This window comes from Arachis ipaensis, chromosome B4 (assembly GCF_059453495.1).
Source record: "Arachis ipaensis isolate K30076 ecotype BB chromosome B4, ASM5945349v1, whole genome shotgun sequence".
Taxonomy (NCBI): domain Eukaryota; kingdom Viridiplantae; phylum Streptophyta; class Magnoliopsida; order Fabales; family Fabaceae; genus Arachis; species Arachis ipaensis.
In genome coordinates, this window is record NC_142439.1 from 5,518,801 (window position 1) to 5,662,979 (window position 144,179).

A 144,179-nucleotide genomic window follows, 5' to 3' on the forward strand; every position below is an offset into this window, starting at 1 on the left:
TTTTTTCCCTTTTGTATTCCCCTTCTGAGATATTGGTTTTTGCATTTAATTACTTTTAATGTTGTAATCAAAGCATTTATTATCATTTAATGTCATGATTTGACTACGTTATGAATTTATTGTCATTTATGACATTTTGATCATTTTCTGGTTTAACGAGATCATGACATAATGACACTGCTTGATGAGCTATATTCTTATCCAGAATAATGTCCCGATTCGAGTCTCTTAACTTTTCGACTTAAAAGTAACTGAATTTATTGGGCAAGTTGAACTTATTATCAAATCAATCTTTGCTATAGAGGAGGTTGGTTTCGTCTTCTACTGTCCCAACTTTAGCAAGTGGGGATGGTGTGTCTTTAGTATTGGACCTTGTTTAAGCAACTTACCTCTCCTAGGCGTGTAGCCCGCTCCTGAGGTGGAAATATCAGAAGGTCATAACCTCATTTGACTGCATCTTTTTTAGGGAATTTCAGTCTTTCGAGTTCGTCAATAAATATCTAATGGCTGAGGAGACGAAATTGGGGGATGGATCCTCTCCATTTTTTTTACAATTGAGAGAGTAAAGTGTGATCTCTCACCATTAATTTTATAAGTGAGACCAATAATAAATATGAGAGAGGGAGCAATGAAGGGTTAGAGATCACACTTTACATTGTCAATTTTTTTAAACAATTGAGAGGATCCATTCCCGCGAAATCAAGCTTGGCTCAGTTGTCTCTCCAAGACACCCTACCTTGAATTTAAATGATGCTTATTCGCTTAGAAACTTATGTTAGAGATACCGAAAATGAGATCTTGAATCTCCTATCTCAGTATGTGAATAGAGAGAATGAGCTTAAGAGAATCAATACTTCTCTCGCATCCTTACAAAAAGAGAACATCACCCTTCAAAGATGTTGCTTCCAAGAAGGTCAACAATGGAAAAATCATTTAAACGATTTAATTTGTTTTTTGTAAAAATTTATTAAATTTATTGAACTCAGTTATTTTTAATTTTTGTGTTTTGAACTTAGTGCTTTAAAATTAAAATACTTTTTGTTCTTAGTATTTTGTATTTAAACATTTTTCATGTTTAATATTTTGAACTTTTATGTTCCCAAGCAAATTTATTTTATAAACTTAATTCCCTTTGATTATTTTTTATTCAGGCTAAGTTTAACAGACTTTATTGTCTTCATTATGTTTGTGCTTTAATTTATTGTACCATTTTTCTTATATCAACGCATTTTAAATCATGTAATAACGTTCGAAATAATGATATTAAAGTATTTAAATAAATTGGCATTATGAAATTGTTGTGATATCAAATGCTGAAGTCAAATACAACTTAATGAGAATTATAATTAAAAACATAGTGGGGCTTCGTTAAAAATCTAAGTTAATAGAAAAAGAGTATCCCTTATTCTTTTATAGATACTTCTTAAGAGTAGTACATTTTGAGATGAACAACATTTCATGTTCTCGGGACTTCGGTACTGTCAAGATTCTTTAACTTGTATGCCCATCCCTGAGGTTTTTTTTTCCACCCTAAAAGGTCCTTTTCAATTGGAGGCCAGCTTTTCTTGAATTTTTGAAAAACTGATGTCAATTTGTTTAATACTAGATTTTTTAGTTGGAAGTTTTTGGGTCTTTGGTGTTATATTTCTTTGCCACTCTCAGCTTTAACGCATGTTTGACTAGATTGGCTGCCGACCTAACTTCGTCAATCAGGTCTTAGCTCAAATGATTTTCCGAATTCATGAGCAAGAGCTTTATGGAGATTTCCATGGAGTTGTCACCTTTGGAGTAGACGTTTGTCCTAAGTTCTCGACTTTATTAAGTGAGAGTAGGGGTGGCAAAACAGATTGGCCCATCTCGCCCCGTCAAAGTCCGCTCAAAATATGAGGCGGGTCGATCCGTCCCACCAAATTTATATGGGTTCAACTCCCTATTCCACCCCGCTAAAGGGCAGATTGGCGGGTTAGCAGGCCGGCCCGCCTTTTTTTTTTGTTTTTAATATATTTAACAAAATTCTTTTTTTTTAATGATGAAGTTCAATTTGACATACTAACGATTATTTTATTTTATGAAAAAGTTTTCGATTAGCTTTTTAATATATAGAGGAATATCTTAAATTAATTATTAACCTTAAAAAATTTTTAATTAATCATAATAACTTTTTTGATGTAAAATTAACCATAATAAAAATAACTTAATAAATAATAAGTCTCAAAGTCTCAAACATAACAATAAAAAAAAACATATAATTCACATATAAATCTATGTTAAATAATCCTACTATATTTAAAACAAAATACACAACATAATCCATAATAGAATAAGACATAAAAAAAATTTCATAAATCAACACACACAAATTAATTATCAACTTTCAAATCAATAAAATTTGAATCTGATTTGAAAGTTAAAACCACGCCTTGCCTAGCACCTTGAGGAATCACATCTTCACCTTCACCTTCACCTTCACCGACAATTAAAAAAAAAACCCAAATTTAAAATAAGAAACAAATACTTAAATATTATATAAATATTAAATTAGTAACTAACAATTTAATTAGTAATTACTATCAACAAAGTCTTTATTCCAATTGCGAGTACAAATCACAGCCTCAACATTTTTGGCAATATACGACTTCTATATTTGTTAATGACATGAGCTCCAATACTAAAGGCAGATTACGAAGCAACTGTAGTAATTGAAATACTCAATAAGTCACGCGCCATGATTGATAACTTTGGATAACGATTCTCATATAATTTCCACCATTCCAAAGCATCTAAATCTTCAAAATAATCCTATGATAAAAGTGGCTCATTCAAGTATGTATCAAGTGGATTCTTTCCACTAGAGACCTCAGCTTGATAGTTACATTTCATCAATTTCTAGCAAAATAGAAATAAACTATCTTCTTAGCATAGAATAATGACAATTAATAATATAAAAAAATCAAAAGATGTTAAATATTACTTACACCAACAATCGCAAGTCGCTTCTTGCTTACACTTTTCGGCGTATAGACCATGGATGAAGATTGAATACTAGGTCTTTGTACTTTGAAAGAGAATTCTTGTCATATTTTTCAAAAAGCTTGTATAATTTTTTTTCACATGTTCCACCTTTTCTTTTGCAGTCTCAGCATCAATCTCTTCGTACATAAGCTCTAAAGTAGAAATCTTAAGTTTAGGATCAATAATAGCACCAAATGCAAGAATGACACTATACTTTTTCCAATACTTCTTAAATTTGTTCATCATTTTTTCTCCCATGCTCCTTAGAAGTTCATCTTCACTTCTCAAACTTTCCATTAAAACACATTGAATATGATAGACTTGTAAAAAATACAAATTTAAATTAGGATAAGATGCGCCAGAATTCAAATTAGTAGTTTCATAAAAAGGTAATAAAAATTCACATATCCTTTCGGCTCTCCTCCATTCATCAACCGAAGGACAATGCTTATAAGCATGATCGGTTGCCTTTAAATACTCAAAGGCCTTCTGATACTTGATAGTACTTTCGAGCATAATGTAAGTAGAATTTCATCGAGTAGTAACATCTAGATGCAACCCACTTATAAATTTCAAACCCTGAATCTATAAAACACATTCTTTAAACTTTATCATTCTACTTTTTGATTTCTCTTACATATTTCACACTTTTTCTAATCTTATCCACTACATCATGAGCAATTTTTAATCCATCTTGCTCAATGAGATTCAAGATATGAGCAGAACAATGAATATGAAAGAACTCCCCATCACACAATAACCAATCATGTATATTTAAAGTACTTTTCAAATGATCTTGGTATGTATCATTAGCAGATGCATTATCTAATGTAAGAGTCATAATCTTCTTTTCAATTTCCCTCTCATTTAAAAGCTCAAAAATCTTGGAAGACAATTTAAATCCCGTATGAGGAGGAGGCATATGACAAAAACTCAAAATTTTACTTTATAATTTCCAATTCAAATCAACAAAGTGAGCAATTAAACATAAATAACCCTCTGTATTGATGGATGTCCACAAATTAGAAGTCAAACAAACTATATTGGGAATGGCTACTAAAGTACTTTTAAGTTTTTCTTTTTTCCTTGAGTAAACTTTCAACACATCCTCCTTAAGAGTATTTCTAGTAGTGAGGCCTAGAGTTGGACTGATGTATTTTATCCAATTCCTAAATTTTTTATTATCAACAATAGAAAAAGGAACATAACAATCAATCACAAATGCAGCAAACATCTCACGCGATACATGGTTATCTATCTTGAGATCCCCCATTTTATTTTGTATTTCTATCAAAGTTTGACCAATATCCTCAAAGTATATTTTCACGCACCTGTCCAAATAACGCTTAAGTCACAATGTTCCATATTGTTTACCACCAGCCTTAAACTTCTTTTTGTATCCATCACATTGAGCACGATCTATATCATAATCACTAGGTCCAAGCTTTGTGAAATATCTCCATATATCAGATGTTGTTGTCTTTATCTTTTTCTTTTTAATATCTTCTGCAGTTTGAGATCTTTCTTCATTTTTAGAATTTTGTGTTACATTCCCACAATCAACTTTCATAGAGACAGAATTATTCATAGCAAAATCAACAACTCAACCTAAATAACACAAATATATAACACCATCTAAATCAGTAATAAATTAATAAGAAAATATTGAAACAGTAAAATTTCAAAAGCATGAAAGAAGCTAAGCAACATAATTGAACCATCAATAATCTTCGATAATGTTGCATCAGAACACATACACCAAACATCCCAGAAAGCAACAAATTAAAACTAAAGTTAATTTATTTTAGCATTGATCAGAGCCTCTGAAATACCTTCCTATTTCCTAGTACCCATTCAAAATCAAAGAATGGATATCAATTAGCACACACCCCGCAAAAAAAAAAAAAACATCAGGAACATATAAAAATGGCCTAAATACAACAAATTGTATGGCGACACTACCACCCATCCAGATCTAGAAATCCAAATTCCAAAAAATCACTGGAATAGAATATATACATAAAATTTATTGCAAAATACTTCAAAAGTTAAGAATAAACACACATAAGGGCTACTTACAAGGGCTAGTAAAATAAATTTCATAAACAAATCCACAAAAAATATGAAACAGTTTTCCAAGATGAAAGTGAAAAAATACAAACATATGATAGGTAAACTATAAACACAGTTCCAGACTTAAAAAAAAAAAAGAAAATAAAGATCTTTATTTACTGAATCACAACCGCCGAGAGGCAGAGGAGGAAAGAGGAGCGTCGCTGGGAATTTGCGGGACACAGAACCGCCGAGAGGCAAAGGAGGAGAGAGGAGCAAAGGACAGATTAGAGGCAAGACGAGACAGCGTCGTCGGGAATTCGATTTGGTGACGATTGACGAGATGAGACAGGGACCGACGATGTGGGAGACCGACAATGAGAGGTAGCTCGCAGAGAAGAGGAACTGGAGCGCGTCGCCGTGAACCGCTTTGGTGTGATGCTGTGAGACTGAAGATCAGAACACCGAGGAGTCAGGACCGCGAGACTAAGGCAAATGCACAGGCACAGGGAGTTCAGGGAACACTTGAACTGCGAGGAGTGAGAACAGACGAAGGAGATGAGCTGCTGAAGCCGAGGATTATCACTAGGTCAGGGTCTCAGGGAACGGTTAGGGCCGACTGTGACATCATGTGATGTGAGTGTGTTTTGGAAAGAAAAACCTAATTTTCTATTCAAGATGGCAGCCCGCACCGCTCTGCCTTGGCCCGAGTTTTGGCGGTACGATTTAGGCGGAGTTTTACAATTTAGCGGGTTCAAAATCTCATTCCGACCCACCTTATTTGGCAGTTTTGGCAGTTTGACTCGGCGGGTTCAACCCGTTTTGCCACCGCTAGGTGAGAGAGCTAGGGTCTTGGACTTGGTAAACACCACCTTCAAGAAGTTTTCATCTCACATATATTCCAAAGTAATTTGATAAATTTCTTTCATCGACTTTACGTCCTTAGAAGTTTGGCCCCTACTAAAATCACCTTCTAGTAAACCAACAATGGGATATAAGTACACGCCTTCGGAAGTTCGTGTGTTCACCTCTAGCAATGCCTTGTTAAAGCGATCCAAGTAGTATCGAATGCTTTCTTCCACTGTTTTTTCTACACCATGCAGAGAAATCAGATGTTTGGCTTGAGTCCTTCTAGTTTTGAAGTGTGCAAGAAACTTCGTCTTGACATCAATAAATGAGAAAATAGACCCGGAAAAGAGAGTGTGAAACCATGCCAGGACTAGTTCCGATAGCGTTACGAAAAATTCTTACAGTGGACTGCATCTCCAACCCCTTCCAATGCAAGTTCATCATTGCCTTAAAAGCATCTACCTGCTTCTGAGGATCGACTTTTCGTCGTACTTTAAATTAGTCAATTTATCCAAGTTCTTTGGCAACTTCACTTCTAAAACATGTGAAGTAAACGGTGTCTGCCCCATGATAATATGATCTCGTGTGCTTTTATGCTTTTTAGGACTTGGACTTCTATCCAGAGTCCTCCTCCTTTTAGACTGAGTAGAACGAGATTTAGTTCTGGATCTTCTCCCATGATCATGTTGCCCTTTGTCACGAAATCCTTCGATGAAAATATTATAATTATCTTTGCATGAAGATGATGAAAATAATATATTTATCTTTTTATAAAAACAATTTCTTTTGATAAGTAGATGAGAGATTGTAGAATTTAATGATGACATGTTATAAAAGTGTTAGCATTGTTATTTCTTGAAACCATTATTTTTTTTTTATAAATCACGTTTTTAAAGTGTGGCTAAACAAATATTTTCGTAAAAAATATTTTTAACATCTTCATTGAAGTAAGTACTAAATAAATTTTAATAATTTTTATATAATTTATATACAATAATAGTTTAAATGAGAAAAAGAGATAAAGAAAGGAGAAAGAGAGAGTTCCTTAATTTTAGAAAAAAATATTTTATTTGTAATGAGAGGGTGTCATATGACATATTTGGTAATAAATTTTAGAAATTGTGGTAAATTGTTTAAAAAGTCAAAAGAGATAGAATGATGGTAGAAAGAAGAGAGAAATCCTTCATTTTAATTATAATGAGATAGAATGTGATATGACACATTTTTCATGTCAAATTAATAATATATAATAAATTTTAATTTCAATTGCAATAAAAAATGTCATATGATATATTTTTATTATTAAATTAATAATTAGTGATAATATATAAGAGAGATAGGATGGGTAGAAAAAGAATTGAAAATAGACATAGAAAAAAGGAGAATGTAAAAGGCGAAACCTCCTTGATTTTAGAAAAAAAGATTTCAATTCAATTACAAAAAAGTGTGTCATGCAGTACATTTTGATTTGAAGGTTCTTGATGGCCTAAAGAAGGGGGTCGAATCTATGGCCTTCTTTAATTTGATTAACAAAGTCTCAAACTAGAACTTATAACTTAGTTTCTGTTTGGTCTGTGTATTGGATTATGCAGGAGACAATTTCGTTTTATCTCATAAATCATGCAAAAATAAAGTCAGAACTAGGAAGAAGAAAATGACACAGCTATGTATCCTGGTTCAGTTGTCTAGTGCAATACAACCTACATCCAATTTCCACAACATTGGTGAAATTTTCATTATGTTTTCAAGTATTACATACACCAATACCAAGGACTCAACATAATCCTATCAGAGACACATCAAGCTTCAATATAAATTTGACTTGACTATGTAACTACCTAGACTCAACGCACTAAACGCTTACCTAACTTAGCAAGGAATACCTCTCAGGTACATACAAAACAGAAATACAACCAAAAGAAATCCGAAATCACTCTTAACTTTTCTCTCCAAGTATTTTTCTCAGCCTTTTTTCTCAATGGCTTTTTTCTAAATACCTATCTTTCTTGCCTTTTACCACGGAATGAATACAAAGAAAGATACAACATTAAAACAGAAATATAAGCAGTAAACTATGAAGGAGATGATTATTCACAACCTTTATGCTATAAGTTGAACCGGATTTAGCTCTCTCTGATGAAGCTTTCCATCTTGGCAGAATATTTTTTGATGTAAAAATACTGTCCAAAACGTTGAACTCTCATAGAAAAATTCTCAATGAAACTCAAATTCCGGTTCTCTCTCCTTGTCTTCAAATGAAGATTAATTTCCTTTTTGTATCTTCTTTGAGTCACGGCTAGGATTTTCTCTCCGGTCTTTGAACCAGCTGTAACCCTTTTTACCTTTTCTTCTTTCAGACCACAAAATTATGGATTTGAAATATGATTTTTAGGCTTAACCGAGGAGGTGAGTGCACCAGAAACTTGCTTGCTCAATGAGGTTCCCAAATCCAAATCCTTAGGTTTGTGCTTTGACTCCAAGAAAACAGTAAAAAAATTTAGCTATTATTTTCTTCATTTTTTTTAAAATGGTGATGCAGAGAATAAAAAAAATGTGAAGTAATTGACTTACATGTTAAAAGAAACAAATTATTTTTAAACATCTAAACTCTGCTTAGCTTGCTTTTACTTAACTTGATTTGACATTAATTTCCTTGATTAGATTTCTCTGTTTTTTTCTTTGGTGTTTGGAGAAAAAGTGAACTCCTTTCTCTTGTCTAATCATCACCCGAAATAACACTAGCAGAAGCTTAGCTTAGGGTTATTTTTCTTTCTTTTAAATAACATTGGGTTGGGTCATAATCAATTTTACTCATCAGTCTTGAGAGCATTTGGCTTCATTGGTTTGGACTGCAACAAAAATAATTTGGACCTTTACACTTAAACAACATTATTAAATCCACTTGAGTTATTAATCTAAATTTAACATGTTTATTATTATCATTTTTGTTATTTATTTATTAAACTCAACATGATTAAATAATTAATAATATATAATGAATCGATATTCAAATATATCAATCATCAATAAAATAAAAATAATAGTTATATTGATTTAAATTAGTGTATATACTTGTATGATGTACAAAAAATATTTATTTTATTTGTTTATGTTTGAAATATAATTTTTAAAAAATTATCATAAACATATTTAACTTATGTAAAATAATTTTATATTTTTAAATGCTTTTGTGTTTCATTATATATATATATATATCAAATAATTCGTCAGGTCTACTTGATGACTAACGACTTCGTTCTAAGCTCCAAAGGTTGACAATTGCCATTTTTTGACACCACCAACTAGTTGAAAAACAATTATTTAAAAGTGAAAGAGATCACACACTTATTTTTTCTTAAAAAATTTTAAATAATTGGACTAATGGCTTTAACTTATATTTTTAAATATTATTAATTAACACCCTAACTTAAACAATTTAGAAATCATCAGAATTGAAGCATAGGCATGGAGATATGTTTTGTGTTATTAATTATTATTCTAGTATGGAAAGTTCATTGGAATTAATCGAACTGCAATGGACCTTTTTCCTGTAAATACATACCAGACAATGGTTGAAAATTATTTGCATATACTCTCAGTCTTCACAACTTAACTTGAAATATGATAAATTTTTGGTTAAAGTACTAAATTGGGGGACGTATTTTTGTGTTGGTCCTTAAGGTTTAAAGTGTCTTATTTGAATCTAAAAGAGTTTCATTTAGCTTCAATTTAGTCCCACCGGAGGTCAAAGATAAATAATTAGCGAAATTTTCTATATGACAGCAGTATAAGAATAAGGTAGATAATCTAGAGAATAAGTACAAGCTCCAAAGATACAAAATCAACGTTGATGCATCAATACATTTATTTATCATTTTTCTTATAATTAAAATGAAATATTTTTTATAAAACTAAAAAAAAATGTTATATACATATCTTATGCATCCACGGCTGATTTTGTGCCTTTGGAGCTTGTACTTATTCTCCAAATTATCGACCTTGTTCTTATACTGCTGTCATGTAGGATATTTCGTTAATTATTTATCTTTGACCTCACGGTGAGACTAAATTGAAGCTAAATGAAACTTTTTTGGATTCAAATAGGACATTTTAAACTTGAAGGACCAAAATAAAATTACGCCCAAACATAGGGGACTAATTTAGTACTTTACCCTAAATTTTTTGGTGTTACTAGAAATGTAATTTTCCAACCAACTTAAATTCGTTAAGTAATTAATTATTGTAATTTATTTAAATAAATATAAAAAACTTGAATATTACTTTATGTACGTAATATATTAGTTAGAGATAAATTAAATTTTTAAATATAAAATTTAGATTTGCAATGAATTAATTTTTGGTATATTGAAATAGATGAAAAATGTTAGAAAGCTATTAGAGTTTATTATTTTTAACAATTATTTTTAGTTATCAATCCAATTTATTTAATTTAATAATTCAATAACATACTTTAGCTTATATTTTTAAATATTAATAGTTAATTTATGACAAAAAATAATAAAATCTGATATCTTTTTAATATTTTTCTTAAAAAAATTCATAAGAGTAAAATACCTCTTCTTTATTTTGGTTTTAATAGTGTATGTGTATAACTAGCGAGTTAGTTAGGAAGTTAAGTTTCTTCATAAAAATTAGGTTTATATATATTGTTTTGTTCTATATAAAGTCATCTATTTTAATTATCCCCGTTAGTTTTTCCACTAAATCAATTAACGAAGACTAGAATAGATAATTTGTTAATTTTTAGAAAACAAATTAAAAGAAATTTGTAAGAAACAAAACTAAAAAAGTATATATTTTATGAGTGAATACCTATTCTAACACTTGATCATTTTTTTTAAGAGTAAAATATTAAATTGGTCTCTTATATTTTGGTGTAATTCTATTTTTGTCCTTAAGGTTTAAAATGTCCTATTTGAATTCAAAAAAGTTTCATTTAGCTTCAATTTAGTCTCACCGGAGGTCAAAGATAAATAATTAACAAAATGTCCTACATGACAGCAGTATAAGAACAAGACTGATAATCTAGAGAATAAGTACAAGTTCTAGAGGCACAAAATCAACCGTGGATGCATCAATACATTTATTTATCATTTTTCTTATAATTAAAATGAAATATTTTCTATAAAATTAAAAAAAATGTTAAATACATGTATTGATGCATTCACAGTTGATTTTGTGCCTCTGGAGCTTGTACTTATTCTCCAAATTATCGACCTTGTTCTTATATTGCTGTCATGTACGACATTTCGTTAATTATTTATCTTTGACCTCACGGTGAGACTAAATTGAAGCTAAATGAAACTTTTTTGGATTCAAATAGGACATTTTTAAACCTTAAGGACCAAAACAGGATTACGCCCAAACGTAGGGAACTAATTTAGTACTTTACCCTTTTTTTAAAGGACCATTAAGTTCTTGATAAAACAAAAAATACCTTTTTTGACCTTTCATATTTAATTTCGTGAGACTGATTAACTCTTTTATCAATGATCTCTCTTCAAAACCTACTTATATGACCGGACTAATTAGTTTCATAGAAATAAAGATTAGAGAGCGAAAAGAATATTTTTTGTTATTAAAAATTTAATTGGCAGGACCGTTTAAAATTTTTTCTCTATATTTTATAAGAACACAAAAATTATTTAAATAAAAAATCAACTTAAATATAAATGTGAAACAATGAGCATGATGTAGTGTTAAATTATACGGCATGATGGGTTAAAATAATGACATTAAATTAAAAAAAATAAGTGTGAGATGCACCGTTGATAAAAATAATATATATTATTTTGAGTTTAAGTTTTTTTTAGTTTACTTATTTATTGGTTTTTATAATTTTATTAAATTTTTTAATTAGATTTTTGTATATTTTCTTTTTCAATTAAGTTTTTAGATTGATTTTAATTTTGCAATCCAATTATTTTCAAGTTAAAAATATTAAAATTAATTAAATATTTTTTTCAAAAAATATATAAAAAAATTTAATTAAATTTTTAATGGTAAATATCTTTAATTTATAAAAAATATTTAATTAATTCTAATATTTTTTATACTCAACATAATTTAATTATAAAATTAAAAATAATATAAAATTTTAATTAAATAAAAAAATAAAAATTTAATTATAAATTTAATAAACCTATAAAAATCAATACTGCAAATAAACAATTTTTTTTTTTTTTCATTTGTTGAGCTTGTAATGGCAGTCCCCGTATGGGGTGCTTTGTTACCATTAGAAGGAAAGGGGGCATGTGGATCCCACGTGCGAGTTTGATTCCTCTACGGGAAGCCCCACACACATTATCTACATCGTCGTTTTCTTGCAGCCGCATCATTCTTTTTTGTTTTCTTTTTTTTTTTTTCATTTTGTATTTAATTCAGAAACATTAATTATCAAAGTTTGAAACAGAGAGTATATATAATAGTAATGGAGTTCTATTATTTGGCCAACTTATCAAGCCAGAATTTCCGTGCAATTTTAATTTGTACTAAATCGTATGATGTAACTAATTTGGATTGGTCAAGTGGTCAGTTCACTCGTCCGCTTAAGCAAGTGTTGAGGGTTCGAATCCCGCTTTGTGCATGCAGCAATCTATTGGCCAGCAGCACTCGAACTCCAATCCGTGATCAAAAAAAAATTATATGACGTTTTTTTTTTCTTTTTTAAAATGCACTATTCGTATGGCCTGCTTTTAGCTCATAAAAAATTACAGCTAGACCTTCTTTGTGGAATCCGGAAATTAATAATTAACTACTACTCTTTGAGACAAGCCTTATCTTTCACCTTTTCTTTCTTTCTTCTCCATTTCTTTCTTTATTTATTAAAGTAATGAATTTATTATTACTTTGCTTTTCTTTTTTTTCCCTTTTGCTAAACTATTATAGTTTTCTGATGGATTAGAATATTAAATTAGTTAACTTGTTTTGCATATATAAAGTTACGTGTTTTGCATGTTAATAATTATATCACCGACAAGGACTTACAGGTTTACAGGAATCGAAGCAATGCCTTCAGGTCTCTCCGAAATTGCTTGTGTTGGGAACCACCGGTAGGCAATAATTTTAAAGTTAATTGTGATGCAAGCTTGTATATGGATTCAAATTTAGCGGGATTTGGGTGTATTATTAGAGATTCTAAGGGAGATTGGATCTCGGTCTGCTCTGGAAGCATTCTCCCTTGGTCTATAATCAGATGTGAATTATTTGCTGCTTGGAGGGGGCTGGTTTTAGCTTGGGATTGCGATTTGAGGGATATTATATGTGAAACAGATTGCCTTGACATTCTGCCCATCATGCATGAGCTTACAAGTGGGTATCCATCTGAAGTAACAGATTTGGTTCACAAGATTCAGGAGCTTTTATCTCGTCCTTAGCTTGTTCACGTTGAATGGGTGTCTCGAGAAGCAAATAGAGCTGCGGATTGGATGGCTAAATATGGTGCCAAGAGTAACTCTAATCATGTTATTTGGTTTGAGCCTGGTGTTGATCTCCAACGAATCATCCACTCGGATTTAGAATAGTTTTTGCTTTGTTTCTTTCCTTGTTTAGTCACAAAAAAAAAAAATTATACCACCGACTTCAGTTAATGTTTTGATAAGAAATTGTTAAGGTTCAAGCTTATTATTGGGTTAAAAAACCCAACTTAGGTAGATCGAGTGATTAATTCACTTGCCTGCTTAAGTAAATGTCGAATACTTGAAGTTCGTTTTATATATACAGTAACTTATTAACTAACATCAAACTTTTAAATAAAATTTAAATTCACAATTAATTAGTCTTTGACTTATTATATTAAAAAATACTCTCGATAACCAAAAAATTATTGGGTTCAAAAAGGTTAATTTAGTAATTCATCAATTCATTGGTTACATTATTGTTGCACACTCGCGCAGAGAGTAAACCTATCATTCAAAATGTAAATATACAAAAAAAAAGAGAGAAAGAAGAGAATGATTCACAGAGTAAAATGCTGTAAACAAAAAAAATTTAATAATTAAAAAAAGTTATAATTTTTTATTTAATTTTATAATAATTAATAAAAATTAAATAAGACAAATTTTAACATTTTTATTTTTGTCTTCTTAATATTATGGTCATACAAATATACACCTACATTATCTACTATAAATGTAGACTGCTTAAATTAGTGGTAATAGACTATTAGACTATATATAATTCCTTGATAAGATTTAAAGTAATCAAGAACTAACAATTTTGATCTAATACAATGGTCCTAATCCTAAAATTATAGCTATGACAATGACGTTTATGGTTGACAAAATGAACTACTTAATTCTTCTATTGCTAATAATCATTGCATGTTAGAAATTAACAATAGCACAACTGACTCGTCAAAGCATTTTTTTTTATACGGTGAAAATTTAGTTGCAATCAATTTTATGTAAAGTTGATAATTAAGAATCAATTAAATAAAAATTTAATCAAATTATTTAAATTATTTAACAGTTTTTAACTGTCAATTTCATGTGAAGTTAGACTGCACCTGAATTTTCACCTTTATATATACATATCCTAAAATTTTGAGTTTTTGACCTCCAATATATTCTTTTGAAAGAACAGTATGTGCAAACGAAATGAAGTAATGAACCCTTTGTCTGTTTCTATATAGCATGGCCACTGGCCCAAAATTCCAAAAATAATAGCCTGACTTATGATTTGTACTTAAAATAATGTTGGGATCACATGAATCAATTAGAGTTTGAGTAAGTTCAACGGAACAAACAGTATGCATTGAACTCTGAAACAAATTATTGGAAAAGAGCATCATATTTATATATTCAAAATTTCAAATCGTGCAATCACTTAAACATTAGTTATAAGCCAAAATAGTCAACAAATATCTTAATGAGTCTCAAAGTTAGGTATAAATAGGGACTAAAATTTTTTTATATTTACATTAGAAATATATTGAGTCATTAGCCAATGCAAATATAAAAACTTTTTAACCCTTAGTTGTACAGAAAAAGGTTATTCATATAGCATTAGTTATCATAAATAGCATAACGTTGTTTTATAAATATTTATTGTATTTTTGAGAAAATTTTAAAATTCATTGTCAAAATTTTTTATTTGTATAATTATTCTATATAATTGACGATATTATATGATAATTAATATTTTAAATATTTTAGCTACAATTTAATTTTAAACTAATTTGTTTTACTTTATTGAAGTTGTGTTGTATGTAAAACACTAAAACGTTACTTTTAGGAAAGATACGTCAAAGCTTTTGTATATAAAATTTAAAAGCTTTACCAATCTTATCAATATATACTAAATATCCATTTTTTTCCCCTAAACTATGAAAGATTATATATAAATTTTCGAATATATCAAGGGGCAACTTAATAATATCTCCCAAAAATTTCATTAATGAGGGTGTTTCCACAACAAAATATTCTCTATTTCTCTTTTTTTTGTTTTTGTTGTACTGAATATAGTTGGGCCGAAATAAAAATTCAAAGACATTACAATTACAAGCCCATGAGAATACTAACTACTATGTTTGGAGGTCCAACTCAAAACCTTGGTCTAGTAAAGAGTAAAGACAAGAGCCTGACCAAAAAAAAGTGACGAGAAATCACAATTCAAGAGAAGACCTAATTTATATAACTGCCTAAATGTATTTTTAATTATATAAAAATTTCATTTTTTGTATGTTTTTAACTTCATCATGATTGACAAAAAAAAAAGAAAATTTATTTTTAAAGTTAAAATATTTTTTTTATAAAAACTAATTCAGACACCTTAAAATTACCTTTTAAACAATTCAATTAGGTATCTTTTAAAAATTGTGCAATATTCAGCATTTTATCATAATAATTAAAAAAAAAGTAAAACAAAAAAATTTAAATAAATTTAGTGTTTCTTTAAAATTGAATACACATCTAAGATACAAAGTAAATAAAATTTAAAATTTCTGTTTCAGTTTTATTATTTTTAATTATTAACAGATTATCATTTAAATACACTTATAAAGATATGAATTCATTAAAATTGAAGATTTTAATTCGTCCGTGTGATTATTCGTCCGTACTGCCGTCCTCCTCGGCGCCGCCGCGTCATCCCAGCGCCGTTCGTCCGCTTCGCCATTCTTCTGCAACCCCGTCGTCCGCCTCGCTCGTCCTTGGCATCGCCTTCCTCCTCGCCGCTCAGTCCACAGCCTCGCTTCGTCCTACTCCTCGTCGCATTAGTCCTCATCAGCATCGCTAATCTTTCTGCGTCGAAAGTGGTTGGATGTTTTTAAGAGAAAACGATTCATAGTTAATCGTATGTATCTGTTTAGTTATTCAATCACATTGATTTTGCATGTCATGTATAACATCCTAATTTGTATTGGAGAATTGTTTAGGTAGAAAAATAACTTAAAGAATCACGATTCTCAAATTGTCAACACTGTTAAATCTACAATTATGGCAACTGCTAGAGACGGATCTAAAGGGGGAGGAGGGGAAGTATAGGCTTTGACCCTCCCCAACTTTTTTGAACAAAGTTAATAATTATAAGGATATAAAGTTATTATATATTATATTATTTTATTTAAAAAATAGAATAAATAATTATCTTAGATAAATAATTAAATTATTAAACTTAAAAACAAGTAACAATCTTTAAATTGAGAAAAATATTATTGAGTCAATCACTTTTCGACTAAATAAATTTTTAAATATTTAAACATTTAAATTTTTTCTCTTTTTAAATATTTTTTCTCTTAATTTTTCATCTATTATTATATAAAATTACTTTAATATTTATAATAACTAAAAAAATCTTTATATATTTTAATACATAATGAAAGTAAATTATTTTAAAATTTATTTATTTTCTCATGATATTATATTAATAACATACATATTACATAAATTCATTAAAATAATTATATTTTATATATTTTATTCATGAATATGTTTTAAATGCATATAACAAAGTTATTAGAATAATTTATATATATTATTTTATAGTATTTTTTTATGATATAAAGCATAAAAATATAATTGACTGTCACAATAATACTCAACAAAATATACTAATAAAATATAGATAATTTTTAAATTTTATCAAATCCAAAATGAAAAAAATTATAAGAACTAAGATAATTTTTTTATTTAACAAGCACTTATTAGTATTTTTTAATAAAAAAATATTAATTATGATTATATATTAATAAATATATAATATTATATTTAATTATATAATACTTTAATTTTCGGCTTTTCCTCTACTAAATTTCTAGATCCATTTCTGACTACTGCAAGGGTTAAGATTTTTTTTAATGATTTTAAATGTGTTTTAGAAATATTTGGTGTATCACTTCATAATTTTAGATGTGTTACAATTATTTTTTAATTTTTAAATTTAAATTTTAGATTTATGATTTTTGATGTGTTTCAAAAATATTTTCTGTATAAGTTAATAATTTTAAATGTGTTACAATTGAAAAAAAAATTACGGCCACTTTAAGAAAGAAGCGGAGAACGAGATAGAAGAATAGAAAAAAAGAAGAAAATCGTGTTATAGAGAGAAAAGGAACGTAAAAAAAGGAAACAATAACTAACTATGAAGTGGGTAAGAAGTGAGAGAAATTTTAATTTTTAAAATTTAAATTAATCTTAATTATAAATGTGTATCTAAAAATAGGAATATGTTTTAATTAAAAAATAATTAAATAATATTAAAAATTGACTAAAAACTAAATTTTATTGTACAAATAATATTTTCCCTTTTAAAAGCCATTAAGTAAATCCAAATCCAAACTCAATTTAATATAATAGAGTTTGATAATAGAGTTTGATAATCATGATTGAAAGAATCCAAAAAATCCACATTTCACAATTTTTTTTTCCTCGGGTACTAGTCACCACCCATCTTCAATAAAAAGAGATGTAAAAAAAATGGTACAAATGAATATAATTTACAAATATCACTTTATTGCGAGTGTGAAGTAACAAGATCTAATTAAATTTAACGAAATAAGAATAACTCACGAAATAAAATGAAGTAAGCAAATTGAAAAATAGAATAAGAGACTTGCGTTATGAATCGGATGAGATCACATATAAATATATATTGAAAATATTAAAATGGTTAAATGTATACTTAAAAATTAGCTACTAAATTAGTTAATATATATTTATGTAAATATATATTGTTTAATAATAAGAATGCGACTTTAATTATTCTTAAACTTAGAATTTGTTGATGTGAAATATGTTTCCTTATTTTACGTTAACTAAATCCTAAAATTAAATTTAAGGTTAGTGTGTGTTTGAATAATTTATTTGATGTTCAAAAATAATTTATAAATGATAATCATCTCAAAATTAAAGCAGTTTGTGTAGGGCTGCACATGGATCGGATAATATCCGCATATCCGCGGTAATTATCCGCATCCGATCCGAATTTTACGGATATTATCCGATCCGCAGAGCCATCGGATCGGATCGGATCAGATCCGCACTATGATCGGATCGGATTGCGGATTTAGCAGTGATATCCGCGGATTGGATCCGCAAATCTGCATATTCGCACATCACATATAAATAGCATAGTTTAAGAAAATAAACCCTAATGTGATATGAATTTTAGTGTGTTGTTTTATGAATTTTATGATATCTTGTTTTTTATTTTTTATGTTGTACTTCAACTTAAAATAATTAAACTTAAATATTGTGTTATTATTTTTTTTTGTTATTCAAGAGAACTTTTATAGATAATATTTTAGATTTAAATATGCTTAAACAGGTAAAAAATGATTTTTTTTTTTTGTAAAAATAGCCAAATAGAATTTGAAAATATTTTTTTTTTAATTATGCGGATATACCCGATATCCGATCCGATCCGATCAGCATATTTGCGGATCAGATCGGATCGGATCTGGCATAAAAAATTGCGAATATCGTATCCGATTCGATCCGATCCGTGTGCAGCCCTAAATTTGTGAAAGTATTATTGTACTAATAAATACAATTACTCTTGATAATGGGTTAGGCAGACATTAATTGCGGAGATCAGAGAGTAGCTACTTGTCTTTATGCCAAAGTTCAATGGAAGTTAGTACCACCAAATTAAATATCAATTCACCAGTTGCTGCTTATTTTTGCCCTCATGGCACAAACTGGTCAATTCTCAACCAACAATAACCAACCCTAAATTCAGAGTTCTATGCAACTAAACCCAATTATATATACGAAAGCAAGGAATAGTAATTAAACATGTAAGATTATAAGTTTTTTATTTTTTTGTTTCTCACGGTATCCCCTAATCCCGCAGGCGAAAGACTAATCCGCCGCGATACTGAGCTCCATTTAAGGGTTTGTTGCTGGTTAATGGATTGCTATATTTAAGGGTTTGCTGCATGCACAAGGTGGGATCGAACTCCCGACACTTGCTTAAGCGAATTAGTGAGCTAACCACTAGACCAACCCAACTTGGTTAAATTATAAGTAAGGTTCTGAAAATCGAACCAAACCGACTGGTTCGACCAGATTAACCAGAAACAGATCTTATGGCCGATCTAGTTGACCCCTAAAACTGCCTTGCAAAAAACCAGTTTAAAAACTGACCGAACCGATAGTTAACCAATAAATCAACTAAACCGACCGAGTTTTTCAAAAGACCGGTTCTCTTCTTCAACATCGTTTTGATGGGAAAAAAAAAGTAAAAATCCTACCCTCTCCCTTCTCTCTCACTCTCACTCTCACTCTCACGTTCCAATCAAAATCACCGCTGCTACCACACAAGGCCTCACGGTTTTGTCTTTGGCGATTGGAAGAGGTATCCACACCCTTATAAGGCATGCTTCGTTTCCCTCCCCAACCGATGTGGGACCTTACAATCCACCCCCTAAGGGAGCCCAGCGCCCTCGCTGGCACATCAATCCGGGCTCTGACTCTGATACCATAATGTAACAACCCAGACCACCCGCTAGCACGTTATTGTCCGCTTTGGCACACAAGGCCTCGCGATTTTTTCTTTGACGATAGGGATGATAGCCGAAACTCCCCACACTCACTCGTCAAAACGCGTCATGCTATGGAGAAGTATCCACACCCTTATAAGGCATGCTTCGTTCCCCTCCCCAACTGATGTGGGACCTTACATAAACAATATTTGACAATTATTTTAGTATTTAATTATTATTATTATTATTATTATTATTATTATTATTATTATTATTATTATTATTATTATTATTATTATTATTATTATTATTATTATTATTATTATTATGATGATGATCAATTGATATCAACATAAATGGTCACCATTAAGGTAACAACTTGCCACTAAAAAATTATCGCATAATGAATGAGAATTAAAATGGTATCAATATAATTAAAACAATTAAAAATATTCTCGGTTAATAATTAATTTAATAATGCATTAAATATTAATTTTATATAATTATAATAACAATATTTTTTTAAATTAGTATAATCATGTATTATTCATTAAAAGCTAATTGTAATATAATTGTAATATTTTAATATAATTATAATAAAGATATTTTTTAAAATAAATTTAAAAGAGATAATAGTACTTTTATTTTGGAGGAAAAATGAATTCACGAGGAATTGACACGTCACTTTTATTAGTTGATAATGTATTAAATATTGATTTTATATAATTATAATAAATATATTTTTCTAAATTAGTATGATCATGCATTATTCATTAAATGATAATTGTAATATAATTATAATATAATTATAATAAAGATATTTTTCTAAAATAAATTTAAAAAAGAGAATAGTAGTTTTATTTTGGAGAGAAAATAAATTCATGAGAAGTTGACACCTTACTTTCATTAGTAGAAAAAAATCCAGTTTTAGGGAAAAAAAACTCAATTTTAGAGGAGAAAACCCAGTTTTAGTATATTTAATAGATCTATTTTAGTAAACTACTTTATTCAATAAATCACATGTATATACTCAATGTAACTATAAATAACCTGATAATATTTAAACCCACTAATAAATTTTTATATGTTTTTTTTACTGTGAAGTAAGAACATATCAAAATCAACTCAAAATGAACAACAAATTATTAGAGAATTTTAATGCACAAAATTCTCCAATAAACAATAAATAATTTAAATCTATTAAAAAATAACTTAACACTCTCCTTTGATGCCTGCAAAATATATACCTGAAATAATATTATATCAATGTTAGTATGCAAAATTATATGATTAATGTAATTTTAAAATAGTTTATAAAAAAAACTACGTGTGAAGTAGGAATTTCTAAATGATAAATAGTTATAAAAATTCACTATTACTCATTATATATATATATATATATATATATATATATATATATATATATATATACTAATTGTACACGGTAATAATTAGTCAATATTTTTAATAGAGATACTACAATTAAGTGAAAATTGTATCATTATATTTTATTAATTTTATGATTAATTCAATAGAGATACTTGCTCAGTATATATTTTATCTACATTAATTATATCCAATATTTTTAAGAAAGAGTTAAAAGAGGAGAAACATAAATATATATAATATTATTGCTATGCAGGAAGCAGATATAAATTGGTACGTTCTTTTTTATTATGTTATACAACTTAAAATTATAATATCATGTTACTATTAATTTTAGATACTTACTATAATTATATCAAATTTAATTATGACTTTAAATAAATAAAATAGATAACCATCAATATTATTTTTTATTTTTTTTATATTCAATATTAACTGTAAATATAAAAAATACAACAACTAATGAATAAAAATATGAGTAAAAAATAAAACATCTACATTAATATTCAATTTGTTAACTAATTAATCTTGTGTCCATATAATATAATTTTATGGTAATATTATGAATCACAATTTTTTTATTCCACAAAAGAAACACTATATGTAATCTTTAGTAGTACAAAAATATTTATAAGAAGTAATTATTAATATTGATAATCGATCACAATTTATTATTGATATCCTAATCCTTTTTAAAATATATTTTACTTTTTTAAAATATAATGTATCTACCGTTTAGACCTTTTCTATTATTATTATTATTATTATTATTATTATTATTATTATTATTATTATTATTATTATTATTATTATCAAATTAAATGGGTCATCATTAACGTGTGTACTAACTATCTACTAATAAAATTATTGCACATGGATGAGAATTGGAACTATATCAATTAATATATAACGTGTGCACTAACTATCTACTATTAATGTATGTAGTATTACATTATAAAATATAAAAATTGAAATGATTATTATATAGCTTGGATGGATTGGACTAAATATAAAAATATAAAATAGAATTGTATTATTAAATTTTAGTAATTTTAATTAGTTAATAATATAAAATAAGATAGAAGTGACTATTCATAATTGAATAGTTTTGGTTGATTAGACTAAAAAAATCGAAAAATACCCTAAATAAAAAGCTAAATTAACTTTAATATTAAATTCATTAATACGATTTTAATTTTATATAATAGTTAGATAACAGATTAGTAAAAGTAAATAGAATGATGACTTTAATTATTATTCGATAAAATATTTATTTAGAATTAAAAAAAAGTAAAAGTATGGTATTGTTAAAAATAATACATTTTTATGTTTCAAAAATTACATTTAAATAAAATATTTGTAAAATATAAAATTTAGAATAACATAGCTTCATGAACATTAATCGTTAATCAATTATGAACTAACATAGAATTATAATACAATTTATTTATGAAAAAATAATCAACAATTAATATTAATAAATATAAAAACCATCCAAACACTTTGATTTAAAGTATGAGTAGTTAATTATTATTTATTATTAATAATATTTTGTTCATAACAAAAGGTAAAAATATAATTATTTAGATTTCAATTTTAAAATAATTAACATTATAATAAGTAATAAATGATTTATTTTATTATGCATATTATAAGTTAATGAATTAAACTAACTGATATAATTAATTATAATTAATTAATTGGTATAAATAATAAATTATATAACATTTAAAAAGACAATAAAATGAATAAGAAGAAAATAAAAAAATAGAACAGAAAGAAAACTACAATAAAATAAATTGAGTGTGATAATTTTTTTTTTTGTAAATTTCATATCACATCCATTTCAATAATAATAATAAATGAAAATACGTCAACTTGATATCTAAGAAAAAATGATGAGATAAAATCATAATACAGTTCTAAAGTAAAAACTTAAATTAGGCCATAATATCATTGCACAATACAAATTGAAAATAATTTCACACTACAATATACCATAAACAGGTAAATGACTTAAATTTAAATACAAAACATTTTTTATTTATACATACATGATAACACCAAGGTCTATAAATGTATCATGGATAACATATCATATATAGCTCTGAATGATGAACACTGGAGTTGGAGAGTGTGGTGGTTTGTGTCCACGATAGTTGCATTCTTGCAACGACGCCTCTTAGGCGGAAAAAAAATTGTTGTAAAAGCTATCCAATGAAAGAGTAATTGGTAAACAAAATATATTTTCTTCTAGCATATATGGTCTTTTATAGTGGTAAAATAAAAATGGAAGGAATAAAATTTTTTATCTTTATATTAGGGAATAGAATTTGATATTTATCCTAATAAAATTATTATTATTATTATAAATGGGTTATCATTAAGGTAACAACTTGCCATTAATAAAATTATTGGATAATGAATAAGAATTAGAATGGTATCAATATAATTAAAATGATTAAAAATATTTTTGATTGATAATTAGTTTAATAATGCATTAAATATTAATTTTATATAATTATAATAAAGATATTTTTCTAAATTAGTATAATTATGTATTATTTATTAAAATGATTAAAAATATTTTTTATTGATAATTGATAAGTAGTTTAATAATGCATTAAATATTAATTTTATATAATTATAATAAAGATATTTTTTTAAATTAGTATAATTATACATTATTCATTAAATGCATTCATTTTGGAGGAAAAATAGCTATAGGTTGATAAGGAATTGACACATCACTTTCATTAGTTGGGAAAAAACCTAATTTTAATATATTAAGTAGATTATAAAATAGTTTTATTATAGTTAAAATATTAACCCTAATTAAATTAAAGTGACTCAAGTTATAAATATAGTTAGTTATTATATTAAAATATTATCACATCATAAAGAATAAATTACATATTATTTTAGAGAAGATTTGGTAGAATTTATTTTTATTTATTGTTTCAACTATTTTTTTTTATTTTCATCAGTAATTAGTGACGATAATGATTGTTAATCTACTTGTTCAGGAATGCACAATTTCATATCAATTCCCTGAAGCTCCTTTGACTACTCATTGATGATGGCTGAAAAGACCAGAGTAAATGCATTCGGACTTAGAATTTTGATAGGAACAATAATTTTTGTTGTTCTTATCATTTATCAATGGAGAAGAAGACACATGTCATCATATGAGAATATCGAGATATTCTTACAAAAAAATAATAATAATCTGGTGCCAATAAAATATTCGTATAGAGAAATAAAAATGATGACAAAAATTTTTTAAAGAAAAATTAGGTAAATGTGATTTTGGTTCTGTATACAAAAGAAAGCTACGCAGTGGACTTTTTGTAGCAATAAAGATATTAGATACATCTAAATCTAGTGAACAAGATTTCTTTAGTGAAATAATGGCCATCGGAAGAATTCACCATATAAATGTGGTGAGATTGGTTGAATTTTGTGTCGAAGGATCAAAATGTGCTCTAGTGTATGATTTTATGCCTAATAGTTCCCTTGATAAATATATTCTCTCTGAAGAAGAAAATATTTTTTTTAAATTATGAAAAAATATATGAGATATCATTGGAAATCACTAGAGGTATTTCTTACCTTCATGAAGGGTGTGACATGCAAATTTTGCACTTCGACATTAAACCACATAACATTCTTTTAGATGAAAATTTTATCCCAAAAGTTTCTGACTTTGGATTATCAAAATTATATCCTAGAGATAATAGCATTGTCAGTTTGATGGATAGAAGAGGGACAATTGGATACACTGCACCCAAATTATTTTACAACAATATCGGAGGAGTCTCGTACAAGGCTGATATATATAGTTTTGGAATGTTGTTGATGGAAATGGCAAACAGAAGGAAGAATTTGAATCTACATGCAGAGAATTCAAGCAGCACATTCTTTCCAACCTAAATTTATAATCAATTCAGCAACAATGAATATATAGAATTGGACAATATCACAGAGAATGAGAGGTTATATATAAGAAGATGATAATTGTTGCACTATGGTGTATCCAGCTAAAATTCTGTAATCGTCCTTCAATGAAACAAGTTGTGGAGATGCTTGAAGGAGAATCTGAAGACCTAACAATGCCTCCAAAGCCTTCCTTGTATCCAGGTGGCGAAGAAGAACTTGATATAAAGCTAGACCAAACATCAACATCACATTATGACTCAGAATGTGCCAACAGTAATATATCAAAGATTGAGAAAAGCTTTAAGTATTCTAGTTGTAAAAGATTTTAGTATACAGTAACCTACTTCAATTGTTTATTAATTTATTACTCATTGTACTCCTTCTTCACTAAGTATTTGCATTTGTTTATTAAGTTTAAAATAATTTTAAACTTCACTAAGTGCAAATACTTAGTAAAGAAGGAGAATGATAAGTAATAACTTAATAAACAATTGAAGTAAGTTACTGTATACTAAAAGCTTTTACAATTAGAATACTAATTTTCTCAATCTCTGATATATTACTATTGGCACATTCTGAGTCATAATGTGATGTTGATGTTTGTTCTAGCTTTAAATCAAGTTCTTATTCGTCGCCTGGATACAAGGAAGGCTTTGGAGGCATTGTTAGGTCTTCTGCTTTTCCTTCAAGCATCTCCACAACTTGTTTTATTGAAGGACGATCACAGAGTTTTAGCTGGATACATCGTAGTACAACAATTATCATCTTCTTATATATGTTCTTCTCATTATCTGTGATATTGTCCAATTCTATATCTTCGTTGTTGCTGAATTGATTATAAATCCAGGTAGGAAAGAATGCGCTGCTTGAATTCTCTGCATGCGGATTCAAATTCTTCCTTCTATTTGCCATTTTCATTAACAACATTCTAAAACTATATACATCAGCCTTGTACGAGACTCCCCCGATGTTGTTGTAAAATAATTCGGGTGCAGTGTATCCAATTGTCCCTCTTCTATCGGTCAAACTGACAATACTATTATCTCTAGGATATAATTTTGCTAATCCAAAATCAGAAATTTTTGGAAAAAAATTTTCATCTAGAAGAATATTATGTGGTTTAATGTCAAAGTGCAAAATTTGCATATCACACCCTTCATGAAGATAAGAAATACCTCTAGCAATTCCCAATGATATCTCATATATTTTCTCATAACTTAAAAAAATGTTTTCTTCTTTAGAGAAAATATATGTTTCAAGGAAACCATTAAGCATGAAATCACACCCTAGAGCACGCTTTGATCCTTCGACACAAAATCCAACCAGTCTCACCACATTTATATGGTAAATTCTTTCAATGGTTGTTATTTCACTAATGAAATCTTGTCCATCAGATTTAGATGTATATAACATCTTTATTGCTACAAAAGATTCACTGCGTAACTTCCCTTTGTGTACAAAACCAAAACCACCTTTACCTAATTTTTTTTTATTTTTTGTCATCATTTTTTTTCTCTATACGAATATTTTTTTGGCACCAGATTATTATTACCTAGTAAGAATATCTCGATATTTTAATATGATGATATGTGTTTTCTTCGCCATTAATGAGTGATAAGAAAAACAAAGATTGTTGTACTATCAAAATCTTGAGTCTGACTGCGTTTACCGGGGTCTTTCCAGCCGTCATCAACGAGTAGCCAAAGAAGCTCCGAAAAATTGATCTTAAATTGTGCAATCCTGAACAGGTAGGTTAACAACATTTATCGTTACTAATTACTGATGAAATTGAAGAAAAGAAAATAGCTGAAACCAGATACAAGATTCAACATCTCACCTCCACTAACAAAAGGAACAATTCCGCTAGGTAACCAACATAGAATCTGCCAACTCCTGCCAACTCTTATTGGACTGGGCCCAAAATCCACTAACATAAAAAATATCATCCCAACTTAATCCTAACCTAAGTAGCTATGCCGCACCCTCTCCCTCTCCTCTCCCATCTTACACATAGTGCCCACAAATCCTAAACAACTGCGCCATCGCCTAACAGTGTGGACGAGCGTCCCCCGGTGACAAGACGTCGGAGACGACAACCAGACTCATTACCGAAGAGAGCTCTGCGCGCCGTCAATCTTCGTACAACCACACCGGCAGCCTCGACTTGAGCATCGATCCGCTACAAGACGCTAGCGACGACAAATTCAGATCAATTTCCCGAAGCTCCTTTGACTACTCATTGATGATGGCTGGAAAGACCACAGTAAATGCATTCAGACTCAGGGTTTTGATAGGAACAATTATCTTTGTTGTTCCTATCATTTGTCAATGGCGAAGAAGACACATGTCATCATATGAGAGTATCGAGATATTCTTACAAAATAATAATAATCTGGAGCCAATAAAATATACGTATAGAGAAATAAAAATGATGACAAAAAATTTTAAAGAAAAATTAGGTAAAGGTGGTTTTGGTTCTGTATACAAATGAAAGCTACACAGTGGATCTTTTGTAGCAGTAAAGATATTAGATACATCTAAATCTAAAGAACAGGATTTCTTTAGTGAAATAATGACCATCAGAAGAATTCACCATATAAATGTGGTGAGATTGGTTGCATTTTGTGTCGAAGGATCAAAACGTGCTCTAGTGTGTGATTTCAAGCCTAATGGTTCCCTTGATAAATATATTCTCTCTAAAGAAGAAAATATTTTTTTAAGTTATGAGAAAATATATGAGATATCATTTGGGAATCGCTAGAGGTATTTCTTACCTTCATGAAGGGTGTGACATGTAAATTTTGCACTTCGACATTAAACCACATAATATTCTTCTAGATGAAAATTTTATCCAAAAAGTTTCTGATTTTGGATTAGCAAAATTATATCCTAGAGATAATAGCATTGTTAGTTTGACGGATAGAAGAGGGACAATTAGATACACTGCACCCGAATTGTTTTACAACAATATCGGAGGAGTCTCGTACAAGGCTGATATATATAGTTTTGGAATGTTGTTGATGGAAATGGCAAACAGAAGGAAGAATTTGAATCTGCTCGCAGAGAATTCAAGCAGCACATTCTTTTCTACCTAGATTTATAATCAATTCAGCAATAGCGGAGATATAGAATTGGACAATATCACAGAGAATGAGAAGAACATATATAAAAAGATGATAATTGTTGCACTATGGTGTATCCAGCTAAAACCCTGTGATCGTCCTTTAATGAAACAAGTTGTGGAGATGCTTGAACGAGAAGCTGAAGACCTAACAATGCCTCCAAAGCCTTCCTTGTATCCAGGTGGCGAAGAAGAACTTGATTTAAAGCTAGACCAAACATCAACATCACATTATGACTCAGAATGTGCCAAAAGTAATATATCGAAGATTGGGAAAAGCTTTTAGTATTCTAGTTGTAAAAGCTTTTAGTATACAGTAACCTACTTCAGTTGTTTATTAATTTATTACTCATTATTGTCCTTCTTCACTAAGAATTTGCACTTCTTTATTAAGTTTAAAATAATTTTAAACTTCACTAAGTGCAAATACTTAGTAAAGAAGGAGAATGATGAGTAATAACTTAATAAACAATTGAAGTAAGTTACTATATACTAAAAGCTTTTACAATTTAGAACACTAATTTCCTCAATCTCTAATATATTACTGTTGGCACATTCTGAGTCATAATGTGATGTTGATGTTTGTTCTAGCTTTAAATCAAGTTCTTCTTCGTCGCCTAGATACAAGGAAGGCTTTGGAGGCATTGTTAGGTCTTCTGCTTTTCCTTCAAACATCTCCGCAACTTATTTCATTGAAGGACGATCACAGAGTTATAGCTGGATACACCATAGTACAACAATTATCATCTTCTTATATATGTTCTTCTCATTCTCTGTGATATTGTCCAATTCTATATCTTCGCTGTTGCTGAATTGATTAGAAATCCATGTAGGAAAGAATGCGCTGCTTGAATTTTCTGCATGCAGATTCAAATTCTTCCTTCTATTTACCATTTTCATTAACAACATTCCAAAACTATATACATCAGCCTTGTACGAGACTCCCCCGATATTGTTGTAAAATAATTCGGGTGCAGTGTATCCAATTGTCCCTCTTCTATCGGTCAAACTGACAATGCTATTATTTCTAGGATATAATTTTACTAATCCAAAATCAGAAATTTTTTAGTTAAAATTTTCATCTAAAAGAATATTATGTGGTTTAATGTCGAAGTGCAAAATTTGCATGTCACACCCTTCATGAAGGTAAGAAATACCTCTAGCAATTCCCAATGATATCTCATATATTTTCTCATAACTTAAAAAAAATGTCTTCTTTAGAGAAAATATATTTATCAAGGAAACCATTAGGCATGAAATCACACCCTAGAGCACGCTTTGATCTTTCAACACAAAATCCAACCAGTCTCACCACATTTATATGGTAAATTCTTTTAATGGTTGTTATTTCACTAATGAAATCTTGTCCATCAGATTTAGATGTATCTAACATCTTTATTGCTACAAAAGATTCACTGCGTAACTTTCCTTTGTATACAAAACCAAAACCACCTTTACCTAATTTTTCTTTAAAAATTTTTGTCATCATTTTTATTTCTCTATACGAATATTTTTTTGGCACCAGGTTATTATTATCTAGTAAGAATATCTCGATATTTTTTATTTGATAATATGTGTCTTCTTCGCCATTAATGAGCGATAAGAACAACAAAGATTGTTATCCTATCATAATCCTGAGTCCAACTGCATTTACCGTGGTCTTTCCAGCCATCATCAACGAGTAGCCAAAGGAGCTCCGGAAAAATTGTGCAATCCTAAACAGGTTGGTTAACAACCGTTATCGTCACTAATTACTGATGAAAGTGAAGAAAAGAAAATAGCTGAAACAACAGATACAAGATTCAACATCTCACCTCCACTAATAAAAGGAACAATTCCGCTAAGTAACCAACATAGAATCTTCCAACTCTTATTGGATTGGGCCCAAAATTCACTAACATAAAAAATATCATCCCAACTTAATCCTAACTTAAGCAGCTGCGCCGCAACCCCTCTCCCTCTCCTCTCCCATCTTACACATAGTGCCCACAAATTCTAAACAGCTGCGCCACCGCCCCCCTACTGGTGAGGACGAGCATCCCTTCGCGACAAGACGTCGGAGACGACAACCAGACTCATTACCGAAGAGAACTTTGTGCACCATCAACCTTCGCACAACCACACTGGTAGCCTCGACTTGAGCATCGATCCGCTATAAGACGCAAGCGACGACAACCCGAGTCACCGTGCAAGGAAGACGACGAAGCCATCGGCCGTGACTCCTCTCCGTTGAAGACAACGTTACCCATCCCGCGAACCATCTCAATTGGTCCGTCGCTGCGCTGCGCACCAACACGCCGGCACAGTCGAAACCAGCACCGCCTCCAAGACGCGTCGTGCAGGTTCTTCCCCCTCTGTTGCCATGTCTTCTCACGACTGTGTCTTTTTTGGAGGTATCTTTTTTGGAGGTATTTTTTTGGATGCGTCTATGTCATTTTGTGGTTATGGAGGTGTTTTTTTTGTATTGGATGTGTGCTAATGGAGGTGTCTTCGGTGATACGGCGACGACGCAAGTACCATAATGACCACAACACCTAATGAGGGGTGGGTTGCGATCGTGGGTCTAGGAGGAAGAGGATGCTGATCACAGTGACCTTGTGTCACTCAACACAATCCTTATTACTCAATTTTTTCATTAATGTCATTTTTTGAAACTCAAATTTATTAAAATAATTATAAAATAGTTTTATTATAGTTAAAATATTAACCCTAATTAAATTAAAGTAACTCAAGTTATAAATATAGTTAGTTATTAGCTTAAAATATTATCACATCATAAAGAGTAAATTACATATTATTTTAGGGAAGATTGGGTAGAATTTACCTTTATTTATTGTTTCAACTATTTTTTTTTCATTTTCATTAGTAATTAGTGACGATAATGACTGTTAATCTACCTGTTCAGAAATATACAATTTCAGATCAATTCCCCAAAGCTCCTTTGACTACTCATTGATGATGGCTGGAAAGACCACAGTAAATACATTCGGACTCAGGGTTTTGATAGGAACAATAATCTTTGTTGTTCTTATCATTTGTTAATGGCGAATAAGACACATATCATCATATGAGAATGTCGAGATATTCTTACAAAATAATAATAATCTGGTGCCAATAAAATATTCGTATAGAGAAATAAAAATGATGACAAAAAATTTTAAAGAAAAATTAGGTAAAGGTGGTTTTGGTTCTGTATACAAAGGAAAGCTACGCAGTGGACCTTTTGTAGGAGTAAAGATATTAGATACATCTAAATCTAGTGAACAAGATTTCTTTTGTGAAATAATGACCATTGGAAGAATTCACCATATAAATGTGGTGAGATTGGTTGGATTGTGTCGAAAGATCATAACGTGCTCTAGTGTGTGATTTCATGCCTAATAGTTCCCTTGATAAATATATTCTCACTAAAGAAGAAAATATTTTTTGAAGTTATGAGAAAATATATGAGATATCATTGGGAATTGCTAGAGGTATTTGTTACCTTCATGAAGGGTGTGACATGCAAATTTTGCACTTCGACATTAAACCACATAATATTCTTCAAGATGAAAATTTTATCCCAAAAATTTCTGATCTTGGATTAGCAAAATTATATCCTAGAGATAATAGCATTGTCAGTTTGACAGATAGAAGAGGGGCAATTGGATACACTTCACCCGAATTGTCTTACAAAAATATCGGAGGAGTCTCGTACAAGGTTGATATATATAGTTTTGGAATATTGTTGATGGAAATGGCAAACAAAAGGAAGAATTTGAATCTGCACGCAGAGAATTCAAGCAGCACATTCTTTCCTACCTAGATTTATAATCAATTCAGCAACAGTGGAGATATAGAATTGGACAATATCACAGAGAATGAGAAGAACATATATAAGATGATAATTGTTGCACTATGGTGTATCCAGCTAAAACCCTGTGAACGTCCTTCAATGAAACAAGTTGTGGAGATGCTTGAACGAGAAGCTGAAGACCTAACAATGCCTCCAAAGCCTTCCTTGTAACCAGGTGGCGAAGAACTTGATTTAAAGCTAGACCAAACATCAACATCACATTATGACTCAGAATGTGCCAACAGTAATATATCAAAGATTGAGAAAAGCTTTTAGTATTCTAGTTGTAAAAGCTTTTAGTTTATAGTAACCTACTTCAATTGTTTATTAATTTATTACTCATCATTCTCTTTCTTCACTAAGTATTTGCACTTGTTTATTAAGTTTAAAATAATTTTAAACTTCACTAAGTGCAAATACTTAATGAAGAAGGAGAATGATGAGTAATAAATTAATAAACAATTGAAGTAGGTTACTATAAACTAAAAGCTTTTACAACTAGAATACTAAAAGCTTTTCTGAATCTTTGATATATTACTGTTGGTACATTCTGAGTCATAATGTGATGTTGATGTTTGGTCTAGCTTTAAATCAAGTTCTTCTTTGCCACCTGGATACAAGGAAGGCTTTGGAGGCATTGTTAGGTCTTCAGCTTCTCGTTCAAGCATATCCACAACTTGTTTCATTGAAGGACGTTTCCTTTCTTTAAGAATCCAACACCTTGCAAATTCCTTTCCAAAGAGGCGAATCACCACTTTTGGCGACGGGCTGAGGAACACCAACTTCCTCTCTCATGTATTTACTACGTAACACTTTAACCCATAGCGCATTAGGAAGAGTCAATATTCCCCACCTGAGATTCATGAGAAAAGCTTCATTATTCTTACTCATCCTCCGTATGCCTAAACCCCCATTAACCTTTGGTTGGCAAACCTGCTCCCACTTAACAAGATGGGGCTTCTTCTTCTCATTCGTAGACCCCCAGATAAAAGATCTACTGTGAGCTTCAATCTCTTCACAAGTCAGTGTTGGTAGCTTAACCGTTTGCATTGTATACGTGGGGTTTTAGCTGGATACACCATAGTGTAACAATTATCATCTTATTATATATGTTCTTTTTATTCTCTGTGATATTGTTCAATTCTATATCTCCGCTGTTGCTGAATTGATTATAAATCTAGGTAGGAAAGAACGTGCTGCTTGAATTCTCTGCGTGCAGATTCAAATTCTTCCTTCTGTTTGCCATTTCCATCAACAACATTTCAAAACTATATATATCAGCCTTGTATGAGACTCCTCCGATATTTTTGTAAGACAATTCGGGTGCAGTATATCCAATTGTCCCTCTTCTATCTGTTAAAGTGACAATGCTATTATCTCTAGGATATAATTTTGCTAATCCAAAATTAGAAATTTTTCGGATAAAATTTTCATCTTGAGGAATATTATGTGGTTTAAAGTCGAAGTGCAAAATTTTCTTGTCACGCCCTTCATGAAGGTAACAAATATCTCTAGCAATTCCCAATGATATCTCATATATTTTCTCATAACTTAAGAAAATGTTTTCTTCTTTATAGAGAATATATTTATCAAGGGAACCATTAGGCATAAAATTACACCCTAGAGCACGCTTTGATCCTTCGACACAAAATCCAACCAGTCTCACCACATTTATATGGTAAATTCTTTCGATGGTTGTTATTTCACTAATGAAATCTTGTCCATCTGATTTAGATGTATCTAACATCTTTATTGCTACAAAAGATTCACTACGTAACTTCCCTTTGTATACAGAAACAAAACCACCTTTACCTAATTTTTCTTTAAAAGTTTTTGTCTTCATTTTTATTTCTCTATACGAATATTTTTTTGGCACCAGATTATTATTATTATTATCTAGTAAGAATATCTCGATATTTTTATATGATGACATGTGTCTTCTTCGCCATTGATGAGTGATAAGAACAACAAAGATTGTTGTCCTATCAAAATCCTGAGTCCGACTGCATTTACCGTAGTCTTTTCAGCCATCATCAACGAGTAGCTAAAGAAGTTTTGGAAAATTGATCTTACATTGTGCAATCCTGAACAGGTAGATTAACAATATTTATCGTCACTAATTACTGATGAAACAACAGATACAAGATTCAACATCTCACCTCCACTAATAAAAGGAATAATCCCGCTAGTTAACCAACATAGAATCTGCCAACTTCTGCCAACTCTTATTGGATTGAGCCCAAAACCCACTAACATAAAAAAAATCATCCCAACTTAATCCTAACCTAAGCAGCTGCGCCGTATCCCCCCTCTCCCTCTCCTTTCCCATCTCACTCACAGTGCCCACAAATTCTAGATAGCTGCGGTTCCGCCCCTTACCGGTGCCGACGAGCATCCCCCCGCGACAAGACGTCAGAGACGACAACCAGAACCATTACCAAAGAGAGCCCCCGCGCCATCAACCTTTGCACAACCACACCGGCAGCCTCGACCCGAGCATCGATCCGCTACAAGACGCTGGCGACGACAACCCGAGTGACCATGCAAGAAAGGCGACGAAGCCATCGGCCGTATCTCCTCTTCGTTGAAGACAACGTTACCCACCCCACGAACCATCCCAAGTGGTCCGTCGCTGCGCCACGCACCAACTCGCCGGCACAGCCGCAACCAGCATCGCCTCCAAGACGCGTCGTGCAGGTTCTTCTCCCTCTATTCTTGTGTCTTCTGACGACCGTGTCTTTTTTGGAGGCTTTTTTTAGATGCGTCTGTGTCTTTTTGTGGTTATGGAGGTGTCTTTTTTGTATTGGATGTGTCTGCTAATGGAGGTGTTTTGGTGATACCGCAACGGCGCAAGTACCGTAATGACTGCAGCACCTAAAGAGGTGTGGGTTGCGATCGTAGGTCTAGGAGGAAGAGGAGGCTGATCACAGTAACCTTATGGGCAGTTACTCAACACAATTCTTATTATTCAAATTTCTCATTAATGTCTTTTTCTCAAATTCAAATTTATTAAAATAATTTAAAATTTTTAAGGATAAAGTATATTTTTTGTCCTTAAAATTTGATAAAAGTTTCAAAAATACCTCTAAGTTTTATTTTGTTTCAATTTTGTCCCAAAAATTTTCGATTTGCATCAAATATATCCCTAATGGCTAATCTTTCAAAAAATTTAAAGACCAATTCAACAACAATTTCATAAGAATAACCCTTAACACAAGCAAATCAAGGATAATTTTCATGCATTATTGTTAGATTAGTCTTAAATTTTTTGAAAATTTAGCCGTCAAGGTATATTTGATGCAAATAAAAAATTTTTGGGATAAAATTAAAATAAAATAAAATTTAGGAATATTTTTAGAACTTTGGCCAAATTTTAGAGACAAAAAATATATTTTTACTCAAAAAAGTATTAATTTTAAATTGTCAAAAGTTAGCAGATTAACTCTCAGTACCCAATACTTTTCCTAAAAAACACACATTCTGAAGAAAAAGAAAAAAAAAGGTCAAATTAGTAATCAAAGTTCTAAAATATTTTTGTTTATGTATTTTATTATGATTACATTATTTACAATTAATTTTAACTTTTTAATTAGATATTACTTCATTCACATTTATCGCAGGTTAGAACAATTGTATAAATAAACAACTGATATTAATTATTTAAATTATCATAAAAAAAAACAAATTATTAAAACAGGATACAATGAACACAATCACACATTCTCTCGTACAAAAAGATAAAAAATTTGCGATCACAATTTAAATGTTAAGTCTTGCTGTTTAAAAATAATTCTAATATTAGTCTTATATCTAACTTAAGTAATATAACATTATTCAGATCCGATTTTATAAAGATTTTTTTAAATAATTTATTAAAAATAATTTTTGGAAATAATTTTTTTTATGAAAAACTATATTAAGTAAATTATTAAATTAAAATAAAATATTTTTAATAAAGACAAATTATAATAATTATATCTAATAAAATTATTTTTAAAATTTAACATAATTTTAATAGATATAAATATAAATTAATTTAAAAATTATCTCTTTAGATACTTCTAAAAATATTTATAACTTTTAAAAATTGTACAGAAAATATAATCCATTTTTATATACAAAACATAAGATTAAGTATTAATGCAGATATTTCTCTTTAAAATTTTACTTTCTATACCAAATCTAATTAATAGCATTTAAATTCCACATAAATGAGAACAAATATAATAATTTCTGTGTACCTTCAGTGAACCTCTGAACGAATTTTTGAATTCCTACAATAGAAAAAAAAAAGTTATTAATAATCAGAAACATGGGCTTTAGCCACAAAAAAAATAGTGACTAAAATCAAGAAAAATCGTAACGATGACACATTAATAACGAATTGATATCTATAGCTAATAAAGGTGACGTATTTTTATTTAACTACGATTTTTTATTTGTTAGCCACACTTTTATGAACCGTGAAGACAGGTAAATAACCACAGCTTTCACATCATTGCCCACGCTTCAATCCGTGACTAAAAAAAATAATGTAATCTATTTTGTATAATTTTACCACACTTTTTCCGTAGCTAATATTAGTAGGCCAGATTTTTTTTGCCATATTTTTCCGTGACTAATGTTGGTGGGTTATTTAGCTATGCTATTTCCGCAGTTAACCCAAATTATTTTATTCTATTTTTTTATCGCTAGCTTAAATTACCACATTAAAAATTGTGGCTAATCATGAAAGATAAATTTAAAAAAATAAATAAAATGTCATAATAAAGATGTTGTCTAACAGAAAATTATATCATGTAAAATTAAAAAAATATTATCTACATTTATATAAATAATATCCTTAATAATAAAAATATCAAATTAATATATAATGTTAAAAAGCAAATATCTTAAACTAAATAGATTTAAATTATTACAAAATCAAGTATCAAGATGCATCATTATAATGCATCATTATAAGATCTTGAACATTTCATTGGAGCACTTGCAACATCATCCAAATAAAATTTTGCTATTTCTTCATTCGTGGAAAAAATTGTCCCAATTTATTATTTAACAATAATAGTTTAATATAGTTAAAATTTAAAAGATGCAGGAATACATACCCAATATTCTTAGCAATGCTAAAAGTTGAGCGGTATCATCAACCTGAGATTAAAAAAAAAAGGAAAATATAATTATAGTCCAATAAATTAGTCCATATAAATCAACTGAAAAAAAAGTGTGTAAAAACCAAGCACAAATTATAGCCTCAAAACACACACTTGATAATTTGATATTAACTTATAGAATGACTAATGAGACAAAGTTTAGAGAAAATAGTAAGCAGAGAGTAAAATCAAGATATTTGCTGATAATCAATAATATACAAAGGTTCATCTAGAGGGAATAAGTTCTTGAGATGCTGCTACCTTTGAATCATCCAACTTATGCCATGTATCTGGTGCAGAGCGAACAAAGGAAAAGTAATGTCCTGAAGTAGACGAAAATCCAATATGCACAACAACTGCATATAGTACATATTTCAATGGCACCTATTACTAGAAAAAAGAGTTGTGCGTACGCATATTTGACTGAGTATTTTTCTTTTGTTTTTTTTCATAAAATCTTTCATTTTACATGCTTTTTTCCACTTCTACCAAACCATTCATGCTTTTAGGATCTGAAATCACTCACATAATATATCACGGCATCGAATGAAACAAAAGTGGAATTAAAATGATCAATTTAAGCATAAAAATGCATGTTTTCACATTTAGGTCAAAATTAGGGAGAAATCACAAAAGTATGCTATTTTGGTGATTAAACGTGAGTTTAAATGGAGTTTATATGATGAAATCCGTCCAATTTAATTTAAGCAAAAAATTATCATCAAATATGGATTCATCAATTCTCCCACACTTAAACAATAGTAATGTCCTCATGCTACACACAAACAAGGAGAATGATCAAAGGGTAACAACTTATTGAATGCAACTATCTATATGCATACAAGTATACTAAATACTATCTATATCTATCTATACTATGGTTTCCTATTGTTTTGGTGAAAACAAACAACTAAATTCCAAGCAAGTATATGGAGATATAGGGCTAGAAGCAAAGAAATAATTCAATGCAATCAAAATCTAAAGAATTGATTCAACTCATCAAAATGAAGTAACTTGCAAGAATACATGATAAGAGGTGTGGAAACATAGAATTGAGTGGTCGAACCCTTACTAGGTGTGTATACACTCTCAACGCTCGGTGTTTAGGGTTTAATAACTCAAGTCTCCTCTAATCATGTTTTCAATGATTTGCTTTTCATCTAACAATCAACAGATATATGATGCATGAATACAAGTATCATGAGGACTTATTAGGGTTGTAATGGGGTTAAGGTGAAGGTAGGATTAATATGGTTAAGTGGGCTAATAGATTGAATCTTTGATTAGCTCAAGTATCCCACCCAACCTAAGTCAACCTAATCACTAAAATGCAACCTAACTTTCCATTCTTCTCTTTTTATACACATTCATACATTTTTTTCATCCAAATCCACATATGCATTTCTTTTATTCATTTTTTTTTCTTTTTCTTTGGGATAACTTTTGTCCCATCTTATTATTTTTTTCATTTCATTTTTTTTCTATTTCTTTTTTTTCTTTGGGATAACTTTTGTCCCATCTTATTATTTTTTTCATTTCATTTTATTTTTTTCTATATTTTTTTTTCTATGACAAATGCATATGGTTAAAGCAAATTGATACATGAATGTGCACCCATTTTCTAAAATTTTCAATGAATATCCAAAATAAAATTTTTCTCTACCAATACTTCCCAAAATTTCTCCCACACTTAAATGACACACACACTTCAACCTAAACTAATCAAAGATGCAATTCAAGGTAGTTCATGGTTTTTCGCTTAAGGTTGATGACGTGATAATAATTAGAACAAAAGGGGATTAAAAAGCTCAATATTGGCTCACAAAGGTAGATATACAGGTATGGCCATATGGGTAAGTAAGCTTTAATTCAAAAATGGCCTCAATCATGCTAAATGCATTCAAAACATCAAACATCGGAAATAAAGAATCAAGCAAATCTAAGATTGCAATCATAGAAGGAGCATAGCACACAAGAACAAAATAGTGGTTTAAATGTGTAACCACACAATATGGCTCAACAACTCACAAGGTTGTTTGTTCTATCTCTCTGCTATGTTCCACAAAAATTCAGTCAAGCAAGTTTAAAAAGGATTTTCCAAATCAATTCAATATATAGAACGCCCTAAAAACAAAATTCTTGAAAATCTTTGTTGTTTTTCACCAAAATTATTTCCTAAATGTATGTATGTATGTTGTGATGGATGCAATTTTATCAAAAAATTTTCAATATCCAAAAATTTCATAAAAAATCAATATGAATAATTAGGACAAAATTAAACTAAACACTATGCTATTCAATCATCCAATTACAATTTCTATCTATAAAATATATATCATGCAAAAATGTAAATATAAATATATATATTAACTAAAGTAAATATATAATAGTAAAAAATACTAACAAATATCTATAAAAAATATAATTAAAAGAATAAAAATAAAATGTAAAGTATTCGAAAAAAAATTTATGCTAAAAAATAGTGAATCCTCCCCACACTTAAGCAAAGAAAGGAAAAGTAATATCGTGAAGTAGACGAAAACCCAATATGCAGAACAACTGCATACAGTTCATATTTCAATGGCACCTATTACCAGGCAGGAAAAGGAGTCAGAACAAGGAATCAACAGTGGAAACAATAATATACTAAAATGCCGCAGAAAAAATATATAGGTGAGTTCTTCCGTGCCTAAAGATTGCGATTCTGAATTTACCAAAATGTTCAAATATCTACTAGAATATAGACAAGTGTTATCATATAGGTCCAACAAAAATAAAAATTTTTAACGAAGTTAACTATCTCCTAAAGGATTAGATAAATGGCTTTCGTAAAAGTTAAAGAGCATTAGTGTACTAGTCTACGAAAAGTCTGAAATGCTTTAATTTTTATTTAACTAGTGTTCTTCTCATTACTTTAAAAGACTATTTAAGGGTCATCTTATTAAATAATTAAAAATATTTGTTTATAACTTAAAAAATATAGATAATAAATTAACTATTTTTATTAATCTGACAATACATATAATATTAAATCTATTATTTTTAATATATCAGATTAAATTTTAATAATTAATAAATATTTATATAATCATATTATATTTTATCATTTTAATTAATAATAATATATAAGTTTATATATATATAGTGTAACACCGTATTTTTTCATATAATTAATTTCTAAAAATTTTGTGATGATTTATCTGTGATTGAATTTTAACATTAAAATTATAAAATATATAAAACTCAGCTAACATATACGAATCTGATAATATGGCAGATTCTTGCGTGTATATATAATATAGAGTCTAGAATTTTATAGGTTCACTAAAAAGTAGCGTCTAATAACTGATAGTATTTAGACCTACTAAAAATCTGACGTTCAATAATCATAATATTCATATTTGTTAAGGTGTAATGTTTTTATTTTTATCATATCTAAATTATAATATTTTTGTTTATTTTATTGAATATATATATATATATATATATATATATATATATATATATATATATATATATATATATATATATATATCAGTGATCGAGTAATATAATTTTATTTAAATAACAAAATATAAATTTATTAATTTGTGTATTTAGTCTCATTTTTATAGTTAGACACTACATAAATTAGATTTGTAAAATCTTCTGTAGTTATATTAACAAAAATATGAAAATGAAAGGAAATTTGTAGTTCATTGCAGCCATAAAAAATGAAAATAAAATGTATTATTTTTACAAACTAGAAAAATGATATTAATGTACAAATTGATAATAGTTTTGTATTCTTATTTAAATTAATAAATAGAAAATTTTGATTAAATAAAAGAACCTTGAGTAACACTATAAATTTATTTTATATTATTAATATATTATGGTTAAATTTTTATTGTCTCCTGCTCATATTACTTTTATTAATCATTACACGCTAATTGAAGAACTTAAAATTAAAATTTAATTATATAATCACTAAATTATTATTATTGTTTATTTTTAATTAACAAGAGAATAAACCTAAAAAAAGTTAGAATAACTATTTTAGAGTGAAAAATACCAATTATATCAGTAATTAATAATTAATTATTTATTAAAATATATTGTGTAAAAACTAAATATAAAAATACTTAATATATTATATTCAAATGAAAAACAATAATTTTAGCTAACAGAAGCCTTTTCAATTTATATTTGTTTTGTAGTGCGAATTTACATAATAGTTAAGCAATATTTTAAAATATTTTAAACAAAAAATATATAACAATCTTGGAAAGTACCACACCTTCCAATCATCCACACTTGCTGACATTTCCAGTCTCTAATACTTTATTCGGTGATAATTAAACTCCGTTAAAATACTGTGTTTTTCGACAATTTCGGTACCAAATTTTTCGTCATTTAAGAACTCACCAAATATATAATAGAATGTAGGTGGCCGGGGAAACAACAAAACTTACATTATTGTTTTGATGAGAAATGGTGTAAGGCTGTAAGTCCAACTCCAGTAAGGCTGTAAGTCCAACAAAATATTCACGTAAAGTATAGACCGTGTACGAAATAAGAAAGAAAAGAAATGGACAATAAAATAAAGAAAGAAACTGATGATGACGATATATTCATATTGGAAAGGATGAAATCCGAGAAAGAAAAGACAAATTCCGCAGAGTGTTAGTAACACTGACACAATAATATGTAATGATTCAATTGATTTCTTTCAACATGACATGCATATTATTATTCTTATCCTAAAAGGACTTGATAACTTGATCACTTAATTAACTGATTTTGAAATCTATGTAAGAAGAAAGAGAGGAAAAGAAAAGAAGCATGGATAGATGTTAATGAATCAATGATGAAGAATGTAAGGTGTATAGTTTATACCTTGAAACTTCTTCCCAAAGTGGACCCTTGAGACTTGAATCTCCAAACACAGAATCCATATCCAACCTTATCTTTCTTGCCGGGGCCACCGGTTTCCACCACCAAAGTTCATCTTCTCACCCTCATCGCCACCACCCTCCACCGCCTCCAATAGCTATAGAGAGCTACAGAAGAAGATGATAGCTTTTTAATGTCGGCCTCCATGCCTTTCATCCGCATGTTGTCAGCTACGGCCATGGTGATGAAAGCACCAATTGATAGGGTGGAGTTCAGAAATGATAAGAAGAAGAAGAAATGTGGTATGTATTTATATTTAATTGAAGGAATTTAGAAGTAATCGGTAAGTGAAAGCAGAAAACAAGGGGAATATATAGTATACTCATCAAAGGGTTTTTATTATGCGCATGGAGATGCTTTCAGGGGTGAAAATATATTTTTTTATTTTTAGGTGGGATCGTGATATATAAAAGAAAATGCTTTAGTTTAATTAATTTGCTTTGGGTTGTATTTATTATCATTAGGGGGTTTATGGAATCTTCACTTTACTTTTCTTGCAGTAATGATATAAACCTTTTTGAAAAGAAAAAGCTTTTATTATATTTAGTAATTAATATTTTATAAATAAATAATTAATTAATTCTTTTTTTCATAGCTATAAAAAAAATATTTATTAGGAATTTTTGTTGATTTTTTCTTTTTAAAGGACAGAGGATTAGCTTTGGGTTCTCTTATGTGTGACATACGTAAGTGCTGGAAAAAGGAAAAGGAAAGCTAAGGCATAAATTATAACATGGATCGTTCAAAGAGAAAATAATAATGATAGCGAGATATGGTAGTAAAAAAATGGAAAAGATAATAAGAATACTAATATTTTTAAAAATTTAGAAGACATGTATTAGTGGGAACAGCCTGCAGATAGCGACGATGGAGATAATAAGATGGCCCATACCCCATTTGTAGGTAAGCTTTGCTTATTGGGCTTTCTTTTGCATTTACCTTCACAAGAAAGATTCCCATATTTTTGGTTAATATGAATATGATGGATGAATCACTTGTTAAACCTTTGAAGTTTGAACACGCTATGTATTTTACTTTTTATAATTTAATTTTCCTTATGCTTACTTTGGACCACACCATTCGTTATAATCAAGAAAAGAAAAATATTAAAAGACTAGTAAAATTTATTTTTTTAGTCAGTAATTAATCACTGGTGATACCGCTTCTTTACAAGTTACAAATATGAAGGACAAATTTATGATGGAGAAATAGTTAAGAATAATTAACTAAGGTAATTAAGAAAGAATTAAGAATTCAATAAAAAGCGAAACGCACGTAATCATAAAGTATAGTGTATGATTCAATAATAACTTAGTTCAAACGTGAGACAAAAAAAAGATTCCCAATAATTCAACTCCAAAAGAAACGTTTCAATCTGTAGGCGTCGCAGTCGCATTTATCTCCGATAAAGAAAAAACCGAAAAGAAAAGTGTGATCATCGATTATCCACTATTTTCTCTTTGGGTGCAAAATCTTTATTCAAATGCAACTTTACTTGTAAAGATGCTAATAGACTAATAGTAGAAGCCATTACAAACTTAATCTAGCAATAGCTTCGTTTCTAAATAAGCTTTTTATTCATGCTGAAAAAAAAATATTTTTTATTTCACATATTTTTAATATAATTTTTTTTATTACATATTTTATATTAATAACTAATTTAATTATTAATTTTGAGTGTATATATAACCATACTCATCAAATTCACTTTATAGGCATATATTGGCAGCAAGTGGCAAGGTACGTATATCCACGAGAGTCGAGATCGTATTGTGTTTTAAATATTAATTAAAAAAGTGAACGTTTCATTAGAAGATAGGAAGAATTTGTTAAACTTTAATTTATATAGTCTAATTGATAGATTTCTTCCTTGTTTAAGATATTTCTACTTTTGGACAAAATATGATTTCTTTGGAAACACAACTCATTCACGGATTCACCTTTACATCCAACCTTGCTTATATATCTAAATCTAAATATTTTAATTAGTATAATATTTATAAAATAATAATTTAATTAGTATAATATTTTAATTATTTTATTAATTATATATTATATAAATATAATTGTTCATTTTATATTGTATAATTATCTGTTATTTCGTATTTAAAAAAAATAAATTTTAACTCTTATATCATCTTAAAAGGCTATATTTTATTATAATTTTTTTAACGTTAAAGTTTTGGTAATGACTCATTATCAAAGGATAATTTTTAACAAATTTTTAAAAATTATTTATTATTCTATTTTAAATTTATAAATTTATAAAAATGTAGGTTTTCTGAAATTCGAACTAAAACACAAAATTAGAATTTTTGTTCTTATTTGTTTTAATTTTTTTTTATATTTTGTTTGAATCTAAATAAGAGATATTTTTTATTGACATTTATGTTTTAAAGTTAAACCCTAAACTTTATACCCTATACCTTAAATAAGAATAAATAAATAAATAATTTAAAAATAAAAAATATCAATAAACTGTATAACTACTAAATCGAATCAAGTTGATTCGATTTACTATGTATATTATTATTGTATAATAATAAATCAATTTAATTCTATTTACTATAAACCAAATTGATTCGATTTACATCAAAGTGTTTAAAATAGATGTGTAACAAAAATTAGTTTAAGACATCTACATAATTTTAAACCTTAAACTATTTTTTTCACGTAAATTATCCTAAAATGTTCATCCAACATTCATTAAGAGCCTAGTTTCAATAACCATTGAATATTTTTCAATAAAATCAGACTACCTCGCATACAATTTCAATGAAAAGAGACAAAAGAAAAAAAAGGAAAAAAGGTGATGCAAAACTTTTGTTCTTCAACCAAATGCACATTTCCGTGACATGATGATTCGCAATGGATCAAACTCTGGTAATCAAATTTTAATAATAATAATTGCACTAAGCATTTATACATAAGAAAAAATCTTGCAAATTTGTGAATTTGTTTATCACATGTTGTGGTGTATGTGATGGTGTCAGCAAGATCAAGCAAGAAGAATTAATGAACAAGTCTTGCTTAGCTTGGTGTCCAACATTTCAAATCTAAAGACAAAAAAAATAAAAAATAAAAATCGAAGTTATGTTTAGCTGGAATAAATGCATCACAGTTTACTACATGGCAACTACTCAAATAAAGATGGCAAAAACATCTTTTTATAAAAATATTTTGTTTAAAAGTGTGATTTATTTATTTAGCCACACTTTAAACAAAGACAACACTTTTATAAATATCAAAATCTAACCATTCAATCCATCATCCAATGATCAAAAAAAAATATTTTCACATGAAGATAATTATAAAATCTTCATTGTAGTATCCACCTTACTACATTATAAGGCTGAACATCATAGTTACTCAAGCTGTCAATTTAATTGTTTGGATTCATTTTTTTTTTCTAATATAATTTATAGTATTTGATTTGGAGGAGTAGGTGTCGTGTAGTGGTACCCAATTAATAAAGACCTGATGAAAAAATTTATCATTAATGCATGGCCTAGTCTCCGTCATAATTCTCTATCTTCCAATTAATGCACTGGCATGATTTTATGTTGAACTTTAGTTAAATTTGACTAAACTGAGTGAGTCATCACATTTTTTTATTTTTAACAAATAAAGGATAATTACCCAAATGAAGCTCGCAAACAATTTCTTTAGATATTTGAACCTTTCCTTTCCTATTCAAATAAATGTCCTTTACTTTGTAAGATATATGGTGGGTCTTGTCTTTCTTCATTTGGTGGCGGCATCTTTTTATTATTATGGGATTGGCTTTTCCATTTTTGGAACTAGCTAGTGGAAGTCGACTAGAGTCGTAGAGATTTTTCTTTCAGTTGAAAAAGCGAGAATTGATTTGTGCCGGTGATCGCTATTAACCACACATTCGTTTGGTAACTCCTTGCATCAAAATATTATGTTAAGTACTTTAATTAATCAATTAAAATGTCTCATCATTTTAATTATTATCCTCTCATCAATTGCATATTCTATAACATGCAGATGCAAAAAACATCATAGTAATATATAAAAGGTTTTTGGATAAAGATTTTTATACGCAGCAGATTAGAAGTACTTGATCTGCTACTAAATTAATACTGCAATTTAATATATTATCAGTGATTTTAAAAAAATAATAATATAAAATTATCTTATTTAAATTAATATCTATAATTTTATACATATATTATTTATGATTATATATTTATTATATTTAATATTATTCAATTAGTCTAGTGTTAATTAAAAAATAATAATAATTAAAAAATATAAAATAATATAATCTTAAATCATTTTAACTTATTTTTTAATTGTTTTTCAAATATTTTTTATATATTATTATCATAATTATTCTTTCGTCGTATGCTCTTATACATTAACGATTGTATATTATAATTTATTTACTTTGTTTGTTTAAATCATAACCACTCATGTCTAGAGTTTACTAGAATGGAATCCGTCAATTAAAGAGAATTTGTGGTCAGTTTTAATCAATTTTTTTTATGAAAATAAAAGTAATTAACTTTTTCAAATAACTCCTTTAATAATATTTATTAAATATTAGTTAGTTGAAAATTATACATGAATAAAAAGGTGTATACTATAATGTCTATATACACTTACTTAACTTACAAAAAAGAGATAAATATTAATATTTAAATTAAAAAATATAAAAATAAATATTTTTTTAATGTTTAAAACTTACTATAAAAAGCAACTTCGACAATTTCGCCAAATCAGACTGTTCGAACACGTCTTATCGTTTGGGTTGTTGTCAAGGCCTGGATGAGCCACGTCGTGTGTTGAGTGAGAAGAAATTGGCATGCGATGGTACACCTGATCAGAATACCAAGCAGCAGGTTCAGGTGTGAATATTTTAATGAGAAAGTATAAGGAGTCAATAGAATATTTGTACAATATGTATAATAGAGGTTTAGAGATATTCAATTCAGTATTAGAGATATAGCTATTAGTGTTATCTTTTTCTATTAGCTGAAATTTTTAAAATGAGTAGTATCATGACATAGAATCAGAGTTTTAGATTCGAAAAGTCATTGATAAACCTCAAAATCAGCTTAAGTTTTTGGGATGAAATATTTATTATCTCTAGTAGGTGATATTCATTTTTTAACTCATATAGTCCATCATACACATTATATAAATATTCTATTAACTCCCTATCAGGATTCTATTTTAATTTGTAGGCCATTTAAAGGGAGAATACATGAAATACGAAATATGTGGTAAATTTTTCAATTTTTGGTCTGGAATTATTCTTTTTGATATCCAAATATTTTTTTTTATTAAATCATCGTTCTTTATGTTTGGTACCCAAATAAATAATGTTAATAAGATGAATTAAGAAAATGGAGTCATGGCCCAAAACAACTAAAAAAAATGAAAATGTAGTATCAAAATTAATTGAGATATTTAAATTTGAATTGTCTACGAAAAAAATACCTATTCAGGTAACACTTGAAAAGTGTAGTCAAAAGTAAAAAAAAATTATACCTTAGACTAAGGTTATGCTTTTCGGACTACGGAGACACTTTAGTGGAAGATGCCTATTTAACCGTTACCTATTTTTAAAGGGTATTTTTTTTGCACCAAGGACTATACTTTTGACGTTTAGAAATAGAATACGTTTTTCAAATGATGCTGTCCAGAATCAAAGGCTACGTTTATCAACTTCCATTTTTACCAGAATAGACCACGCTTTTCAATACTTCTGCATCACCTGTAAAACATAATCACATTGTATACTATAGCTACCATTTATAAATATAACCTTAGATTCCTCATTTTTTTTATACTATAACTACTATATATAACTACTATATATAAATGTAACCTTAAGTTCCTTTTATATATATATATATATATATATATATATATATTCTAATAATTATTAATACAACATAATATTAATAATACCCCATTTGTAGGTCAGCTTTCCTTATTGGGCTTTCTTTTGCATTTACCTTCATAGATACATTGTTGACTTTCTTTGCCTTCACAAGAAAGATTCCCATATTTTTGGTAAAATATGAATATGATGGATGAATCACTTGTTAAACCTTTGATGAACCCGGTACGTTATTTGCTCTTTATAATTTAATTTCCCTTATGCTTACTTTGGACCAGACCATCAGTGGTGGAGCTTAGTTCAGACAAAGGGTGGTCATGGTCCCCCCAAACTTTTTATAAAAAATTTAGTAGTACTTTTTCAAAAGATAAAAAATAGTTCAATTGACTTAAATACGTTACTATGACTTAAAGTATCTAATAAGTTCAATAAACAACACTATCTCTATCTTTAGGTTCAAATATAAAAAATTAGATATCTTTTATTTATTTAATTTAATATTATTTTATATTTTACTATTTATTTAATTTAATTTTTTATATGATAAAAAATAATAGAATATTCAATAAGTATTAATATTATTGTATTTGTATAAATTGATAAAAAAAATTCAATAAATATTATAAATTTTAATATTTGTCCTTCTAACTTCTTCTTTATATATTTTACAGGATATATATTTAAATTTTTATATAAAATAATAATGAAAAATCAAAGAATTGATACATTTTTTAAGAGGAAGGCTAATATTTAAGAAGGAGAACATATAACTTATACAATATCAACACATGTAGATAGTTCTTCTACTTTAATGAATCACAAAAAAAGCGAGATATAACCTTCAAAAATTCAAAAAGTTATATCTGATGACTTTAACTTTAACTTTAACTTTTTAGAACGAGATCTTGAAAAAGGGCTTTAAATTTGGCAGTATCACCCAAACCAGAGAGATGAGGTTAGACGAGTTTATCTTAAATGAGGTCCATATAAAAAAATATTTTGACAATTATTTTCTATTTGGCCCCCCCAAAATTTTGTTTCAAGTTCCGCCACTGCAGACCATGCGTTATAATTAAGAAAAGAAAAATATTAAAAGACTAGTAAATTATTCATACGGTGGAGATATGTGAAAGCTTTTATTAAGTGGAAACAATGAAAAAAGTTATTAAATATATATAGGTAGGAGATGTCTTTTGTGCTCTTTGTTATTTGTCTCATTATTAATAACTTACATTTTTTTCCATTTTCACAGACAACTTTAATATCATTATAATATTTATTTATTTATATCATAATATGCAATTTACAAACCAAAATAAGTGTTTGGGTTGGCTTTATTTACAAGGAATTATTAGCATTTAGTATAAATGTAATAATTGCCCTAAGGGGATAAGAGTGTTAAGTTGAACTCAGCAGTTTTTGAAGGACTTGGTGAAGCAAATCATAAAGCGGTGATGGTAATGAATCAAAACTCTAAGCAAAGATTATTGCCCACTCCTAAAACCAATAATAAACCTTCACACTCGGTATGTTTGTATATTTTAAGGACCCTTTAATAATTAAACATGATATACATATAAATATAATTAACGGTGCGTGTTTGAACGCTTTACAGGGAAGAGATAGCGGCTCATCTGGTTGGAAGAAGTTCCTGTCATGTTCCCTTTAATAATTATTACCACAGCCATGTAGATATGTATACATATATACAGTAAGGTCCATCTATTGTCATCTTTCTCTCTTGAAATGTGTGTTTGATTCCCTCTTTGTTTTTCCATTTAATTTATGTATAATTTTGTCAAGGTCGAATTGGATTTTGCCACTGCCTTTACACCGAACATGAAATGAAATCAGCAAGGAGTGTCTTTATTTCTTTGTGGCACTGCCAAACAGTTCTACTCAACCGCACTAAAAAGGTATGATTCCAAAGCAAGCAAAAAATAATTGGATTATAGAATATTTGAAAAACTTGTAAGAAACCAATAGAATCCACTTTATTAATAATAAATTAAGGAAAAGTCTAGGGGTCAACAGTTTTGTTGAATTTTGGCCAACATGTAACTAGCGGAGAAATGTGAGTCATTGGATAAAATTTCACACCAATCTCACACCATTAAATCATCATTGATGGCTATTTGATGACTACCAATCACAAAAGTTGCTGATCCTCTAACATTGCTCATAAATTAAAATGATAATAATGGGCCATGGCTAGTATCAGCAAAGCATGGTGGCACTTGCAAGTTTAATTAATATTTTCATACGAGTCATACCCCATTGATAATTCAACCATAGAATTATTTCATTCAAAATCTTCTAGAGCTAGAATACTAATGCTAACCAATCTTCTATATAAAATTTATACTTTCATATACCCTATTTTATATATCAAGTTTCCAAAACAATCACCACTAAATCAAAAAATACTAAATCACTTGTTAATATAAAATATATATTAAAAATAAATTAATAATATATATTTATACATAAATATATAATAATTAATTTATTAACTTTTTTTTATGTTTATGATATTTTATTTTCCAAAACATGTTTTTTCCTAAGCTTTGTTTTTTAATTTACGAAACTAAAAAAGTATGGTAATTAGTTAATTGACACCCTCTTGATAATTTCACATAAAAAAAGTGAAAAATTATATTCTGTATACTCTTATGTACTCTTATATACTTTGGAGACGATGATAATAGTTATCATTATTCGCGGTGAAGTTCAAATATTTAAATTAGCTATTTTTTTAATTTGAAGTGAAATTCCTTGAAGTATGACGAATTCTATAAAAATTATAAAATTTGTCGAATATGACGAACTTACTCTAAACAAAAAAATTTATATTTAAAAAATTAAAATTAAAAAATAAATTTTTTTAAAAAAATAAGTTTTTTATTTTATTTCAGCAAAAAGTCTAAATTTTTTGAGTTAAATCTCAATTTGGCCCTGAAATTTGGCTCGAGACTCAAAATGACCCCTACAATTTCATTAGCCTCAATTAGAACCCCCAATTTTGCAATTGTGGCTCCGGCTTACCCCTGCTGTCATATCCGTCACCGGAAAGCTGATGTGGCACAATATCATGACACCGTGGACTCTGCCAACACGACGGCGTATGGCTTCACGCCCAAACCCTATTGAAACTACGTCGTTTCACTTGTTTTGGTGGTTAAAACTCTCCCACTTCTCAGTACGACGATCATATTCTTCTTCTTCTTCTTCTACTTCTTCTGCTTTGCTTCCTCGTTTTTCCTTATGCGTTGCTGTGAAATCCAAAGGAGTTCCTTCTAGCAATTCTGGAAATCTATGCAAACTTGGGGGTTTTGGCAAGAGTGAAGAAACCACAAGCACAAGTTCATACAGAGGATAGTTACAAAACCCATTGCTACCAATGCGCTATCATCTACTTCTTTAACTTTGGTTGCTGATTTTTCCTGTATTTTGTTAATAAACTGTTGTGGTTAATGTACACATGCAATGTAGGACTTAGGATTTGATGCTGTTTTTTTTTTTTTTTTAGTTTGCTACAAAGTTAGTTTTGTTGATGAGTGACATATTGATTGTTTGTGGTGCTTTTGGGACGGTTTTCTATGAATGTCGTATGCATAAAAATTAGTCTGAATTTGTTTGAAATTTCTTTGCAGATGGATGATCATATAACTATAGTATTTCACCATGGAGGTACGTTTGTTACCAAGGAGGATGGTAATGTAGCATATGCTAGCGACAACACTGATGAGTTGGTTGGATTAAATGAGGACACAATGGATGTGTTTTCAATCAGGGACTACTACAAAGTGTTAGGATATGATAACATTGTGGAATGTTGGTGGCTGGCTCCTGGAAGACCTCTGAAGACTGGGTTAAGAGCTCTTTCACATGATTCTGAGTTGTTGGAGATGTGTTTTCATGCGAAGAATAACCAAGGAATTGTACATGTTTACTTTGAATATGGAGTATCCCAACCAGAATTTGATGATGAAGAGGAGTGTCCAGACTTGTGTGAGATTTCTCCCAACCCCATTTCCATTCCCACCCCAAACCCAGATACAAGCACCCCCCACAGCACCACCAAACAATCCACCATTGATTCAACACCCACAATCCCCAATTCTAATGCAGCCACAAAATCAAATGTTGAGACTACTTCAATTACCAAACCCCCACCCAATGCATCAGCTAATGCCCCAACAAAGTCAACAACCACGAATGAAGCCAAACCAACTACATCAAAGTCCAACTCATCCAAGCTCACCACTGCCAAGGCCACTACATCTAAGCCTAACTCATCTAAGTACACCACTGCTGCCCCTCTACATCCAAGCCCAACCAATCTAAGCCGACCACTACAAAGCCCACTATCTCCAAGCCCAACTTATGTAAACCCACCACTGTCAAGCAAACCTAACCAAAGTTCCAATCATCTAAGCCCGCAACTAAAAAAGTCACACCAAATAATAACAAGCCAAAAACTGCCAAAGCAACCACTGTGAAATCCACTTCTCCTGTGACCAGATCAGCTAGTAGATCAACACCTAAAGTTCAACAAAATGAACATAGCAATGAGGGCGACAGCAGCAGTAGCAGTAATTCATACGAGAGTGCTGAAGACTCTCTTTATAAGCCAGGGCCTATTGATAGCTCAACTGAAACTGAGACTGACAGTGGAGGATTTGAAGTGAGGAAGAAGAATCATAAGTTGAAACATGCACCTGGATCTGCTTGGAGCAAGGAAAAACGAAAGATGCTATTAGAAGAAGATATCCTAATGGTGAACTCTGATGATGAGGTTGACTTGGTAGAAGTGTTAGGCAATAAAACTGCTGCCCAAGGTGGAGAATATGATGCCTATGATCCATATTTTGCTGATTCGGATGGAAATAACTCCTGGCACTCTGAAGAGATGAAAACTCCCCCAAACAGTGAAGATGAGGACACAACAGATGATAGTGATGATGTGTTCCCACAATTCAATGAGGGAGCTAGATTCGGAGAGTGCAACCTTCAAGTAGGAATGAAGTTCAACACTAAACAAGACTTCATTGAAGCGGTTAGAGAATTCACTATACAAGAGGGGAGGCAGATCAAATGGAGAAGGAATGAGAGCTATAGAGCAAGAGCAATCTGTAAGTGAAAAAAACAAGGATGTAAGTGGGTGGCTTATGCAAGCAAAGATCGTGAGGAGACATGTTGGCAGATGAAGACATTTTATAATGATCATATATGTCCCAGAAAGAGCAACAGAGCTGCAAATAGAAAATGGCTTGCAGGAAAATTAGTCAAGAAGCTTAGGAAGTATCCAAACCTGAAACACGGAGAGGCAGCAACATATTTCAAGAGAAGATGTGACTTGGATTTGAACAAATCATCCTTGACTAGAGCCCTTACAGATGCACGAAATGTTGTATATGGTGATGCGGCTGCACAGTATTTAAGGTTGAGGGACTATGCAGAGACCCTTCTTAAGAGTAATCCTGAATCCACCATTAAGATCGGTGTTAGTCCCCAACTCGATTCAGATCCTATTTTTGAAAAAATATATGTTTGCCTTGACGGATGTAAGAAGGGATTCAAAGCTGGGTGTCGACCATTAATCGGCCTAGATGGAGCATTCTTAAAGACACAGTTTGGAGGACAAATCCTCTCTGCAGTTGGCCAGGATGCTAACAACCATGTCTACATCATTACTTGGGCCATAGTGGAGATAGAGAACAAAGAGAACTGGAGGTGGTTTTTAGAGCAAAGCCAATTATAACACTTTTGGAGGAGGTTAGAATGTTTGCAATGAGATCAATTGCAAAGAACAAAGTGAAATTAGCTAATTACATAGGCAAGTTACCCCTAATTCAGCATAGCAGACTACAAAAGATTAGGAAATAATCTGGAAAGTGGCTTCCTATTTGGAGTGGAGATGAAAACTATGAAAGATTTGAAATTCATGGGTGGCCGACTAACATGGCTGTTGATTTGGGAAAGAGCATCTGTACCTGCAGATTTTGGCAAATAACAGGTGCATCTTTCATTAACATATGTACTTTAAAATTTGATTAATATATATATTTGTTTATGTTGTTAAGCTAACTTTAACTACTTGGCCAAATTGTTACTAATATATGTATTTGTTTATGTCATTTTATAAATTTGATTAATATATATAGATTTATTTTAGTTGTTGAGCCCACTGTTACTTCGATAAATGTGATTAATATATATAGATTTGTTTACGATGGTAATAATTTATATTAGGAGTACATAAAAAGAACACTAGGAATACATTTTTTTCATATGAGATTTTTTTCATTGACTTTAAATACTTTAAAATTTTGATTAATATATGAGTTTATTTATGTAGGACTGATTCATTACACACTTCTTTAGTAGAACTGATTCATTAAAGCAATAAACAATAATTATTCCTTACACACTTCTTTAGTAGAACTGATTCATTATCTTGCAGGTTGCTCCACTTGTTCCAATTCAACTTACAAGGCCAAACAAGTTGCCCCCAAAGAGAAGATCTCAACACTCAACTGCTGCAAGTATGAATTCAATACAAGGAGCAAGTTCTGGGACAGCAGCAAGATTGGCAGGGGTCATGAGGTTTGTCCCTACGCCAGGCTTCATACCTCCAAGGAAGAAGTGATGAGAAGCTTTCTGTTTTGTTGTATTTAACTATGTTAAACTTGGGTTCATCTTGATGATTGTATTTTGGCATTAGTTTATTTACAACTCAGAAACAGTAAAACTGATATAAAATGTTTAAGTTTGGATTTCAATAGGTGGTTGTATTTTGAATGGTTTTAATATTTTGTATAATGATGATACTACATATTTTTCAATGCTGATGATTGTTATAACTGTCAGTGCTAGTATCACCATGTTACTATAACCATTTATCTTAAATTAGGTGTTTTAATTGCAACTTGATATGTGCACGTTGAAGACTGTGATAATATTCAATATCACCATGTTAGCCAAGTTGAAATTGAAACTTGCATATCAGTTATTATAATAATTTATGTTCAATTACATGCTATTTTTTACGGCAACTTCATACCACTACATTGCAAAAATTGATAATATTTAACATTATCATAATAGCCAACTTGAAAATAACACTGGCAAAAACTGATGTTTAACATATCTATTGCATTCAAGTCAATTTCAATTCTACAATCAGGAACAATTTCACATGGTTTATTTTCCTACAACTAAGCCATAACCAATGCACAAAACCACAATAAAAAACACAAGGAAACTTAAAACACAGTTCCATATTTTTAAAACCCTAACATCAGCTTCCAAATCCCTAATTGTCCATCTTAAATTCGTTTTCCAGTGGTCAACATATCTTGCAGAATCAACTCTCCCAACAATGGTTTCATCCTCTTCATCTGTCCATATGAAAAGCCCGCACCATTTCTTTCCTGCGGTCTGCAACGATACCAGGAAAAAAAATTTACATAAAATACAATTAATAAGGAGGTTCCAATAAGCTCCCAGGATTCAGCAACTCACATTGTAGTTTGGGCAACCAAAAAAAGGTCGCTCGCGATTGGCGTCAGTACCAGACCAACGAAGAACAGGGCGCATCCCGCATCCACACCATTGAGGAAGCTTCCCTGCTCTGATGCGATTGGTGGTCCTCGCCCAGGTTCCATGTGAACGTGACCTATTTGAGCTCCCTGAACCTTGACTGCTGCTCTCAATCATCCTTATGAAGACGATGATGAATTATCAGTTTAGGGATTTTGAGCATTGTTTAGGGATTTATTTCAATTGTAGGGGCCAAATTGAGACTTAAAATTCTATCTCCAGGTCATGTAACTGTTAGCAATCCCACTCAACACTTAATAGGCCACGTGTAGTCCACTGTGTCATGATATTGTGCCACATCAGCTTTTCGGTGACGAATATGACAGCACGGGTAAGCCGGAGCCACAATTGCAAAATTGGGAGTTCTAATTGAGGCTAATGAAATTGTAGGGGTCATTTTGAATCTCGAGCCAAATTTCAAGGGGCAAATTGAGATTTAACTCAAATTTTTTTCTTTGTATTTGTAAGCATCTAATCTTATCTATTTGACTATCCCAACTCCCTCACACGGACAAAGGGCATCACTCACTGCCACTACCCTCAAGAAATAAGAATTGAAACCACTTGTGGGCCCAACTCCTTTTCCATTCATGATCATTGTACATATGTCACATGTTCATCATTATCATCCATTTTCATTCATTTATAGAGTGAACTACCAACTCAGTCCTGTCAATTTTTTAGAAATGACAACGCGACCCTTTACCCAAAAAAACGATCTACTTCAGTTTCTATCGTCTACTTCTATGACCCAACGTGGTCTATGTGAGTATTTTTCGGTTAACTCTGGACGAAAAATGTTGACGTGTCAGATTTAAAAATAGACAGGAGCCTAATTATCTCTAAATTCAAATTGGTTAGGAGTTTATTTGTCTATATTTTTTAAATGATATTTTTTAAAATTTTTTAGTCATTATATTAATATTTTTTTAATAAATTATTGAATATATGGTATAATAAATACAAATTAATTAATAAATTATTTAAATTTTAAAATATCATTTATTATGAAACTAAATAAATAATTTTTAAATATATAAATAATAAATATTGAAATACGATTAATACATTAATAATAATCCTATAATATAATATTAGTATTATAATCTAGATAATTTTCACAATAAAATAAAAAATAATAACACATTATTTGATATGTAGTAAATATATTTTTTGAGTAATAACAAAATTATATACCTCAAATTTTTTAATTTTTTTAAACACAAATCGGACGGTCTAATTTCTGTACCTATACAAATCGGACGGTCCAATTTCTGTACTTCTAACAAATCAGACGGTCTAATTTTTATTTCTCTAATTAAACGGTTCCACATTTGAGGAATAACACTCCAATAGTCCACATTTCAAAAAAAATACTATTATCATTTCAATATTAAAAACAAAAAAGTGTATTTACCAACGTACCTATTGATTCTGTTTTATTTACTAATAAATAGGTATAAGAATAATAAAAATTTTTTTTGTGACTGAAATAAACTAAACAAATAAAAACAAAACAAATAAAATAAGGAACTGTTTAAATAGAGGAACAGTCCTGTTTAAGATTACTCTTAAATTCCTCCCAAGGTGAAATAAAGATTGAATTAGTTAAGATGATAAATGATTTATATTTTAACAAATAATTCTACTAGGGAATCAAGAGGGAGTTTAACCAACTCCTGCCAACTTTTTAGTGGATTGGACCTCGAAACTCATCCTAATAAAAATAAGTTAATATACATGGATATTTTTTTTGTTAAGTATCAAAATATTTCTTTTTTTCATACCAGATGGATGTTCTTTTATATATTTTTTAAAATTTTTTTTGTATTGTAAATGTGAATATCTCTATTTCTTTAATCATTAATTAAGTTGGTTCTATATATTTTTTTATAATTACATTAATAATTAATTTTAAATTTATTAAATTCAAAATTTTAAAAATTTAAAATTGATTAAGTAAACCTAATTAAAATCTATAAAAAATTTTAAACCTATAGAGAGTATATAATACAGTTCTATTATTTGGCCAACTTATCAAGCCAGAATTTCCGTGCAATTTTAATTTGTAGATCGTATGACGATTTTTTTTTTTTTTAAATGAACTTCGTATGGCCTGCTGTTAGCTCATAAAAAATTACATCTATACCTTCTTTGTGGAATCCGGAAATTAATGATTAACTACTACTCTGAGACAAGCCTTATCTCTTTACCTTTTCTTTCTTTCTTCTCCACTTCTTTCTTTATTTATTAAAATAATGACTTTATTTATTACTTTGCTTTTCTTTTTTTTTTTCCTTTTGCTAAACTATTATAGTTTTCTGTGGATTAGAATATTGAATTAGTTAACTTCTTTTGCATATATATAAAGTTACGTGTTTTGCATGTTAATAATTATACCACCGATCGACTAGACACCGAAAAAAAAAAAAATTATACCACCGACTTCAGTTAATGCCTTGATAAGAAATTGTTAAGGTTCAAGCTTATTATTGGGTTCAAAAAGGTTAATTCATTAATTCATCAGTTTACTGGTTACATTATCGGTGCACACTCATAATATACAGAGTGAGAAGATACCTAACATACAGAATATATATATATATATATATATATATATATATATAAAAAGAGCGAATGACTCACAAAGTAGAATTCTATAAACAAAAATATTTAATAACCTAAAAAATTAGCTAAATTTAATCGTAACTTATTTTATTTAATTTTTATTAATTGTTATAATAATTAATAAAAATTAAATAAAAAAAGTTCTAACTATTTTTGTTTTGTTTTGTGTCTTCGTCTTAGTATCACCCTACTATAAATATGCACCTATATTATTTACTATAAATATAGACAGCTTAAATGAATGGTAATAGACTATATATAATTTCTTATTTCTTGATAAGATTCAAAGTAATCAATAATGAACTAACAATTTTGATCTAAATCAATGATCTTAAATCTTAATATTAAAATTATAGCTATGACAATGATGTTTGTCATTGACAAAATGAACTACTGAATTCTTCTATTGCTAATAATCATTGCATGTTAGAAATTAACAATAGCACAGCTGACTCATCAAAGCATTTCTTTTTCTTTTATATATACATAAAAATAATATTTTATAAATTATGTAAAAATAACTGAACATATCCTAAAATTTTGAGTTTTTGACCTCCAATATATTCTTTTGAAAGAACAGTATGTGCAAACGAAATGAAGTAATGAGCCCTTTGTCTCAAAATAATAGCATGGCCACCGTAATGAAGTAATGAAGTAATGAACAGTATATAGCATGGCCACCGTCCACCGACCCAAAATTCCAAAAATAATAGCCTGAGCCACCGTCCACCGACCCAAAATTCCGACTTATGATTTGTATTTAAAATAATGTTGGGATCACAATCACATGAATCAATTAGAGTTTGAGTAAGTTCAACGGAACAAACAGTATGCATTGAACTCAAATAATTATTGGAAAAGAGCATCTATTTATATCCTCAAAACACAAACCCTAGGATACTCCCCCACCGCCGCAAGGATCTCACTCAGCGCCGCCGTCCGTTGCGCTCAGACACCAGCCTGCCTTCGTCCGGTCGTCCGCGGCTCCGCGATTCTTCATCATTCCCCAAAACACAACCCTAGGTTAGAGTAATCTCTCCCCACCGCCACAAAGAGTGAGATCAGCGCTGCCGTCGCATCTGCTCGAAGCCGCCGTCTCCGCTGAGCTCGTCTCCGCCACTGCTCGAAGGCGCCGTTCCCACTGCAACTCGTCTCGCGTGGTTCCTCCGTCGCTCAGCCGCTGTTCCACCGCGCCGTCTCTGTTCCACCGCGCTCCACCTTTCTCTTCTCCATTCCGCTGCGCTCCCCCCTCTGCTCCAAAATCCCTCTCCTTCATATTCTGCCACTTCTCCGCATTGTAAACCAGCTTGAACAGAGACGTGACATTCTTGCTCAGTATGACTAGTATGAACAGTATGACCACTTCGTAATCCCTCTCCTTCATACTCTGCAACCAGCTTCTGCGCGTGACATTCTTGCTCCTTCTAAGAAGTGGTCACGTGACATTCTTGCTCACTACTCCCTATTCTGACCAGTATGAACATGACTCTTGTTTTATTAAATTAGTTTACCATTAAACATTATTCCACACCGTTTTTCAAACTCAAATTCTTCTCCTTGACTTGGCCACTCCTTAAAACTTGGTCTCCAAGCTCCCTCTCTCTCTTTATATATCTATATATTATAAATACCATTTCAGTGTCTCTTACAATTTTCACTCACACTCATAATCCTAATATTATTATTCTCCCAACACAAAAAACCAAACACTTACTTTTCTCTCATTCCATAGTCAAAAGTAATTTATAAATAATAATAATTTTGAAAATGGCTAGAATATTATTGAGTATGATATTCCTACTTTGTATCATGGAGGGAGAGTGCCACAATAATAAATATGAGTGTGGAAGACACCGTTGTGGACCACAAGGTCCTCCAATTCGTTTTCCATTCCGTCTTAAAGACAAGGAGCCTCTAGAGTGTGGTGTACCTGGCTTTGATCTCACTTGTGATCATAAGCATAACACCCTCATTGAGTTTTCTTCTTCTGTTCCTCAACTTTCAATTAAACTCCTTGTCATGGAAATAGGTTATGAAACCAACTTTCTATACCTCTCTGACCCCGAAAATTGTCTTGCCAGCAAATTTCTTAAACTAATTAATACTTCTATTTCTCCTTTTCAATTCCAATTTTATAATGATGATGGTCCATTTTCTATATCTATCTTTAATTGCTCACCCGACGAGCAATATCACTTCTCGTGCCCTGTTTATGTTGCTTCTGACGAGAGCGAGACACTCCTCGGTTCCAACCTTGTATCTTGCACCAAGGTGTTTAACTTGTCCACAAAAATCACGGGCATAGACTCCCTCATGAAAAATCGATTGTTGTTAGAGTGGCCGAAACCGAATTGTACTGTCTGTGAGGCGAGTGGCAAGCAATGCATGCTAAAGAACAATGGTTCCAATGCTGCTTCTGTTGAATGCTATGGGAGTATAACTGGTCCCATGCTAACCAAGAAGATACTCTTTTACATTGCAGGTCAGACAAATTACATATTACTAGTTGAGCCAAGAGTATGCAATTTTTTTTTATCTTGTTCCAATCCTAGTATAGACTGGTCGAGACTAAGTAAATAAGTTATCTTCCTTGTATAGGTCCCGCATTTGGATCGTTGCTGCTGCTGCTATTGGCTTTTATGTTGTTTAAGAGCTATCGATACTTCAGAATGAAGGGAGATCAAGCAAGGAGTGCCAAGTTCTTGGAGGATTACAGAGCCCTCAAACCTACTAGATTCTCATACGCTGATATTAAGAGAATCACAAATGGTTTCAAAGACAAGTTAGGGGAAGGAGCCCACGGTGCAGTCTTCAAAGGCAAGCTCTCAAACATTATTGTCGCAGTGAAAGTACTCAACAATACCATAGAGGATGAAGGGAAAGATTTCATCAATGAGGTTGGAACCATTGGCAAAATTCACCATGTTAATGTGGTTCGCTTGCTTGGCTTTTGCGCTCAAGGATTCCATCGTGCTTTAGTCTATGATTTCTTCTCAAAAGGATCACTTGAGAACTTCATCACCACACCAGACAACAATGACATTTTCCTTGGATGGGACAGGTTGCACCAAATTGCTCTTGCTATAGCAAAAGGCATCGAGTATCTTCATCATGGTTGTGAGCAGCAAATCCTTCATTTTAACATCAATCCCCGTAACATCTTGCTTGATGACAGATTCACACCCAAGATTACTGATCTTGGATTAGCCAAGTTATGTTCCAAGGACAAAAGTGCAATGTCAATGACCGCAGTTAGGGGAACCTTGGGCTACATTTCTCCTGAAGTTGTATCAAGAAACTTTGGCACTGCCACCAACAAAGCAGACATTTACAGTTATGGAATGTTGCTACTTGAAATGGTGGGAGGGAGAAAGAATATGGTTACAGGAGAAGAGGGACGTTCTCACATCTTGTATCCTGAATGGGCGCATAATTTGATTGATGGGGGAGATGTACATGTGCATGTTGAAGATGAGCATGATATTAAAATTGCAAGGAAGATTGCAATTGTGGGACTTTGGTGCATTAAGTGGGATCCATCAAACCGTCCATCTGCCAAAACTCTTGTAAAAATGCTTGAATCAGATGGAGATAAGCTCACAGTTCCTTCTAATCCTTTAACTAATAACTCCAGTAATTCTAGGGGGTGTTTGTCATTGGAAGGAAAAAAGCACGTTTAGGCTTTTTGAAAGCTTCTAACTTTTGGTTTGGTATATAAAATAATTGTAATTTTTGTATATTATGTTTGTTATTATCTTTTTATAATATGATTTATTGATTCTATTAGATAAAATAATTTAAACAAAAAATTAACTGTAAATATTTAATTTTTTTATTATTTTTAATATTCTCTTTTATAATTATAATTTTCGTATACTATGTTTTAGTGTAATTTTTTTATAATATAGATTATAATTTCATTAAAAAGATAAATTAAATAAAAAATTAATCATAAATAATAATAAAATTATAAACGTTAAATTTTAAATTAATATTAAAAATAAGATTATTAAAAATATTAAAACAAGAGTATGATGTAAAAAAAATACTAAATTAATAAAAAAAATATTAAATTAATATTCTTATGTTAATATATATATATATATATTAAATTTATATTTTTTATTTTATTTAAAAATATATTTTATCTATTTTTATATATTATTTTTATTTTAGTAAGTAAATATTAATTTTATTATAAAATTAACTAATAAGATTTATTTAAATATTTAAATTAAAATGATAGGATAATATAAAAAGTTTATTTAAGTTGATATCTATTTTAGTAATTTTTTTTAAGAGTGATTTTGAATAATATAAGCTAAATAAAAATTATCAAAAATAAATCACTTTAACACAGAGTTACTTTTTATAAATTAAGTTTTTAAAATTAATCCAATGTAAACTCTCATCTGTAAACTGTAATACATATGATAGTCCTTTATAGATGAAAAAAAATTAATAAACAATCAATAGCTCTATGCTTTGTTATTTGTTTTAAGCATCTTTTGCGACTGTGTTTTCGTTGGGTGAGTTTTAGCCTGAGCCTCGACTAATGAGGCGCAGCATTAGCCTCGTCCTTTTGGGTTTACTGTCACGTGAAGAGTGTAACGCATGGCTCGCTTTATTTACATCTGTGAATAAGTGACGTAAGAGTTTACCGTCAAAGGAGAGTCTGCGTTTCTAGTGAAATGGTTACTGTTATCTATGTTTGGAGGACAATTCATAATTACCCAAATTATATATGCTAAAATTTGTTTTTCATGGGATAGGTTTTTGGAGGAATGAAATTTGGGCTTTTGATGTAAGCTTCAGAAAATAAGGACCACATATTATTGTTACTTAAAAAAAGTCTAACCATTATAAACAATGGTTCTAGACCAAAAAAAAAAAATAACTGTTATTTCAGGCCCTCAAAATTGAAAATAAAAATAAAATGCATTTCTATTATTATTATAAAGGATTATCAAGTGCGAAAATTTTAAATTATCTTGTTAAGTTAGAATGATTTTCACAAGAAAAAATTTATTAGCAGAATTATAATATCATAATCATAAAGTAAAACTAAATAACTAATACCAATTTACAAACATATTTTTTTTCAAATTTTTAATGAATAACTAAAGAAATATGCATTTTAGAATAAAGCTATAAGCCTATAACACCTAATATAATATATTAATTTGGACGGACAAAAACACTTTTACATTCTATTTTAGTGATTTCATATCATTTAATTATTTGTATGTATATTTTATGAGGATCTTTTATTTAAATGAATATAAAAAATAAATTTTAATTTTAACAATTTAATTATGACTATTAATCTAATTATAATTTGTTTATGTTTGTAATTGAATGGTTAATTTACAGTTTTTTTTTCAAATCATTATTTCACAAAATGAAAAGTCTTATTATTTGGACATTTTTTTGGTGATTAATATCTAGGCTTGTAGATCTAAATATGTCGTGGGCCTGTTATTTTTTGAAGGGCAATTTTTGTGAATGAACTTTGCCGTTGTTATATACCAAAAAATTGATTGTACTAGCTCTCCGCTCTGGTTCGCCGTGCTCCTCCGGCAGTGAGGTAGATCTCGGAGCGTGAAGTTTGGCTACTGGGTAGAGGTTTTCGATTCATCAACAAAACCATAGCCTGCGCTAGCGATGACGGACGCGTTTTCCTCCGAAGTTGCAGGAATCGAAGACGCGCAACCAGAGTGCAAGCCGAGTGAGCGGCGGTGGTGGTGCAAGCCGAGCGAGGCCGGAACAACCATCTATATCTCTCCGAAGAGCAGGGAGGAGCGGCGATGATTGACTTGGATCCAACGAACGATGGTATTCATCCTTTCATGGGTGTGGGTTTTTTAGTCTAAGTCTCAATGTTTGTTTTATTTATAACTTAACCAGCATTTAAGCAATGTTTTGGCCTGTCATTTAATTAGTTGTGTGGACCTTTTATCATCCTTGTCTTTTTGGTTTGTTTGTTCTCAGCTTCAAAAGCAATGCATGGAATGAATGGGCCAATCAACACAAAAAAGGGAAAGAAATGAAATTCATCTCACTTGAAAGACTACAACATCATATTTACTATTAGATAGGATCAAAATGAAATTTTAAAGAAGACCCACTAACAAAACAGCAACCTCTGCCAAAGAGAACAGGCTAATGCTACGCCTCATTGTGACAGGCTTCAATTAACCCATTGGGTCAATCCCAAAAGTAAAATCAGAGGATAGTATGTATGGGCCCGTAGGCCTCCTTGTTTATTTGTTACTACTTGTGTGGATCAAGCCATCTTATATCAAATAAAGGGCTATATGAAGCTTTGCCCAATTTTTGTCAATTTATATAATATTAACATACAAAATATTGGGCCTTGTGCACATTGAGTCAGAAGCCCAATCTAATAAGTCTCTGTTTTTTTGTGAGTATCTAAAATCTTGAATTCATGATCATTGGAATATCACAATATCTAAAGTTGAATAATTACACGTCCAAAAAAAAAAAGTTGAATAATTAGGATAATGCTAATTTGACGATTAAAATATGAACTTTCACAATCTCACATTTCTTAAACTCTCTTCTTTCTCTCTTTGTATTATGTAGATGCATAGTGTTGTTGATTGTTGTCTCACTTTTCTCTTATTTATTTATATATTTGGCCTGCCAAGAAAATGAGGGTACGTTATTTTAGGTCATAGCAAGCAATTATACACTTTAATTGGCATGTTAATTATATATATATATAGCATGTATGTCTTTCAACCATTCAACATGATGCTCAAAATAAATAACATATTGAGACATAGATATTATTGGAAATGAGTCAAGCCAATTCATGAGTTAGCTCAAATTCAACTTATTAATAATATAATAAACTGAGTTCGTAAACTGATGAATCGAGTTTAAGCTTGCAATTAAACTCATACTCGATTATATATATATATATATATATATATATATATATGTAGTAATATATAATCTATATATATTAATATTTTAAATTATTTAAAATTTTATAGTTTTTTTTATATATAATTTTAACGTAGAATGTAAATAAAAAAATAAAATTGATAGATAAATAATATATAAAATTAATTTTTTATTATTTTGAATATATATGTTATAATTTATTGATATAGAATTATAAATTATATTCCTGTATTTGAGTTAATTCGTGAGTTCGAGTCAACTCGTGAATTTTCGATGAGTCAAGTTTGAGTTTAATTTTTAAACTCAATTGTTAATGAGTCCAGTCTTGAATCAAGCTGAATTTTTGTGAGCCAAATTTAAATTTAATCTAATTCGACTCACTTTCAATCTTAATAAGCACACAAAAATTTGATAAAACCGAACAAACTAGCTAGATACCAAAATCAATTCAATTGGCATTATCATTTTTATTTTTCGTACATGAAATAATCTTCCCCTTTTCCTTCAATTTCTTGACTATTAAAGTCATATTAGAAATAACAATCATATTAATGATGGAAATTGGTGAAATTAACTACTAGTTAACTAATGGATCGAGTCAACTACAACTAGGGGTGTGCATGGCCGGGTGAAAGCGAGTTTGATGTGACTCAGACTCGACTCAAAATATATATCGGGTCTATTTATTAGACCCGAATCCGACCCTAAACCCGATGAAACTTATACACTTTCGGGCCACGATTATACTGGGTAAAAACCGGGTGAAAACCGGACCCTTAACATTACATTACCCTGATACCTTCTTATAAGTTAGCATGTGAAAATATTCAAATTTCCAAGACTCCAACCATTATTTGACATGGTAAAATTTACTTAGAAAAATATAACAAGAACCAACTCTTCTCTAAAATTAAAGCATAACCATAATCAATACTAATATTGTCTAATAACACCAAATATTTAAATCAATACAAATAACAAAATATTATGCATTAATTAGTCTAAAATCTTATGCATTTTAAACATAAAACATTAACTTATAGTCTTATAATAACTAATAACACAAAATATTAAGGTTTACAATACTTAAATTCCACATAAGAATAGCCATCATCCGTCACTAATACACAAAATATTAATTGTGTATGATGACCGGGCCATCGAGTCGATTTTGGATGATCCAAGTCATGACCCGAATCCGACCTGAAATAATGACCGGGTCTATTTTTGAGACCCTTATCCAACTCTAGACCCGGTAAAATCACACCAAATTAGCCTCTAAAGTATTCGGGGTCGGGCCGGACCGGGTCATACATACCCCTAACTACAACCTTTTATACTTTTTGTAAAAAACAAAAAAAAAAACTATTTCTTTTAAGTTAACTTTTATTATTAATTAAGTCTCGTTGATTTAATCAAATTGAATTTGTCTAATGGTTAATTTACTTGTTTGTTTAAATAAATATCAATGATTCAAATTCTATCTTGTATATGCAGTAAATCATAGATTAGCAATAAATTTTTAAATAAAAGTATAAAACTCTTATCTACGACAAATTAATTCTTATAACCAACCAAATTAGGAGATATCATATAAAAGAAAAGTCCCGTTGATCTATCCGAGGCTAGCTTTGGAAGTGTTAATTGAATCACACTTTCAGTAAGGTGTTTACTATAGTGCTTTAAAAAATTGTTTAATTACTATAAAAAACAATTTAAATAAAAATTAAACAATAAATAAAAAACACCATAGAATTGGCCACTAATTAATTAGCCACAACATGATTTTTCGTATTATAAATTACTTAAACTCCAAGGGATAAAAATAAATAAAATTAGCCGTCCGTGAACGCGAAAAGAAGGGGAATAATGTTGGAAAAACACCCAACATGACACAAACACATGACACTGAGATACACGTTTATATGAAGATAGCAAAATTCTTATAAATTTTGATGTCGAAATCAAATTGCATATCCACGTTTTATTTTATTTTATTTTTTAATAATATTATCATTATCGAGTGGAATCCTTTGAAATTCGTTTGTGCTGCATAGCATATATATGGTTGTGATTCATATATAACGAATTAACGATATATAAGGGACGGTTATATTTATATATGTCATTAAGTCATTATATATGTAGGTAGCTTCGCTCTACTTTTAAAATGAAGGGGAAAATATGACATATGTGGCCTGCAATATATAATAAGTGTGCAATTAATATAAAAATTTAATTTGAATGTATTGTTGATGACTTGATGTAAAGTAGTTTAATTTATACATATATTATTATAAAAGAAATAGAATATTTGTAACAATAAATTTATATTAAATTTAAAAATATTATAAATTATGTTATTTTTTAACAATAATTAGTTATTGTTATAAAATAAGAATATTTTATAATAATAAAAAATTTGTTACAAATTATGTTGGCTTTTGTATCGAATTATTGTTTCGTTGTAAAATATTATAATATTTTGTAACAAAAGATTATATTATTACAAAAGTTTAAAATATTTTGTAACAAAATATTTATTTGTTTTAAAAGTTCTAAATATTTGTAACAAAAAATTAATTTGTCACAAAATATAATATTTTTGTAATAAGTTATTTATTTGTTACAAAATTTAAAGATTTTTTTCAACTAATAAAAAATTTCGTTTAAGATGTTAAATGTAAAATTCTGAATTTTTAAAAATTAAAATAATGAATTATTTATGATTTATTATATTTATTTAAAATTTTATATTCAAAAATTTATTTTACTAAAAATATTTAAGTTAAATTGATGATACTTTGAGTTTACAATTATTTTGGACTCATATAAATTTTATTGGATATTTTTTTATTTAAAAATTAAAATTTTAGTAATTAAAAAATAATGAGGATTTGATAATCTAATTTAAAAAATTAGGATTTTTAGTTTAATGTTATGAACTAAAAAAATTAATTAGATTATCTCGAATTTTAAATTAATAAGTTGATAAATAAATAGTGTTATTAAAGTAGTTTTAGTACTTGTTTAGATACCATTAAGTTTATAGAAAAAAAAATTTATCGATAAAAAATATATTTTTTTAGCGTATTTAGTAAATTTTTAAGAATAAAAATAAAAATATTAAAAAAATAAAAAAAAATCCTTTTTTTAGAAGTTATAATTTATATTTTTTTTGAGAGATTTTTTTTAAAAATATATATTTTTCATATAATAAATAAATAAATAATATTTTTATATTATTATACCCAAATATAATTAACAAATAAAAAAATATTTATACATGAAATATCTAAATATAAAATTATTTTTATTTTTTTATAAGATTTTTTTTAAAAAATAATTAAAAAAATCTTTTATTAAATAGGAAAAAGGGACAAAAATACACTTGAAAGTTCACACGCTGGACACGATTACACTTCAATCATTTAATGAGTCACGCTTGTGAACTTTCAGGTGTATTTTTGTCCCTTCTTCCTAAACAAAATAAATACGAAAAATATTGTGTCCGTCAAAGTGTATAAATAGTATGCACGCGTAACTCAATCTTTCTTGTCTCTGGTCTCTCACTTCTCTCTCAGTTTCGCACTCACGGTCTCAGAAAGTCGGACTCAAGCTTGTCTTCTTGTTATGTGTTGCGCCTTTCTTGGACTCGTCTTCGCCAGCGACAAAAACATACGAAATCAGTATCTGATCTCTTCATTGGTGGTCGTTATAATCTTTGGTCGTCAGTTAATAAGTTTTTTTCACCGTCAATACGCTGAATACAAATATACAATGGTGAAAAACTTTAAAAATTTATTAGTTTTGCAAGACATGAAAAAAGAAAAATCAAAATTTATTTATAGATATATATGGTCTAACTATGTAGATGCATAGGTATAATTTGATGAAAATTAGTAAAAAATTACTTGTGAATACAGTAAATATACGTATTAGAGATAAATTAAACGAGTAAAGTATTTTAAAAAGTTTAAATGTTGGATGACTTAGATAATGATTGAAAGAAAAAAAAATGTAAGACACTTTTTATATGTATTAGAGATAAATTAAACGAGTAAAGTATTTTAAAAGTTTACACTTTACAAGATTCCCTCTTTATGTGTGAACTGTAGGGGAGTAAGATTGTGTAAGAGAAAAAAATTTGAAGAATAAAAATAAGGATGGTGACATACATGCATCTTAGAAGATGATATTATTGGAAATAAATAGCATCAGGAGAATTCAATCTATTATGCATGAGATAATTTTTTTATTATTATATGTATTATTCAATTAAATAATAAATATAATAATTTTTTTTTATTAAATTTAGATATTTATTATATTTTGATTTTAGACACATAATACCTTGGGATATTAGTTAAATACATATCCAATATGATTTAAATACTTATAAATTAATTATTAGTCAACAAATAATTCAACAAATCTTGGTAAAAAAATGTCTGATTTCTATGATTGTAATAGTTGAATCAAATAAAACCTTGTCTAATAAAATTAAATGAATAAAAAAATAAATTTTTCGAATAATTTATTAATTTATGACAATGATAATAAGTTAGAGTTTAACAATTAAATTATATTTTAAAAATTATAAAAGAAATTATACTTTATTTTTTTATTATTATTTTTTTTAGAAAAATTAACATAAAGGATCATTATCACATATTTATTATTGAAAAAGATCAATTAAACGAAAATTATTATAAAGGACCTCATAAAATTTATTTGAGAATAAGGACAAATTTTTTTTTTTAATAAGATGATCCATACTATCAAAAGAGTTGTAAGGAGGAGATTCTGGCCAAGAGCCCGTATTCACGTATATTGTGGCCAAGAGCCCGTATTCACATATATAATATAATTGATTTTAAACTAATTTACGTTTCGAGTCCTCAGTTTACTCGTGTGTTTAAACAAATATCAGGAATTTAAATTCTGCTTTATATATGCAATAATTTATTAGCCAATAACAAACCTTTAAATAAAATTTAAATCTATAATAGATTAGTCCTTGACTTATTAAATTTGAATGCCAACCTTATATTAATTTTCTGGACTGAAATCTGAGTATTTCCCTCGAACCATTGTAAGCCAATTCTTTGGGTTCGGGTTCACACTTTGATCATGATTTTTGGTGACCCATGCATTAGCATAAAACTCTTGAACAATTAAGATTCCGACTTGTTGAATGGGGTTGGTGAGAATTTTCCAACCTCTTTTTCGAATCTCATGTCGGATCTCCGGATACTCATTCCTTTTGAGCATGAAAGGGACATCAGGGATCACCTTCTTCTTGGCCACAACTTCATAGAAGTGGTCTTGATGGACCTTTGAGATGAATCTCCTCATCTCCTATGACTCAGAGGTGGAGCTTTTGCCTTCCCTTTCCTCTTTCTAGAGGTTTCTCCAGTCTTAGGTGCCATAAATGGTTATGGAAAAACAAAAAGCAACGCTTTTACCACACCAAACTTAGAAGGTTTGCTCGTCCTCGAGCAAAAGAAGAAAGAAGGGAAGAGAATAAGAAGAAAATGGAGGAGATAGAGAGGTGTGAGTGGTTCGGCCAAATGGGGGAAAGAAGTGTTTATGATGTGTGAAAATGAAGGAGGGATAAGGGGTTTATATAGGAATGGAGAGAGGAGGTAGGGTTTGTGTATTAGGGGTTGGGTTTGGGAGGGAAAGGTTTTGAGTTTGAATTGTGAGGAGGTGATTGGTGAAGAGGTGATTGGGAAGAGAAATGGAGGTGATTGGTGAGGGGTATTTGGGGAAGGGTGTTATGGGAAGGTGTGAAGAAGAGAGAGAGAGTTGAGGTAGGTGGGGATCCTGCGGGTCCACAGATCCTGAGGTGTCAAGGATTTCTCATCCCTGCACCCTTTTAGCGTGTAAACCCCCCCCCCCTTGAGTGCCAATCCTGGCGTTTAACGCTAGCTTTTCTTCCCTTTTTGGCGTTAAACGCCAACTTTTCTTCCCTTTCTGGCGTTAAACGCCAGTCTGGTGCCCTTTTCTGGCGTTAAACGCCCAGAATGGTGCCAGACTGGGCGTTTAATGCCCATTCTGCTACCCTTACTGGTGTTTAAACGCCAGTAAGCTCATCCTCCAGGGTGTGCTGTTTTCAATGCTGTTTTTGATTTTAGCTTTTGTTTTTGTGACTCCACATGATCATCATTCTAAAGAAAACATGAAATAACAATAGAAATTTAACATAGATAAGTAAAAATTGGGTTGCCTCCCAACAAGCGCTTCTTTAATGTCAATAGCTTGACAGTGGGCTCTCATGGAGCCTCACAGATACCCAGAGCATGATGATGGCCTCCCAACACCAAACTTAGAGTTTGAATGTGGGGGCTCTGTTTGACTCTGCATTGAGAGAAACTTGTCATGCTTCTTCTCTATGTGTACAGAAGGAGATTCTTTAGCTTTAAACACAAGGTAGTCCTCATTCGCTTTAAGGACCAACTCTCCTCTGTCAACATCAATCACAGCTTTTGCTGTGGCTAGGAAGGGTCTGCCAAGGATGATGGATTCATCCTTATTCTTCCCAGTGTTCAGGATTATGAAGTTAGCAGGGATGTAAAGGCCTTCAACCTTTACCAAGACATCCTCTACAAGTCCATAAGCCTGTTTCCTTGAATTGTCTGCCATCTCTAGTGAGATTCTTACAGCTTGCACATCAAGGATCCCTAGTTTCTCCATTACAGAGAGGGGCATGAGGTTTATACTTGACCCTAGGTCACACAGAGCCTTCTCAAAGGTCATGGTGCCTATGGTGCAGGGTATTAAGAATTTTCCAGGATCCGGTTTCTTCTGAGATAGTGTCTGCCTAATCAAGTCATTCAGTTCATTGGTGAGCAAGGGAGGTTCATCCTCCCGAGTCTCATTACCAAATAACTTGGCATTCAGCTTCATGATTGCTTCAAGGTACTTAGCAACTTGCTCTTCAGTAATATCTTCATCCTCTTCAGAGGAAGAATACTCATCAGAGCTCATGAATGGCAGAAGTAGGTTCAATAGAATCTCTATGGTCTCTGTATGAGCCTCAGATTCCCCTGGTTCCTCAAAGGGGAACTCCTTTTCGTTCAGAGGACATCCCATGAGGTTTTTCTCACTGGGAATCACGTCCTCCTTACTCTCTCCAGGTTCGGCCATGTTAGTCATGGTTATGGCCTTGCACTCTCTCTTGGGATTTTCTTCTGTATTGCTTGGGAGGGTGCTAGGAGGAGTTTTAGTAATTCTCTTACTCAACTGACCCACTTGTACCTCCAAATTTCTAATAGAGGATCTTATTTTATTCATGAAATTTAGTGTGGTCTTAGATAGATCAGAGACTATGGTAGCTAGGCCAGAACGACTCTGCTCAGAGTTCTCTATTTGTTGCTGAGAAGATGATGGAAAAGGTTTGCTATTGCTAAACCTATTTCTTCCACCATTATTGTTGTTGAAGCCTTGTTGAGGCTTCTGTTGGTCTCTCCATGAGAGATTTGGATGATTTCTCTATGAAGGATTATAGGTATTTTCATAGGGTTCTCCAATGTAATTCACCTCTTCCATTGCAGGGTTCTCAGGATCATAAGCTTCTTCTTTAGAAGATGCTTCTTTATTACTGCTGGATGCAGCTTGCATTCCAGTCAGACTCTGAGAAATTATATTGACTTGCTAAATCAATATTTTATTCTGAACCAGTATGACATTCAGAGTATCAATCTCCAGAACTCCTTTCTTCTGAGTTGTCCCATTATTCACAGGATTTCTTTCAGAAGTGTACATGAATTGGTTATTTACAACTATTTCAATGAGTTTCTGGGCTTCTTCAGGCGTCTTCTTCAGATGAAGAGATCCTCCAGCAGAGTTGTCCAATGACATCTTGGACAGTTCAGACAGACCATCATAGAATATGCATATGATGCTCCATTCTGAAAGCATGCCAGAAGGACACCTTCTAATCAATTATTTGTATCTTTTTCAAACTTCATAGAGGGATTTGCCTTTCTTCTATCTGAAGGTCTGGACTTCCACTCTAAGCTTACTCAATTTTTGAGGTGGAAAGAACTTTGCCAAGAAGGCATTGACTAGCTTTTTCCAAGAGTTCAGGCTTTCTTTAGGTTATGAGTCTAACCATGTCCTAGCTCTGTCTATTACAGCAAAAGGGAAGAGCATAAGTCTGTAGACCTCAGGGTCAACCCCATGGGTCTTAACAGTGTCACAGATTTGCAAGAATTCAGCTAAAAATTGATGAGGATCTTCCAATGGAAGTCTATGATACTTGCAAGTCTGCTGCATTAGAGAAACTAATTGAGGCTTAAGCTCAAAGTTGTTTGCTCCAATTGCAGGAATTGAGATGCTCCTTCTACAGAAGTCAGAAGAGGGTGCAATAAAGTTACCAAGCATCTTCCTTGCATTGTTGGCATTGTTGTTATTTTCGGCTGCCATGTCTTCTTCTTTTTCGAAAATTTGTGTTAGGTCCTCTCCAGAGAGTTGTGCTTTAGCTTCTCTTAGCTTCCTCTTCAAGGTCCTTTTAGGTTCAGGATTAACTTCAACAAGAATGCCTTTGTCCTTGTTCCTGCTCATATGAAAGAGAAGAGAACAAGAAAGTATGGAATCCTCTATGTCACAGTATAGAGATTCCTTGAGGTGTCAGAGGAAAACAGTAATAGAGGGATGAGGTAGGTAGATAAGAATTCGAACATATGAAAAAGGAGAGAGAGTCCGAATTGCTAATTGAGGAGGAGTGTTAGTCCTTAAATAGAATGTGAGGAGGGGGAAATTTTCGAAAACAAATAAAACTAAAAATTTTAAAATAATTAAAAAGAATTTTGAAAAAGTGGTTGATGGTTTTTCAAAAATTAAAAGTGAGAAAGTGGTTAGGTGATTTTGAAGAAGATTTTGAAATCAGTAATAAAAAAGATATGATTGAAAATTATTTTGAAAAAGATGTGGTTGAAAAGATATGATTGAGAAGATATGATTGAAAAATAATTTAAAAAGATTTGATTTTTTTTTAAATTAATGACTTGGCTAACAAGAAATTTAAAAGATATGATTCTAAAATTCAAATATTGAACCTTTCTTAACAAGGAAGTAACAAACTTGAAATTTTTTAATCAAATCATTAATTGGTAGCAAGGATTTTTGAAAATAGTAAGAGAAAAATGAAAAAAAGATTTGATTTTGAAAAAGATATGATTTGAAAAAGATATAATTTGAAAAAGATTTGAATTAAAAACTAACTTACCTCCCTTGTGTTGTCCTGGCGTTAAACGCCCAGAATGGTATCCATTCTGGCGTTTAACGCCCATTTGGCTACCTCTTTGGGCGTTAAACTCCCACCCAGGTACCCTGGCTGGCGTTTAAACACCAGAATTCCTTTTTCACTGGGCGCTTTGAACGCCTAGCTTTTTCTCTGTGATTCCTCTGCTGTATGTTCTGAATCTTCAATTCTCTGTATTATTGACTTGAAAAGACATAATTTTGAAAAAAAAAATTTTTTGAATTTTTAATGATGAGAGAGAACAACAACAAAATGATACTAATCAGGAAAAACTAAGATCAAATAAACAATGCATGCAAGAACACGTTGAATGTCTAGATGAACATTAACAACATATTTTTAAGAAAAGAAAGACATGCAGGACACCAAACTTAGAAATTTTCATATTAGAGACACTAACAAATTGAGAATGCACATGAGAAACAACAAAAAAAAAAAAAACACAAAACAAGAGAATTTAAAGATCAGACCCAAGAAAATCATCAAGAACAACTTGAAGATCAATGAAGAACATAATGCATATATTTTAGAAAAATGCAAGAAAATTACAAATATACAAGACACCAAACTTAAAATGTGAAACTAGACTCAAACAAGAAACACAAATTATTTTTTATTTTCATGGTTTTATTAATTTTTTTTTGTATATTTTTTGAAAAAAAAAATAAAAAACTTAAACATAAAATAAAATTACCTAATATAAGCAACAAGATGAACCGTCAGTTGTCCAAACTCGAACAATCCCCGGCAACGGCGCCAAAAACTTGGTGCACGAAATCACAATCACACTTTTGCAATTCCGCACAACTAACCAGCAAGTGCACTGGGTCGTCCACGTAATACCTTACGTGAGTAAGGGTCGATCCCACGGAGATTGTCGGCTTGAAGCAAGCTATGGTCATCTTGTAAATCTCAGTCAGGCGGATTCAAATGGTTATGAGTTTTGATAATTAAAAGACAAAGGAAACATAAAATAAAGATAAAAATACTTATGTAATTCATTGATAGGAGTTTCAGATAAGCTTATGAAGATGTTTTGTTCCTTCTGAACTTCTAGTTTCCTATTGCCTTCACCCAATCATGCGTTACCTCCTTCCATGGCAAGCTGTATGATCCTCTCGGATGAAAACAAATCCATCTGTGCTGTCACCGCAGGGCTAATCATCTGTCAGTTCTCGCTAGTGTCGGAATAGGACCATTGTCCTTTTGCGCACTGTCACTTGCGCCCCACATTCGCAGGTTTGAAGCTCGTCACAGTCATCCCTTTCTAGATCCTACTCGGAATACCACAGACAAGGTTTAGACTTTCTGGATCCCAGGAATGCTGCCAATGGTTCTAGCCTATACCACGAAGACTCTGATCTCACGGAATGAAAGACTCTGTTATCAGGAGAGGCAACCATGCATCGTGAACCAGGAGGCTAAGAGATACACACTCAAGCTATTGCAGATAGAACGGAAGTGTTTGTCAGGCACGCGTTCATAAGTGAGAATAATGATGAGTGTCACGGATCATCACATTCATCAGGTTGAAGTGCGAGTGAATATCTTAGAATAAGAAGTAGGCGTGAAGTGAATAGAAGAACAATAGTACTTGCATTAATTCATGAAAAACAGCAGAGCTCCACACCTTAATCTATGGGGTGTAGAAACTCCACCGTTGAAAATACATAAGAACAAGGTCTAGGAATGGCCGAATGACCAGCCTCCCCAAATATGAAATGAAGCTCTAAAAGATGATCCAAGGATATTTCCCATATTGATCAAAAGATGAAAATACAATAGTAAAAGGTTCTATTTATAATGAACTAGTAGCCTTGGGTTTACAGAAATAAGTAAATGATGCAGAAATTCACTTCCGGAGCCCACTTGGTGTGTGCTTGGGCTGAGCATTGAGGCTTTCACATGCATAGGCTATTCTTGAAGTTAAACGCCAGCTTTGGTGCCAGTTTGGGCATTTTACGCCAGAATTCCTTGGGCTGACTTTGAACGCCAGTTTGGGCCATCAAATCTCGGGCAAAGTATTGACTATTATATATTTCTGGAAAGCCCATGATGTCTACTTTCCAACGCAATTGAGAGCGCGCTGATTGGGCTTCTGTATCTCCAGAAAATCCACTTCAAGTATAGAGATGTCAAAATCCAACAGTATCTGCAGTCCTTTTTCAGTCTCTGAATCAGATTTTTTCTCAGGTCCCTCAATTTCAGCCAGAAAATACCTGAAATCACAGAAAAATACACAAACTCATAGTAAAATCCAAAAATGTGATTTTTATTTAAAAACTAATAATTATATACTAAAAACTAACTAAATCATACTAAAAACTACCTAAAAACAATGCTAAAAAGCGTATAAATTATCCGTTCATCAGTCTCTCATCTTATAAACTCCTCACTCTTACTTGCTTTCTTTGATGTGGGACTAACTTCATGCATTCCTCACATTTACAACATTAACAAAACTTGGCTTATATATATTGTCCAAGTTCATCCCCACTTCTCCACTATGAGTGCTATACCCTTCTTCTCCACTACAATCATTGCATTAAACTAAAGTGAGACACGTTTAGAAAGAAACACTGACTAGTTGAATTATTAGAGATAGTACACAAACCATATATAAGCCAAGAAGCGGAGATGATTTCGAAAGCATGCAGTTGGTTAGTGTTGATGATGTTTATGGTATTATGGAGCAAGAAAAACTTGTGCTTCTCCCAAGAAACTTGCATTTCACGGTGTGGCAAACTCAACAACATAAGCCATCCATTTCGATTGAAAGGTGAGCCAAAAAACTGCGGGATCAGCATGTACGAGCTAGAATGTATGAAGGATGTTGCCATGTGAGAAGGGTGTTCCACTTTGTCAACACCCTTCTCACATTCTAGCTCGTACATACTGATCCCGCAGTTCTTTGGATCGCCTTTCAATCGAAATGGATGGCTTATGTTGCTGAATTTGCCACACCGTTAAATGCAAGTTTCTTGGGAGAAGCACAAGCTTTTCTTTCTCCCTAATACCATAAACATCATTAACACCAACCAACTGTATGCTTTCAAAATCATCTCCGCTTCTTGGCTTATCTATGGTTTGTGTATTATCTTTAATAATTCAACTAGTCAGTGTTTCCTTCTAAACGTCCCTCACTTTAGTTTGATACAATGGTTGTAGTGGAAAAGAATGGTATAACACTCATAGTAGAGAAGAAGGGATGAACTGAGACAATATATATAGGCCAAACTTTGTTAATGTTGCAAGTGTGAGGAGTGCATGAAGTTAGTCCCATATCAAAGAAAGCAAGGAAGAGCGAAGGGTTTATTAGATGAGAGACCCGTTAACTTATTGATTCCTCCCCAAAATCTTCCCGGTAGTTGAGAGCTCTCCACGGGCCATCGGCTCTGATACCACTTGTTGGGCCGTCGTGGGGAGCTCTCGACCATCGGAGAGATTTTGGAGAGGAATCAAGCGAGAGAATATAAGATGAGAAGATACCACATCTAACTTAAAACTTTAAGGTAATAAGTTGATGGATCTCTCACAAATTAGGAGAACATCATGAAACCATGCCATTTCATTGAATAAATGTGAGAAAAATTGATAAAATTTCCTTAATTAAGCACAAGATAAACCCTAAAAATGGGGTTTATCAAACTCCCCACACTTAAACCAGGCATGTCCTCATGCTAGAACCAAGAAAGAATTAAAGGGTATCAACATTTATTCAATGCAAACTAATTAAATGCAATCTATCTAAATGAATGCAACTACTTGGCCAAAATAAATCAACTTCCAAGAGAACATATATAAGCATAAGGGCTAAAGTAATAGCAATCAAATCAAATCCACAATTGAATTTGAGTTATTAAAGATTTTTACCAACTTGCAAGAAAAGTGATGATCATAGGTGAAAACATGTATTTGAGCAATCGAATCTTCACCGGATGTGTATCCGCTCTAGTCACTCAAGTGTATGGGGTTGATTCACTCAATTCTCCCCTAATCATGCTTTCCAAGATTTGTTTTTCATCTAACAATTGACAATTATTTCATGCATGCATACAAATATCATGAGGTCTTATTCATAAGGTTGTAATGGGGCTAGGGTCAAGGTAGGATCCATATGATCAAGTGGGCTTGAATTCGAATCTTTGATTAACCTAAGCTTCCTACCTAACCTATGACAACCTATACAATTTCAAAGCTAACCCTAACTACCCATAATCCTCACTTTTTCACATACTCATGCATTCTCTTTTTTATCACAACCCATATGCATTTATTCTTATTGAGCCTTACTTTGAGGCATTTTGTCCCCTTTTTATTGCTTTTCTTTTTCTTTCTTTTTCTATATTTTTTTTCTTTTCCACACTTATTTCTTTTTTTTCTTTTGTTTTTCTCATTTTTCTTTCTTTCAAACTAAACTATATATAAAAACATCAATGCATAAGGTCTAAACATTTAATTAATACATGAGTATGTATCCAATTCCCAATATTTTCATCAAAATACAAAAATACCCTTTAACCTCAACCAATGTCCCAAGTTTCTCTACACTTAAATGATATACACACTCACTAGCCTAAGCTAATCAAAGATCCAAATTAAGGACATTTATTGTTTTTCGCTTTAAGGCTTGTAATGTGCTAAATTAGAGAACAAAGTGGGTTAATCGTAGGCTCAAAGTTGGCTAACAAAGGTTGATAAAAGGTAGACTTATTTGGGTAAGTGAGCTAATGAAATGATGGCCTCAATAATATAAATGCATGTATACAGAAAATAATGGACATAAAGAATCAAACAAATCAAAGATTACAATCATAGGAAGAAAATAATGCACACAAGAAGGAAAATAAGTGGTTATAAGATGTAACCACGCAATTAGGCTCAAATATCACAAGCTTGTGTTCTTAGCTCAAAAACATGATCCACAATATATAGTTGAAGCAAGTTCTATGAAAAGTTTTCACTCAAATCAATTGGGATGTCAATGTCCTATAAAGAATGTTTTTCTTGGAAAATTCCATTATTTTAACTAAACTTATTATATATATATATATATATATATATATATATATATATATATATATATGCAAAATAAGAAAATGCAGCAAAGAATCCTAAAAGATCTAAACAAAATAAAATGCAAAAGTGTTGGGATTAGAAATTTGTCACCCAAAAACGCCGACTGGTCGGACGACCTCCCCGCACTTAAAAATTTGTACCGTCCTCGGTGCATGCTAAGATGAGCAAAGGGGTACGGCGACTTCCGAGTTGCTACCTTCAGCTGGTAGATCAACTGGTGCTGCGTGTTCTTTTTTTCACTTCCGTTTTTGCTTATGACAAACATCTTGAAAATAGAAAACAGGATAAGAAGACAAGTAAATGCAAAAGCAAGGAAGCATACAATGTTGGAATGAGATAATGATCACTAGAATGGGGTGAGTAGTGTGACATTGATGGAAAATAGGCGTGTGGGTCCTAAATCGCGCGCGGTTTAAAACACACGCACACTAGTATAAAAAGCTTTGTCACAATTATACAATAATTAATTAATAATATTTAAAAATATAAGTTAAAAATTTATCATTAAATTAATCGACTAAAAAATTAAATTAATAAGTAAATTCTGATAAAAAATAATTAATTTTACTCATCTTTGATTTTTTGGTTTTAAGAAAAATTAACAGCGAAGAAGAATGCTATATATAAGTTAATCTAATAAAATTGTAAATAACATTCTCTAACGATAAGTAATACTAAAGAGCTAATTTTTTTAGCCAAAATAAGAAAATTATTTTATTATTTATTTTAAATTTTAAATTTTAAATAATAAATTTTTAATTTTAAATCATAAATTTTAAAAATTAATTCTTTATACTTTCTAGTAATCATAATAGCATAATAATTGTTCAACAAAACAAGCAAGTACTTCTTTAATTTTCATTACAAGATGAAATTCATACAATTTTCAGGAGAAATTTTTGACATGAGCATATGTGTTGCCAATGAATTGCTTTTCTAGAAAAAGAAACGAGAGGATAAAAATATATTGCTTATTAATTTATATTATTTTATTCATGTAACTAAATATATTAATCTTACTTTAATTTCTTCTCTTAGAAGAAAAACAACTTTAACCAATTTGGTTGCATCCATTCAGTAGTTAGTTAATTTATATGGTTAAATAAGTGTTAAAAATTTGAATAATTTTATTTTGTATATGCATCAATTTATTAGATAAAGATAATTTTTTAAAATTGTAACGAATTAATCTTTAATCACTTACCAGATTAAAAAATATCATAAAAAATTAAATAAAAAAAAAAACTAAAACAACTTTAATTTTCTCTTTTATTCCTTGAGAAAGGGTGATATGAAGAAAATGATTAATTTCTCCTAAGCCTAATATAAACCTGTTTGCAAAATCATATCATATATGAAAATAATGACACGATTACCTTTAATTAGTCGTGGTAGGAAAATATTATCAATTGATTGATAATGTGTAACAAAAGAATCCTTATTTATTCATTATATAAAACAATAATTATATTTGACTCTAATATTTAATAAAGGCCAGGGTTGTTAAGGTTTTTCCGTTTATGATGAGTCCACGTCTAGTAGTGTCTTCCTTCTAGCTAGTGATATACAATATGGTGTGAATGCACATCATATATATATGCAGTGCGTATCACATATCTGTTCGATAATTTATTAATCCTCTAAATTAAATAACATGCATATAAGATTATATTATGTAATACTTGATTGATGTTTATGACATATTTATTTGACAGATAATAAAAATTTATACGATTAAGACTTCAACTAATGCTAAATGTCCATCACATGCATTCAGAGTGAGGAAAAAGTTATTGATTAATATTAGGGAGAATGTATAAGAGGTTTAACTAAGTTTTTATTAAATTAGGGGGCACCATGATATATCCTACTATATATATGCATAAGTCTTGCTATCTAAATAACTATAATAATCTTGTGACCATTTCACATACGGCTAGGCCATAGCTAGGTAAAACATATATATTTATATAAAAATGTTATTTACTATTAATATAGAAATCATGACGGCATATAACTGAAGGGATTATGTGATGTTGATGTCATTAATAACGGGTATATATATATATATATATATAATGTACGTAGTAGGCTAAAACAACTAGCTATAGGTCCAGAGAAAAAAAATTAAAACGACACAGAGACTAACAACACACTTTTTTTAGTGGCCGGTTGATGATGATAAAAAAATATAAAAATTTAATTAAAAATTTAATAAAATTATAAAAATTTATTATAGAATAATTAAATTTTTTAAAAAAGTTAACTTACTTTTGAAAAGCGTTGACAAAAAGTGATAGTGAAACATATATCTAAATCTAAATATTTTAATTAGTATAATATTTATAAAATAATAATTTAATTAGTATAATATTTTAATTATTTTATAAATTATATATTGTATAAGTATAATGGTCATTTCATATTGTATAATTAACTATCTGTTATTTGTATTTTTTTTAAAAAAATTAAATTTTACTCCTATGTCACCTTAAAATACTATACTTTATTATAATTTTTTTTAATATTAAAGTTTTGATAACAATTTTTTAGATGTTAATAAGTTTAAGGATGATTTTTAACAAATTTTTAAAAATAATTTATTATTCTGTTTTAAAAATATAAAATTTCTGAAATTCAAATTAAAACACAAATTACATAATTTTTGGTACTTTAAACATTAATGTTCCATAACTCAAATTACATCATCATTATATTTTTGCTGTTATCATTCAAATCCCTCTTATCATTATGTATCCAAAATACTTATGTTTCTATTTATAATAATTTTAATTATTCTTTAATTAATATATTATATATATTTTATAATTAAAATTAACAATTAAAATTATTGAAATACCCGTATACTTAATATAATCAAAATTATTCCTATACTAATAATAAGAACTATAATATGACCGTATGAGCTTTCAGTGATGAGTTTTATTTGGTTACTTATTTATTTATTTATATATTTGACCTGTACGTTATTTTAGGTCATAGGAAGCAACTATACACTTTAATTGGCATGTTAATTTTATATATATATATATATTAGAAAAATAAAAAAATAAAATTTATTTTATTTAATATTTATTAATTATTATTTATTTCTAACTAATTATTTTTTGTTATCAAATATAAATTTATCTAACTTGTGTTCTAAGAATATATATTAAGATAATAAATTAAATATTTTTAAAAAAATAAAAAAAAAATAAAAACATTTAAAAAAAATTAAATAAAAATATTTAAAATATTTTATTAATTAAGTCTCGTTGATCTAAGCTTGGATAATCTCTAAAAATAATCACAAATTACTAGAGCGAGGCCGAATTTAAAAGTGTTAATTGGATCACACCTAAGTCACCAAATATTATTGTATTAAAGAAATGGGTTTTAAAAGTGTATAATGTGATTTTTATTTAAAAAATATTTACAGGATAGTAAATGTAATTTTTGTTTAATTTTATTTTTAATATTTACTTTTAATTTTATTATTAATATTTCAATATATTTTAGTTATACCATTAAAATAATATTAATGGAGGTATCTTTTTAATTTTAGAGGTATCTTTTTTGGAGACTTTTTTAGTTTTTTTTATGCGTGTGTGTCTTTTTGTGGTTATAGAGGTGTTTTTTTGTATTGAATTTGTCTGCTAATGGAGGTGCATTCGGTGAAACTGCGACGGTCACAAGTACCATAATGACCACAAAGGAAAAAACGATACATACTACATCCCTATCTCATGGAGTAAAGAATATACGATGCACATCCTCTACAACCCTCAAAATCCTCAGAATAGGACATCCGTTGTAATTCTATAAGAAAGAGCGTTTTTTTGGTTTTTTCTCATCCTTTTTTCAGGCGAAAGAGTTATTGTATGTGAGGGAGATGGCACACGTACCATAATCTCCTATGCGAGGCGAGAGCATGTTCCAAAGCAAGATGGATACTAGCACCCTCCCTGAACAATGAATCATATATTATTATAAAGGAGGCCAAAATTAGAAGATCAATTATTTTAAAAAAAAAACTCACAAAAACAAAAAAGGAGGCCAAAAGAAAGTTTTGAGTAAAATAAACCGGACCACAATACCTTCATTTGATTCCCCTGTCTTGGATACTTTAGATCTTATATTCCCGAAGGGGAGTGCTAGGGGAACAATGAAAATTTTGAACAACATGAACAGCCACCAATCAAATGAAAATACACTACACCCTAATTTAATGCTACTAATTAAATTTACTCTTTTAACCCTATTAATTCACATTGTTTACACATTTTTCAAAAATCTTGTTGGTTACCTATACTTTTCCATTCTCGAAAAGCTTCTCTTCATGCTGGAAAGGCAGAATCAATCTCTCAAGAGAGATTTTCAAATGCCAGATAGTTCTTTTGTATATATTCATCAACTGCAGACTCCAGTTTCATCCAGACAGTTGGATCCGTCTCATCAAGTTCCATATCACAACGTTCATCAACTGCAAGACAAAGCACAGACAACTAAATTTCTTCTGAGAATATAATGATACTTCACTATCAAATAAGGAGAAGAAAGTTACACTTCAACGGTAAAAAGAAATACGTAGCAACTTGATTCAAATAGAAATAGCTGAAGAGAAAAAAAAATATTTTTCAAATTCCTCAATGTAAAAAAATGAAGTACCAGGATTGAAACGAAAATACTGTATCTCAGGAAGCATAGGCAGCAGTGTACTTAAAACTTCCTCAACCCGCTCAACAGAGCATGCACTCTCGATCAATACATGTGATAATATTCTAACTTGAGCTTCAAAGCCAATCACATATCTCCTATATTCAATATTACTAGACTATGTTAAAATTTTCTCTACTATGGATGCTCTTATTAACAAAATTGAGCTAAAAGGCTTACACACAATGCATCAAGAATCAAAATCAAGTAGGAACATAAAGAGGGACTTTATAGGTTGTGCGTGCTTGTCTTTTAGGAGCCAAAAAGATAAACAATAATAATAATAAAAGGTTATTAATATACATACACTTCATGATAATATGCTCCACTTGAGAGAAATTTATAACACCCTTTTCACCTAAGGCCTTTGTGAGTTCTCTGCAAAATAAATGAATATAGATAATAATTAAAAAAAAGAAAAGAATAAAAGGATAATGATGAAGATGAGAAGATAGAGATATGGATATACATACAGGAGTGTGGAGTCTCTAATGGATCCATTGAGATGAGCATGCAACTCCACCTTTGGCATTGACACCCACCACTCCATGTTCTTCTTTGTTAATTAGTGAATGGAGAGAATAATAATAAGTGAAAGTGCAGAAAGAGATGGAGTAATGTGTATATTGAAAGAGGGGGCTAACACTATATATATTTATAGAAAAGCATCACTACTAATTACTAACACTTAACACCCACTACTAATTAGCCTAATTACTAACACCCACTATGTATATCTGCTTAACAGCTAGATATTAACTAATGTGGATGGTGTCCAAGAAATTGAGTTATATCTTGTTGGACTAATTTTGCTCAGTGGTCAAGTCCAATAATTAGAATTAATTTTTTCACTTGGAAAACAGTTTTTTTTTTTTTCAAGAAACTTTTACCGAGTTATAATTTAAATGAATCCAATTTAGGGAGGTAACTTCTTTTTAATATTAATCAAATTATTTTATTAAATTATAAATTTTGAACTCTAATAGAATTAAAAGAATAATTTTATAATAAAAAATTAACTAACTAATAATTAATTTTTTATACCTATCAATTTAAATTTTAAAACAACTTAAAAAAAATTAACTTACAATTCTCGTATCAAAAGTTTGGTCATTGTGGCCCACTGAGAATATTTATTTTGGTTATATTTGTTGTTCTCTTGTCACATCACTCTTTGTTGTTATGATATTTTTTTTTTATTTTTATTTTTGGACATTTAAATGTTTTTATGTTGTTGTGTTGATGTATAATCACTTTACCACTCTTATATTTTTCCCTATGCATATTTTAATGTTTTGTAACAAATGTTTTTAACAATACATATAATTATTCTATATCAAAATAATATAACTTATTTAGCATAGGTTGTAACTTTTGAAGGTTAACAAGTAACTATTATTACTTTATTTTATTCTCCGAAGTAAATAAATGTTATTATTCCTTTGAAATTACACTAGCTAGAAGTAATTTTCTTTTGGGATTAAATTAAAGAAGCAGTAATAATGACCATATCTTCCGCAATTTAAAATTAAAATAACTATTTCATATTTAATTTATTAGACATTTAGATATGTGGCTCACATTTTTTAATTTTTTTTATTAAATATGAAGTCCTATACTTTTTATTAATTGAATAAAAACTCTCTATTTATTATATTTTTAACTAATAATAGTTTAAATTTAAAATATTCTAAAGAGTGCTACGCTCCATTTTTTTTTCCGATAAATTATTTACCATTTTCACAGACACAAAAAATTAATATAATTTCGTTACATCATTTTATAAACCAATTTTCAGGTAAACTAATTTTTGTTATTATTAACTCTTCAGTTTGGTTCCCATTAATAACATACATAGCAACTTCATGGAAGTTTAAGCTAAAAGACTTTTCAAGCTGACTCACCTCGACAGTCGACACTACATTCAATTATTGAAAGGAAGTATATGATTTACCACCTTTATTCTAGAAAAGTAATAAAGTTCCATAGGAACCTGTTAACGCGTGTTTGGTAATATATAGTGCGTGTTTTAATTAAGATTCAATAAATTTTGGTCATATATAAATGTTCATATTGCAAGAAATTCTTTTCCTTTATATTAGCAGTTTTGGAGCTGGCGTATATATATATACTTCTTTACAAAGCATACTAATTTTGGTCGACTTAATTTAGTTGCATTGCTACTTTGTTAATAATTATACCACCGACTTCAGTTGATGTCTTTATAAGAAATTGTTTTTGATAATTTAAGGTTACGTTCAAGTTTATCATTGGGTTCAAAAAGGTTAAAAGTTAACATACAGAGGGAGAAGAATCAGAAGATACCTAGCTATTTAGCTAACCTACACAATGTATATACAAAATTTTATTTATATATTAAAATTAATTATTAATATATTTGTATATAAATATATATTTTATATTAATAATTAATTTTAGTATATATGTAATATGCATCATTGATGTAAATAATAAAAAAAAAAGGAAAAAAATACTCGCAAAGTATGATTTTGTTTTCTCCTCGGTAATTATATAAAAAAGATAAATATTTTTTAGAATAGTTACCTGCAAATAAATAAAAAAATAAAAATTAATAAATTATAATTTAAATAGCATAATTTTTTCATAAAGGTGGTGAATTTGAATTTTTTTATTTTTGGTAAAAATAAATAAATAAATTAAAAGATAAAAGAATAAAATTTAGCAAGGGGATGGAGTCGGCATCATTCCTGCTAATGGAACCAAAATGAACATGCACAAATTAAAGCTTAGTCATGGTATCTTTTGATTTGGTCAAATTTATACTGCACCGTATCATTTTTTTTAATTCTTATTTTTTTTTAGTTGTGACTTTCCATCATTTTAGTAATTTAAAAATACATTCGTTTTTTATTAATTAAAAATATAAAAACATCTTGATATTTTTAATTACGACACAATTAAATTTTTCTGTCTATAAAAACAATTTAATTTTTAAAAAAATTTAGATATTGTATATTTTAAAAAATAATTTTTTTATATTTTTAATTAATTAAAAATTTATTTGTCAAATCAAAAATCAAAAATTTATTTATCATTTATTTATTTAGTAACCTTGTAAAACAAAAGTAGAAAAATATTAAATTTGGAGCTAGAGAGAGAGAGAGCAACACGGAAGTGGAGGAATGAATAGAGAAGAAAATAGGAAAGGACATAGTGGGCCCCACTCATCCTTATTCTCTTTCTTTTTTCCTTTTAAACCAATTCATATTGCCTTTTTCCTTCTTTATTTTATTTCTTATTTTAGAAATATCCAAAAATTATTGCACCGGACACATTATACTTTCGTGAAACTTGTTTATAGTAGACTTAGGTTATCTTGGTGATGTGCCGCTGCCTTCCCTGAATGATGAAGCCTGTTGTAGCTTCACAGCGCCAATTACTCTAGAAGAAGTTAAGTCGGCTGTTTTCAGTATGCATTCTTTTAAGGCGCCGGGTCCTGATGGGTTTCAGACTTTCTTCTTTAAAGAATACTGGAAGATTGTTGGTTTTTATGTTTGGACTATGGTTCGTCATGCGTTCTCTGGTTTGGATATGGATCCAAGGATGATGGAAACTCTTGTGGTTCTTATTCCGAAGGTAGAAAACCCGGTTTCCATGAAGGATTTCCGACCAATTAGTCTCTGTAATGTGGTTTACAAAGTTATAACGAAGGTCCTGGTCAATAGACTTCGTCCCCATCTCAAAGAGATTATTGGGCCCCTTCAAGGAGGGTTTATCCCGGGGAGAGGAACCCCTGACAACATCATTGTAGCACAAGAGGTTCTCCATTTTATGAAGAAGACAAAGTCAAAGAAAGGCACCCTGGCCTTTAAGATTGATTTGGAGAAAGCGTACGATAGAGTGGATTGGGAATTTCTGAAACAAACCCTGGTGAGTTTTGGCTTTCCTCCTCCGACAGTCAATCTGATTATGCGTTGTGTCACTGCTTCCTCACTGTCTATCCTCTGGAATGGGGATAGATTAAATAGCTTTACTCCGAGCAGGGGTCTTAGGCAAGGAGATCCTATATCACCGTATCTATTTGTGTTGTGTATGGAGAGATTGTCCTATTCTATTAATCAGCAAGTTGATAAGGGCTTGTGGAAGCCAGTTGCGGTTTCTAGAGGGGGTCCAAGAATTTCTCATTTGATGTTTTCCGATGATTTGCTTCTTTTCTGTAAAGCTGAAAAACAACAAGTTCAAACTGTAATGGTAGCTTTGGAAAATTTCTGCAGAGCCTCTGGGATGAAGGTTAATGTGAAAAAATCTAAAGCGCTATGCTCCAGGAATGTTTCATCGACAAGAAAAGAGATTTTCACTGGAGTCTCCTCCATCAGATTCGTCCAGAACTTGAGCAAGTATTTAGGGGTGAACCTTAATCACTCTCGGGTGACACGCGCAACTTTCAACGATGTTTTGGACAAGATTCGGGGAAGGCTAGCCAGCTGGAAAGGGAGATTGCTTAATAAGGCAGGCAGACTCTGTTTGCTCAACTCGGTAGTGACTGCGATTCCTACTTATCGCATGCAAGTATCTCTCTTCCCTAAGGGGTTAACTAATAAGATAGAATCCATGATGCGAAACTTTCTATGGAAGGGTCAAGCTGATGGTAGAGGCCTGAATCTAGTTAACTGGAAAGTGTTGGTCACTCCTAAGAAGTTTGGAGGTCTGGGAATTAGAGATCATTTTTGTGCCAATATTGCTCTTCTTGGAAAACTAGTTTGGCAACTTTTTCACCATCCCGACAAGCTATGGGTTCAACTGTTGACGGAGAAATACCATTCTTCTAAGGCTGATTGTTTTAGTCGGTCTCGAGGAAGGGGATCTTATGTTTGGAAGAGTATATGTCGAGCTTGGGATATCCTGAAGGAAGGTTTTAGTTGGTGCATTGGGGATTTGGAACAGAACTTTTGGTTTTCTAAATGGAGAAGAGAGGGGCGACTATGTCAGGAGATGGATTATGTTCACATTTCTGATTCGGATCTCAGGATCTTGGACCTTTGGTCATCTGGATAGTGGAACCTTGAGAATATCTATTCTCATCTGAATCAGTCTCTGCAGAGCAACATTAACTCTTACAACCCAGATGTTCAAGCTGGTTCAGAGGTCGGTTGGTGTTGGACTGGTGCGGCCTCAAAGGTTTATGATGCTCATAGTGGTTATTTGTGGCTCAGTAAGAAGATGTTTAGTTGGGAGGATAGGGGTAATTGGCTTTGGCTTTAGCGTCAACATGTTCCAGAAAAGCACAAATTTTTGGCCTGGCTATGTCTTCGGGAGGCTCTTCCTACTGCTGCATTTCGTTTTAGGAGGGGCATTTCGCACACGGATAGCTGTCCACGATGTTTCTCAAGTCAGGAATCGGTTTTACATTGTATTCGGGATTGTCCAAAAGCCCAACTTGTTTGGCAAGCTTTAGGGATCTCCGATCAACCAATGGATTTGATGAGTTGGTTCTTATATAATAGCAAACAGCGCCCTTTTAGATTCTTTTCTGGTCTCTGGTGGATTTGGTGTTCGAGAAATAACGAGATCTTTCATCCTCACGAGCATTGGACCACAGACAAGGTGATTGGTATGGCTTTGTCTTTAGAAAAGGAGCTCCGAAATATTTTTGAGTTGCAACGACTATCTATCCCCTCAACCATTAGTGGCTCTTGGATTCCCCCCTCAGTGGGTACCTTTAAGATTAATTGTGATGCTAGCTATCATGACAGTGGTGCTCGAGTTAGTTTTGCTTGTGTTAGCAGAGATTGGAAGGGAAGGTGGCAACGAGGCTGTCTGAGAACAATTGAGAGTCGTAGCATTTTGCAAGGAGAGTTGTTTGCTATTTGGAGAGGCTTTCTTTTAGCATGGGACTCGGGACAAAGAGACATTATATGTGAGACAGATTGTGTGGAGGCATTTACTATTGTCAATAATTTACAAGATTGCTCTGGGTTTATTAATCCTTTGGTGTTAAAAATCCGAGATATCATGTCTTGGAAATGGCGTGCTGATCTTCGGTTGATATTGAGAGATGCAAATACAGTAGCAGACATCATGGCAAAGACTGCAATGAGGACTATTTCTCCCCAAGTGGAGCTTCCATTGCCTTGGAAGGAGTTTGAGAGTAGTATTCAGCGGGACTGCCTTTCTTAAGCAGTTTCTTGTTTTTTTTTCTTTCTTAGTTTTTGTTTATTTTCTTTTAAGTCACCAAAAAAAAGAAAATAATAAAAAAAAGAAACTTGTTTATAGTTATTTTTATATAAATTTTATAGTTAAAAATTATTAAATAATTTAAATTTATTTTTAAATATTTTTTATTAAAAAAATATTGTATTTTTTCTCACTAAATAAATTTTAATATTATATTTGATATCAATGATTTATATTTAAAATTTAAAGTTTAAATTTTATAATTTAAGAATTAAATTTCAGAATTTTAGCGTTTAAAATTTATTATTTATAATTTAAAATTTAGAATTTAAACATTCAAATTTTTTAGAGCGTTACATTTTTTAATTAATGATTTAACATATTTAACTAAATTATTATTTAACAATACTAAATTATTAATTTTTTGTAAAAACAACATGAGTTTTCATCTTATATTTGTTGTCATTTTGAATGTACTATTTAATTGTCTTTATTTTCTTGGAGTTGAATTTTTTCTAAACTAAAAATTTATTTATCCAATACACATGTTAAAAATTTTATTTAAAGTAATGCAAGAATCAACTTATCTAACATAAATATTTTTTTAAGTCTTTTAGAATAATAAATTTTTTTTAAGAACTAAAATAATCGATCTAAAATTTCTTCGGTACAATTTAAATATTTGATCTTTGTTATATATATAGATTCTTATGTTTGGATAATTTAATCGTGTAATATTTCTCATGTTTTATTGATTATTATAATTCATATTTATAATAATCCTCTATGCAGCTGTCTCGCATATAAAGTGTGTTAATAATAACAAAGTAATAGATATATGGTAAGCATATCACAAGATGAAGATCAAAGTGTTAATGTGTCTCAAACTTAAATATAAGTAGGAACTAAAAGATTTTTATATTTACATTAGAAATATATTCTTGAGTCATTAACCAGTGCAAATATAAAAACTTTTTAACCCTTAGTTGTATAGAAAAAAAAAAGTTATTCATATGACATTATTGTTATCATAAATAGCATAACGTTGTTTATAAATATTCAATGTATTTTTGAGAATATATGAAGGGGCTATTTTTTTTTTTTGGTGTGTACCAGGGTATCCATCAGGCCGGAAGCCCAATGACTAATCCCTCGGGTACTGCAGAGGCACACAAAGTGGGCGACCCTCCCAAGCAAGCAAACTCCATTCCCATCCTCCAGTGAGTATCGAACCCGGGAGAGATGGTTAAGGGACACAGACCCTCATCCATCTGTGCCAACTTGCGTTGGTTGAAGGGGCTATTTAATAACATCTCCCAATTATTTTTTCGTATGTTGTTGGACCCAAATAAAAAAACTAAGATATCACAAGCCCATGAGAATAATAACTACTATGTTTGGAGGTCCAACCCAAGACTAGAGAATTTGAGTATGGTTTCCTTCTGGTTGAATCTGTGTTTTCCTGCTTCTTCAATAGGTTAGGCGTGAAAGAGTGAAGAGAGAGAATGAGTTACTGTTTGTTTGTTATTTTTACCCCACACGTACGATTAAACAACCCCAACTACAATTAGGGACGGATACAAAGGGCCACTGAAAGCCTCGGCCTCTAAATTTTTTTTTAAAAAAATTAATAGTAATAAGTTATTAAATATAATTTAATTTTTTAAAAAAATTATTTAATATTTAATTTAATATAAATAAAAATTAAATTCAATTTAAATATTAATAATTTTTAATATTTAAAAAGTAAATAATAATATCAAAAAAATTTTTAAAAAATATTATTATTAATATTTTTTAATTAAATAAAATTTTTTAAATCTTATAAAGTGAATTTTTTTATTTTTGTAATTGTCTTTTTTGATTTATTTAGTATTTTAATTTTCTTTCTTTCAATTGTTATAACTGAAAATTTTTTTTTTAACTATAAATATTTCTTGTTAAATTAGTAGAAAGTGCACATATTTTTGTATTTTAAAATATATTATCTATAAATATATATGGCACACTCGTCAAGATTTAAACCCAAATACAATATATTAAGAATTATATAATTTTACCACTTAAACTAAGTCTCAGTTATATTATTGTTTGAATTCATGGGTATGGGTTATTTTTGGGTTGGGTCAATTCCATCTGGCCTTACCCGGAAAAAAAGGAGAGAAATGGCCCAGTTCAAGAGAAGACCTTCCTTGACAAAAAAATATATAAAAAAAGAGAAGACCTTGGAGTGGTTGAAAATAAATAGGGTGTAATCTAGACTTGACCCAAAATATAGATCAGATTTAATTTTTAGACTCTAATTCGATCCTAGACTTGATGAAACCTACGCACCTTTGGGTCGGGTGAAAACCGAGTCTTTATCATGTAAAAATCACCTCATCTCCAACCATTATTTCACAATTCACATAGTAAAATTCACTTAAAAAAAATATAACAAGAACCAACCCTTCTCTAAAATTAAAGCATAACCATAATCAATACTAATATTGTCTAATAACACCAAATATTTAAATCAATATAAATAACACAATATTATGCATTAGTCTAAAGTCTTATGCATTTTAAACATAAAATATTAACTTATAATCTTATGATGTCTAATAACACAAAATATTAAGGTTTACAATATTTAAATTCCACAAAAGAATAGCCATCATCAATCACTAATAACACGACCGGGCCACCGGACCGAGTTCGGGCGACCCAAGCTATGGCTCGGACCCGACCCGAAATAATGACCAGATCTATTTTTGAGACCATTACCTGAACTTAGACCCGATAAAATCACACCAAATCAGCCCCTTAAGTGTTCAGGACCGGGAAGGACCATGTACACCCCTAGTTGAAAATTTGGTTCAAGTGGCATATCATATGTCTGCTAAACAATCACATTCGAATTTAAATCTCATTAGTGGGAAAAAGAAATCCATATATTGTGTGTGGGGGTGTGTTGTGATGTAAAGACAGAAACAAAAAAAAAGAGAAGACATTGGAAGATAGTTTTTGTTTTGCTTTTTTAGTTGCATGGGGTGAATTGAGAATGAGATAGAGAGAGTGTAAAGAATGAGAGAAGTGAGCTATTGTATGTGTGACAGGAATATAATTGTATACACCACTGCTATAAGCAGAATTTATACTAATGGAACACTACATAAGAGTGGAAGGAAACAAATTCTTGGTTCTGATATACCAGTCCTACTTCAAGCTATGAAGTATAGACAAGTTACCAATTCATATCTTTCTAAAGAGTGTTGTCCCACCTAAATCACTCAAAGTATAGTTATTAAAAGTTTAAAACCAAACCAAAAATCAAATATATATAAAATCACTGAATTCAATTATTAGTTCAACCTGTAAGTTATAGGTTGAATTAGTTGATTTGGTTATAACAGAATTTGATAACCATGACTGGAAGCTAAGAAACCAAAAATCCACACTTGATAAATTTTTTCCTCAGCCACTAGTCACCATCCTTCTTCAATAAGAAAGAGGTAAAAGAAATGGTACAAAGTAACGTAACAAGCAACATCTAATTAAGTTTAACGAAGTAATTAATATTAACTCTTACGGAATAAATTGAAGTAAAGCAAACGGAAAAATAAATACAACAGACTTGCGCTATGGACATATAAATATATATTGAAAATATACAAAAATATTAAATGTATACTAAAAATCATCTACTAAATTAATTTATATATAGTAAATTTTACTCTATCCTTTCTATAATAACATGTATATTATCCTCTCTGACATGTCACTCTTTAATTGGTGGTTATGTTCACTATGGTTAAACTATTGGTAATTAAATTATAGCCCAAAGTGGATAATTGTATAATTTACTAAACTATTAAAAATTTAATTTTTGTTTCTTACCCAAATCATGCTCCCAAAAAATGAATCCTTGCTTTTCAATTGGTGATGTTATATCAAAGGCATGTTGTGACTTTGCAGAATCAATTAGCCAAGATCGTGAAGACTTATTGCAAATGTTGATCCTTAGGAAGGAAATTCCAGCATGGTTTGAGCATCAGGAAGAAGATGATGGAGTATCAATGTCATTTCCCCAAAATTGTCCTTCAATTAAAATCATTGCACTTGCTCTTTGTTTCCTAATTGAAATTGAAGAATATATTGACTCTGCAACGGTGAATAATTTATTAATATCAAATAAAATCATTAATATTTAATTACAAAATTACCCTACTTTAGTTAAGATATTAACTTTTATTGAGTTAAATTAACTCAAACTAAAACTAAACATTCAATTAAAACATGTCACGTCACAAGGAGTAATTTACATATTGATTTAGAGGGAGTTGGATAGAACTCACCTTTATATATATATATATAATGGGATTTTAGAATAAAAATTATAGTATATATAGTAGTTGATACAAAGTAGATGGAATCATTCATTCATCTAAGGCAGCAATAAAATAAAATGTTGATGAGTATAATAAGTGGTTTGGAATCATTCAGATCAGAGACGAAAAACCACACATACACAGCATGCACGATGCATGAATCATCATGATGATTGCATGCGTATGATAACATATCGATCTATTTTCTAGTGTCATGAAGTCTATGACAAACATAAAACCCTACATTTTGGTTTTTGTGCATGTCTCTCTCATGCACCGTTATATTTTATTTGACAAATGATTGGAAATAGAGTCTCTATATTATGTTGAAATGCTACATGATTATCAGAGCGCAGTGATAATAGCCTCTCTGCAGAAGCTTTGTTGTACTTCCATTGCTAGTTCCTCCAGACTCAGTTCACATTCCAGCCCTATCTGCATTCGATCATTCCAAAGTTATATATTAACACTTTTTAACATAATTATTCAATTTGATGTGATATTAGTATGAGAAAAGTTTATATCTTATGTGACATAATACATAATTAAAATATAATGTAAAGTTATTATCTGTTTTAACTGCAAATCAAAGTCATTTACTCATATAATATTATTTGTTGTCTTGTATTAAATTTTTTAGAGTATTAATAATTTTTATAATTTTTTAAAAAAATTAGAAAATCAGCAGAATTTAAATTTTTTAGCCTATAATTAATCAGTAATATTTAAAAATATGACTAAAAATATATTATTAAATTGTTAAACTAAGAAAAATAGATTGATAACTATAAATACTAACAAAAGATAATAAATTATGTTATTCTTTAATTTATTTTTTTTTTTTAAATTTTAACTTGAAACAAAAGTAACAACTTTTTATTATTGACATACCAAACAATGAAAAATATAGAATAAATAACCTAATACACATGAGAATTCCAAGTAATATATAATTTGGTGTTAAAATATGCCAAAACACAATGAGGAATTGACGATGACCTTTTCAGTTTTCACTTGGCGATCAAAATTTTGGCATTAATATTAGGTAGTTTATTTATTATATGCATGACACGTAAAGTAGACCGTTCTTTATATATATATATATAGTCTAACTATGTAGATGCATAGGTATAATTTGATAAAAATTGGTAAAAAATTACTTGTAAATACGGTAAATATACGTGATTACTAGTACACTTGGGTGGAAAAAAAGTTTAAATGTTGGATGACTTTAGATTTGACTTAGATAATGATCGACAAAGTGAAAAAAAAATGTAAAACACTTTTTATATGTATTAGAGATAAATTGAACGAGTGAAGTATTTTAAAAATTTACACTTTATAGGAGTCTCTCCTTATGTGCAAGCTGTGGGTGAGTAAGATTGTGTAGGAGAAAAAAATTTAAAGGATAAAAATAAGGATGGCGGCACACATGCATCTTAAAAGACGATATCATTGGAAATAAATAGCATCAGGAGAATTCAATCTATTATACATGAGATAATTTTTTTATTATTATATGTGTTATTCAATTAAATAATAAATATAATAATTTTTTTTATTAAATTTAGATATTTATTATTATAATAAAATTTATAATATTAAAACATAAATTTTTTTATAATTTATTTTAAACTATTCTCGTTGTAAAATTATTAAAAAAAATTAATTTTGGATATATATATATATATATATAATGGTTTTCATTAGAAAAATTAATAGATATCATTATTAAAATTAATATAGATGATACATATAGAGATATTACCATTGAATTAAATCATTTTGAGAATTTTTATTTATCACATATTTGTCAATAGAATATTCTCATGATGATAAATATAGTATTAAAATTTTTTTGACTTGCGACTATCATAATCATTAACAAAATATTTATTATATTTTTATTTCAGACACATAATGCCTTAAGATATTAGTTGAATACATATTGGATATGATCTAAATACTTGTAAATTAATTATTAGTTAACAAATAATCTGTCAAATTTTGGTAAAAAAATTTTGAGTTCTATGATTGTAATAGTTGAATCAAATAAAATAAACCTTGTCCAATAGAATTGAATGAATAAAAAAAATGAATTTTTCGAATAATTTATTAATTTATGACAACAATAATAAATTAGAGTTTACAATTCAGTTATATTCTAAAAATAAAGAACTAAAAATTATAAAAAGAATTATATTTTATTTTTTTATTATTAATTTTTTTGAGAAAAATTAACATAAAGGATCATTATCACATATTTATTATTGAAAAGGACCAATTAAACTAAAATTATTATAAAGGACCTAATAAAATTTATTTGAGAATAAGGACAAAAAAATTTATAATAAGATAATCCATACTCTCTCTTTATGTTATTATTCTTTCCCATTGTAATTGAACTTTCTTTCGACTTTTATCCTCAGTGGCCCCGACCTAATTTTGCAAAACCTATCTTTAGGATATCAAAAGAGCTGTAAGACCTAAGAGGCCGTATTCACATATATAGTTATAACTGATTTTAAACTAGTTGTTTGTTTTGGTACAATAATAAATTCGTATATAAAATTTTGAACAAATTAAAATGTTACATATGGATTATATTTTTTAGTCAATAATTAATTTTGGTGTTTGTTATAATACGATGATAAATTCATACGTACCAAATATATTTAAAATATAGACAAATAACAATAAGATATATGGATTTTATTTTCCACGTCAACATTTAAATTTTTTTCAAAAAAATATATGTCATATCATTATTTTTACTAAAATACCCTTATAATTTAATAAAACTAAAAAATATTATTTTATTTTATTTTTTAAAAGACTTAAATACCCTTTTTTATATATGTTAGACAAAAATTACTTTTTTAGATTAATTAAATTGTTTAATTTTATAATTTTAAAATTTAAATAATCTAAAAAACAAAAACAAAAACACATTTAACAAAATTATTTCTCTTTATAAACCCTAATCAATTATTCATACAAAAAAATTAAACAAATCTAAAAAATACTAAAAAAAACACTTTGTTTTTTGGTTTGCTGGTTTCTCACCAACCTTCATCTCTAATTGTTCATACAAAAAAAATGTCATCTAAAAAACTGAGAAAAAAAAATAAAAGAGCAGGGCTTCATGTCTTCATCTTTCTGGGTTTCTCACCAGCACACTCTCAACGAACGTCTCTCTCATTCTCAATTTTAAGACTCAAACTCTCTCTTCTCTCTCACTGCCACTAGAGAGTCTCTCGGTCTCGCTAGAGTCTCTACTTGTTCACACTCAGCGGCGTCTTGTTGCTCCTCTCATCTCGTCGCCGGCGTTTCAACGTCTCGCGACTTTCTCTGGGCTCTTCCTCGCCAGCGACAGAAGCAATTCGTCGGATTGTCGTCGCTCGTCGTCTTTTGGTTTTAAGTACTCACCGTCGCGAGTCGCCGTGGATCGTGGACCGTCGTAGGGTCGTCACTTGCTTCGTCGCTCGTCCTCTTCTGGGCTCGGGTCCTCTTTGTCACCCAGTCGCCGTTGGTAAGTCCATACATCATCACTTCCCCTGTTCTCCCTTTCCCAGATTCCCTTCTCCCTGTATTTTGAGATGATGTTGAATTGGTAATCAATTAATTTATTAGTGATTGAATCTTGAACAAAATGCCTTCTAGTAAATTTGGAGATGACTGCTTGATTAAGTGTTGTATAGTACTTTTTCAAATTATATATTTAGACGGGACATATCGACATAATTGTTTCTGTAGTTCAGAAATGCTGTCATCCTTAAGGAATGGATACTTGGCATCTTCATGCTTATGCAGCATCTTTACATCTTTTGACTTTCATCATGCCAACTTGATAAATGTTTACTGTGATTTTTCTCAGGACCTTGATGGACATTTTAGATGATTATTTTGATGGCTATTATTCAGAGAAAATGATAGAGTCTCAGGCATAGTTTCTAAAACTATTCTCAAGTAAATTCTGTAATTCATAAGATTAACTATTGTCGGATATTTTGAGGTTTATTTAAGTACTTTTTTTTTCAACTTATCAGGTGGATATTTTGATCTAATTTATCACCATGCCATACGCAGGTGCTATTGACACTTCTTGTTTTTTGCTGTTCTGTTCTAATGCAGGTTTCTACTAATCAAAGTGCAGTAGACACAATCGACGGATATTCGCGACCACAGTTCAATAGTTCCGGTGCATCTGCATGGTTATGCTTCCGTTTAGATATATTGTCTTCATTGGAACATGCAATTACGGTTGCCAGAGACATATGGTCCCGTAAGTTGAATGTTAGGTCTTGGTTAGAGGCTTTATCAGGTCGATCTTGTTCTAATGAATACTTGGAAACGGCGAACGAAGCAACTGTGCAGGTATGTTCATTAGCCGTACTCTTAAACACTTGCGTTCAATATTATTTGAAAAATAAGAATTTTAAGTTGCTATATACTTATGACATTTAACCAGTGATAGTTGTTCCATTAATGCTAAAATTTGTAGGAACTTCATGAATGGGGATCAAGGTACGAGGAGAAATTTGGCTATGTTTTTGTGACATTTGTAGCTGGTAGGACATCTGAAGACATACTTGCTGAATTAAAGGTTGGTAATAAATTTCTAGCTCTGTAAGTGAATTACAGAGACACGATATGTTTTACAAAATAGACCATCAACTATACATTTTATTATGGTGCAGATGCGCTTTAATAACTCGCATGGTGTTGAGTTGGAGATCGCTTCAAAAGAGGAATTCAAGTATATAGAACGTGCTATTAGAGAGCTTCTTTCCAAGAAATCTGTCCAAACTACTGAAGAAGTAGACGGTAATATTTAATTTTGCATTTGTTAATTTTGAAAGTCCTCTTCCCATATTTCCAAAAATTTCTTTCCTTAATAACTAGAATGACTTGGAAGTTATCATTATCTTTTAACTAGTGCTATATGTTGTTGGTTGCATGTTCATATATTCAGTGTCAGCGGAATATTCAGGCGAAATAGTTGCTGACACTCTAGATGGAGCAGGCACTGATTCAGAAGATGATTTAGATGCTATCTCCTCCGGTGGATATGACATCTCCAGGGATGTTGAGCTCAATAGGGTTCCAGAAGAAGACAATGAAACTTTAAACACCCAACATAGAGAAGATGCAGTACATGCTGCAAAAAGGGGTTTCGATCTGAACAAGATGCCATGGTTTGGAGATGACTTATCAGATCCGTTATCACGTCACTGCAGTGCTTTTTTGACAGAGTATTTCTGGCCAGGTCAATACGATGTTCATGAGAAATTTTGACTCAAAACTTGTTTGTCTACGTTAGTAATTCTGATTTTTTTTCCATTGAACTTTGTCTTGACTTAGTGAATTCGGACGTTTACTTGATTTTTATGTTACCAGTTATGGTTAAATACAAACTCAAAATGGCTGATACTACAAGAGAAAACATGATTCGTAAATTCAGTTTTAGTTATTCATGTATAATTTCTTTTTTAATTAATGAATTATTTTTTATGTAAAACAAGATTGAAAATCTATTTAATGCATTAATTAAGTTGCAGTATTTAAACCTTATCTTTTCATTAAAAAAAAATAACGAGGATTAGAACAGTTATAAGAAGGCAATAATGTTTATACAAAAAAAAATTCAAGTATTAAAAAATATTGCAGCGGTTGGAAAAAAACCGCTGCAAAACGAGTATCAATGTTTTCAACAACTGGACATTTAGCAGGGGTTACAGAAAAACCGCTGCAAAATGAGATTATTTAGCAGCGTCCCCTAAAACCGCCACAAGAACCGCTGCCAAACGGGTACATCTTGCAGCGGTTACCGTAAAACCGCTGCAAAATAAGCTCATTTGGTAGCGTCTTTTACAACCGCTACAAGAAACGCTGGCAGAATCTATTTAGCAGCGATTTTATAAAACCGCTGCTAAATAACCGCTGCTATCTGCCGGTTTTCTTGTAGTGTATGCTTGATGGTTGTTCCTCAAGAAGTCATGGATCCAGGTAGAGAATAATTAGATTATGATATTAGTTTAACTAAAAAAAATTACAATCCGTCTATAATGAGGAACTAAGTGCTCTACTTATGTTTGATTCTCTTATTGAAGGCCTTGCTGGTTTATCTGTTACCTATTGACTCAATTTGAACTCGATAAACACTATGGTGATTCGCCTTCTTTGTGACTTGGAGAACAAGATGATATCAGTAGAAAGAATACTTTAAGGTAGCCTTTGTTTTCGGAGACAGGACACAGAGACATGGACAACGCTTTTTTAAAAAGTGTTTGGAAGCAGAGACATGGACACTTGACATATTGTCTCTGAGACGATTTTTTTATACTTTTGTGTCCACTCTTTTACGAAAGGACAATGATGGATACTGAATTTGGAAAAGTGGACACGGACTTTTTATAAATTTTGTTTTTTTTTTGTTTATGGATATTTTTTATTATTTCACTATTATCCCTTTTTATTTTTCCTATTGCGTTATTCTCAAAGAGGTACTTTCTTCTTCCTGCTCTTTCTCTATCTCTTTCTTTTTCAGGTACTCTCTCCTCTCTGTAGAATTTTTTATTGGGGTAGATAATTCTTTTCCTTTTATCGTTTTTACTTCAATACTATTTTAACATTATATTATATTATTTGATTTGTAATAAAAATAATAACAAAAATAATTAATCTTAAAACTTTTGAAAGATAAATATTATCAAAAGTAAAATTGATCTTTTAAAATGTTAAAAAATAATTTATAAATTATAATTGATTTTATATAATTTAAAGAAAAATCAGTTTTTAGATAAAAAAAAATAGTTTTCTAAATAAAAATAAATTTTTATGTGCAAAAACTAATATTTTTTCATGTAAAAAAGGATTTTTTTCAAAACTAATTTTTTATTTAAAATTAATTTGGCTTATTAACCTAAACAAAATTTTTTATTAATCAAACTCAGATTTATTTTTTTTTGTTAATCTTAACCATATGTATTCCTACATATTAATAATAAATTTAAAAATAAAATAATTATATTTATAAATTTTATTTTAATATAAATACTAATATATTCTTTTATTAAAATTTTTTGCCTCTTCAAATATTTTTTTCAAGTTCCGTCTGTACTCCTACGTATTCTCATTTTTTATTAAATTAATTTGTATTTGATGTAGAAAATTTAGAATTATAGGGCTATTTTAGTCATTTTATATAATATTTTAGTCTTGTCCATGTGTATCCAAACATAATACTAGACATTACATTAGTGTCTTGTCCATCGTATCTAAACACAATACAAAAAGAATTATTTTTAGTGTCTCTATCCTATTGTCTCCATCTCAGTGTCATGTTCAATTCCTAGTGAACCTCCCTTTGTTGTACAAGAAAATAGCCCAAGCCCTTCTTGACCATCATATGGAGAAGTTGATATATGCAAATTGCAGGTAATTGAAGATAGAAATTAGTTTGACATCTTACTCAATTTTAAATTCATGTTATGATTTTGTCTTCTTAGAGTTCACTTTTTCAAAGTGATTAGTACTTAAAGAGAGTTTATGCTATAATACTTGTAATGAACTAATGATTCTTTGATGAAGGTTCGTTATGCTCCACACCTTCCACTTGTTTTGCATGGCCTCACATGCACATTTTATGCAGGATTGAAAACTGGCATTGTTGGTAGAACTGAAAGTGGCAAAACAATTCTCATACAAACTCTCTTCCAAATCATTGAATCGGCTGTTAGAGAAGTTGTGATTGATGGCATCAACATCTCTTCAATAGGACTTCATGATTTGAGGTCTAGATTAAGCATTCATCCACTAGATCCAACCATGTTTGAAGGGACAGAAACAATCTGGATCCACTAGAGGAGTACACTGATGAACAAATTTGAGAGGTTGGTTTGTTATAATCCAAATCACCCGAACTCCCGTTTCCACTTCAAAACCCCAGAAAAAAGGAAAAACCACACTTGCACTAATACCATTGCAAGCACAATAGTGTATAAGCCAAAGAATTTTACAAGAAGTCGCGTTTATCATTGCAAATAGTATGACATTTGAATTCGACCTTAATACGGTACCTATGGTAGAAGGTGCTGATGAAGAATTTAAACAACAGACGGATTCACCCGACGAGATTGTTGTTAGTCAACCAATTTTCGAGAATATGAAAAACACACTAGCTTTGATGAGGTATGGTAATAAACTGATTTAATTTTTTTTCGTGCTTTTATGTGCATTTATAATTATATTGTACTAACTAAGTTCATACATATAACATTCATACGTTCATATACATAACATCCATAATTAAATACAACTAACATCTAAAAATTAAATTTATGTTTATTAGATATTACATCCATACACATATCATTTTTTAATTATTGCATAAGTAACTATAAATTTAACACAGATGTTTTTAAATTTTATCATAATTGAATTTAAAAAAATATCAAATTCTTAAATTAATTTATTCAATTGATAAATTTACTCATAACATCCATAAATTCATACACATAGCATCCATTATTTCATGTTAATAACATCCATAATTTGTACTCATAATATTCATAATTTCATACATATGATGTCTATAATTAATAAATTTTTATAATTAATATTATCAAATTTTAAACTATACATCTTATTATATTTTTCAAATTATCTTATATGTGTACTTGGTCATGATTTTAATTATTTTAATATTTTTATTTAATATTCATATGTATGCTTATTTATTGATTTTAATATGACGAGTTAATAATTATTTTTAAAAATTTATTTTTAAATTTTTGTTTATATTTTATATTTTATTTTTAATAGTCTATATGTAAAATATAAGTTGTATAGTAGAAGTTGTTAAAAATTTTTAATTTAATTTTCATAATTTTTACAGAGAATTATTGTATTTTAATGGATAATAATGTGATTGAGAGATGTTAAGGATTTGATTTGGAAGAAACTGAAATTAATTTTGGAAAGAACATTAATGAATCCAAATAAGCAGCAAAATAGCAGGTGATAAGGAGGTGTATATCACTTACTTATCGAGAGAATGAGAATTTTTATGTGAGATTTTTATATTATAATTATTTTTTGACTACCTAGCATCACTCTTCATTCACCTCTCAAGTCCAATCTGTTTTACTTTTAATTTAAGAATAATAATCACTGACTTAATAGTATATATCTACACTATATATTTATACTAACTACCAAAAATAAGGGGTTTAGCCACGGAAAAATTAGTGGCTAAACTCCAAAAAAATTGTGGCAATTATGCTTTCGCAACAAATGAACCTCCGTGGCTAAAGAGGGCGACGCGTTTTTAATTAGCTACACTTTTTACTCCAATAGCCACAATTTTAACACCCGTGGAGACATTTTGTTAGCCACAACTTTAGCACGTTTAGACACACTCTTTTCCGTGGCAAAATAAAAGATGCATGCCATGTAAGAATCCACGTTTTCGCGTAAAACCGTTTTAATAAAATAATTTTAGTGCTCGGAAAAGATTCAAAATTTAGAAATTTTAATTTGAAAATAAAAACGCGAAATTTGATTTCAGTGAATTTTTCTGAGTTGGAAAATGTATTTCTTTCGAAAATTTTTTGTAAAAATGCGTACTGACACTTAAGCTGGTAATACCGGCTCTAGAGTGTCCAGTGTCGCGTATTTTGGAAAATAATATTTTGAAAATTGATTTATGGTTTTTGAAAGGAGAAAAATAATTTAGAATCGAAGACCGGACACTAATCTTAAAGGTTTTGGTCCAAAGTGGGCCAAACGGACAAAAAACGCTAACGAATTGGACCGGGTCCAAACCGGATCCAAGGTCCAACATATATAAGCTCATTTAACGAGCTTTGAACTCATTCTTCCAGCCCTAAGAGAGAGAGGGGCGCAGCTGCCATGAGAGAAGAGGGAGAAGAGAAAATACTATTCGCTCTCACCTTCTTTTGCTTGTAACTTGAGCTACGGACCTCCGATTGACGAGCCATTTGTGGCCACACGAAGCTCTCGATGAGCTCTTCCTTTTTATCTAAAGAAATCTGGTAAGGTCTCACATCTCATACTCCAATTTCGTGCCCTAAGTTCTGTTCATTTTTGGGGTTAGTTTTTGAGTAGATTTTGTGGTTTTGCTTGTTTAGGTGATCTCTAGTAGCGGGTAATTGATAGATTTTATCCCTACTCACGTTAGGTAAGGTAAGGTTTACTAAACCCTTGTGTTTAGTTGTTTTGTGTATTTTAGATTTTGATTTTGATGATATATGTATTGTTAGTGTGAGCCTTGGTGTTTGTTGGTGTTGGTTGAGGATTTGGATCAAGCTTGGTGGTTTCATTTTGGTGATTGGTGTGTTTGAAAATCGGCCAAGGTATGGTTTCGATTTCCTTTATGTAATATGTAATGTTCATGGACACTTAGGCTAGTGGCCCATAGGATAGTATTGAATTGGATATGTGGTTATTGTGGTATATGTGTGATGATGGTAATTGTTGAGGTTTATTGGTGCTAATGATGTATTATGATGTTGGTTAATGTTAGTTATTGTTTGGTGATAAATTGTTGGAATTGAAGAGGATTTATAGTGGTTGTTGATGTTGGTTGGTTGATGATGCTTGATGAATTGATGTTGTAAATATTGTCAAATAATGATATTGAGGTATGAGGTATATTGAATTTTGAATGAATGCATATTGTTGATTATTGGTACAAAGCATGAATGAGGTTGTTGATGAAGATTGATAGTGAAAGAATGATGATTGGTGAAGGTTTTGGTGTAAGATTGATTATAGTGTTTTATATTTGATGTTTGGATTGATAAGTGTTGAAGGGGTTGATAATTTGAGGTATTAAATGTTGGATGTGGTATAGTTGAACAATGATGGAAGTGGTGAGAAGTCATGTTGAAATTAATAAGGTTAATGAAAATTTGGAAAAGGTGAATTAGGTTGGATTTAGAATTGTTGAATGGTTTAGAAGGTTGTGTGAGTGAGAGAATGGTTGAGGTAGTGTTTGTATGAATTTTGGGACTGTTTTGGTTTGGTGGATATGTGATTGGATTGGTATTGGATTGAGATTTGGTTAAAATTGAGTTTGTGAGATTTTGGGTAAAAATATATTTTTGGTGAACTTAGTCTGATCATAACTTTAGCCTCGATTTTCAAAATTTGTTGAATTTGGTTTATATTTGAAGATTATTGAAAACCCTTCGATTTGATATAAAGTTTGCAAAATTTAGAATTTTGTAGAGGAAGTTATGATCATTTAAAGTTGGTGTTGAAAATATGAAATTCTGCAATGTTGCAGAATTTCAGGATTTCTGAGGTGTGCGCACGCATAGCCTTGTGCGCACGCACAACCCTGCAAAAATGTTATTTTGTGCGGACGCACATATCTGTGCGTACGCCCAAGCAGGGGAAAGGGCTCTGGTAGCAGTACTAGCATAGGTTGTGCGCACGCACATCAATGAAGAATTATGACCTGTGCAGACGCACAGCTCTGTGTGCATGCACAAGTCGAGAAGGGACGTCTGTTAGGGGCGCTCGCACAGCTTGTGCGAGTGAACAGACTTTATAAATTTTAGTACCTGTGCGTACGCATACCCTTGTGCAGAAGCACACGCCTTGTTTCTCAAATTTTATTTTGTTTTCAACTATCTCACCTTCCCGACAAGGTTGTACACTTCTATAACACTATTTTAAGACTCTTGGGCTTATTTTGGAGCATTGAAATATGGGAAAGGTCCTAGCGGTTTAAGTTGGGTTTTCTTTTGAAAAGTTAGCAAATGGAGGTTTAGGTTTTTGGTGTATTGCGGATGAGTTAGTTAAGAGAGAAGGACGAGTGGTGCATATGGTGATTGTTGACAATGACTTGGGAAATTGATGAACTAATGAGCTTGGAATGGAAGTGATGAATTGATGATGGTTATGATGAGTTGAAGACTCAAAGAGGAATGATGATCTTGTTGAATAATGAGAGTGTGCCAAGCACTATATCCTTGGGTTAAGTATGATAGTGTGCAGGGTATTATGTCCCTAGGATTGAATTATGATTGATAATCTTTTCTGCTGCAAGAGTGTGCTAGGCATTATATCCTTGGGTTATGCATGCAAGTGTGCCCGGCACTATATCCGTGGGTGAATAGAGTGTGTCCGGCACAATATCCGTGGGTTAATAGAGTATGTCCGACACTATATTTGTGGGTGCGACAGAAAAACGACATCCGAAAGGATGTGTCGGGTTGGCATTTATGGACCGACAAGTGATATCACGAGCCAATATGATAGGCATTCATCATATGCATCTTTTATGTGCTTGTTTGCTTTGATTACGGGAGTTTGTCTAATTGTATAACATGCCTAATTGCTTACTTGAACTACTTACTTTATATGCTTCTATTTGTGTTTTACTTGGTTGCATTAATTGTGATTGTCTGGTGCTGAGGAGGTTAGGTAGGCGGTGGCGATGGGATCGCACGGAGGTAAGGTTGGCGAAGGCTGTGGGACACAGCGGTGTGATTAGTGTTAGTTAGAATCCCCTAAGTGTAGATAACACTGGTTTATGGTTTAAGTTCTCTTATTTATTTTGTTCTAAGCTTGAATATCAGTATGTGATGTGAAGTTCTAGGATTGTCTTCGGCGTCCTGGAGCATTACATCTTACATCATTGGGCACTGTTACCATACTGAGAACCTCCGGTTCTCATTCCATACTTTGTTGTTATTTTTCAGATGCAGGTCGTAATCTACTTCGGTGAGATTGCGGATATGGTGACAGAGTGGAGTATGGTTTCTCCTTTGTTTAATTTATTTTACTTTATTATAGTTACTCTCACATCTTTTTGTATTTTATCTTTATGGCCTTAGAGGCTATGTTGAGAGATAGGTTGTATAAGCTGTTTTAATTCTAAAACTCTGTATCTTTTATATTTGTAACTAGTCGGTTTAAACTCCACAAGCTGCGGCTAGTTCCCTATGTTTATATTACTATATCTATACATTTGTTCTATTCTCTTGTACCTCTATCTTGTATCTTGTGCATTAGCTTCGTGTGAACGTTTCGCGCTTCTGAGATTCTGTTTTGAGCTTACTCCTTGATCAGGCTTCTAGATTATATTATTTCTTTCTATATATAAATATGTATAAGCCTTAGGATTGTCGTAACCTCTGATTAACCTTTGCCTTACGGCTAGAGGTAAGGCTTAGGATAATTGGGGTGTTACATGCCACACTTTACCCGTGACAAAATTGACTAGACTGGACTTTTTTGCCACACTTTTTTTCCGTGGCTAACAATAAAAGTTTAATTAAAAAAAAATATCATAATAAAAATGGTCTTTAATATAAAATTACATCATATAATATTAAAAAAATTAATCACATTCTTATACGTATTATCATAGTATAAAAATATAAAATTAACAAATACTTAGTATTAAAAAGCAAATATCCTAGATTAATGGATTTAATGTTAAAAAAATATCCAAATAAAACTATTATAAAATAAATATCAAACTTTGCTAAAATGATACAGAAAATTGAAATCTTGAAAGTAATTTTTTGTTACACAGACAATTCACATGCAAAAATATTTCCAAGTAAATAGCAAAAAATACACATAACTTCAGCCACTAAATTATACACCACTGAGTTATACACTCCGTCGGTACTCCAATTACTTTGTGTACTCCAATCAAATCTGCTAAACAAGATAGAGATCAAGAATTAAGCTAAAAAATTAATAGACCATGATTTGACTCATTCGAAGATGATAAAAAAATTAAGGTACAATACTTACTTCTCGGATGTAATTTGCAGTTGCTTTGCGGCCTTCAGTTGTCAGTTACATAACATCTTTCAAAATACCAATTGGTAATTTAGAATTTATCTACAACCAGTAACAAAAGAAAGAATGCATATTGGAATAACAAAAAGGTCTAAAATTAACTTTCATTGTTGACTAAAAGAAATATAAAAAATAAAATGATGCCATAAAAATCTTCTTCGCGATTCGAGTTTACCGATAGAATCCAATTCCACCGATTTTGCTTGCTTCTTCGGCGACTCAAACTGGCGGTACTCGATCGGCAAATCATGGTCCCTGCTTTTTCACAAAACGTCTGGTGTGATCGTACCCAGAATCTAAACAGTAACGTCTTGAGCAAAACGGATTTGCTCTTAAGGTTAGCTGGCTTGACCTGAGTGCAAGAGCTAAGAAATTAGGAGAACCTGAAGAAAATGTTATTAGCGAAAGGGAGTTGGCCGCATGTTATCAAATTGAATCAATTGCTAACAAATAGGGATTTGGGAAATAGTGGGAGGGAGTTATTGTTAAAACTAGGTGAGTGAGGCTACTAAATAAAAATTGCGCTTAACATTATCGCTCAAAATTTCATTCATCTTATTATAGATGTTAATTTGAATTTTGTTTAGTGAAGTAACTATAACTTTTTAATTTAGAGTAAAATTTAATTTTAATAAAAAATATCAAATTATAAAATTTATAATTTTAAACTATATTTCAAAAATTTCACATACTAATTAGAATTTAGAATTTTTACTCGTTGAATTTAAAAAAAATGACATCAGTAAAAATTAAAATAGATAATCTTAAAACTTAAGAATTTGATACCTTTAAATAGAAAAAAAAAATAAAAATTTTGTACATAGTTAAGAAATGAACTCCCATAAAATTAATTTTAATTTATTTTTTAAATTAAATTAATAAAATAAATTACGAGTAATTAAATTAGTTATTATTTCAATAAATCATAGTTAGTATTTTTTACTTTCTAAAATTAGTTAGAGAAAATTTATCAAAGATAAATATGTACTCTTTTTGTATTTTATTTTGGTATTCTTTTTATAATTTTAACATTTATTTTCAATTGAATCATTTTATTTTATCACCAAAGTCTCTGAATTAAGGCATAGCTAGTACTAAGTAAAAAAAAACACATGATTCATAGATATGGCCGAATTTAAGAATCATACAAAGTGAGAAAATTGCACATCATCAACAACATCTAAAATCAAACCATTAGCATACTTTATTAATTTTTCAGTGACAGCGCTCAAGAGAAGGGAGAAAAAAACCAACAATCGAAGAATTGGAAAAGCCTGCACCCTGATAAATCGAATTTATCTTAGGTTAGGGTTTAAATTTGGAAAAAGTATAAACTGTATAAAAATATTTTGAGAGGGATGGAGAAAAAAATCAAATTAAACGCGGAATTTGAAAGTGAAAATCGTTCGATTTTGCCACGATGATCATTGAGTCTGTGGTCATTGAGAGAACTTAGCTTAAGTTAGCCGCGAAGAAACAAAATCGTCGAAAAACTTCACAAAATTTGACCACAGAAATACAAGACGTTGCAAGTGATTACCACGATCATATAAATTTGTCACTATTTTTAGTTCATGAGTATCTTTCCATTAGTAACGTCCGTATTTCTGATTGTGTATATATACAATGAAAATACAAAAATGACCAATGTCTAATTTTTTTTTTCAAAAATACCTCTCGTAATATATAATTTACAAAAAATATCATTTCCAAGATTTGAACCCAAAAGTTTTGTTAAAATATTTAAATCATTTATCATCTTAACTAATTCAATCTTTATTATTTTCATATCTATTTATTAGTAAATAGAAGAGAATCAATAGGCACGCTATTAATTAAAAAGAAACTAAGAATCACATTGGCTTATCAATATTTGTTTGTCATGTCAGTTAATTATCTGTTATGTGTCCAGCATAATAATGATGGTGTCACATCATCACTATTGATATTTTAATGTCGAAAAGGAACAAAAGGGTTATATTAACATGTTTGGAGCTCAATCTCAGATTTTAATAGTACAATTAAAATTTTAAAAATTATTTTAGTATATAGAACATTAGGTCTAATCTTAAAGATTATTTTAAAATTTTAATCTCATAAAGTTCCTTGAACTAAAAATTTTAAGTAAAATACATTATAAATGTTTAAAAAACTCTATTTATTTTTAATAAAAAGATAAAATCTTTATTTTTTTATTATATCAAACATCTTAATAAATATGCTGTAAGCAAAGCAAAATATCTTTAAAATATTTATCATTTTTTTGTCTTAATAAAGTGCAAATACTTAGTAAAAAAGAAAAATAATAAATAATAATTTAATAAACAATTAAAGTAGATTAATGTATACTAAAAGCTTTTATAATTAGAATACTAAAAACTTTTTTTAATCTCTGATACAGTACATTCTGAATCATAATATGATGTTGATGTTTGGTCTAGCTTTAAATTAAGTTTTTCTTTACTGCTTGAATATAAAGAAGGCTTTGGAGGCATTGTTAGGTCTTCAACTTCTCCTTCAAGTATCTCCACAACTTGTTTCATTGAAGGACGATCAGAGAATTTTAATTGGATACATCATAGTGTAACAATGATCATTTTTTTTAAATATGTTCTTCTCATTTTCTGTGATATTGTGCACTTCTATATCTCTGCTGTTGCTGAATTGATTATAAATCCAAGCAGAAAATAATGTGCTGCTTGAATTTTCTGCATGCGGATTCAAATTCTTCCTTCTGTTTGTCATTTCCATAAACAACATTCGAAAACTATATACATCAGCTTTGTACGAGACTCCTCCGATATTGTTATAAAACAATTCGGATGCAGTGTATCCAATTGTCCCTCTTCTATCGGTCAAACTAACAATGTTATTATCTCTAGGATATAATTTTGCTAATCGAAAATCATAAACTTTAGGAATAAAATTTTTATCTAGAAGAATATTATGTGGTTTAATGTCAAAGTGCAAAATTTGCATGTCACACTCTTCATGAAGGTAAGAAATGCCTCTAGCAATTTCCAATGTTATCTCATATATTTTCTCATAACTTAAAAAAATATTTTTTTTAGAGAGAATATATTTATCAAGGAATCATTAGGCATGAAATCACACATTAGAGCACGTTTTGATTCTTCGACACAAAATCCAACCAATCTCACCACATTTATATGGTGAATTCTTTCTATGGTCATTATTTCACTAAAGAAATCTTGTTCACTAGATTTAGATGTATCTAATATCTTTACTGCTACAAAAGGTCCACTACGTAGCTTCTCTTTGTATACAGAACCAAAACCACTTTTATATAATTTTTTTTAAAAATTTTTTGTCATCATTTTTATTTCTCTATACGAATATTTTATTGACACCAGATTATTATTATTTTGTAAGAATATCTCGATATTCTTATATGATGATGTGTCTTCTTCGTCGTTGACAAATGATAAGAATTGAACAAAAGATTATTGTTCATATCAAAACTCTGAGTCTGGCTGCATTTACTGTGGTCTTTCCAACCATCATCCATCATCAATGAGTAGTTAAAAGAGTTTCAGAGAATTGATCTGAAATTATACATTCCTGAACAGATAGATTAACAATTATTATTGTCACTAATTACTGATGAAAATGAAAAAAAAATAACTGAAATAATAAATAAAGATAAATTCTATCCAATTTTCTTTAAAATAATATGTAATTTATTCTTTATGATGATAATATTTTAATTTAATAACTAACTATATTTATAACTTGAATTACTTTAATTTAATTAGGGTTAGTATTTTAACTATAATAAACTATTTTATAATTAAATTATTATTTAAAATTGATAATTATATAATTTTTTAAAATATTAATAATCAAAACTTATTCATTCATGTACAGTGCAATCGAGGAATGCTTATCATTATTACGTGTCTTTGGACTCCACCACGGATGCATATACAGATATGCAGAAAGTACTAAGCAATCTAGCTTCCTATACTAGTGGATAATATGACACTATTGTTCCCATTTTACTTCTTTAAAGTTGTGTATCATTATTTTAATCTCAAAGTGTTTTAATTTTTTGCATTAGGATCAAGAAATTTTATATTGGTTTTAGAGAAAAACATGCACTTCAGCCCTACTAATTTTAATTTTTATAATAATACTCTATAATAGTTGAATGATAGATATTCATGAGTCATTATATATAATTGAATTGTAGTACTGACCATAATCATTAGAATGATGAACATGAAATAATTTAAATTATAAATATAGTTAATTATTAGATTAAAATATTATCTAATTAAAAATTGACACATTATGAAAAATAAATTACTTATTATTTTAAAAAAATTAAATAAAATTTACCATAAATAAAAAATTTAACATCTTACCTCCACGAATAAAAAAAACACATAATTTGATAAAGATAAAAAAAGTCAAATTAGTAATCAAAGTACTAAAATATTTTTGTTTATGTATTCTATTATGATTGCACTATTTACAATTAATTTTATCATTTTAATTAGATATTATTTCACTCACATTTTTAATTTTAGCTTTTTGTTTATGTATTCTATTATTTTTTTTATGAAAAACTATATTAAGTATATTTATTAAATTAAAATAAAATATTTTTAATAAAGACAAATTATAATAATTATATCTAATAAAATTATTTTTAAAATTTAAAATAATTTTAATAGATATAAATATGAATTTTAATTTAAAAATGATCTCTTTAGATACTTCTAAAAATATTTATAAATTTTAAAAATTGTATATAAAATATAATCTATTTTTATATACAAAACATAAGGTTAAGTATTAATACAGATATTTCTTCTCAAAATTTTATTTTCTGTACTAAATATAATAACATTTAAATTCCACAGATGTAGATGAGAAGAAATATAATGATTTCTACCTTCAGTGAACCTCTGAAAGGATTTTCGAATTCCTACAATAGAAAAAAATAGTTATTATATATGTAGAATGAGTAGTTGTTTATCACAATGAACAGAATAATAAAAAGAGAGACTAAAAGAAGAGAGTGAGTAGTTGTTTACTGCAATAAATTGAAATTCCGAAGAGAGCGTCACAATGAGAAAAGAAGGAGGGATTCTGAGTGGTGTGGTTGAAGTAGAAAGTTCTAAATCTACAATGCTGGTGGTAGTGAATGTGCAACCATGACAACTCAAATCCGTAAGCCAAGGACCTGTGAATATTGGCGTATGAAACATGGGAAGGTAAGTGTGCAGATGTGGCAGCAATTAGCTTGACATGGCAACCAGACTTCCACTGTTTTGTCATTAAGTCCCTAACAACAGCATAGGTACGTGAATCCAAGCACCGATGATGAGAAAAAAAGGCTCATATTCACGTTGATATTCCGTGACATTAGTGTTGCAGCTCATGTATATTATGTGCTCAAACAAGGGATTAGAGGCTAAATCTAGGTATGATAGGTATATATAGTATGAATTATCTACACCTACAGAGTCCTGCAATTGAGTGGCATGGTATGCATTATTCACATCTTTCTGCTTCCAAGCAAATTCGTAGTCGCTAGCATCACTAAAATTGAATTTGTAGAGCAAGTGGCGAGGCAGGAAAGAGCAGTCGCACTCTTCAATATTGGGATCCACCAGCCTGATTGTGTAATTTTTGTAATTAATGGCTTCCACTTTGTACTTAACTTCCTTTGGTAACCACAACATGGCAACATTCTTCTCACATTCTAGCTCATACATGCTGATCCCGCAGTTCTTTAGGACGGCTTTCAATCGAAATGGATGGCTTATGTTGCTGAGTTTGCCACACCGTAAAATACAAGTTTCTTGGGAGAAGCACAAGCTTTTCTTGCTCCTTAATACCATAAACATCATCAACACCAACCAACTGCATGCTTTGAAAATCATCTCCGCTTCCAGGCTTATATATAGTTTGTGTATTATCTATAATAATTCAACTAGTCAGTGTTTCCTTCTAAACGTGCATCACTTTAGTTTAATGTAATAGTTGTAGTGGAGAAGAAGAGAATAGCACTCATAGTGGAGAATAAGGGCTGAACTAGGAAAATATATATAGGTCAAGTTTTGTTAATGTTACAAGTGTGAGGAGTGCATGAAGTTAGTCCCACATCAAAGAAAGCAAGGAAGAGTGAGGAGTTTATAAGATGAGAGACCCATTAACTTACTACTTTAAGGTTTTGAGTTAGATGTGGTGTATTCTCATCTTATATTATCTCACTTGATTCCTCACCGAAATCTCCCCGGTGGTCGGGAGCTCTCCATGGGCGGGCCAACAAGTGGTATCAGAGCTGATGGTTAATCGGTCTATTGGTTTTAAGGGGTATTCAAGGTAAAGCATCGAAAGTCTTCTTGTTAACTTACAACTTTAAGATTTTGAGTTGGATGTGGTGTCTTCTCATTTTATGTTATCTCACTTGATTCCTCCCCAAAATCTCTCTGGTGGTCGAGAGCTTTCCACGAGCGGCACAACAAGTGGTATCAGAGCCGATGGTTAATCAGTCTAGTGGTTTTAAGGGGTATTTAAGCTGAAGCATCGAAAGTCTTCCCGCCAAAAGTGGTTCGGGCGGCAGTGTGATGGACAAATACGCATGGTGGAGGAGCTAGAAAGAGGGGGAGTTGGCGTTTGATGTGGAGGCTCACGCTAGAGGGGGAGATTGTTAATGTTGCAAGGCTCTCTTCAATATTGGGATCCACCAGTCTGATTGTGTAATTTTTGTAATTAATGGCTTTTACTTTGTACTCAGCTTCCTTTGGTAACCACAATATGGCAACATCCTTCACACATTCTAGCTCATACGTGCTGATCCCGCAGTTCTTTGGGTCGCCTTTCAATCGAAATGGATGGCTTATGTTGCTGAGTTTGTCACACCGTGAAATGCAAGTTTCTTGGGAGAAGCACAAGCTTTTCTTTCTCCCTAATACCATAAACATCATCAACACCAACCAACTGCATGCTTTCGAAATCATCTTCGCTTCTCGGTTTATATATGGTTTGTGTATTATCTCTAATAATTCAACTAGTCCGTGTTTCCTTCTAAACGTGCCTCACTTTAGTTTAATGCAATGGCTGTAGTGGAGAAGAAGGGTATAGCACATTAGCACTCATAATGGAGAAGAAGGGATGAACTGGGACAATATATATAGGCCAAGTTTTGTTAATGTTGCAAGTGTGAGGAGTGCATGAAGTTAGTCCCACATCAAAGAAAGCAAGGAAGAGTGAGGAGTTTATAAGATGAGAAACTCATTAACTTACTACCTTAAGATTTTGAGTTGGATGTGGTATCTTCTCATCTTATGTTATCTCACTTGATTCTTCTCTGAAATCTCTCCGGTGGTCGGGAGCTCTCTACGAACGGTCCAACAAGTGGTATCAGAGCCGATAGTTAATCGGTCTGGTAGTTTTAAGGGGTATTCAAGGTGAAGCAGCGAAAGTCTTCTCGGCAAAGGTGGTTCGGGCGGTGGTGTGATGGACGAATACTCATGGTGGAGGAGCTAGAAAGAGGGAGAGTTGGTGCTTGATTTAAAAAAGATTAAATAAAATTTACTATAAATAAAAGATTTAACATCTTACCTTCACGAATAAAAGGAAACACATAATCTGAAGAAGAAAAAAAAGTCAAATTAGTAATCAAAGTACTAAAATATTTTTGTTTATGTATTCTATTATAACTGCATTATTTACAATTAATTTTAGCTTTTTAATTAGATATTATTTCACTCACATTTTTAATTTTAGTTTTTTGTTTATGTATTCTATTATGTTTTTTATGAAAAACTATATTAAGTATATTTATTAAATTAAAGTAAAATATTTTTAATAAAAACAAATTATAATAATTATATCTAATAAAATTATTTTTAAAATTTAAAATAATTTTAATAGATATAAATATGAATTTTAATTTAAAAATGATCTCTTTAGATACTTCTAAAAATATTTATAACTTTTAAAAATTGTACATAAAATATAATCTATTTTTATATCTAAGACATAAGGTTAAATATTAATACAGATATTTCTTCTCAAAATTTTACTTTCTGTACTAAATATAATAACATTTAAATTTCGTGGATGTAGATGAGAAGAAATATAATAAATTCTACCTTCAGTGAACCTCTAAAAGAATTTTAGTATTCCTACAATAAAAAAATAGTTATTATATATGTAGAATGAGTAGTTGTTTATCGCAATGAAGAGAATACTAAAAAGAGAGATAGAAAGAAGAGAGTGAGTAGTTATTTACCGCAATGGATTGAAATTCCGAAGAAAGCGTCACAATGAGAAAAGCAGGAGGGATTCTGAGTGGTGCGGTTGAAGTAGCAAGTTCTGGATCTGCAATGCTAGTAGTAGTGAAGGTGCAACCACGACAACTCAAATCCGTAAGCCAAGGACCTGTGAATATCGGCGTATGAAACATGGGGAGATAAGCATGCAGATGTGGCAGCAATTAGCTTGACATGGCAGCCAGACTTCCAACATTTTGTCATCAAGTCTCCAACAACAGCATAGGTACGTGAATCCAAGCACCGATGACGAGAAGAAAAAGACTCATATTCACGTTGATATTCTGTGACGCTAGTGTTGCAGCTCATGTATATTTTGTGAGCCTCCACATCAAGAGCCAACTCCCCATCTTTCCACCTCCTCCACCATGAGTATTCGTCCATCACACCGCCGCTCGAACCACCTTTGCCGAGAAGACTTTCGATGCTTCACCTTGAATACCCCTTAAAACCACCAGACCGATTAACCATCGACTCTGATACCAGACTTGTTGGGCTACCCGTGGAGAGCTCTCGACCACTGGAGAGATTTCGGGGAGGAATCAAGTGAGATAACATAATATAAAAAGACACCACATCCAACTCAAAACCTTAAGGTAGTAAGTTAATGGGTCTCTCATCTTATAAACTCCTTAGTCTTAATTGCTTTCTTTGATGTGGGATTAACTTCATGCACTCCTCACACTTGCAACATTAACAATCTCCTCTCAAGTGTGAGCCTCCACATCAAGCACCAACTCTCCCTCTTTCTAGCTCCTCTACCATGAGTATTTGTCCATCACATCGTCGTCTGAAACACCTTTATCGGGAAGACTTTCGATGCTTCACCTTAAATACCCCTTAAAACCACCAGACCGATTAACTATCGGCTCTGATACCACTTGTTGGGCCGCCCGTGTAGAGCTCCCGACCACCGGAAAAATTTCGCGGAGGAATCAAGTGAAATAACATAAGATGAGAAGACACCACATCCAAATCAAAACCTTAAGGTAGTAAGTTAATGGGTCTCTCATCTTATAAACTCCTTACTCTTCCTTGCTTTCTTTGAGGTGGGACTAACTTTATGCACTCCTCACACTTGCAACATTAACAAACCTTGGCCTATATATATTGTCTCAGTTCATCCTTTCTTCTCCACTATGAGTGCTATTCCCTTCTTCTCCACTATAGCCATTGCATTAAACTAAAGTGAGACACGTTTAGAAGGAAACACTGACAAGTTGAATTATCAGAGATAATACACAACCCATATATAAGCCAAGAAGTGGAGATGATTTTGAAATTATGCAGTTGTTTGGTATTGATGATGTTTATGGTATTAGGGAGCAAGAAAAGCTTGGGCTTCTCCCAAGAAACTTGCATTTTACGGTATGGCAAACTCAGCAACATAAGCCATACATTTCGATTAAAAGGTGACCCAAATAATGCGAAATCAGCATGTACGAGCTAGAATGTGTGGAGGATGTTGCCAAATTGTGGTTAACAAAGGAAGCTGAGTACAAAGTGGAAGTCATTAATCACAAAAATTACACAATCAGGCTGGTGGATCCCAATATTGAAGAGGGTGACTGCTCGTTCCTGTCTCGCCACTTGCTCTACAAATTCAATTTTAGCGATGCTAGCAACTACGAATTTGCTTGGAAGCAGCCGATTAACCCTTAAAACCACCAGGCTGATTAACCATCGGCTCTGATACCACTTGTTATGCCGCCCGTGGAGAGCTCTCGACCACCGGAGAGATTTTGGGGAGAATCAAGTGAGATAACATAAGATGCGAAGACACCACATACAACACAAAACTTTAAGGTAGTAAGTTAATGGGTCTCTCATCTTATAAATTTCTCACTCTTCCTTGCTTTCTTTGATGTGGGACTAACTTTATGCACTCTTCACACATGCAACATTAACAATCTAAAACCACCAGACCGATCAACCATCAGCTTTGATAACACTTGTTGGGCCGCCCGTGGAGAGCTCCCGACCACCGGAAAGATTTCAGGGAGGAATCAAGTGAGATAACATAAGATGAGAGGATACCACATCCAACTCAAAACCTTAAGGTAGTAAGTTAATGGGTCTCTCATCTTATAAACTCCTCACTCTTCCTTACTTTCTTTGATGTGGGACTAACTTCATGCACTCCTTACACTTGCAACATTAACAAAGCTCGGCCTATATATATTGTCCCAGTTCATCCCTTCTTCTCCACTATGAGTGATATATCCTTCTTCTCTATTATAGCCATTCCATTAAACTAAAGTGAGGCACGTTTAGAAGGAAACACTGGCTAGTTGAATTATTAGAAATAATACATAAACCATATATATGCTAAGAAGCGTAGACCATTTCGGAAGCATGCAGTTGGTTGGAAGTGTTGATGATGTTTATGGTATTAGGGAGCAAGAAAAGCTTGTGCTACGAGCTAGAATGTGTGAAGGATGTTGCCATGTTGTGGTTACCAAAGGAAGCTGAGTACAAAGTGGAAGCCATTAGTTACAAAAATTACAAAATTAGGCTGGTGGATCACAATATTGAAGAGGGCGACTGCTCTTCCCTGCCTCGCCACTTGCTCTAATAATTCAATTTCAGCGATGCTATCGACTACGAATTTGCTTGGAAGCAGCCGGATGTGAATAATGCATACCATGCCACTCAATTGCAAGACTCCGTAGGTGTGGATAATTCATACTATATATACCTATCATACCTATCATACTCCTCACACTTGCAACATTAACAATCTTCCCCTCAAGTGTGAGTGTCCACATCAAGTACCAACTTCCCCTCTTTCACTAGACCGATTAACCATCGGCTCTGATACCACTTGTTGGGCTGCCTGTGGAGAGCTCTCGACCACCGAAAAGATTTCGAGGAGGAATCAAGTGAGATAACATAAGATGAGAATAGACCACATCCAACTCAAAACCTTAAGGTAGTAAGTTATTGGGTCTTTTATATTATAAACTGCTCACTCTTTCTTGCTTACTTTGATGTGGGACTAACTTCATGCACCCTTCACATTTGTAACATTAACAATCTTCCCCTCAAGTGTGAGCCTCCACATCAAGCACCAACTCCCTCTCTTTCTAGCTCCTCCACCATGAGTAGTCGTCCATCAAACCGCCGCCCGAACTACCTGTTCTAAGAAGACTTTCGATACTTCAACTTGAATACCCCTTAAAACCACCAGACCAATTAACCATCGGCTCTGATACCACTTCTTGGGCTGCCCGTAGTGAGCTCCCGACTACCGGAGAGATTTTGGGGACGAATCAAGTGAGATAACATAAGATGAGAAGATACCACATCTAACTCAAAACCTTAAGGTAGTAAGTTAATGGGTCTCTCATCTTATAAACTCCTCACTCTTTCTTGCTTTCTTTGATGTGGGACTAACTTTATGCACTCTTCACAGTTACAATATTAACAATTTAAAACCACCAGACCGATTAACCATCAGATCTGATACCACTTGTTGGGCCGGACGTGGAGAGCTCCCGACCACTGGAAAGATTTCGGGGAGGAATCAAGTGAGATAACATAAGATGAGAAGAAACCACATCCAACTCAAAACCTTATGGTAGTAAGTTAATGGGTCTCTCATCTTATAAACTCCTCACTCTTCTTTGCTTTCTTTGATGTCAGACAAACTTCATGCACTCCTCACACTTGCAACATTAACAAAGCTTGGCCTATACATATTGTCCCAGTTCATCCCTTTTTCTCCACTATGAGTGCTACCCTTCTTCTCCACTATAGCCATTGTATTAAACTAAAGTGAGGCACGTTTAGAAGGAAAGACTGGCTAGTTGAATTATTAGAGATAATACATAAACCATATATATGCCAAGAAGCGTAGATGATTTCGAAAGCATGCAGTTAGTTGGTAGTGTTGATGATGTTTATGGTATTAGGGAGCAAGAAAAGCTTGTTCTACGAGCTAGAATGTGTGAAGGATGTTGCCATGTTGTGGTTACCAAAGGAAGTTGGGTACAAAGTGGAAGCTATTTGTTACAAAAATTACACAATCAGGCTGGGGGATCACAATATTGAAGAGGGCGACTACACTTCCCTGCCTCGCCACTTGCTCTACAAATTCAATTTTAGCGATGCTAGCGACTATGAATTTGCTTGGAAGCAGCCGGATGTGAAAAATGCATACCATGCCACTCAATTGCAAGACTCCGTAGGTGCAGATAATTCATACTATATATACCTATCATACTTATCATACTCCTCACACTTGCAACATTAACAATCTTTCCCTCAAGTGTGAGTGTCCGCATCAAGCACCAACTCCCCCTCTTCCACTAAACAGATTAACCATCAGCTCTGATACCACTTGTTGGGCCGCCCGTGGAGAGCTCCCGACCACCGAAAAGATTTCGAGGAAGGAATCAAGTGAGAAAACATAAGATGAGAAGAGACCACATCTAACTCAAAACCTTAATGTAGTAAGTTATTGGGTCTCTTATCTTATAAACTCCTCACTCTTCCTTGCTTTCTTTGATGTGGGATTAACTTCATGCACCCCTCACACTTGCAACATTAACAATCTTCCCCTCAAGTGTGAGCCTCCACATCAAGCACCAACTCTCTCTCTTTCTAGCTCCTCCACCATGAGTATTCGTCCATTAAACCGCCGCCCGAACCATATTTTCTAAGAAGACTTTCGATACTTCATCTTGAATACCCCTTAAAACCACCTGACCAATTAACCATCGGCTCTGATACCACTTGTTGGGCCGCCCGTAGAGAGCTCTCGACCACCGGAGAGATTTCGGAGAGGAATCAAGTGAGATAACATAAGATGAGAAGACACCACATCCAACTCAAAACCATAAGGTAGTAATTTAATGGGTCTCTCATCTTATAAACTCCTCACTCTTCCTTACATTCTTTCATGTGGGACTAACTTCATGTACTCCTCAAACTTGCAACATTAGCAATCTAAAACCACCGGACCGATTAACCATCAGGTCTGATACCTCTTGTTGGGCTGCCCGTGGAGAGCTCCCGACCACCGAAAAGATTTCTCGGGAGGAATCAAGTGAGATAACATAAGATGAGAAGACACCACATCCAACTCAAAACCTTAAGGTAGTAAGTTAATGGGTCTCTCATCTTATAAACTCCTCACTCTTCCTTGCTTTCTTTGATGTGGGACTAACTTCATGCACTCCTCACACTTATAACATTAACAAAGCTTGGCCAATATATATTGTCCCAGTTCATCCCTTCTTCTCCACTATGAGTGTTACCCTTCTTCTCCACTATACCCATTGTATTAAACTAAAGTGAGGCACATTTAGAAGGAAATACTGGCTAGTTGAATTATTAGAGATAATACATAAACTATATATATGCCAAGAAGCGTAGATGATTTCGAAAGCATGCAGTTAGTTGGTAGTGTTGATGATGTTTATGGTATTAGGGAGCAAGAAAAGCTTGTGCTACGAGCTAGAATGTGTGAAGGATGTTGCCATGTTGTGGTTACCAAAGGAAGCTGAGTACAAAGTGGAAACCATTAGTTACATAAATTACACAATCAGCCTGGTGGATCACAATATTGAATAAGGCGACTGCTCTTCCCTGCCTCGCAACTTGCTCTACAAATTCAATTTTAGCGATGCTAGCGACTACGAATTTGCTTGAAAGCAGCTGGATGTGAATAATGCATACCATGACACTCAATTGCAAGACTCCGTAGGTGCAGATAATTCATACTATATATACCTATCATATCTATCATACTCCTCACACTTGCAACATTAACAATCTTCCCCTCAAGTGTGAGTGTCCACATCAAGCACCAACTGCCCCTCTTCCACAAGACCGATTAACCATCGGCTCTGATACCACTTGTTGAGCCGCCAATGGAGAGCTCTCGACCACTGAAGAGATTTCGAGGAGGAATCAAGTGTGATAACATAAGATGAGAAGAGACCATATCCAACTCAAAACCTTAAGGTAGTAAGTTATTGGGTCTCTTATCTTATAAACTCCTCACTCTTCCTTGCTTTCTTTGATGTGGGACGAACTTCATGCACTCCTCACACTTGCAACATTAACAATCTTCCATTCAAGCGTGAGCCTCCACATCAAGCACCAACTCCCTCTCTTTCTAGCTCCTCAACCATGAGTATTCGTCCATCAAACCGCCGCCCGAACCACCTTTTCTAAGAAGACTTTCGATGCTTCATCTTGGATACCCCTTAAAACCACCAGACCAGTTAACCATCGGCTCTGGTACCACTTGCTAGGCACAGGTAGAGAGCTCCCGACCACCGGAGAGATTTCGGGGAGGAGTCAAGTGAGATAACATAAGATGAGAAGACACCACATCCAACTCAAAACCTTAAGGTAGTAAGTTAATGGGTCTCTCATCTTATAAACTTCTCACTCTTTCTTGCTTTCTTTGATTTGGGACTAACTTCATGCACTCCTCACACTTGCAACATTAACAATCTAAAACCATTAGACCGATTAACCATCAGCTCTGATACTACTTTTTGGGCCGCCCGTGGAGATCTCCCGACCACCAGAAAGATTTTGGGGGAGCAATCAAGTGAGATAACATAAGATGAGAAGACACCACATCCAACACAAAACCTTATGGTAGTAAGTTAATGGGCCTCTTATCTTATAAACTCCTCTCTCTTCCTTGCTTTCTTTGATGTGGGACTAACTTCATGCACCCTCACACTTGCAACATTAACAAAGCTTGGCCTATATATATTGTCCCAGTTCATCCCTTCTTCTCCACTATGAGTGCTACCCTTCTTCTCCACTATAGCCATTGCATTAAACTAAAGTGAGGCACGTTTAGAAGGAAACACTGGCTAGTTGAATTATTAGAGATAATACATAAGTCATATATATGCCAAGAAGCGTAGATGATTTCGAAAGCATGCAGTTGGTTGGTAGTGTTGATGATGTTTATTGTATTAGGGAGCAAGATGTGTGAAGGATGTTGCCATGTTGTGAAGGATGTTGTGAAGGATGTTGCCATGTTGTGGTTACCAAAGGAAGCTGATTACAAAGTGGAAGCCGTTAGTTACAAAAATTACACAATCAGGCTGGTGGATCACAATATTGAAGATGGCGACTTCTCTTCCCTGCCTCGCCACTTGCTCTACAAATTCAATTTTAGCGATGCTAGCGACTACGAATTTGCTTGGAAGCAGTTTGATGTGAATAATGCATACCATGCCACTTAATTTCAAGACTCCGTAGGTGCGGATAATTCATACTATATATACCTATCATACCAATCATACTCCTCACACTTGCAACATTAACAATCTTCCCCTTAAGTGTGAGTGTCCACATCAAGCACCAACTCCCCCTCCTCCACTAGACCGATTAACCATCGACTCTGATACCACATGTTGAGCCGCCTGTGGAGAGCTCTCGACCACCAAAGAGATTTCGAGGAGGAATCAAGTGAGATAATATAAGATGAGAAGAGACCAAATCCAACTCAAAACCTTAAGGTAGTAAGTTATTGGGTCTCTTATCTTATAAACTCCTCACTCTTCCTTGCTTTCTTTGATGTGGGACTAACTTCATGCACTCCTCACACTTGCAACATTAACAATCTTCCCCTTAAGTGTGAGTCTCCACATCAAGCACCAACTCCCTCTCTTTCTAGCTCTTCCACCATGAGTATTCGTCCATCAAACCGCCGCCCAAACCACCTTTTCTAAGAAGACTTTCGATGCTTCATCTTGAATGCCCCTTAAATCCACCAGACCAATTAACCATCGGCACTGATACCACTTGTTGGGCCATCCGTAGAGACCTCCCGACCACCAGAAAGATGTCAGGGAGGAATCAAGTGAGATAACATAAGATGAGAAGACACCACATCCAACTCAAAACCATAAGGTAGTAATTTAATGGGTCTCTCATCTTATAAACTCCTCACTCTTCCTTTCTTTTTTTGATATGGGACTAACTTCATGCACTCCTCACACTTGCAACATTAACAATCTAAAACCACCAGACCGATTAACCATCAGCTCTGATACCACTTGTAAGGCTGCCCATGGAGAGCTCCCGACCACCGGAAAGATTTCGGGGGAGGAATCAAGTGAGATAACATAAGATGAGAAGACACCACATCCAACTCAAAACCTTAAGGTAGTAAGTTAATGGGTTTCTCATCTTATAAACTCCCCACTCTTCCTTGCTTTCTTTGATGTGGGACTAACTTCATGTACTTCTCACACTTGCAATATTAAAAAAGCTTGGTCTATATATAATGTCCTAGTTCATCCCTTCTTCTCCACTATAAGTGCTACCCTTCTTTTCCACTATAGCCATTACATTAAACTAAAGTGAGGCACGTTTAGAAGGAAACACTGGCTAGTTGAATTATTAGAGATAATACATAAACCTTATATATGCCAAGAAGTGTAGATGATTTCGAAAGCATGCAGTTAGTTAATAGTGTTGATGATGTTTATGGTATTAGGGAGCAAGAAAAGCTTGTGCTACGAGCTAAATTGTGTGAAGGATGTTGCCATGTTTTGGTTACCAAAGGAAGCTGAGTACAAAGTGGAAGCCATTAGTTACAAAAATTACACAACCAGGCTGGTGGATCACAATATTGAAGAGCGCGACTGCTCTTCCCTGCCTCGCCACTTGCTCTACAAATTCAATTTTAGCGATGCTAGCGACTACGAATTTGCTTGAAAGCAGCCGGATGTGAATAATGCATACCATGCCACTCAATTGCAAGACTCCGTAGGTGCGGATAATTCATACTATATATAGTTATCATACTCCTCACACTTGCAACATTAACCATCTTCTCCTCAAGTGTGAGTATCCACATCAAGCACCAACTCCACCTCTTCCACTAGACCGATTAACCATCGGCTCTGATACCACCTATTGGGCCGCCCGTGGAGAGCTCTCGACCATTGAAGAGATTTCGAGGAGGAATCATGTGAGATAACATAAGATGAGAAGAGACCATATCCAACTCAAAACCTTAAGGTAGTAAGTTATTGGGTCTCGTATCTTATAAACTCCCCACTCTTCATTGCTTTCTTTGATGTAGGACTAACTTCATGCACTCCTCTCACACTTGCAACGTTAACAATCTTTCCCTCAAGTGTAAGCCTCCATATCAAGCACCAACTCCCTCTCTTTCTAGCTCCTCCACCATGACTATTCGTCCATCAAACCGTCGCCCGAACCATCTTTTCTAAGAAGACTTTCGATGCTTCATCTTGAATACCCCTTAAAACCACAAGACCAATTAACCATCGGCTCTGATACCACTTGTTGGGCCGCCCGTAGAGAGCTCCCGACCACCGGAGAGATTTCGGCGAGGAATCAAGCGAGATAACATAAGATGCGAAGTCACCACATCCAACTCAAAACCTTAATGTTGTAAGTTAATGGATCTCTCATCTTATAAACTCATCACTCTACCTTGCTTTCTTTGATGTGGGACTAACTTCATGCACTCCTCACACTTGCAATATTAATAATCTAAAACTACTAGATCGATTAACCATTAGCTCTGATACCACTTGTTGGGCCGCCCGTGAAGAGTTTCCGACCACCGAAAAGATTTCGGGGGAGGAATCAAGTGAGATAACATAAGATGAGAAGACACCACATCCAACTCAAAACCTTAAGGTAGTAAGTTAATGGGCCTCTCATCTTATAAACTCATCACTCTTCCTTGCTTTCTTTGATGTGGGACTAACTTCATGCACTTCTCACACTTGCAACATTAACAAAATTTGGTCTATATATATTGTCCTAGTTCATCCCTTCTTCTCTACTATGAGTGCTACCCTTCTTCTCCACTATAGCCGTTGCATTAAACTAAAGTGAGGCACGTTTAGAAGGAAACACTGGCTAGTTGAATTATTAGTGATAATACATAAATCATATATATGCCAAGAAGCATAGATGATTTTGAAAGCATGCAGTTAGTTGGTAGTGTTGATGATGTTTATGGTATTAGGGAGCAAGAAAAGCTTGTGCTACCAGCTAGAATGTGTGAAGGATGTTGCCAGGTTGTGGTTACCAAAGGAAACTGAGTACAAAGTGGAAGCCACTAGTTACAAAAATTACACAATCGGGCTGGTGGATCACAATATTAAAGAGGGCGACTTCTCTTCCCTGCCTCGCCACTTGCTCTAAAAATTCAATTTTAGCGATGCTAGCGACTACGAATTTACTTGGAAACAGCCGGATGTGAATAATGCATACCATGCCACTCAATTGCAAGACTCCGTAGGTGCGGATAATTCATACTATATATACCTATCATACCTATCATACTCCTCACACTTGCAACATTAACAATCTTCCCTTCAAGTGTGTGTCCACATCAAGCACCAACTCCTCCTCTTCCACTAGACTGATTAACCATCGACTCTGATACCACTTGTTGGGCCGCCCGAGGAGAGCTCTCGACCACCGAAGAGATTTTGAGGAGGAATCAAGTGACATAACATAAGATGAGAAAAGACCATATCTAACTCAAAACCTTAAGGTAGTAAGTTATTGGGTCTCTTATCTTATAAACTCCTCACTCTTACTTTCTTTGATGTGAGACTAACTTCATGCACTCTTCACACTTGCAACATTAACAATCTTCCCCTCAAGTGTGAGCCTCCACCTCAAGCACCAACCCCCTCTCTTTCTAGCTCCTCCACCATGAGTATTCGTCCATCAAACCGCCGCCCGAACCACCTTTTCTAAGAAGACTTTCGATACTTCATCTTGAATACCCCTTAAAACCACCTGTCTAATTAAGCATCGGCTCTGATACCACTTGTTGGGCCGCCCGTAAAGCGCTCCCGACCACCGGAAAGATTTCGGCGAGGAATCAAGCGATATAACATAAGATGCGAAGACACCACATCTAACTCAAAACCTTAAGGTAGTAAGTTAATGTATCTCTCATCTTATAAACTCCTCACTCTTCCTTGCTTTCTTTGATGTGGGACTAACTTCATGCACTCCTCACACTTGCAATATTAATAATCTAAAACCACAGGACCGATTAACCAATAGCTCTGATACCATTTGTTGGGCCGCCCGTGAAGAGCTCCAGACCACCGGAAAGATTTCGGGGGAGGAATCAAGTGAGATAACATAAGATGAGAAGACACCACCTTAAGGTAGTAAGTTAATGGGGTCTCTCATCTTATAAACTCCTCACTCTTCCTTGCTTTCTTTGATGTGGGACTAACTTCATGCACTCCTCACACTTGCAACATTAACAAAGCTTGGTCTATTTATATTGTCCTAGTTCATCCCTTCTTCTCCACTATGAGTGCTACCCTTCTTCTCGACTATAGCCATTGCATTAAACTAAAGTGAGGCACGTTTAGAAGAAAACACTGGCTAGTTAAATTATTAGAGATAATACATAAACTATATATATGCCAAGAAGCGCAGATGATTTTGAAAGCATGCAGTAAATTGGTAGTATTGATGATGTTTATGGTATTAGGGAGCAAGAAAAGCTTGTGCTACCAGCTAGAATGTGTGAAGGATGTTGCCATGTTGTGGTTACCAAAGAAAGCTGAGTACAAAGTGGAAGCCATTAGTTAGAAAAATTACACAATAAGGCTGGTGGATCACAATATTGAAGAGGGCGACTGCTCTTCCATGCCTCGCCACTTGCTCTACAAATTCAATTTTAGCGATGCTAGCGACTACGAATTTGCTTGGAAGTAGCCAGATGTGAATAATGCATACCATGCCACTCAATTGAAAGACTCCGTAGGTGAGGATAATTCATACTATATATACCTATCATACCTATCATACTCCTCACACTTGCAACATTAACAATCTTCCCCTCAAGTGTGAGTGTCCAGATCAAGCACCAACTCCCCCTCTTCCACAAGACCGAATAACCATCGGCACTGATACCACTTGTTAGGCTGCCAATGAAGAGCTCTCGACCACTGAAGAGATTTCGAGGAGGAATCAAGTGAGATAACATAAGATGAGAAGAGACCATATCCAACTCAAAACCTTAAGGTAGTAAGTTATTGGGTCTCTTATCTTATAAACTCCTCACTCTTCCTTGTTTTCTTTGATGTGGGACGAACTTTCTGCACTCCTCACACTTGCAACATTAACAATTTTCCCCTCAAGCGTGAGCCTCCACATCAAGCACCAACTCCCTCTCTTTCTAGCTCCTCAACCATGAGTATTCGTCCATCAAACCGCCGCCCGAACCACCTTTTCTAAGAAGACTTTCGATGCTTCATCTTGAATACCCCTTAAAACCACCAGACCAGTTAATCATCGGCTCTGATACCACTTGCTAGGCACTCGTAGGGAGCTCCCGACCACCGGAGAGATTTCGGGGAGGAATCAAGTGAGATAACATAAGATGAGAAGATACCACATCCAACTCAAAACCTTAAGGTAGTAAGTTAATGGGTCTCTCATCTTATAAACTTCTCACTCTTTCTTGTTTTCTTTGATTCGGGACTAACTTCATGCACTCCTCACACTTGCAATATTAACAATCTAAAACCATCAGACCGATTATCCATCAGCTCTGATACCACTTTTTGGGCCGCCCGTAGAGATCTCCCGACCAACAGAAAGATTTCGGGAGAGCAATCAAGTGAGATAACTTAAGATGAGAAGACACCACATCCAACTCAAAACCTTATGGTACTAAGTTAATGGGTTTCTCATCTTATAAATCCCTCACTCTTCATTGCTTTCTTTGATGTGGGACTAACTTCATGCACCCTCTCACTTGCAACATTAACAAAGCTTGGCCTATATATATTGTCCCAGTTCATCCCTTCTTCTCCACTATGAGTGCTACCCTTCTTCTCCACTATAGCCATTGCATTAAACTAAAGTGAGGCACGTTTAGAAGGAAACACTGGCTAGTTGAATTATTATAGATAATACATAAACCATATATATGCCAAGAAGCGTAGATGATTTCGAAAGCATGCAGCTGGTTGGTAGTGTTGATGATGTTTATTGTATTAGGGAGCAAGAAAAGCTTGTGCTACGAGCTAGATGTGTGAAGGATGTTGCCATGTTGTGGTTACCAAAGGAAGCTGATTACAAAGTGGAAGCCGTTAGTTACAAAAATTACACAATCAGGCTGGTGGATCACAATATTGAAGAGGGCGACTTCTTTTCCCTGCCTCTCCATTTGCTCTACAAATTCAATTTTAGCGATGCTAGCGACAACGAATTTGCTTGGAAGCAGCCGGATGTGAATAATGCATACCATGCCACTCAATTGCAAGACTCCGTAGGTGCGGATAATTCATACTATATATACCTATCATACCTATCATACTCCTCACACTTGCAACATTAACAATCTTCCCCTTAAGTGTGAGTGTCCATATCAAGCACCAACTCCCCCTCCTCTACTAGACCGATTAACCATCGACTCTGATACCACAGGTTGAGCCGCCTGTGGAGAGCTCTCGACCACCAAAGAGATTTCGAGGAGGAATCAAGTGAGATAATATAAGATGAGAAGAGACCAAATCCAACTCAAAACCGTAAGGTAGTAAGTTATTGAATCACTTATCTTATAAACTCCTCACTCTTCCTTGCTTTCTTTGATGTGGGACTAACTTCATGCACTCCTCACACTTGCAACATTAACAATCTTCCCCTCAAGTGTGAGTCTCCACATCAAGCACCAACTCCCTCTCTTTCTAGCTCTTCCACCATGAGTATTCGTCTATCAAACCGCCGCCCGAACCACCTTTTCTAAGAAGACTTTCGATGCTTCATCTTGAATAACCCTTAAAACCACCAGACCAATTAACCATCGCCACTGATACCACTTGTTGTGCCATCCGTAGAGACCTCCCGACTACCGGAAAGATTTCGGGGAGGAATCAAGTGAGATAACATAAGATGAGAAGACACCACATCCAACTCAAAACCATAAGGTAGTAATTTAATGGGACTCTCATCTTATAAACTCCTCACTCTTTCTTGCTTTCTTTGATGTGGGACTAACTTCATGCACTTCTCACACTTGCAACATTAACAAAGCTTGGTGTATATATAAAGTCCTAGTTCATCCCTTCTTCTCCACTATAAGTGCTACCCTTCTTCTCCACTATAGCCATTACATTAAACTAAAGTGAGGCACGTTTAGAAGGAAACACTGGCTAGTTGAACTATTAGAGATAATACATAAACCTTATATATGCCAAGAAGCGTAGATGATTTTGAAAGCATGCAGTTAGTTGGTAGTGTTGATGATGTTTATGGTATTAGGGAGCAAGAAAAGCTTGTGCTATGAGCAAGAACGTGTGAAGGATGTTGCCATGTTGTGGTTACCAAAGGAAGCTGAGTACAAAGTGGAAGCCATTAGTTACAAAAATTACACAATCAGGCTGGTGGATCACAATATTGAAGAGCGCGACTACTCTTCCCTGCCTCGCCACTTGCTCTACAAATTCAATTTTAGCGATGCCAGCGACTACGAATTTGCTTGAAAGCAGCCGGATGTGAATAATGCATACCATGCCACTCAATTGCAAAATCCGTAGGTGCGGATAATTCATACTATATATAGTTATCATACCTATCATACTCCTCACACTTGCAACATTAACAATCTTCTCCTCAAGTGTGAGTATCCACATCAAGCACTAACTCCCTCTCTTCCACTAGACCGATTAACCATCGGCTCTGATACCACTTGTTGGGCCGCCCGTGGAGAGCTCTCGACCACTGAAGAGATTTCAAGGAGGAATCATGTGAGATAACATAAGATGAGAAGAGACCAGATCCAACTCAAAACCTTATGGTAGTAAGTTATTGGGTCTCTTATCTTATAAAATCCTCACTCTTCCTTGCTTTCTTTGATGTGGGACTAACTTCATGCACTCCTCACTCTTGCAACATTAACAATCTTTCCCTCAAGTGTGAGCCTCCACATCAAGCACCAACTCCCTCTCTTTCTAGCTCATCCACCATGACTATTCGTCCATCAAACCGTCGCCCGAACCATCTTTTCTAAGAAGACTTTCGATGCTTCATCTTGAATACCCCTTAAAACCACAAGACCAATTAACCATCGGCTTTGATACCACTTGTTGGGCCGCCCGTAGAGAGCTCCCGACCACCGGAGAGATTTGGCGAGGAATCAAGCGAGATAACATAAGATGCGAAGACACCACATCCATCTCAAAACCTTAATGTTGTAAGTTAATGGATCTCTCATCTTATAAACTCCTCACTCTACCTTGCTTTCTTTGATGTAGGACTAACTTCATGCACTCCTCACACTTGCAATATTAACAATCTAAAACCACCAGATCGATTAACCATTAGCACTGATACCACTAGTTGGGCCGCCCGTGAAGAGTTTCCGACCACCGGAAAGATTTCGGGGGAGGAATCAAGTGAGATAACATAAGATGAGAAGACACCACATCCAACTCAAAACCTTAAGGTAGTAAGTTAATGGGTCTCTCATCTTATAAACTCCTCACTCTTCCTTGCTTTCTTTGATGTGGGACTAACTTCATGCACTCCTCACACTTGCAACATTAACAAAGCTTGGTCTATATATATTGTCCTAGTTCATCCCTTCTTCTCTACTATGAGTGCTACCCTTCTTCTCCACTATAGCCGTTGCATTAAACTAAAGTAAGGCACGTTTAGAAGAAAACACTGGCTAGTTGAATTATTAGTGACAATACATAAATCATATATATGCCAAGAAGCATAGATGATTTTGAAAGCATGCAGTTAGTTGGTAGTGTTGATGATGTTTATGGTATTAGGGAGCAAGAAAAGCTTGTGCTACCAGCTAGAATGTGTGAAGGATGTTGCCAGGTTGTGGTTACCAAAGGAAACTGAGTACAAAGTGGAAGCCACTAGTTACAAAAATTACACATTCAGGCTGGTGGATCACAATATTAAAGAGGGCGACTTCTCTTCCCTGCCATGCCACTTGCTCTACAAATTCAATTTTAGCGATGCTAGCGACTACGAATTTGCTTGGAAGCAGCCGGATGTGAATAATGCATACCATGCCACTCAATTGCAAGACTCCGTAGGTGCGGATAATTCATACTATATATACCTATCATACCTATCATACTCCTCACACTTGCAACATTAATAATCTTTCCCTCAAGTGTGTGTCCACATCAAGCACTAACTCCTCCTCTTCCACTAGACCGATTAACCATCGACTCTGATACCACTTGTTGGGCCGTCCGAGGAGAGCTCTCGACCACCGAAGAGATTTCGAGGAGGAATCAAGTGAGATAACATAAGATGAGAAAAGACCAGATCTAACTCAAAACCTTAAGGTAGTAAGTTATTGGGTCTCTTATCTTATAAACTCCTCACTCTTACTTTCTTTGATGTGAGACTAACTTCATGCACTCTTCACACTTGCAACATTAACAATCTTTTCCTCAAGTGTGAGCCTCCACATCAAGCACCAACTCCCTCTCTTTCTAGCTCCTCCACCATGAGTATTCGTCCATCAAACCGCCGCCCGAACAACCTTTTCTAAGAAGACTTTCGATGCTTCATCTTGAATACCCCTTAAAACCACCAGACTAATTAAGCATCGGCTCTGATACCACTTGTTGGGCCGCCCGTAGAGAGCTCCCGACCACCGGAAAGATTTCGGCGATGAATCAAGCGATATAACATAAGATGCAAAGACACCACATCTAACTCAAAACCTTAAGGTAGTAAGTTAATGTATCTCTCATCTTATAAACTCCTCACTCTTCCTTGCTTTCTTTGATGTGGGACTAACTTCATGCACTCCTCACACTTGCAATATTAACAATCTAAAACCACCGGACCGATTAACCAATAGCTCTGATACCACTTGTTGGGCCGCCCGCGAAGAGCTCCCGACGACCGCAAAGATTTCGGGGGAGGAATCAAGTGAGATAACATAAGATGAGAAGACACCACCTTAAGGTAGTAAGTTAATGGGTCTCTCATCTTATAAACTCTTCACTCTTCCTTGCTTTCTTTGATGTGGGACTAACTTCATGCACTCCTCACACTTGCAACATTAACAAAGCTTGGTCTATTTATATTGTCCTAGTTCATCCCTCCTTCTCCACTATGAGTGCTACCCTTCTTCTCGACTATAGCCATTGCATTAAACTAAAGTGAGGCACGTTTAGAAGAAAACACTGGCTAGTTGAATTATTAGAGATAATACATAAACTATATATATGCCAAGAAGCGCAGATGATTTTGAAAGCATGCAGTTAATTGGTAGTATTGATGATGTTTATGGTATTAGGGAGCAAGAAAAGCTTGTGCTACCAGCTAGAATGTGTGAAGGATGTTGCCATGTTGTGGTTACCAAAGGAAGCTGATTACAAAGTGGAAGCCATTAGTTAGAAAAATTTACACAATCAGGCTGGTGGATCACAATATTGAAGAGGGCGACTGCTCTTCCCTGCCTCGCCACTTGCTCTACAAATTCAATTTTAGCGATGCTAGTGACTACGAATTTGTTTGGAAGCAGCCGGATGTGAATAATGCATACCATGCCACTCAATTGAAAGACTCCGTAGGTGCGGATAATTCATACTATATATACCTATCATACTCCTCACACTTGCAACATTAACAATCTTCCCCTCAAGTGTGAGTATCCACATCAAGCACCAACTCCCCCTCCTCCACTAGACCGATTAACCATCGACTCTGATAGCACTTGTTGGGCCACCCGTAGAGAGCTCTCGATCACCAAAGAGATTTCGAGGAGGAATCAAGTGAGATAATATAAGATGAGAAGAGACCATATCCAACTTAAAACCTTAAGGTAGTAAGTTATTGGGTCTCTTATCTTATAAACTCCTCACTCTTTCTTGCTTTCTTTGATGTGGGACTAACTTCATGCACTCCTCACACTTGCAACATTAATAATCTTTCCCTCAAGTGTGAGCCTCCACATCAAGCACCAACTCCCTCTCTTTCTAGCTCCTCCACCATGAGTATTCGTCCATCAAACCACCGCCCGAACCACCTTTTCTAAGAAGACTTTCGATGCTTCATCTTAAATACCCCTTAAAACCACCAGACCAATTAACCATCGGTTCTGATACCACTTGTTGGGCCACCCGTAGAGAGCTCCCGACCACCGGAGAGATTTCGGGGAGAAATCAAGTGAGATAACATAAGATGAGAAGACACCACATCCAACTCAAAACCTTAAGGTAGTAAGTTAATAAGTCTCTCATCTTATAAACTCCTCACTCTTATTTGCTTTCTTTGATGTGGTACTAACTTCATGTACTCCTCACACTTGCAACATTAACAAAGTTTGGCCTATATATATTGTCCTAGTTCCTCCCTTCTTCTCCACCATGAGTGCTATACACTTCTTCTCCACTACAATCATTGCATTAAACTAAAGTGAGACACGTTTAGAAGGAAACAATGACTAGTTGAATTATTAGAGATAATACACAAACCATATATAAGCCAAGAAGCGGAGATGATTTCGAAAGCATGCAGTTGGTTGGTGTTGATGATGTTTATGGTATTAGGGAGGAAGAAAAGCTTGTGCTTCTCCTAAGAAACTTGCATTTTACAGTGTGGCAAACTCAGCAACATAAGCCATCCATTTCGAACTAGAATGTGTGTGAAAGATGTTGCCATGTTGTGGTTACCAAAAGGAAGCTGAGTACAAAGTGGAAGCCATTAATTACAAAAATTACACAATTAGCCACTCAATTGCAAGACTCCGACTACTCTGATACCACGTGTTGGGCCGCCGTGGGAGCTCTTGACCACTGGAGAGATTTTTGGGAGGAATCAAGCGAGAGAACATAAGATGAGAGGACACCACATGTCTACATCCAACTTAAAACTTTAAGGTAGTAAGTTAATGGATCTCTCATCTTATAAACTCGTCACTCTTCCTTATTTTCTTCAATGTGAGACTAATTTCATATACTCCTCACACTTACAATATTAACAAGCTTCACATGATGGCTTAAATGGTGTTCACGGTTGTGCGCCTGAGGCCGAAGACCAGAAAAAATTAAATTATCACATCGGTCTACAGTGTTGGTCTGTTGGAGTTAGAAAATGGACAATTATATGTATCATTAGGTATTCAAGAAATGATAATAACTGTTGTTTCCTTATATAGAATCTCAAGTCTCAATCATAGATGTATTGTTTCTTTGCTTTCACAAGAAAAATTCCCATATCTTTGGTTTGGCTCATGCAAAAACATGAATATGCACGATGGATGAATTACTTGTGAAACCTTTGAACTGTACGTACGTTGTTCTTTATAATTTTGTTTTCTTTATGGTTATTTTGGACCAGATCACGTACGTTATAATTAAGAAAAGAAAAATATTAAAAGGCTAGTCAAATTTAATTTTTTTTAGTCGATAATTAATTAATAATATTTAAAAATATAAGTTAAAAATATATTATTAAATTAATCAACTAAAAAATTAAATTAATGATTAAAAATTCTGATAAAAAATAATTAATTTTACTCATCTTTGATTTTTTGGTTTTAAGGAAAATTAACAGCGAAGAAGAATGCTATATATAAGTTAATCTAATAAAATTGTAAATAACATTCTCTAACGATAAGTAATACTAAAGAGCTAATTTTTTTAGCCAAAATAAAAAAAAAAATATTTTATTATTTATTTTAAATTTTAAATAATAAAATTTAAAATTAATTCTTTATACTTTCTAGTAATCATAATAGCATAATAATTGTTCAACAAAACAAGCAAGTACTTCTTTTCATTACAAGATGAAATTCATACAATTTTCAGGAAAATTTTTTGACATGAGCATATGTTTTGCCAATGAATTGCTTTTCTAAAAAAAGAAGCGAGAGGATAAAAATGTATTGCTTATTAATTTATATTACATGCTATTATACCTTCAATAATGTATTTTATTCATGTAACTAAATATATTAATCTTACTTTAGTTTCTTCTCTTAGAAGAAAAACAACTTTAACCAATTTGGGTTGCATCCATTCAGTAGTTAGTTAATTCATATGTTTAAATAAGTGTTAAAAATTTGAACAATTTTATTTTATATATGTATTAATTTATTAAACAAAAATAATTTTTTAAAATTGTAACGAATTAATTTTTGATCACGTATCAGATTAAAAAATATCGTAAAAAACTAAATTAGAAAAAAAAAAACTAAAACAACTTTAATTTTCTCTTTTATTCCTTGGGAAAGGGTGCTATGAAGAAAATGATTAATTTCTCCTAAGCCTAATATAAACCTGTTTGCAAAATCATATCATATATGAAAATAATGACACGATTACCTTTAATTAGTCGTGGTAGGAAAATATTATCAATTGATTGATAATGTGTAACAAAAGAATCCTTATTTATTCATTATATAAAACAATAATTATATTTGACTCTAATATTTAATAAAGGCCAGGGTTGTTAAGGTTTTTCCGTTTATGATGAGTCCACGTCTAGTAGTGTCTTCCTTCTAGCTAGTGATATACAATATGGTGTGAATGCACATCATATATATATGCAGTGCGTATCACATATCTGTTCGATAATTTATTAATCCTCTAAATTAAATAACATGCATATAAGATTATATTATGTAATACTTGATTGATGTTTATGACATATTTATTTGACAGATAATAAAAATTTATACGATTAAGACTTCAACTAATGCTAAATGTCCATCACATGCATTCAGAGTGAGGAAAAAGTTATTGATTAATATTAGGGAGAATGTATAAGAGGTTTAACTAAGTTTTTATTAAATTAGGGGGCACCATGATATATCCTACTATATATATGCATAAGTCTTGCTATCTAAATAACTATAATAATCTTGTGACCATTTCACATACGGCTAGGCCATAGCTAGCTAAAACATATATATTTATCATGGTTCTGAAAATCAGACCGGACCGGCCGATTCGACCGGATTAATTGGGAATCGGTCTTCTAACCGATTCGGTCGTCCTCAAAAACTAACCTGTAAAAAATCGATAAAAAAACCGAATAAATCGGTAGATAACCGGTGAACCAAATGAACCGGATCGGATTTTTTCCAAAGTCCGGTTCACTGTTTAACATAAAAACGTCAACGTTTTTAAAAAAAAAAACGAAAAGCCCAAAACGACGCAACAGGAACACAAGCCACATTCCTTCCTCATAAACAAATTGAAACAAACCCTAGCAGCCACCTTCTTCAGTCACCACTCATCTCACCTCACCTCCTCAACCCTAATTTCCTCTTCTAACTTCCTCCAACAAACTCCACCGTCACTACCACAATTGACGCCGAATTGGAGCTTCTATCAGCGAAACTGCCACCGTCGCGGATCGAAGCAGCTGCCAGCGGCGTCGTCATCTTGAACTCTGAACTCTGAAGCTTCTGGCATCGCGAACGTCTACTCAGCCCTGTTCTTCTCGCCATCGTCAACATGCTTGTTCTCCTCGCCGTCGTTCTAGTGCCTCCAGAAGCTTCCTTCCTCCAAAAACAAGTTCACCTACAACTGCATCAACCACACCTTCAACTTTCTCGTCCATAATGGCTTTATTCGGTTCCTCTGTTTTTCTCTCTAGATATGTTTTTTCTGATTCAATTTTGTGTATATATGTATGCATTTTTGTGTAAATTGTGTTGTTTTGAATTTGATTGTTTTGTTTGAATGGTGCAGTACTGAAATTGATCTGGTTTTGAAACTTTAATTAAAATAAAAAAAGGAAACGGATCATCTTCTGAGCTCACTGTCACCGTCGTTCCTCCCTCGCCGTGTCTTCAGTAAGCCGTTGCTTCTTTAGTTTCGATTTCTAAGATTCTGGCTTCTGAGTTGATTTTTTGTACTAGATTCTGAATTGGGATTGTGTTCTGAGTTGGATTGTTCCTTAATGTGAGTCTGAATTTAATTTGGATTATTTCACTTAGCTTTTCTGTTTCTGGATTTTGGAGGTTGAGTAGTCTGTATTATGAGTTTTTGTGGTTGAAAAGCATTGAATTTGTTGAATCTAGTTAGGGTTTGGTTAGTTATAAGAGGCTTGTTGCACAATAAAAGATTTCATCAATGTGTTATTCAATTAATTGAATTGTATATTGGTAGCCCAAAAAGGGATAATTGAATTGTATAATAGAATTGACGTTGAATAATTAGCCTTGACTTGACAATGTTGCCTACAAGATCTTTAATTTTTTGCTGCAGTTTGAGTGAAAATTCTGTCTCAGTTAGTTGTTTTAAAGTTATCAATAAATTTAATTCAATCTAAATATTATCAATGAACTTTTCATCTTCAATTTTATTATATCTTAAATTCTATTAAAAATTTTTTACTTAAAAATTAATAAATTTAAATATATAAAATTATATATTAAATTTTTAATAATTTTATTTAATATTTAATTAAACCGGTTGAATCCCGATTGAACTCCGGTCGAACCACTCAACTAATGAACTAGTTATCTCACCGATTCATTGATCGGTCCAGTTCTCGCAACCTTGATATTTATATAAAAATGTTATTTACAAATAATATAGAAATCATGACGGCATATAACTGAAGGGATTATGTGATGTTGATGTCATTTATAACGGGTATATATATGTAGTAGGCTAAAACAACTAGCTATAGGTCCAGAGAAAAAAATTAAAACGATACAGAGACTAACAACACACTTTTTTATTTGAAACATATTTTTATAAAAGTATATAATATATATATATATAGTGTAGATTGATCGAATAGAATCTAGGCTCAACATACACTTAATTTGATTTGTACAAAAATTTTACCCACATCCAATCCGTTCAAATAGAGTCAGGTTGGGTATCCGCAAAAAATGTATATTATCACCCCTAGTTTCACCTAAATCCCTCAAAGTATAGTTATTACAATCAAACCAAAAATTAAATATATATAAAATCACTGAATTGAATTATTAGTTCAACCTATAACTTATAGGTTGAATTAGTTGATTTGGTTATAATAGAATTTGATAACCATGTGACTGAAAGAAACCAAAAATCCACACTTCATAAATTTTTTCCTCAGGCAACGCACTAGTCACCATCCTTCTTCAATAAGAAGAGAGGTAAAAGAAATGGTACAAATGAATGTAATTTACAAATATCACCCTATTATATTACGTGAAGTAACAAGCAAGATCTAATTAAGTTTAACGAAGTAATATATTAACTCTTACGGAATAAATTGAAGTAAAACAAACAGAAAAAGAAAAATAAAAACAAAGAGACTTGCGCTATGGATGAGATCACATACAAATATATATTGAAAACATACAAAAATATTAAATATATACTTAAAAATTATCCACTAAATTAGTTAATATGTATTTATGTGTAAATATATATTATTTGATTAATGCTATCATACCTTCTCTAAAATAACATGTAAATTATCCTCTCTGATGTGTCATATTTTAATTATGTGTTTATTTTAACCTGAGTTACTTTAATCTCATGAGAGTTAATAATATATTGAAAAATGGTGATACTTAGGAGGCACAACAACGACGACAAAGGAGTGGGGAGGAGTAAACGTAATTAGAGAGAGTTGGAGTATTTTTTATGGAAGAATGATTTGGGAAGAGAAAACAAGACACCCAACGAGAGGTGATGCTTGGGAGGCGTAACGACGACGATGAAAGAGTACAATGGGGAAGAATAAATGCAATTAGAGAAGTTGGAATACCTTTTCTATGATTTGGAAAGAGAAAATAAGACACCCAATGAGATGGTGATATTTGGAAGCGTACTGACGATGAAAGAGTGGGGTGGAGTAAACGCAATTAGAGAGAGTTGGAGTATCTTTTCAACACCAATGAGTACAATGAGACGGTGATGTTTGGGAGGCTTAACGATGGTAAATCAGGTTAAAATAAATACCCAGTTCAAATATGACACATCAAAGAGGGTAACTTACATGTTACTTTAAAGAGGGTAGAATAGCATTCACCATATTATTTTATTCATTTTTAATATGTATTTTATTTTTTATATACATCTAATATAGTTGTAAGTAAATAATGAGATTTTAGAATAAAAATTATAGTAGTAGATGGAATCATTCATTCATCTAAGGCAGCAATAAAATAAAATGTTGATGAGTATAATAATAAGTGGTTTGGAATCATTCAGATCAGAGACGAAAAACCACACATACACAGCATGCACGATGCATGAATCATCATGATGATTGGCATGCGTATGATAACATATATCGATCTATTTTCTAGTGTCATGAAGTCTATGACAAACATAAAGCCCTACGTTTTGGTTTTTGTGCATGTCTACTCTCTCATGCACAGTTATATTTTATTTGACAAATGATTGGAAATAGAGTCTCTATATTATGTTGAAATGCTACATGATTATCAGAGCGCAGTGATAATAGCCTCTCTGCAGAAGCTTTGTTGTACTTCCATTGCTAGTTCCTCCAGACTCAGTTCACATTCCAGCCCTATCTGCATTCGATTATGCCAAACTTATATATTAACACTTTTTAACATAATTATTCAATTTAATGTGATATTAGTATGAGAAAAGTTTATATCTTATGTGAGATAATAAATAATCAAAATATAATGTAAAGTTATTATCTGTTTTAACTGCAAATTAAAGTCATTTACTCATATATAATATTATTTGTTGTTTTGTATTAAATTTTTTAGAGTATTAATAATTTTTATAATTTAAAAAAATTAGAAAATCAGCAGAATTTAAATTTTTTAGACTATAATTAATCAGTAATATTTAAAAATTTGACTAAAAATATATTGTTAAATTATTAAACTAAAAAAATAGATTGATAATTAAAAATATTAACAAAAAATAATAAATTATAAATTATGTTATTTTCAGTTTTCACTTGGCGATCAAAATTTTGGCATTAATATTAGGTAGTTTATTTATTATATGCATGACACGTAAAGTAGACACGTACTTTACTACCTACTACCTAGTAAGAGGTCACACTCACTCTAACTACCAACTACCAACAGCTTCGGTAGCAGGAATATACATACATTCATGTTATTTCATGCTGCACATGTACACTGGTTAGTACTAATCAACATTTTCAGCAAATTAACTAGTCCAATTCTTAACAAAGTTTTCTCTTGTTTTCATTCATTTATCGAATTATTATTTCCATATCAAAGACAGTTGATAGTTTTTTAAATAGAAAGGGAAAGACATCCATTACCGACATTGATCATAACCGTTAATAAAGCGATCCAAGTATCATTTCTTTACTTAATAAGCTTCCTTAATTGGACGATCAAACGTAAATTCATGAGTGAATATCCATGCATGGATTCGCCTAGTTCAAACAATGACTTTTAAGTGTATTTACTGAAGAGATATTAGGGGCTAATCCAATACCTAACATTTTATTTTTAATTAATTATTAAGATTTAAAATTAAAAAATTACAATATTAAAAAATTAAACTTATAAAGTTGCTAATTAAAAATTATTAAATAATAATTTAGTCAAATATATCAAGTCATTTAACGATTCTCAATTAATAATTTTATATTAAGACAATCTATGTAAATTTCACCTATTTTATTTGTATGAAACTCGTGTATTTACGTAGTTTATTTGTACAATATATATATATATATATATATATATAAACCTAATTAAACAAAATAAAAGGCAAAGTGATTATGAATTATTGAATGGATTTTGATACCTTAACAACAAAATGGTAGAGAACTGTATCCTCCATGCTACTGATGTTGAGATGAAGAACTTCGAAGGAAAGTGCTTCTAAAACAGCAATGATCTTTGCAACTTGACCCGGAATCCTGTGGGAAATTACTCTCAGGATCACATTAGAACCTGAGATTTTAACTTCCACATCCGCAACTGAAGAGTTGCAACTTGCTCCTAGTTCCTTAAAGGAACCACCACCCATTCCGGTGGGGCTATCGTTCTGCTGAAACGCCGGCTGCAGCGCTTTTGGGCTTGGGCCTGGGCTAGGGCTTAGGCTCTTTCTCCTTTTCTGGGACTCCAAAGCTTGAAGCACTTGGTGTAGCTCCTTGATGAACTCTATAACTCCCCCTATTATGGACGCTTGATCTCCCTAAAATCATTCATCAAAGAAAACAAACAACTAACGCCTTATAATTTTATCTCATATGAAGTTGATAATTTAGAATTGTTAACTAATTTAACAAGTTTGATTAAATTATCATCTAATGACTTTTATTAATTATTAATTTTACATTAAGTTAACTGCACCTAAATTTTTACCTTTATTTAAACTAATAACAGATGGCTAAACAAAAATTCAAAGGATATAAGACGCTTGTTAAAATAGTTTAATCATGAATAAATATAATTATTACTAAACAATTCTTAAAGTACTCTATCTTTTAGGTATAATTTTTTTGGATTATGATGTGTATATCAAAATCAGCCACTAAAGTCAGCCACCAGTGTAAAATATATGCTGAAATATAAATATATATATTGAAAATAAATTAAACCACACATGTATTTATACACAAATATATTGGTGACAAATTTTAGTGGCTAATTTTGGTGTACAAATAGCTTTTCTGAATTTTTTTTGTTAGCACCAAATTTTTTAGGATCTATTTTGATAATTAACTCTAAAATATAACATAGAAACAATAGAAATTTGATGATCTCAATACTTGGATAATTTAAAAGGATTGATTTTCTCATAGACCATTTAGATGCTAGAAAAGCCAAATCTTAAAAAAAAATATAGAGGGTTGAGCAAAAATTAATAATAGCACTGCATGATAAGTAAATAAATAAAAGAGTTAATACCCTTTTAATATAGAAAGATGGGGTTAAGGATCTCAAAACTTTGAGATGTTCATTCATCTGCTTTCTCCTGTTCCTCTCAACAGCTATGTGAGACATGTTTTTGGATCAAGGGAATTGTCAATTGTATATAGGGTTTAGCTTGTTTCTTTATGAGCTATAGTTGACTAGGAATCAAAGTGTGCGCTATTTATACACGAGTGAAGAGTCCTGAGAAGACAAGGAACTATGTATGTATGTTAATAATGTTATGGTTTGGTAATAAATGTCATAGGTTGCTTTCTCGTGAAGTATTCTTTAGGCATTAGTAGTAACATTATTAT

The 144,179-nt window shown here is 31.7% G+C and overlaps 3 protein-coding genes, 1 long non-coding RNA gene and 8 pseudogenes across 10 annotated transcripts; 5 read left to right on the plus strand and 7 right to left on the minus strand.

Moving 5' to 3' along the window:
* Positions 1-23,150: 23,150 nt before the first annotated feature.
* Positions 23,151-40,726, minus strand: LOC107638586 (uncharacterized). The gene is made up of 3 exons (XR_015880806.1): positions 37,248-40,726; positions 36,381-36,413; positions 23,151-23,454 (listed from the first exon to the last, which is right to left on the minus strand). It is a non-coding gene; the product is annotated as an uncharacterized LOC107638586 (long non-coding RNA).
* LOC107638583 (rust resistance kinase Lr10 pseudogene) lies at positions 24,372-25,512 on the plus strand (annotated as a pseudogene).
* Positions 25,693-28,710, minus strand: LOC148566535 (rust resistance kinase Lr10 pseudogene; annotated as a pseudogene).
* LOC148566536 (rust resistance kinase Lr10 pseudogene) lies at positions 27,468-28,590 on the plus strand (annotated as a pseudogene).
* LOC148566537 (rust resistance kinase Lr10 pseudogene) lies at positions 28,792-32,510 on the minus strand (annotated as a pseudogene).
* Positions 31,446-32,848, plus strand: LOC148566538 (rust resistance kinase Lr10 pseudogene; annotated as a pseudogene).
* LOC148566539 (rust resistance kinase Lr10 pseudogene) lies at positions 32,591-34,704 on the minus strand (annotated as a pseudogene).
* Positions 40,727-58,796: 18,070 nt separating the features above from the next.
* LOC107638582 (rust resistance kinase Lr10) lies at positions 58,797-62,118 on the plus strand. The gene is made up of 2 exons (XM_016341919.3): positions 58,797-60,817; positions 60,934-62,118. Exons 1-2 carry the CDS (start codon positions 60,103-60,105, stop codon positions 62,013-62,015), a joined length of 1,797 nt encoding a protein of 598 aa, XP_016197405.1. The 5' UTR covers positions 58,797-60,102; the 3' UTR covers positions 62,016-62,118.
* A 7,843-nt stretch (positions 62,119-69,961) lies between these two features.
* On the minus strand, positions 69,962-84,981 carry LOC148566540 (N6-mAMP deaminase-like). Of its 7 annotated transcripts, none has more exons than XM_088483609.1 (6): positions 84,811-84,878; positions 84,645-84,715; positions 84,290-84,435; positions 83,719-84,104; positions 83,527-83,586; positions 69,962-79,883 (listed from the first exon to the last, which is right to left on the minus strand). In XM_088483609.1, exon 6 carries the CDS (start codon positions 72,565-72,567, stop codon positions 71,557-71,559), a length of 1,011 nt encoding a protein of 336 aa, XP_088339735.1. In that variant the 5' UTR covers positions 72,568-79,883; positions 83,527-83,586; positions 83,719-84,104; positions 84,290-84,435; positions 84,645-84,715; positions 84,811-84,878; the 3' UTR covers positions 69,962-71,556. The 7 variants fall into 7 exon arrangements, 3 of the variants coding, with proteins under 3 accessions (XP_088339735.1, XP_088339736.1, XP_088339737.1); XR_015880804.1 differs by lacking the exon at positions 84,290-84,435 and having other exon boundaries at positions 76,117-79,883; positions 83,719-83,775; positions 83,928-84,104; positions 84,811-84,981; XR_015880803.1 differs by lacking the exon at positions 84,290-84,435 and having other exon boundaries at positions 76,117-79,883; positions 84,811-84,976.
* Positions 84,982-94,392: 9,411 nt separating this feature from the next.
* LOC148566541 (ABC transporter C family member 6-like) lies at positions 94,393-102,755 on the plus strand (annotated as a pseudogene).
* An 8,331-nt stretch (positions 102,756-111,086) lies between these two features.
* Positions 111,087-112,052, minus strand: LOC107635886 (rust resistance kinase Lr10 pseudogene; annotated as a pseudogene).
* A 29,209-nt stretch (positions 112,053-141,261) lies between these two features.
* MUTE (basic helix-loop-helix (bHLH) DNA-binding superfamily protein) lies at positions 141,262-143,999 on the minus strand. Its single transcript, XM_088485603.1, has 3 exons — positions 143,860-143,999; positions 142,751-143,143; positions 141,262-141,516 (listed from the first exon to the last, which is right to left on the minus strand). The coding sequence occupies exons 1-3, from the start codon at positions 143,953-143,955 to the stop codon at positions 141,427-141,429; spliced, it is 579 nt and encodes a 192-aa protein (XP_088341729.1). The 5' UTR covers positions 143,956-143,999; the 3' UTR covers positions 141,262-141,426.
* Between the last annotated feature and the right edge of the window lie 180 nt (positions 144,000-144,179).

Coding starts and splice junctions, on each gene's coding strand:
- LOC107638582 (XM_016341919.3), top strand. CDS start 60,103: ATGGCTAGAATATTATTGAGTATGATATTCCTACTTTGTATCATGGAG. Junction 60,818..60,933: donor GATACTCTTTTACATTGCAG/GTCAGACAAATT, acceptor TTCCTTGTATAG/GTCCCGCATTTGGATCGTTG.
- LOC148566540 (XM_088483609.1), bottom strand. CDS start 72,567: ATGAATAAAATAAGATCCTCTATTAGAAATTTGGAGGTACAAGTGGGT.
- MUTE (XM_088485603.1), bottom strand. CDS start 143,955: ATGTCTCACATAGCTGTTGAGAGGAACAGGAGAAAGCAGATGAATGAA. Junction 143,144..143,859: donor CATCTTTCTATATTAAAAGG/GTATTAACTCTT, acceptor GAATGATTTTAG/GGAGATCAAGCGTCCATAAT. Junction 141,517..142,750: donor TCTACCATTTTGTTGTTAAG/GTATCAAAATCC, acceptor AATCGAATGCAG/ATAGGGCTGGAATGTGAACT.